This window comes from Chlamydotis macqueenii, chromosome 8 (genome assembly GCF_036417535.1).
Source record: "Chlamydotis macqueenii isolate bChlMac1 chromosome 8, bChlMac1.mat, whole genome shotgun sequence".
Taxonomy (NCBI): domain Eukaryota; kingdom Metazoa; phylum Chordata; class Aves; order Otidiformes; family Otididae; genus Chlamydotis; species Chlamydotis macqueenii.
Window position 1 is genome coordinate 13,194,351 of NC_141563.1, and position 136,560 is coordinate 13,330,910.

Here is a 136,560-nt window from a genome sequence, read left to right on the forward strand (position 1 = left end):
TGGAGTTACTGGGCTCGGCAGCACCGCATCCCTTTACTGCTGCATGCTAATTAAAGCATAAATCCCGGCTGCCCCATGTTGCAAGAATGACGGGTGGCCCAGGAGGATCCCTGCACCTTTCCCAGAAAAAGCTCCTCGCAGTGGGACCAGAGGGAGGAGGGCAGCGTGGCCCCGACGGGGCAACAGCCCGCGCCCTTCCACGGGAGCAGAGTTATATTCCTGGAGGGTGACCCCCTGATTACAACTCAAAATTATCTTAAGAAGTCCTGGCTCTGCCCTTCTTTGGAAAGAAAACTTCCAAGGGCACGCTCTCTGGCTAGATGTACGTATAGCTCTCGGTGCTGCTGATTTCTAGGTGCTGCTGTTACACAAATCACAGCTTGCTCTCCTGTCCCTGATTATTTCCATTGCCAGGCTCAGTCCCATGCTGTTTGCAGGGCAGTGGTGCTGTGCTAGGCGAGACCGAGTCCGGCAATCGCCTGCCAGCGTGATGCCTCTCCTCCTGGCCATGCCTGGAGAAAGAGCTTGTACGAGGAAGGAAACGCTGAGCTGTGCTGCGCATCATCCCGTGTTCCTTGTCCCTGCCCGCGGCCAATGGCACGCGCGCCCTCAGATCTGCCCGTGCAGCTTTCCTCTGCTCTTTTGGGGGAGCTGGGGTGCTAGTGGGGGTTGGTGCTGGTGTGGGGCTGGTATGGGTTGCAGGCGTGATGGGTGTGTGATGAGGGCTACCTTGTCTTCAAATGGAGAAACACTGAGGAGTGCAGGAAGAGGTGAAGAGATGAGACTATCTCAAAGGCAATGCCGGAAGAAATCTGGGCATAGGGTTGTTTGTCGGGATGGATATTCCCAAGGACCAGGACACTTTGCTGTCCGTGTCTGGTGCTACCCTGTCACTGAAATCCTTATGTCAGGCCAGCCAAAGCCCTGTCTCTCCCTGCCTGCCCCAGCAGCATCGTGCCTGCCTGCCTCTGGCCGTACCCTGAAAGCATCCCTGGGGCTGGGGGTCCCACTTTCCTGGCAGTCTCTGGCTTTCCTGGCTCTCTATGCTGGAGATGGAGGGCTGATTTCTTTGATATACATTTATATAAATAATAGCGGGGTTGTTTAACAGTTGCTCTTAAAGGAGAGATGAGATAATTTCATGTTTTGATATTCTTAAAGCGGTTTCCCCTGGGAGCGGTGCTCTGCGGGAGGGCTCTCGTGCAGCGCTGGCGCGGGCAAAGCCCTCACGCCCACCATGGGCTCGCGAGCCTTGGAGATGCCTCCTGGCTGGGACAGTGTCCGAGCAGCAGTCTGACCCCATCCAGGCTTGGTACGGCTTTTCCCGGGAAGCAGAGCGGTGCTCAGCCCCGGGGAGGGAGGCTCTGCAGCTGGAGCATCACTCCAGCTGTGAAAACCTGCAGCACAGCATAAGGAAAGCAGCTTCCCAGGCAGAAGGTGGTCTGATGTCTGCTATCGGAGCATCTCCCGGCCTGAAGCAGCCCCTGGCTATTTGGAGCTGTGCTCCTTCCTCCATCTGATCTTTGCAATGGTTCCAGGGGTCTGTGTAGTGTCTTGGTGCTCTGAAGGCCCCCAAAATAGTGTATTATACATAAATGGGTGATGAGAAATGAACGTTTCTTGAGAAATAAGTGGCCCTACATCGATTGCACTGTGTGGTGTGTGTGGTGCTGCCTTCCCCTGACTCTCCTATACCAGAACGTTTAACCCTTTCATCTGCGTCCTTTGGGTGGAGGAATAGGTCTGTGCAAGGAGCCTTTGCCTGTAACTGTCTCTTCTCTTCTTTTCTTTCCTGCCTTGCTGAAGTCTCTTCGTTACTGGTGTCGTACATCCCACTGTGGGATGCAGCAGTGGTTCTTGCTGGGTACCAGGGATGCTGGGAGCAGCTCTTCCCAGCAGAGCTGCTGCAAACCTGCTGGCAGTGGGGGCTATGGGAGAGGCGTTTGATCCAACAAACTTTTCCCAGTAGTGAATGATTTGACTAAAAATAGCTCACCCTCGCCAGCTGGCTCCCACAGCCACTGTGCCACGCAGACCTGCCTGCCGCATTTGGTGCAAGACAGAGGAGCTGGGGGACCCGGGGGGTCTGGAGCTGGCCTGAGCGGTGCTCGCCCACTGTGGCATCCCTCCTGCTGCGAGGGGAAGTGCACGTGGTGGGAGAGGAAAAGGCCACGAGGATGAATCAGTTGCTCTTGCAGCCCATCTGTCCCCGTTCGGTGGGGCCCCACACTGAATTTCTTCCTAGCGCTCCGAGGTTTAGTGCTCTGCTTAGCTGCACTGCATGAGCTCTCCTTCTCCCCTTGAGCGGGGACTTGTAATTAGCAGTGTGGGATAAGCACGGCTCAGCAGAGAGAAGCAGATGACATTTGGTTGTCCTGAAAACCACGCGGCCTCTGTGGCCTGGGAGAGGCAGGAGGCGGAGGGCAATCATAAAATGGTTAGGGTTGGAAGGGACCTTCAAAGGTCATCTAGTCCAAGCCCCCTGCAAGGAGCAGGGACATCACTTGTCTGCTGGTGCCGGGGAAGGGGTGGCAAGGACAGATTTGGAACATCGCTGTGCCCCAAGAAGGGTGGAGCGGGGCTGCGATGTCCGAGCATGTGAGTTGCAGGGGTGAGTGGCCAAGCTCAGGGAAGAGACATTCCTGGTGGACTGGGGAAGTGGAGAAACCTCGTCTGGCAGCTTGGGTGCTTGGAGGCAGCATCCTAGATGCTCTCATATGTATGTGCATCTCCCAGAGGGATTTGCTCCTGTCCCCGTTGTGTTATCTCCTTGTTCCTTCAGGAGAGAGGAGGGATACTTGCTCATAAGGGGAAGCAGCATCATCAGAGCAGCTTCTTGCTCTCCGCAGTTGTCAAAATCATCCCCCAAATCCCCGAGGAAGGCTGCTGGCCTGATGGACCATGGTTAGAGGACTCTGGTGCCTTTGCTGCTTATTCCGTACAAGACAGCCGGGGCTTGCAGGTCCTGGGCTGAGGCCTCATGTCCTCTCCAGGAAAGGGTGTCCAGCCCTGCTCACCTGGGGCTTGTGCCAGTGCTGGAGCTCAGCACCGCGGAGCTGGACCCTTGGGCCACCTGGGGAAGGACAGCACCCACGGGCCAGCACAGCATCAAGCTTTTCTGCTTTAACTCTAGGGGTTTTGGTGAACATTATTCAGATAATGGAAAGAAGGAGCTCACCCAGCACATTGGGTGCTGAGGGTAGTTATGATGGTAATACCTGGTTACTTGGCTAAAGACTTGATTGCTGCCGCTGTGATACAAACACATGTACAGAGAAAACCCCTAAAAGGAATTTCCTCTTTGTAGGTCAGTGGTGCTGCTGGGAACCTGTTTCTCACTGCGGCTCTTTGTTAGTTAATCAGCTGCTAGAAGGAGAAAAATGAAGTATGGTGTGAGAGTCCCAGGTCTCCTGCCTCCAGAGGCTGTGTTCCTTGGCTGAGGAGAGCAGTTTGGGTTGAGATAACAGGGCTGAGTCACCTGGCAGCGTGTTGTTGTCTTTTAAGGATGCTGAGAGGACCTGTGTGTGTTTCTTCTTCCATCATTTGTCTGCTGGTGCCGAGGTCTCGGGAAGGCTGTTCTGGGTGGTTTGTGGGGTGGGATGCTGCCCAAGGTTGCGTCCTATTTCAACCCACATTGACATACAGGCTGAGAGATGCTCGCTGTGCCATCCCTGTTTGGCTGTGGCAGTCCCAGTGTGGGAGGGGACAGATAGATGCTGGCTGTGATCTCTCTGAGATCGCCGTTAGACAGGGTGGGTCCCAGCTGTGCACTGTCACAGCTGGGTGGTCTGCATCCTTGAATGTCCCCTGGGTTGTGCTGGGAGCATTGTGCTGCTCCCAGCCGCTGTGCAGGTGAAAGCACAAGTGCCAGTGTTGTTGCAGCTGGATATCCACACTCTAATTCAGTTTGACTGTTCCCAGTGCCCTGTGGCCGTGGTTTTATCTGGATGACAGTAGTCTGCAACAGTAAATTTCCTGACTTTTATTACTTTTAAACCAAAATTTGGGAGATAAATGTCTCTAGAAACTTCATTTTCTGGTATTGAAAGCCTGCTATGTGTCAAACAGCCAGATGCACCGTTGCTGTGCGGTGATGCCTTCTGCTCCCGCAGCAGCCAGGTGAGCGGGGAGCGGCACGTGCGGCTCTGTGCCGTGCTCTTGCCACGTCCCAGCTGTGCAACCGGGGATATGGACAGCGAGCGTCAGCCGGAGTCACCAGTGGGAAACTGCGTGTGGTACCACGGGGCGGCTCGACAGGTGGATACGCTATTTCCTTCTGCTTTAAGTTATTGCCGTTACCAAGGCTGCAAAGCCATCTTCTGCCCAGCTGTTAACGGGGAGCTGCGTGGCAAACATGCATGCAAAGGCTGCTTTGCAGCTGGAAGGGTTTGGAGGCACGGACACGTACCCGAGTTGTATGTTGTTGAGCAAACCCAGAGTGGAGGTAGGGCAGCTGGCCGACGGCGTGGTCCTGGCTCCGACCATGGCCCGTTCCTGGCGGATACCGAGCTGCGGGTTTCCGTGAAGAGGATGGGAAGATAACTCTGTGTTTCAAAACCGGCCATGTGTTGGTTTGCCATAGGTTTCCCTTTCGTGGGAGGCGGGGCTGGAGTTTAAACAGCAGAAGCTGAATTACGTGGACGAATGTGGTGGTTTTCCCACTAATTTAGATTTTGTGTAAAAATAAAGCGGGTTTGTTTTTGATGCAAGGAGGGGACCAAAGGCTAGAAGACAGACGGTTGTCCTGATGTCAGATGCTTCATATGTGGCGCCTGGCATCCCGCGAGCACCCTCGTTAGCATGTAGCCTCGTCAGCTTTCCTTAACAAAATGTTCTGGCATCCTCCCTTCTCTGCTTGTCACTTCTCCGGAGGGATCGTGGCTTGTTCTGCTGGCAGCATGAGCCCTGTTTACTTAGGCGGAGGCAGAGCTAATTATTTCTATTTATTTCCTCAAACTTTCTCAGTCTTTCATTTGAGCTAAGTTTGAGCTTTTTCACTTGTCTCCAAGCCTGGAAGTCACCGGCGTCCCTGGAGCAAGCCTGGTGGGAGATGCATGGGTAGGCATCAGGAGAGCCGGTGTCCACGTGGATGCTGGACCTGCTCTCGGGATGTGTCCTCGTTTGCTCTTGGCTAATTGTCCCTGCAGCTCTGCTGCAGCCATGCCAGGGCTCAAAACCCGGGGTGCTCGTGGCTGGTATGCAAGAGAGCCTCTTGTCCTCCCCAAGGAAACGTTTGGGGAAGAAAGAGGGCTGCAGAATTGTTGTTTAAAAAGAAAAACAAACAAACAAACACAAAAAAAAACCAAAACAAAAAACCCAAATCAAAACAACAACAAAAAAACCACCACAAAAAATGAAATTGCAAAACAAAAGCCCCCAAACCCCAAAGAAAACCTGGTGTGGCTGGATGAGGAGTTAAGCTTTAGCAGGGGAGGGTTGAAAATGAGCAAAGCGATATGAGAAGGAAAGGCATATGGTAGGAAAATGAGAAATTGTAAAGGTACCCAGGACTGGATTGAAAAAGTAAGTAATTAATGCTTTTAAAAAAATAAGTTGCATCGGTAAGCAAAATAGTGAAGTGAAGAATCTGTTTATAGCTTTCAGTGGGAGCAACCAAGCTCTTCTTATCGATGTGCTAATTAATTTGCTGAAGCTCTTACTTGGCAGTTGCCTTTTTTTCTTTCTGGCAAGCTTGCCAAGGGGTGAGCATCCCTTGGGCTGGGCAGGTTTAAATTTAGGGGCAGCTTTAGACACTTCATCCTTGTGGTGCAGCACAAGAGATGGGATGCTTCCCCTGAGCTGTGGGGACATCAGGCTTATTTTGGCTAGCGTGGGGGCCCATGCTTTGTTTTGTCCCCTCAGTTACTCTTAGATTTTTTTTTTTTCTAGATTTAGTTTCTTTTTGCTGCTGGTGTGGTCATTTCCCAACCTTTCTCCCGACTGCCATTCTTGCCTCCCTGTTTGCTCTGGAAAAGCAATGATGTGTTGAACAGAGCTTCTCCAACATGAGAATAAAGCATTTCACTACAATAAGTCTTTGTGTGTATTCTCAGACACGAGCATCTCCTGTCCATAGAGCATCCTCTATTTTGCTTAGCCAAGGAGCGTTGCTCAGCATGGTGTTTCTGGCAGCGTTCCTGCACCTTTTACTCTGATGTGCAGCTTCCAAATCAAAGCCACACTGATATTTCCAAATCCAGCCTCCTAAGCCTGTCTCTGCCAGGTTGCCTGGCCCTCATCCTGGGAGTGCGGGGCTGGAGAGTGGGCATGGATGCTCTGGCCGGGGATGCTCTGGTGCTGTGCCCACCTGGAAGGCAGCGTGCTTCCCAGGGAGGGCTGGCTGCAGGTTTGAGAGGTGCAGGGGTGCCCAGATTGGGAAGGAGGAGGAAAGCAGTAGGGCAGGAGGTGCTACTCCACTTAGGGGTCCAGTGTTGTGCGCCTTGTGCCTGGTTTGAGAGGGTCTAGCCCAACAAACGCAGGAGAAAGGGGACTTCCAGCTGATGTGGGAGGAAGGGAGGGGACTGGGAGGCAAATAGAGCAAACCCGTGAGCCTCCCCTCTGTGTCTTGTGCCCCTCCAGAGTGATGAGCTACAACAGCACCAAAGATGCTGGGATTCGGCGCGTGCTCCATCAGTGCCCCGGCGCCGGGTAGAGGGAATGAGCTGGATCCTGCCTCCCCCCGCTACATTCTGGCCCTGCCCGAGGAGGAGACATGGCGCAAGCACCGGCTGGGCCTGATGCAAACCACCCAGTCCTGCAACCTGCTGGAACCCGAGAGCCCGGCCGAGGCCCTGGTCTCGCGCGCCGCCAGCTTCGATGCTCTCTACGAGCCCCGCTCTCGGGACGCTGACGCTGGCACGGACACAGGCAGCACCTTCGATTTGGGGCTTGGCCAGTACGTCCCCGTGAGCCCAGATGTGATCAAGCGCCGGCGGGGAGGGCTGATCGAGCAGAGGGACATCATCAAGGCGCACGAGGCGCATAAGATGCAGAGCACGCCACAGGCGCGGAGGAAGGAGTGGGAGTAAGTACCAGCGAGCCCCCAGCCCAGGTGGGCAGCCGGGGGGAGTGGGAGCGTTCCTCGTCCTCTGTGGGGCTGGGGGGAGGGCTGAGGGCTGTCATGTTGCTGTCACCCCCAGGGAGCAGCCAGCACCAGCTATGCCCAATCTCCTGGCGCTTCTGAGCTGGGCTGCTTTTCCCCATCGCCTTTGTGTTCCAGTGGGGATTTTTAAAGGCAAGGAACAAACTGACACAGAGGGAATGCGATATTTTGTGGTTTTCTTTCTTTTTTTATTTTTTTTTCCCCCTCATCCTGCCAAAGCAGGGTCCTTTCCTCTCCCTCTTGCTCCAAAAACCGATGGGATGCATGGTCCTGCCTCCAGCAGCTGGGACCCCGTGCTCCCCACCAGCACCCTGGTGCCATGCCCTGGGGCTTGACTTGTCCCACAGAGCTTGGGCTGGTCTGACCTGTGTGGACCACGGTATTTTTTTCTGACGGGGTGCGTGTGAGAGATGGAGAGAAATACTGGTGTGCCGCTTGCGGGAGGTGAGCTTTTCAGCTGAAATGATCAGGGCTGGAACGTGCGGTATCTGATGGGAACGGTGCAAAAGAGCCACTGTGGATCATCCTGGAGCGGTTAGTGGGATGGAGAGCCTGGCAAAAGGGATCTTGGAAGTCTTCTGTCTCCGAGGACTGGCTGGGATGGAGTTTATTCTGGCTGCAGTGGGGCTTTCAGATGTGTTCGGGGTCATTGCCTTCTGCTTTGACTGTGGCTTGAGCCCCGCTGCAGGGGGATTTGTATTTATTCCTAACAAGTGACAAAGTCCCCCTGAATCAGAGCAAGCTGGAGACATTAATGAACCTGGGAGAATGGAGGAGAAGTGCTTGGCAGAGATAGGACCTCTATTTTACTTCTTTTCCTTTAATTTCTTCCTATAGTTTGCTTTGGTGCTGCAAACGAAACCCAGCTCCAGGTCCTGTGCTCTTCTCCCTCGCCCAGCATTCGCTGCACAAGCTGCATTTCAATTGCAAGGTTCCCCCCCTTGTGTCTGTTCAGCAAAACTGCCTGGGAATTTACCTCCGGAACATCCTGCTGCTCCGGAGCAGCTCCCTGCCTTGGGCACTTTATTTGGGGCAATGATCAATATATTATAAAACCAGGGCAGTGAAAGAGATGAGAGCCCCTGTATTAATTAGGTGTAGCGTGTTTCAATGACATCCAGGTCAGTGCTCCGCTGGTTTGAAGTACGTGAGATTTCTGTGGGATGCTTCGCATGATAAAATTTGATAGTGCTGAGGCTGCGCCTGCCTTTTTTTTTTTTTTTTTTTGGAGGGCAGCCCATCAGCGAGGCGGGCTCTCCCCAACCCTTTGCGCTCCGTGCTCATCCCTTTGCTCCTAGGGAACCTCCTGGCCGGTGACTCGAGAAGCCTCACGCGGGGGAAATAAATTGACATATGGGCTCGGCAAGCGCTCGGTGCCTTGTTATCTTTCGTGACCCACCGGGGATGCCAGATGAATAAATCATGGCTGGGCAGGAAGCAGAGGGATGGCCTCGTTAATTGTCGGCTGGCAGAGCGAGTTCCTAGAGCGGCTGCTTGTTAATTAACTGCCTGGATGGCTCTATTTTGTGGTGTGGAGATGAAGCCGGAGCCGTTCCCACTCGTACTGTGTGGGATGTGCCCCTTTTGCTGCCGCTGGCTTCTCCATCTAGCAGTAACTCAAACACAAAGCCCAATATTTCTGTCTCTAACACAGTGGGAATAGGCAGGCGGCTGCCATCCCAACCTCTCACTGTTTGAGTGTTTCCCCAGGCTGATGGGGTCCAATCTTTGCATCTCCTAGCTCCTGGATGCTTAGTTTTGGCATTTCAGCCCACTTTACAATGCTTTATGGGTGTGCATGGGAAGTCATGTCCAAGGCAGGTGTCTCTGAGATTTGGGATGGGCTCTTCTCCCTTCACCAGGGTCTGGCGTCTGGCCGTGGGGCGCTCTCTTTGCAGATGCCCAGGTCCATGGCCCACAGGAGATGGAGATGTTGGCACTGCAGAAGCTCTTGGTGCTGAGGGGTTGCTGAGCTCTGGGCTTAGGCTTCACAGACCTCGTGTCCCACAAAGGACCAGAGACCCCCGCTGCCCATCCTGGCCAAGTCCCTTTCCGGGGAGCCAGCGATCTCGGCATGGCGGGCTGGGCCTCTCCCGGAGTTAGCTGCCTTGATACCCCTTCAGCCTATAAAAACCACATTCCAGAGGCTCCTGCTTTAACATCAGAGACATAGAACTGTTGTGTTTCCCCAAAAACTTTCCCAAAGTACCAGCTGGTGTGCAGGGCCAGTAATCCCCCACAGATAGCATGTGGGGGAGGAAAAACAAATTAATTACCTTATCTTTGATTTTATTAGTAGTAATGTGATTTCCCTATGATTTAATTTTCGGAAGGGCTCATCTCGCAGGTGGGCATGGGTTGAATTGCCCTTGAGACTTTCACCTGGGAGATCTGGTGCTGGTTCTCCTGGTGAGCCCTGCCGACCACAGAGCTCAGCCATCGGTGCGGGTGGTCTTCTGCAGCCCCAGTGTCCTGACGGGCATTAGGTGGAACATGAGGTGGTTTTTTTTCTCGGTTTTGAGCTGTGGCAGACCCTGGGGGATGGCTGACTTGCAGCACCATCTGCCATGCACTGTTCAAGTGTGCTTAGCTTTATGGTGGAGGGTGCGTGTGCCTGCCTGCCTTGTTCTTGTGTAGGGGACTTAAGCACAAGGTGGACACTAAAACCCATTTTCCAGTGTCCCACCCTGATGCCCTGCCTTCCTTCCCACTGTTCATGTGTTAGGGCTGAGGATGGAGATATCTGCTGCGCTTCGGCAAGGCTTGGCCTGCTGCAGCTACGTGGAGTGGTTGTTGTTGCATCACCAGTGTCTTTGCCAGGTATACGTGGCAGCATTGTTTGGACTATGCCTGGCTGAGAGAGAGTTCAAAAGAAAAGCTCCTTGTCAAAATAAGCAACCGGGGAATCTCCTGTTGCTTCTCCAGGCTGAGCAGCTGCTTCCTTAGCTGATGGTAAGGACAGGCAGAGCCACCCAGGAGCATCCCAGAAAAGCCTCAGGCTGAGTTTGCAGCAGACAGGACCCAAACCCACCTTGCATGGCTTAAAACCACATGCGCATGGGTATTTGCGTTTAGCTTGTGCGATTTGGGGAACGCAAGCTGAGCCCTCATTTTGGAGTGATGTCTACAGCAAGGATGCATGGAAAAGCCTGATTCCCAGATGTTGGGCAGGGAATGCAGGAGCAGAGGAGACCGGAGGGGAAACAGCTGGGTCTTTGTACAGTGTGGAGGTGGGATGCTGTAATTGGGAGTTGGAGTACCTGGGTGATGGGTGGCAGGTTTCAGTGTCCTGCGGGAAGCGATGTGCTCTGCCCACAGTACAGGGCAGTGCTCCCAAAGGATATGGTTGTTAAAAGCGATCTCCTGCCTTGTAGCATCTTAGAGTTAATGGCTTTGGTGTTAGGCGTTTGCTACGTCTCCCTTGCATGGTATGATCCACGGTGAGATCCCTGGAGCCTGTGGTCTGTGGAGAAGCAGGACAGGAGAGCTTTCTGCTGCTCACTCAGATCCGTACCTGCAACACAGACCGTGGGGAGCCTTTTGGGCTGGAGCGTAATGTTACTGCAGCTCTGCCTTCACGCGGCTTTATTGGAAGAAGAGAACAGAAGAAACTGAAAACCCGCAGGGTGTTGCTAACAGATCTCAGTGGCTCTTTATGACTTGGCAGTCTGTCTCGTTATGTGCACACTCTGCATCCCAGATTACAAATGAAGCTGACTTTTTTAATCCTTTTTTTTTTTTTTTTTCTCCTTGGTGCCGAATGAGACAAAAGCCCTCACTTGGCGTGCACTGGGCTGCCAGCTCCATTGCCGCTTCCCAGCGTATTCCCCAGCGCGTCGCACCATCTGGGTTTGATTGGCGGCAGTGATGGAGAGGGCACTGGCTCTTGGCCGCAGTGTCAGTGTTGGGAGGGACCTGTGAAGCAGCAGCCCTCGCTTCCTGGTGGGTGCTGCTGGGGAAGGGAGCAGGTGCCTCAGCATCCCTGCCTGGTCTCGGCTCCGGCACCAGTGTTTGGTGCTCTCCTCCCTTTCCTTTAGTGCAGACGAGGTTTTGACACATGGGGAGGAGATTTTTTTTTTCTGACCCAGGATGAACTCGAGTTCTGCTGAATGTCCCGTCAACAGCATGGAAATAGCAGCATCTTTCCCTGAATTGCCTCAAAGTCCAGGTTTCTGGCACACCCTGGAGGAAGAATTATTTCCTTTCTGAGTTAATTTAGGTGACTTTGCAAAGGGTTGCCGGGAGGGTGGGCATTTGTGGTCGGTCCCAGCCTTCCCACATGGCTGAGGCCACTCTTTCAGCGAGCTGGGCTCTTTAGGAGCTGGTTGCTGAGCGTGGAGGATGAGGCGGATCTTGGCGGATGCCTCCGTTCAGGAGCCGCTGCCTTGCGTTTTATCACTGCATCCTGGCACATCTTGTTCCTGCTTCCCTCCCTGGAGTCGCAGCTGTGGGTGCCGGGAAGCTTTTTTAGCACATCTCAGAGCTGCATTCAAAGCCGTACTGGGACTGCTTGTGCTTCCCAGGAACCAACTTTTGGAGAGAGCTTCCCCCCTTGGCCTGTGGCTGGCCGTAGCTCAGAAGCAGAATTGCTGGGAGGCGGTGAGATGGGAAGGAAACTCAAGCAGGGTCAGCTACAGCAGGCTGCCGAGGACCATGTCTGGTTGAGTTTTGAGTATCTCCGGGGTTGAAGACTCCACCGCCTCTCTGGGCAGCCTGTCCTAAATACTCAGTCCCCCTCACAGTCAAAAAATTTACTCCTATGTATAAATAGTTTATTTTATTGAGGTTCATGCCAATTGCCTTGTGTCTGGTTATTGGGTGCCACACATGACTGGACAAGGGGCCCTACCTTTACTCCCCACCATCAGGTATTGATACACGTTGCGAAGATCTGCTCTGAGCCTTTTCCAGTCGGGTTGAGCAGCCCCAGCTCTCCCAGCCTCTCTGCATCGGGTGGATGCTCTACTCCTTCAGTCACCTTTGCTGGGGTTGCTCTGGTAAGTCCACGTCTCTCCTGTCCTGGCGAGCCCGGCACTGGGCGTAGCGCTCTGGATGTGTCTCTGCAGGTCATCTCCTCGCCCTGCTGACAACACTTTGCCTAATGCAGGGCGCTGCTGGCTCATGATGGACGTGGTGCCCACTGGGTCCCTCAGGGTTTTCTCTGCCAAGCTGCTTCCCAGCCAGCCTGCGCCAGGTTTGTTCCTGCCCAAGCGCAGGGCTTAGCGTTTTCCTCAGCTGAGCTGCATGCTGTTCCTCTACCTCTTTCTCCAGGCTGTCAAAGCCCCTCTGGATGGCAGCAGAACCCTCTGCTTCACCAGTCTTGGTTTTGCATCTTCCTCCTGTGCTGAGCTCTGCGAGCACGGTTCAGTGCAGCATGCGTGCAACAAAACCTCTGGTGTTCAATACCTTCGTCCTTTCCCTCCCCAGGAATAATCCAACCCGTTCCCCTCTCCCAGGCAGCCCCCACCTTGTCCCTTTGTGAAGGGGGGCTGTCTGGCCAGGAGATGTTTGTGAGAGAGGTGCTTTCCAGCCTCTCAAGTGTGTATGGTTCACATCACTTTCTCGTCGCTGTTTCTACGATGTAGTACATCTCCACTCCTCCCCCATGTATGTTTAAGGGTAATAAGATAATTTAGGGTGGAGGGCACCTCAGGAGCTATCCAGCCCTGTCAGATTATAACTTTTAATTTAACTGTGTTTTACATTTTAAAACATCTTGAACACGTTTTACACTTTAAACCATAGATGACTTCTTGTTGCGCACTCCCAAAATGGCATTTTCTTCATTTCAAACCACATAGTTTTCAAACTTGGGTAAGGTTTTTGAAAGTCTCATTAAAACCCAGCTGTGGGGGTTGGTGCACAACCTGTCCCCAGAGAAACTTGCTCCTTGCAGACTTACCTGTACTGTGGAAATGGCATTTCCACCTGACCATGCACGATCGGATGCAGTCGATGGTGAAGCTTCTAGTCCGTGTACGTGTGGGACATGATCTCAGTTCAGCTGCCTCTGAAGGGTTATGGCCTTTCCTTCAGCACTTGCAAGTTGCTCCTCTCTATTTCCCAAGGTGTTTGCTGCGTTTGTGCGTGGGGGTAGCTGTGGTCCCAGCCACGGGGGACCATGGTGCCGAAGGACATCACTGTGGAATTGTCCTTCCCAAAACCCACCCAAAAGAGCTGCTGGTGTGGCTCATCTTTCACTCCTGATGCTAGCCCGCTGCGTGAGGGTTGCTTGGCAGGAAGCAGCTCTCCTGCCAGCCTGGGGCACGCTGCTGTGGTGGATGATGCTGTCATGAAACACACGTTGTCTTTGCAAGCTCTGACACAAACACAAGTCTTTTTTTTTTTTTTTTTTTCCTTTCTTTCTTTCTTCCCTGCTGCAGCTCATGAGATGGTAAAACAGTAGCTAATGTGCTGTAACTGTCCTCTCCATGTGTTTGCTTGAGTGGAAATAAGCCTAAAAATTCTTCAATTAACTTTTTCCCATTGAGGAATCATGCTCAGCCGTGCTTTCCTGGGGATGGGCGAGGGTGTTTGCCTTCGCAGAGGCTGTCGAGCTGATGACTGCCTGTCGCTGCGGCAAGGGGGACAGTTTTTTCGCACCTCCCAGCACTGAGTAGCTTTCAGAGAGAGGGTTTTGCTCTTTGGCCTTTTCTCTTTCACAGGTTTTGGAAGATGGAAGAAGCATCTCCTTCCTGGCTGTGTGCCAGGGATGGGGCTTCTCTAGCTGCCTTAAGCATCAGCTGCTCAGCCTAAGTTCAGGCTTGCCGGGAAAATTCAACAGCTCCATCTTCTCCTGGCTCTTGTCCTGACAATGTAATTTTACTGAAGCCGCCTTGTTTGCTAGCAGGTTGCTTCTGAGAAAACTGAGCCTGTGAGTTTGGCTTCACGAGATTGGGGATGGAGATGATGGTGAGTTTCTAGTCCAGCTTTCTTTTTATGGCCAGGATATTTGCAGCCCAAAGGGAGGAGGCTCCTCTGTCATCCTGCTTGCCAGTACTGTGGTTGCTGTGTTTGTCTGGCTCGAGCCTTGCAGAGCAGGCAGAGGATCAGAGAAAGCACGGGATGGTCCTCGGGCATGGACCTGCCTTTTGTGGGGGCGAAGGAGACTGAAAGAGAAGATCTCCCACTGGCTTTGGCAGGAGCTACCGCTGCTGTGCCAAAGGGATTGTGAGGATGCTGATGGAGAAAGTGTGGGCTTTCTTTTGCTTTGGATAGTGTAAAGGGTAGAAAAATGCTTCTAAAAATCCCTCTCCAACCCTTTGGTAGCCTAGAAAAAATAAGCTTTCTCCTGTTGACTGTCTACAGCTGGCCTGGGGATGTCTCTTCTGAGCTCAGTCTCCTTGTTCCCGTGCACATGTGAAGCTTGGCAGCTCGGTGTTTGGCTATGGCAGGATCTGCTCCTCGAGCCCCGTGCTTGCGAGGGTTTTGGTGGCAAGAAGGGGAACATTCTCCCAAGTCTGTGCTCCTCCCCTCCTTCTTGCCCTTGATCTCCTGTTCCCTGTGCTGCCCAGTCCTGGTCCTTCTCCTTTTTTTTTTTTTCTTCTTTCTTTTTTTTCCCCCTCCCTTGGATCCTCTTGAGTCAGCCTCTCTGGAAGTGGTGATGCTCAAAACTGGACCTGCCTGGGACAGAGGAGATGGAGAGGTTATATCTCACCTGCTGCCAGCTTGGTTAGTGCAGGACTGGGATGCTCTGTGGCTCGGCTGAGGGGAGAGGTTGTGCAGAGGGATTTGGGGGTTGGAAGCAGGGATGGAAATTCACTTTAATCTGGTGGAAAAGCAGGGGCAGGAGGACAGCTGTTCTTCAGGAGGTGGGATTGCTGCGCGCCTGCCCGGAGCAGCAGAGATGCGGCTGTGAATGTTAATTGGAGCCCGACTCATAAGGCTAAATAAAGCAGCAGGGCACTCCAGGCAATTTATTAACGGGCGATTATTTCAGGCCTCTTCAGCTGAGTCGTGAAGCCTCCCAGCCTACGGCAGAGAGAGCTAGCCCAAGGAGCACTGCGGTCGTCAGAAATGCTCAGTGTGGGACGTTTTGGTAGGAATTAGGAGAACGAGTAGCGGTAGGCTGGGGGATGCTTCCCTCTTGCATGGTATTACTGCGGCTGGCACCGGGGCAATGTGATGCTGGCCCTCGTCTGTGGTGGTCTGGGTGGGGCGGGGTCTTTCCCAGCTCTGCCTGAACTGTTGGCAAACCTCTTGCGCTTGTTTGGCGACATTCACAACTGGCAAGGTGGCCCTTGGCATTGGCTCGGGTTTTTTGGAGAGTACAAAGGTACTCCCCCATCCTTGGGGAGGTGGGGGAGTGTGGAGCTTTCTTGGCTGTCCTTTAAACCTCTCCCAGCTCCTTCAGCCCACGACTGGTCGGTTGCTGAATCCCCCTTAGATTCAAGGTGCAGCATCCTTCTATTTTATCAGTAGCGCTGATGTGTGAGCTGCTCCGATCCCACAGCGACGCAGCATGGGGGAACACCCAACTTCAAGGCTCCGTGGCACATTTGGGCACTTCTGGTGGCTCCAAGAGCTATGAGAGGAGTTTAGCTTGGAGTGCTCATGATCCCAGAGCACTGTGGGCAATGTGAGCTCCAAGGCTCAGGCCACCCGAGCAGGACCTGGTGCTGGGGCTGTGATGCTGGCATCTTGGCATGCCTGGCCCACGCTGAAGGGTGCTTGGGGAGGGCATAAGCAGGAGATTATATGCAGCGGATGATCCCTGTTCTGACATCTCACCTGGCCTCTGGTGACACCTTTAGCGTGTCTCTCCTTTGCTTGTGCGGCTGGATGTCACAATGGATCAACACCTGTGTGCATGTGGTGAGGGGAGGAGAAGGGATGGTGCTTCATGGGTTTTCGTCCAGGCTCTGCCCAGAGCTCCCTGAAAAAAATGTGGCTAATGCATGTGATCAGCTCTGGCATCTCACCTCTTAGAGAAGCCGGGGACTGGTGGGCCCTGCTGGGGTGTGGTGGGACGTTGGGGGTTTGGGAACCTTGAGTGGGACCTGCTGGGAACTACACTCATGTTTGTGTGGCATTTTGCTTCGAGTTGGTGCTGCATTTTGTTTGGCAGCTGAGAACCAGCAGGTGTTTTAAAAAATGGGGCCAAAGATGCTCTGGGCTGGATTCTCTTAGGCAAGCGCTTGCGGAGAGGTTAGGAAAAGGGGTCTTTGGGGTGGGAATGCAAGGTGTGCTGCACCTAGTCTCTTGGGAGGGGTCTGCAGGGGGGAAGGCTGAGGGGAGAGCTGCTGTGGCACTGCTCCTTCAGCACCTCCATCACCTGTGCTCCAGCTTGTGAGAGCTTGTTGGGGTGAAGACATAGCCACCAAAACCTCCATTTCCAGGGGCTGTTCTTCCATCCTAGGAAAGAGCGCTTTACAAGATTGCTATCCCATCGATTTTAAAGATGCTGAGACTGGATGTTGGACTCATGGGTCTCGGTAATTAAAACCGGCAGTGTTTGTGACTATCGGTATGTTTTATGGTAGCGTGCAGCAAATTGCGCTTCCAGCCTAAAGCAGTCTCAAGTTTTTCTGCCACCGCTGCTGTGTGACACCTGGTGTGGCTGCTTCAGCCGAATGACTGGCAGGAGTTTGGTGGAGCAGTGGCAGTTTCTTAAATTTGGATGCGTGGTTTTAGCTCAGCGTGAAATTTGCTGGCTTTCACTAGTCTTCTGGCTGTCTCATTTCTTGGTGAATAAATTACGGTGCTGACCCTGAGAAGTCAGCCCTTCAGGTCAGTGTTGGAGATGTGTCCAGGGAATTTTGCAAGAAGATAACACTTGTCCCTGGTTTTAGCGCTGAGGAAGGCACGTTCTGGTGAGGCGGGCAGGTGTAGGGAGCACAGAGTTGGGCAAGGCTCCCCCCTGCCCAACCCTCAGCATAGCTAAAACTTTATTTAAGAAATAAAAGCTTGGCATTTTTGCAATTCTCTGCAAATGGGGAAAACATCTCTTCCTAATCCGGCAGGTAATGAATTTGTTCCTGGAAAAAAACCCTTCCATTCCTGCATGGTTATAAACATGCTTCTGAGTCACAGCTACCCAGTCCCAATTTGAAATTTGGCCAGAGCATGGTAGATGATTCTCATTTGATCCTAATTCCCCACCCCCCCCCCAGCATAGCTAAAACCTTATTTAAGAAACAAAATCAAATCAGGATGCCAAAAGCCACTTTCCAAGATGAGTACAGCCCATCAGAGCTCCTGGGACTATCAGTCACCAAAGCAGAGCCTGTCCCCTCCCCAGACCCTGCCTGGGCTGCGTCAGGGAGTGTCCCCTGCGTGATGTTGTCCCTGGGGAGCAGTCCCCCGGCTTTCTGAGCGACCCGGGGCTTGGCAGAGGATGCTCTTAACGATATTCCCTGGACCCAGCCACGCAGAGGTGGGAGATTTGGGATTGCTGTGCAGGAGAGAGCCCCGCGAAGGGATGCGATAGGTGCGCGGGAGGGATGCAGGGAAGCATCCCCGGGGAAGGGCAGGCAAAGTCGGGGGGCTCGGCTGCAGCCGGGAGCCCCATTGCCTGCTGTCGGAGGCTGGCATGGGGGGGACAGTGGCCGCTAGATGGCAATGCCGGAGCGGTGGCAGCCCCGGCCAATCGGCCCCGGGAGCATCCCTGCGGCGGAGGTGATGGGGAGGGGACCTGGTCCTCCCCCGGGAAGGGGTGGCCCGGTGGCTCCGGTGATGCCCTGCCTTGCGGGGAGGGGGGAAAGCAAGGAGGAGGCTTGGATGGCAATACCAGCGTGAGGAGGGGAGTTAATCTGTCTCTCTAAAACCCAGCCTAACCCAAGCGCCTTCCTGTCTCGGCACCTGCTGTTACCCTGTTTTCTTGGATTTCTTTCATTCACAACAACAAAAAAAAAAAAAAAGAAAAAAAAGAAAAAAGCAAAACAAAAAACAACCCAAAACCCAACTAACCCCACGTAGCTGGCTTGGAATCTCTGTGCCATGTTGAATCATGCGGGCATCAGCCATGCTTCTCCCTGACTCACCGATCCCAGCGTGCTGGGATGAGGGTCAAGACGAGAACGGCAATAAACATCCTGGGAAAGCGAGCCTCCATCTCTTGGCATAGCTGGAGACTTTTTTTTTTTTTTTGCTTTCAATCTTCTCTTAAGGAGCTGCTTTCTCATAAATATCCCATCCTTTAGCACTGTCTGAGCAGGAGAGAGGCTCCCAGTGGGGTCATCCCGTGCTCCACTCTGCAGCAGCGAATACAGAGTAGAGCTGAGAGCGAACCCTCAGGCGCAGGGGATCGCCCTCATGGAAGTATCCAGGTAAGGCCTGCACCCCTGCTTCGAGGGGGCTGGAGGAACACTGCCTTCATCCTCCTTGGCCCCTTGTACTGAGCGGTGGGGGCAGGCATGATGCCTCTGGGCAGGGGATGCAGGTCTGGGTCCAGCCTTCCTCATCCTCCTTGGCCTCCGGGTACCAGCCAGAGCCTGAGCGTTGAGGCTGGGGGGAAGCTTCCCTGCAGATTTGGGGGGATTGGAGAGGGCTGCGGAGGAGAGGCAGGAGCTCTGCGGGGCTGAGGATCTGCCCCTTGCAATCGGGCCAGCCCTGGGCTTAATTAACAGCGGCTTAAAGGGGTTGAAAGGTGGGAAGAGTGGTATCGCTCCTGGTGCTGCGCTGGTGGTGGGGAGGAGGAGGAGGAGGCAAAGAGGATGAGCCACAAATCGTAATTGATTTGTTTTAGAGTAGCCTCTTGCCTGGAATGAATTGAAGGGACTGTAATTAGGTGGTAGCTGGCGTGGCCTCCTTGCTGCCCATCGTTAGTGGAGTGAAAGCCCAGGGTCAATCTGGCTTATGCCAAAGCCAGCCAGGGGCCTGGAAAACATTTTTTTTGGGGGGATCTGCTCACACCTGCTCCACTCTGTGCTGCGGTGGCAGAGCTGGGGGGCTTGCTGAAACCCCCAATGACACTTGAGTCTGTTATAAGGCTAATTGGAGGAGCAAGGTTGATTAGAGGTGCAGCAGATGGGCGTCATGGTGGGCTCTGTGTCTGACTGAGGCTGTGGAAATGATCCCACAACCTTTTTTGCAGACACTCGCCTGTTATCTTGCTACAGAGGGCCTGATCCTTCCTCTTCCTCACTCAGGCAGCCTGAGGGCTCCTGGCAATACACCTGTGAGAGCCTGGGCCAAAAAGCGAGCCCTGTGGCCGTTCGGTCGTGGTAGTGCCTGGAGGGTGGTGAAGTCTGTGGAGAGGTGCTGCCAGGTTGTACCAGGGGAGCAGCCCTTGCCCAAACGAGTTAACAATTTACGTGAGTAAGGGCTTGATTTTAAAAAAAAAAAAAAACCTTTTTTTTTTTTTCCTGAGCTACCTCGAGTGTTCCTGGCTGCTGCACCGCAGATGTGGGGGCCAGGGCAGCCGCAGCTGTTTGTAGAGCAGGTTGCTGGTGCTGGAGTTGGATGCAGGGGGAAGAGCATCGTGGGGATGCAGGGTGTCTCATGATGCTGGCTGGAGTTGCGAGTGCCCTTCCTGTGGGAAGGGCAGGTAGTGAGCGCCAAAGGCCCTGGGGACCCTTTTGGATGTGGGCTTGAATGGGAGGGGTGGGTGATCCTGCATGTGAACAGCTGGCAGCGGGGAGGCCAGTACCCTGCCTGTTGGGTAGGGAGGATATTTGGGATGCCCTAGGGGAGCTGCACGTCCTTTGTGTGTGCAAGAGGGCAGGGCGGGTTCCCTCAAAGGCAGGCGGGCAGACAGCCCCGTGTTTCAGGGGGACCTCAGCACCCATATGGCTGCGGAGGTGAGGGCACAGCACCAGCCAAGTCCCTGATCCCTCTGCCTGTGGGGTAGCCGGGGGGGAGTGGGGTCAGTGCCGCACTGGCCCTGGGGCCAGCCCTCTTTCCCATGACAGCTGCTGCAGAGCGGCTTGTTTACACCTCTCCCATGAGCTGTTGCTTCTTCTGGCCAACCTCGAGCATCCAAAAGAAAATAGCGAGGTGGGGGGTGCTATGGAGGGTGGTCTGTATGCAAGGAAGCAGGCAGCCGCTGGTATCCGGGTGGCTCCTGCAGGGAACCGGGAACGCCAAAGTTTCCTAAGGATGGGGAGATGGTGCATGGGGCTGGAGAGATGCTTGGTGTGGGCTGAGATGGGATGAACCTCTTGCCTCCCCTTCAGGCAGGGGGGAGGCAGAGCCCCCCCCACCTTTGCCCCCAGTCTTTGCCCACCGATTTAGTCACTCACCTAGGAACACCATGTGCTGAAAACCCCTCTGCAGCCGGGGTGGGGAGGGGGACTTCTTGCAGGGTGGGGGCTCCCCCATTGCCTTTGTTCCCTTCAGACCCTCCCCTCGCCTCTGACTTTTTTTTTCCTTTGCGGCAGCAGCGCCCGTGCTTGCCAAAAGAATGCACTGGATGGAGCGAGGGAGCGAGCCGGGCGTGTTGCGTGTGTGCGCGCTTCTGTGTGCGTGTGTTGCCACTGACTTCATTAAAGCAAAGCTGTCCCCGAGCTGCAGAGGCGCGGCAGCCTTTAATTTCGTGGCCTGACTCTTGCGGGGAATACAGCATCGCCTTGACTGCCTCCCGCCCTGGCAGCGAAGGGCTGAGCATCCTTCAGGGGCTCTGCCCGCCATCCCTGCCCGCTGACCCCCAGGAGCCATCGGATGGGTGACCGGTCCCCCGCCGGCTGCTGAAGATGGAGTCGGGAGGAGGGAGTTGGACACTTGGCTCTAACTAGGCTGGACTACGCTGCAACCTGTTTCCCCCCCTCTCCGGCCTCCCCTCCGCTGTGCTGGGTGCTGTACCAAATTCGAGTCTTCCTTTGCGATGGGGCGGATGGAAGGACTTGGATCCCAGCCCTTTTTCCCTGCTGGCAGGCAGTCCCCGGGCTCACCTTGCTGCGGAGGGGAGGGGGTTAAAAGGGGCTCTTGGTTTGGGCTTTCAGGCAGAGCGGTGGGAAGGATGTGGCTGGATTTAACCCCTTGCGTCGTGGCGGAAGGTGCTTAGGGACCGAGCCGCTGCGGCCTCCCCCGAGCCGGGCTCCCTGCCCTCCCTGCTGCCCGTGTGGCTCTTGGGGTTGGGGGGCCGGAGGCAGCTGGTTGCCCACCCTACCAAGCCGTTGCCTCCTCTTATTCCCCACGCGGATCCCCGCTCCCTCGGAGGGATGGAGCTGAGCATCACCCGGCAAGGAGGAGGGGGCTGTGGTTGGGACTGCGCCCCGCAACCCCCCCTCCCTCTTCTCTTCCCTCCCCGCTGCCTCGGTGGTGCTGCTTTGGCTCACCTGTGTGTTTTCTTCCAGGATGGCTCGCTTTGGGGAGGCGGTGGCCGGCAGGCTGGGCTCCGGAGATGGAGGTTCCGACCAGAACCGAAGCCGGCAAGGACCTCCTGCTCCTTCGGGAGGGACCCCGGGAGCCTTCAAGCAAACCAAAGCGCAGAGAGCCCGGACTATGGCTTTGTACAACCCCATCCCCGTCCGGCAGAACTGCTTCACCGTCAACAGATCGCTCTTTCTCTTTGGGGAAGAGAACATAGTCAGGAAATACGCCAAGAAGCTCATCGACTGGCCATATCCTTTCTGCTGCCCCTGCGAGCCCCCACCTTGCTCCCCGGATTTGCCTCGGTGGCCGCCCAGGACACGTGCGTGTGGCACTGAGCCGGCAGGTAAGCGCCTGCCTTCTGCTCTCCTTTGGCGTTCGGAGAGGGGTGCCCCATCCCCCGGGGATGCTCTCCTTGCCCTGTTGCTGCTTCCCCTCTGCTTGGTGCCTGGTGGGCAGCTGAGCCCCTTTGCCCCACGGGGAGCCCCCCCTGGCCCTTCCTCAGGCTTGGATTTGGAAGCCCCCTATGCTGGCAAAGGGGGGTTTCTCTTGTCCTGGTTTAACCCTGCGTGTTTTAGGGTGCCTTGCGCACATGTGGCTGGGGTGGGGGGGATGATGGCCTTTCCTCTGTGCCTCAACATCTTACTGGAGTTTTTCCACCCATCCCATTGGGGACGGACCCCCAGGAGCCCATGAATCTCCAGACCCTGCTGGGTGGTGGCTTTGTCCCCTGCTGCACCCGCTGGCGCGTGCCCCCTTTGCTGCTGCTTGACACCAGGTGGGGCAAGGCCATCCTCGCCCTGCAGCCCCTGGCCCCCCACGGCAGCTCTGGGAACCGGCTGTCCCCTCCCTGCGGCAGAGGGGAAGATGCTGAAAACCTCTGGCCGTGCCCCACGGCCCCTTGCGGGGCTGGGGCGGGGGACTGTGGTTTATCCCAGGGACCCCCCTCTTAGGGCTGAGTGGGGGACACAGGTCCCCGCACTCCTTCCCCTGCTCCTCCATCCTTTTTTGCACCCCCCCGCATGCTTCTCTCGACTCCCACCCTCCCTGCGGGTGCCCCTGGGCGTCCTGGCTGGTGCCCAGCACCTTAGCATGCAGCTCCCCATCAGCCTGACTTCAGAGCCCTGCTCCCCTCGAGACCCCTCCTGGGCTTTGCCCCCACAGAGGAGCCAAACCTGAAAACTTCAGCGTGGTTGCGCTTTGGCTTTAGGACCCCTCCCCGTGCCGTTTTCTGCAGTGGTGATTACATGCAGCTCTTGCTGCTGCTGCTTTCTCTCCCTGCAACTTGTTGGTGAACTTGCCGGCTCCTCCGGCGGGCGCGGGAGATGTTGCCCCGGTGCCAAGTGGCAATGCCTTGGTCTGGTGCAACAGGTACCTCCAGAAAAACCCTCTGGTGAGACGCAGGAATGCAGGACAGGTCACCCACCCTGCTGAGCATCACTGGGGAAATAGTCCCTTTGCAGCTCCAACGAGTCAGGTTGAGCCTCTGCCAGGCAGGAGCTGGTGCTGGCTGGGGAGCTGCAAAGACCCCAGGTTTGGGGAGGTGACCTGGGGGTGACGGGACAGCTTAGGGGGGCTGAATTCCCCATGGCATTCCTAAACCTTGCCTCTACCAGCAGCGCCCGCTGGGTGGGCAGCTGCAGGAGCGTTGGTGCGGTAGTGAGGATGGGGACGCGGCAGCTCAGCTCAGAGCCCTGCAGGGCAGCAGCCAGGCCGGCCTGCCTGCTTTTCCAGAATATGCCAAATTATTCATGTGCTTTTTCAGCACGGTGTGGGAGGGCCCTCTCTCCCTCAGCTTTCATTTAAAGCAAGAAGAAGCTGGGGTGCTGCCACTGGCCCGGCACTCCCCGCGTGGGCTGAGGTCCCGTGCCGGCGTGATGTCTCATCTCCAGGCAGCTGCTGTCTCCTAGAGACTAGAGCTTCACCACCACGCGCTACAAACTCCCCAGCATTATTCTTTCCTGGAATTTGCAATGCATGAGGGAGATGGGCTCATTTTATATTTTATTTTCCAGAAGTAAGTGACATATCCCCATGCAAGTGCTGGCAACGGGCATGCTCCAGGTGTGGGAGCTGAGCATCCCTGGCTGCCATCTCTTTCCAAGAAACTCATCCACCCTGAAGCTCCTCTACACTGCTTGAGCTCTTGAGGGCTGGGGGATGGACAAGGCTTTTTGGTGATGTATTTGGTGGTGTTGGCCAGGCAAGTTGTTCCCATCCTTGTAGTTGTAGCCTGGCACGGGTAGCCAGTGCCCTTCAATAGGGACAGGGAAAAATGTGTGAAGATCTCAGCTGCCTGGCGTGGAGCCCATGGCATCGCTCCTGGGCGAGGGTGGTTTGGGAAGGTGAGTGTTGAGTCTTGGCCACAGTCAATGAGAGCTGTTGGCCTTGGGAGGGAGGTAGCCAGGCCCAGCATGGCAGGTCGGAGTGGGCACGGCACTGAGGAAAGCCAAGGGGGTTGATGTGGAGTGCGGGGAGGAGTGGAGGCTCTTCTTCATCCAGCTCCAGTTGACTAGGTAATAGGGCTAAAAATAACTGGTGATTCAGGCCTGTATATCTGCTGGGTAACTGTATAATTATAACCAGCAGCCTCTGCAGTTTGGCTTCCCAGTGTAAATAGGGATGATGCATGGAGGGGAAGGAGGAGAAATACGAGCAACTGGGATTGGGATGCAGCTCCATGGGGAGATGAGGCTTTGCCGAGTTCCTTGCTGGAAAGCCCAGTGTGTTACCTCCACTGGAGCTGCTCTTTTTACTGGTCGTGCTCAAAACGTGAGGTAGCTGATGGTTTGGCTGTAGGAACATCTACTCCTCTTCTGCTTCGGAAACAAAGCCTCGTCCTGCCTGCTCTCCTCCTGCTGATGGCCAGGCCTTTAGCCCTGATTTCATTTGTTTGGTTGCCTGGAAAGCTGCAATTCAGTTAGCACATGAGATGCGCTGCAACTCTTCTATATCTGCTCGATTCTTCATCCGCTTAATCACATTTGACCTGGATAAGATCCCTCTCCCGCCCCAGAAAGGCCAGATGACATTGTGTGGCTCTGGCTCCGTCCCCAAGGACAGCTGCTGGCTGCAGGCGCACACCGGCCGCTGTACCTGTCCCCACCCTGCTTTGGGCTGTTGGATGTCCGTCAGTCCTCTGGGGACCCTGCTGTTTCCTGCAGTGAGAGCTTTCTCCTACCTCAGCCCCTTTGAGGACCAAATCTGGTGTTGGGTTGGCCGAGAGCAACTGGAGTGTCTGAAAAGCCCTGGTGCGCATCCGCAGCCCGGCATGTGTGGGGATTTTGCTCCCTGGGATCCACACCCATGTGTGCCTGAAGCATTTTGCCTCTACTTTGACCTGGACATCTCTGCTGCATGGGCACTGCCCCTCGGGGACCCTGGTAGTGTTATGCCCCACCTGGGCAAGCATCTTCTGCACCTTTTCTGCACCTTTGCTTTTGCCCAGATTTTGGCAGGTCTCGGTTCTCTGCGGGAAGAGCTGCGCCATGTCGTGCTATCCTTGGGCAGCTCCCTCCTTGCGCTACCCAAGAACATATCTTATTCTTTTTTTTCTCCACACCCCCCCCCCCCCCCGCAAGGCTGTTTTCTGTGCCCTTCATTCATCAGATTTTTAAAATGCTTTTCTTTTGGGGAGGGGCGAGTAGGTGTAATGGCAGGTCCATCTTTTTGACAGCCGGAGAGAGCGAGGCTGCCTGTCAGATGGTGAATTTAAACAGAGGCAGCTGTTGTCATGGTGACGCCAAGTTGCATCCTGTTGCTGTGGCAACCAAAGTTAAAAAACTGATGTTAAGGCAGGAAAATCACATGATGCAGTCCTTTTTTTTTTTTTTTTTTATTTTTTTTAAAAGGAGGAGAGGAGAGAACAGAGATTTGATTTCCAGTTTTTAAGCGCAGAGTGAGGTGGGGGAGAAGGAGACACTTCTCCACGAAGCTGTTTACATGTGGCTGGCAGCAGCATGGACAGCTCTGCCCTGACCGGCTCCTGGCTGGCACTACCTTTGTTTAGCCCCTGATGGAGACCATACCACCATGTTTTGGAGCCGTAAGCAGTAACACATGTGGCTGCAGATAGCGAACGGAGTCTCCCCTGTGAGATTTAGGCAGGCTGAGTACCTTGCCCTGGGTGCTTCCTGTGAGCCGTGCAAAGATACAGGTGCAACCATGAGCTCACGTTCCCTCTCCTGAACCTGTTTTGCTGTGTGTGATGGGCACACAGGAACTGGCTCACGTCAAACGTGTTGGGAGGATTTGGAGTCTGTCAGCACCTTGTCCCTCTGGATGTCATTTTGTTGACCCCAGTAAAGCACAGATGGGATGATGAGGACAGCCTTGAGGAGCCACAGCTCTATGACTGCTTGAGGGCACTGGGTAGTCTTATGTGTTGGGGGAAGGTCTCCCTCTGTCCTCAGGGACAAGCCAGGGAGGTGTTGTAGGGCTAGGTAAACCCAGAGTTGAATTAGGACTGCTTATGGTCTTTGTTCCATTTGGTGTCTTGTGTTTCTCTTGGAAAATAGCCTTGGAGAGGAGGTGCTTGCTTTCCTGCTGAGGTGTGGAGCTGAGAGGAGAGGGATTGGGGTGTCCTAGGGATGGGGAAATCGAAGATGGGTTGGTCTTCCTGTCACACTGTATCTATTTGGGGCAGGCAGCAGTGGTGGGGTTAGAATCATAGAATCATGGAGTGGTTTGGGTTGGAAGGGACCTTCAAAGGCCATCTAGTCCAACACCCCTGCAAGAACCAGGGACATCTCCAACCAGATCAGGTTGCTCAGAGTCTCATCCAACTTGGCCTTGAATCCCTGGGTTGAGACCAGCAAGATGAAGTTCACAGATGTAGGAACTGAAGTTCTCTCTCATTGACATCTGGGGAGCAGGGGAAGCCCCTCAGTGCAGCAGGTCCTGGGGGGGCCTGGGGAGCAGTGGGAAATGGAGACAAGTTTCTAGGAGATGTTGGAGGTGGGCTGGGTGATGCAGACAGGGTGAGGGATTTAATGGTTTAACATCATTCCTGCCCTTCTCACTGGCCCTCTGAGGTAGGCTTCCCCAAGAGCCCGTTTGGAGATGCCCATGTGGCCTCACTCTGGCTCTTCTGCTCCTTCTCCACCTGCCTGCCCAGGATTGAGGAAAATGTACGATTACTGAAGTGGAGAGATGGATGGGGGCTCTCCACAGTTCCCAGCCCTCACCCGGAGAGCAATTTATCTCGCACCCAGCCTCTTGAGGAGGTTGCACCAACGTGCCATCAGCACCATAAATCCATCTTCAGGACTTGGAGCTGGGCATGCTCCCTGCTTTAGCAATGTAGATGTTCTGGGTGGGCTGGGTTTGACTACCAGTTGAGGAGGGAGGTGAAGAGGAGGGTCACAGCTGGAAGCAAGGATCCACTGGTAGCTGGACATCTCCCTGGTGCTCCCTGCCAGCTCCTGCCAGACCCACGAAGGAGCTCCAAGCATAGGGTTAGCCCACAGCGCCTGCTCTGGATGGCCTGGGACATGGGTCTGGGGGGGGGGGGGTCCATATGGTGTGAGGGCACCTTCCCCACCTCAAATGCACTGGGAAGGAAGCATGGAGCTGCAGGTGTGCACTGGGATCGGCTGAGTTGCTAAGGAAACTAGTCAACTGTGCAGGGGAGAGAGCGTTGGGTAAAGGAGATTAATCAATAAGAAAACCTATTTTTATCGGCTCCCTAATGGTCCTTCAGGAGAAGCCAGACGAAGGAGGAGGAGGCTGGAGAGAGATGGGCTTTCATTATCGGGCTTGGAGGGAGGTGAGTGCTACTCTGCGTTTTGGGTGGCCGGAAGGTTGTGTAATTAGACACCTAATGAGAGGGAAAATGAAGGAGTGATAGAGCATTGTCTGGTGGGCTCCATCTCTGAGCTGGGAGGAAGTTTGCTTGGCAGAAGTGGAGTGTGTGAATAAATTTTCCCCCTGGTTTAGCCAGATGTTCTTGCTTGGGGTGGGCTTTCTTACCATTCAACTCTCAAAACCTGCCACAGCTGGAGCTACAGGGGCTTCTTTCCATGGGGTTGGTGCCTTGCGGCTCTTGCCCAGCCCCAGATGCGATAACCCAGGCTCAGGTCCTTGGAAAACTGGGCCAGCAGGGTTTGGAAAGTCTCTTTAGGCAGCGACCTCGTGCTTAGATCACCGCTTAGGGCAGCGATTGCCCCGTTTCCCTTAGACATGATATCTGCTGACCCATGTGCCATGTGGTCCTGTGCTGAGGCTGTGACAGATGGGCACTGTGCTGTGCTGTTGAGCCGGATGTTGGAGCCAGTAAGGAAATACAGGGGTGAGCTGAGCCATTAGAGGTGGTCCTGAGCCTCCCAGCCGCTGCCAGGCAGGGCTCCCATGCTGCTGGCTTTGGAAAATTTGAGGTTTTTTCCCCCGTGGAACTAGCGGTCACAGGAGATGCTCGGCGGGGTTAGCTGTGCTGGGGCAGACGGACGGACTCGCCACGCCGTTCTCACACTTCTCATCTAGGCAAATGTGCCTAGCGCCTGGGGAGCCGGCTGCACCGCCCCACTAGCGCACTGCTTTCTTTTAAGCTTGTGCTAATTGCTCGCAGACTTTCAGGAAAATGAAACAAAAGACCCCAAATAGTCTGGTGGCTCCGGGCCAAGCGCCACGGTCTGCGTATCAGCTGAAGTGGGCGGCAGGAGGTGGAAAGCGGGGAAAGTACGTGGCTTTTGCAGGAGCCGTGCAATGAAATCCTCACTTGTATGAAGCCTCAGACGAAACCTTTTGGAGTCTGGCCTCCCCCTGAGCTTGTGATTTGTGCCTGGCTGGCACCAAGGTCTGATCCTGCAGCAGGGAGCTCTGTAGCGGTCTCTCTTTTGGTTTGCCTTTAACTTAGCGACCATTAATTTCATTGAGTGGCCTTTTAAATGCCTTGGCTGAGTCTTTCCTGGCTCTTGTCCCTACCCTGCTCAACACATCCCTGTTCCTGCGGGGTCTCGTTGACTACCTCTCCTGGCCAGCTCTCTGGGGACCTGCTCCGACGCCCCATCCCGCTCTCATCTTGCCCACTTGCTGCAGCATGCCCAGGGTCACTGCTGCTGGGGTTAATTCATGGTTTCCAGTTTCCCATGCTCGTGGCCAGCACTGGGATGTTCCCTCTTGCCCATGGGCTCAGGGCCACTGGTTTAAAGTACCTTGCTGTAGTCAGCAGCTTTGGCAGCCAAAAGTTGAGGCTGTGAAAGAGAAAATCATTCCTTTTCCTGGGGGTGATGGCATGGGCGTTTGGCACCTCATGGCTTGGGCGGTCCGAACCTGAAGCCACCGGGTCTGGAGAAGCCTGGTGTGGTGGGGCAGGGCTTAGCCAGAGCACTGCTCCCCGTGACGGCATGAGACGGTAGGAGCGTGGATGATTTCTTTATGGATAAATCCATCCCAGGTGGGATTGCATCCCCTTTCCACAGACACGAGCCTCGGGCAGGTGGCAGTCCCCTCGTGGGGTGGCCGCTGACGCCAGTGGTGATGGTAATATAGCCGTGGGTTTTTGGTACAGAGGGAGCGGAGAAGAGGTGTGCTGCCTGATGATGAATCTCACCTCGTCTTGTTATTGAGGGCTTTTATTGCCATGATGTGGAAAAGATGGACGGGAAGACATGTCCATCCTGTCACTTGGAAGTGCTTTGTTTCTGGGGCGAGGCAGTGGGCGAGGCAGCGGGCGAGGCAGCGGAAGGGAGCTTCGTGCCCCTGCCTCACTCATGGTGGCCCCTAGGAACCAAAAGGCAGGAGGGAGCTGAGTTTTGGGGGTCTTTCCTGCCCTTTCCTCTGCTTCCTCTCCCCACTCACTGAGGTCCTCAGGTGCTAGTGTCTGCTGCTAGTTGTCCTGGCACGGGGTTGCTCCCAGAGAAGGGCGTGTAAGCCCTAGTTGTGGCTGTAGGATTTAGGATGCTTGTAAGGCTGGAACTAGATCCTGTTACCAGGTGTCGCTACCCCTCGGGGTCTCGCTGAAGTGTAGCTGAGCTGGGATGTCTCTGTGGGGAGTTCCAACCCTGCCTGAACCAGAGCTCAGACCCAGGCACCATCAGCGTCTTCAGTTGCGAATGCTCAGCCCAGTGCTCTGCAGGTCCCAGCGCTGCCTGGGCTCACCCTACCACCTGCGGGGTGTTTGGCAAAGGACCCTTGGATCTGAGGGCACATCCACCTTGCCAATATGGGAGACAGGGTGGGCTGGGTTGGGTCCCCAGGACCTGCCAGGCATGCCCTGTCCTTCTCGGGCCCTGTGGATGGTCCCTCCCATGGGGCGGCTTTAGGACTTGGGTTGCGGATAGCCTGTGTAACACCCCCCTGCCAAGCCCCATCTCCTGCTTCCTGATGGAAGAGAGGCGGCAAGCAGCAGGGCCATGGCGTGCAGGGACGTGCCAGCCCCGGCCAACAGCGTGCCATGCCAGAGAGAGCACCCCTGACCCTGCCAGGGACCATGCCCAGGGGTGGGCTGGCAGGTTTGGGACGTCATCCACTTCTTCTCTGTTCCTTAACTCCCCTCCACTCCCTTCGAGTACATGATCCTGGCCACCATCATTGCCAACTGCATCGTGCTGGCCCTCGAGCAGCACCTCCCTGAGGATGACAAGACGCCCATGTCACGGAGATTAGTAAGTACCCTGCGTCCGTCCCTCTCCGCCCTGCAGCAGGGTGTCTGGTGGGTGAGGAGGGTATCAGCCAAGAGGAGGCACCCCATCCTCCCAGTCAGTTTCTTCTGGTTTCAGGGTGGTAGGGCAGGAGGCTTCCTCTGGGACCAGCTCCTCCAGCCTTCCTGGGGCTGCTGTCATGTAATCTTCATCCGTGGAAATGGTTCAGGAAGGTTTAAGCCCCTTAAAAAGTAGGGTAGGGAAGGGGGATTGGGCAACTTGAGTGGGTCATAGCAACCCTCTTTTTATTTCCAAGGTTGATGCTGGCTGAGGAAGGACTGAGAAAGCTCCCAAAGGAAGGGATAGGATTGGGGAAGGTGGGATGGGATGTGAATTGGGTCAATTTGAAATGCCTGCTGCTGTTCGCCCAGTCTCCCCCTCTCACTGTGTCACCGGTTCCCCTCCGGCAGGAGAAGACGGAGCCCTACTTCATCGGGATTTTTTGCTTCGAGGCTGGGATTAAGATCGTGGCTCTGGGGTTCGTTTTCCACAAGGGATCATACCTGCGCAACGGCTGGAACGTCATGGACTTCATTGTGGTCCTCAGTGGGTGAGTTGGGCGGCACCGGGCTGTTGGTGGGGTTGGGCAACTGGGCACAGGGGTTCATCCCGGTGGGGCCATGGACTCCAGGACATGGGGCAAGGCCCTGGTTTGCTGTTGTCGGTGGTGTTTCTTCATCTCAACGAGGAAGGGGAAGATGGTTTGCTGTGCTGGAGGCTCCTGTGTTGGCTTTGCTGTGGGAAGCTGATGGTGGGTCAAGGTTCCCCATCAGGTGAGGAAGGCTGGCTCTGAGGGCATCATGTTGAGCTTTTCTCAGTTCATGGTCTGGCATCTGCCACCCATCTAGGCATGGGGCTAAGCAACTGGACATGGTCTGGGAGAGGTTCTGGTCAAACAGGGAGGGAGAAAAATCTCTTCTCCTCTTGCCTTCCCAAGCACTTTCCAGCCTTGGCCCGGTGCTGGGGGTTTGGGAATGAGGTCTGGGTGGGGCTGTGTTCTCAGGTGATGCTCGCTCAGCATCCCAGCATGCAGCAGTGATGCTGGGGGTGGTGGCACACAGAGCTTCACAGATGCTAGTGGTGTCACCTGCCAGGGACGTGGCCCAGATTTGAGTCCTGCTTGCAGTGTGATGGGCTGTGCTGGTGACACAGAAATGAGCAAGGGCATCTGGGCTTGTGTTAGCCAACACTGGCAATTGGCTTGAGCAGAAGTCCCCTGGGGTGACCCTCCCCAGGCTCCTTTGCTGTGTGGAGGGCAGGTGGGTGCCTGCAGGCACCAAGGGGCCCTGGGGAAGTGGTGCCTGGATTGTGGCCATGTCTTTTTGTGTGCCAGCGGTAACACCATGTTCAGAGGAGCTGGTTTGTGTACAAACAGATGGTGCCTGTGGATCTCTGAGCACTTCATGAGGGTGCAGAGCAGCTGCAGGGCTGGCAGGGAAACTGAGGCACAGCAGCCAAGTGAGACACGTGGGATCTCTGAGTTGCTTGCTGCACAATCCTGTCCCTCAGCTTGCAGAGTGGTGGAACCATGTGGGACATGACACCCATTGGGTGTTTGAAGGAGGAAGAAGGATGCTAAGCCTCGTGCTGCCAGGCATGTGGTGATGGGTGCTGATTGTCTGTAGTGGAGAGGTGCAGGCTGGGACTATGCCTGAGAGAAGGCTTGGGGAGAACATGACCGGGAAGGTTTTGACTCTCTTGGTCCAACACAGACCTGGATGGCCTCAGTGGGGAGTGGGACCACGTCTGCCTGTGAAGGCAGGGTGTCTTGGTGTGCTGGTGGTGGGGTGATGCTTCTTGTTGGGCAGCAAACAGGCTGCCTGTGGGCTGTGCAGCTGTTGCACAGGATGCTTCTGGCTCTTCTGCATCTGTAAAGTGACTCTTGAGGGAGGGATCCCTGGCCAGGCAGGATTGCTGCTGTGGAGAGAGCAGCCAGGAACAGCTCCTGAGCTAGGCAAAGGTGGTCACATCCCTTGTCACATCTCTGGGGACAGTGTGGGACACGTGTCGCCTTTGGTAGCAGCAAAAGGGGATGTCTCAACCTCACCGTGCAGCTGGGTTGAGTGTGCAGAAAGCAGGTGGGTGGCTAGGAAATGCCCATTGACTGTCTCCTGGCCCAGGCATCCTTTGGGGCCTGGGCCAAGGGGAAGCACTGGGCTGGGAAGAGGGGGTTGCCATGGACCTCTCCCTGCCCTCCTCATGGCTCTGGGTGAGCTGACTGTAACCGAGCTGGTGCTGAGTCAGCGCTCAGCAATTACTCACTCTCAGAAGCCTTGCCAGCTCTGTTCAGTGCGACGCCGGGCCCTGTGCCAGGGAATCAATTGTCCATGAAGGGACGTTAGTGCCACGCTGGCCGCCCTGCCAGGAGATGCCCGGGTCCCCCTGACACCGCTGGTTGCGAGGCACAGCACGCTGGGGTCTGTTTTACCGCCATCACCCACCTCCCATCCTGATGTTTGCTCCAGCAGGATGAAAACCCTTCCAAGAAATGCTGTGATACCCACCAGCTTTGCCCCAGCAGTGCCACTGCCACTGTGGGCTCACTGGACATTCAGGGCAAATTCTGTTGTATGATGGGCAGTGGAGACAACCTGCAGATTTTCATCCTGGGCCAGTTTTGGGGAGGATTGGGTCACTGGGAGATCAGCTGCATCAGGTCATAGGTGTTTCTGCGCTGTTCAGATCTTGCTTTTGCGGTATGGTGCTGACAAAAGCTGCCGTGCTTCAGCGCCATGGTTGCACCTCCCTAGCAAGAAACTCTCGCCTGTTTGATCTGCTGAATTATTGGCAAATTGCTTCAGCAAATAATCCTCGGCTGGCAAATGACTTGCAAACAGCTTGTGGGAGAGGGTTTGCACTTGGTGGTTCACGCTTTGCCGGTAGCGTAAGGCAGGCGGTGAAGCCTGCACGGGGGACGTGTGCGGGCGACCGGCAGGTTTAGGATTCTCTTTGCGGGGTAAAACTTTACACTTTATTGATATGTGAATGCCTGGACAGAGACTTTTGAGCTCAGGAGAGTTAATGGTCGTTGGGATCTCGTCACGACTCAGCAAGAGACAGTGGCTGTGGTGAAGGGGATGTTGTGAGCATCAGAGGTGTAGGGTAGCGCTCACCTTGGGGTGTGCTGACCCATTTGGGATGCTGATGCACCCCATGAGGATGGACCAGAGAGGATATCCGTGTGAGTAGGATCCACCCCAGGATCCATTCCTTATGGATCTCAAGGAACCCAGCATCACACTCGCTGGCCCTTGTTCCTCCAAGGGTGACACAGAGTATTACTTTTCCTTTCTGAACTTATTTTTTTGCCATGCGTCTAATAAGAGAGGTACTAAATGCAGGTGGCATCACAGCCCCAGAGGCAGCATTGGGGTTTCAGTGAGCCGGGGGATATCCTGGGCACTCTCTCCCTGGTGTTAATTAGCCTAACGAGGGGCTGCTGCCGTGAACGCTCTCCTGGGACCCTGTGCAGGAATGGATGGCACTGACTTGGGTTCAACTGGTATTTGCTTCTTATGTCAATAAATCCAGATTTTTTTCTTTTTTCATCTCGGTGGAAATCCACGCCCACCTAAAACTCCCTGATGCTAAAGCTTCCACTGGGGAACTAATAGTCACATTTGTAAACCTGCTCTGTTTATAACCTGTGGCTTCCAAATCATCGTTGGTGCCTGAAAAAAAACCAGCCTGTTCTCCCCCAGCTAAAAATATTTTTCTCTGAAAACGTGCTTAAAATACCTTCATTCCTTCAGAGGCAGAGCCGGGAAGGGGAATGTCTGTTTCTCCTGGGGATGCTCACCTCACTCGTGCGTGAACCAGACCTGGCCGGGTGCTGAAAAAGTATTTGTGACCTGCTTTTGAAGCCATGTGTCCTGGACCCAAAAAGGGGAAAACTGCTCAGAAATGGTCAGAAAAAGGGCAGTGGGAGCTTGGTGACCTCTCTAATCAGTGGTCTCAAGAGGGAGTGGTTGAAGGAGCTTCAGCCATCAGCTCCCCATGTGCCGTTAGCATAATGAATAGAGAAGAGAATGAGGACCCTACACCAGCCTGCCTTGTCCTACACCAGGTTTGAAGGCACTCATGGAAAAAGAAGTGTTAAACTCCCTCTGCAAATATCCAGGTGGGTGTGTGCTTCACACACTCCAGTTGCCTGAGCATCATAGCACCGCGTTGGCTTTTTTATCGCAGTTGCAGCGGTAATGCAATAACACGTGACGTGAGAGGTGAAGGGGTGGGGGAACACTTCTAACAATGGGGAAAAAAAAAATCAAAGTGGAAATCAAAAGGCCTTTGTGAAGTTGTGCTGCTTAGGAACTGGGGAAGCTGTAAAACCGGGATAAATGCACCGGGGTCACTAAAAGGAAGAGCTGCCGTCAGGGTTTTTTGGAAGGTTTAATAACAGCCGCTACACCTGGATGCCTTTTGTGAAGCCCTTGGGCGCTGTGGTTTTCATTAAGGGACTTTGTGGGGTGGAGCGTGGCCAAGGGAAGGCAGGAATGAATGGTCACCATGCCCTTAGCAAATCTGGAGCCAAGCAGATGGGCACCAGCCCGTGCCGGCAGAGGGAAAACCCAGCTCTCCCAGCCCTGATGGCTGGCCCAAAAATCGGCATTCTCTCCCTGCAAAGGCGAGCGGGAGTTATGAGCTCTGACCTTCCGGTGAAATCCGGTGCACGCCCGTGCCCTGACTTTCAGCCGTGGCTGGTGTGAAGTAGGAGAGCGGTTCCTAGCAGGCTGCTTTCTTTGCTGCGGGGTTGCGACGTGAGCATGGGGACGAGGAAGGCAGGCTGTTGCCTGGAGAACAAGCGTTAAATCGGAGCACAAGTGCAGCGTCCCGACAGGATTATTCTGCTGGAGCCTTTACCATTGCAAGGAGTGTTGTCCTTGTAGGGTGAACCAGTAAAGAGACAACCTCCAGTCCAAAAGCCGAGCAATGCTTTGATCGCACCAGACAAGACTTTTTTTCCTTTTCCCTTCTTTTCCTTTCGTGAGCGGTGCCAGTCTCCAACCTGATGTCTGCCCCATCTCCCACTCCCTTCCCAGCTCTTCACTTCCAGGACGATTAGTAAAGTGTTTGGTCTTTCGTTTGGATGAATAATTAATTCCAGAGCGTTGTGAATGATTCATGTGCCATATGCTGTGGCGACAGGACATGCCTAACTTCGGCACCTCGTACAAAGGGCAGCGCCGTTCCCCCGGCCCGGCGAGGGGATGGGGTGGGTGATGAGGGGAAAAGGCTTCATGTTGCTGGGGATGGGTACTGGAAGGGGATGGGGGGACCCCCGGGCAGGGAGACCCATGGCTCTGGCTTTAGGGGAGACAGGCATCCTGCCTTCCCCCAGCACAGGATCCGGCCCACGTGCTGCTCATGCACTTCACCCCGTCCTTCCCAGCTCCTCTTCCTCAACGGTTGATTTCCCGCTGCTGCTGCCCTGCGGAGTGAGTCGGGCCCTCCCATGTGGCTGCTGGTCCCTGGTGCGGGACCACGGCCCCATACGTTCCCCAGGGTCTCCTTCTGCAGCCCCGACACCCTTGCAGAGCTCCCGGGCTGGGCTTGAAGCCTTTGTCCTCTTGGGAGTAAAGCCTTGTGCCAAGCTGCAAAGTCCCTGTGCACAATTTCTTTGCGATGCCGTGGAGCTCGCTCTGGGCAAGGAGTTGTAGGGTAAAAGCCTGGCTCGAGGGAAGGGGAGAGGAGTTATTTTCCACCACATCCTCACATGTGGAGGTGGTATCACCCAGGCTTTGGTGAGTATCCCTGGGGTCTCAGACCTCTCGGCATGAGTTCAGCCAGCTCCTGCTGTGCTACGTGGTTGCATGTGCTGTATTTGTCTTTTTGGAGACAGCTCTCCAGCTTCCTGGCAATGACTTTAGGCTTCCACCAGGTCCCATTTGTGGAAACACGGTTTCACCAGCATCCCTTCCCCCTGCCAAATTCTGCATCCTCTGAGAATCGTCACAGGGGCTGGAGGCAGGAGGGAGGCACAGGGCGGGCTTGCAGAGCGAATGCTCCATCGTGTGCCAAATCCTGGGGGCTTCTCCAGGAAGAGGAGGCCTTGGGGGATCATGTTGCTCCCCATGTTGATTGAAGGCTGGTGAAGGCAAATTTTGTGTTCACTCTCGTCGCACCTCGCAGGGAGTTGTTGGTGCCTGGTTCAAGCCTTTCAAAGCTGCTAGGAAAGATGGGATCAGCAGCTTTGCAGCAGTGCAATCCACTTGTGTCACGGCCCCGAAACCTAGAAAGAGCAAGCGAAGACGATGGAGGTTTTGAGGTTGTTCTGAACTGTGCCGAGGACAGGACTTGGGCCTGGTGTCCCTGTCTCCTGGCATCCCCAAAGCAGGAGCACTGCTCTTGGCTGGGGCATCCTGAGGGGGGGCGACCCAATCCTGCTGGCCCTGCCTTGAGTGGGGTTTGGACCTAAGAGCCTGGACTCCGTCCTGCAACTCGTGATGCTCTCTGCAGAGAGGGGAGGGGTTGGGTCAGCAGCAGAAAAGAGCAAGAAGGGGGTAAATTCATCAGGTACCTTACTTTCCGTGAGCCATTTGACCAGTGTATTAATTATGAAGTAGTCTTCCTCATAGAGTCAGGTGGCAGTGCAGGCCTTCAGGGGCCTTTCCACTTAATTATAAATATTAATTTGTGCGTCAGCCAGCCAGCCAGCACCCTCTCTGCCCCAGATTTTGAACTGAGATCAGTCTGTCTCAGCCGATCCCTCTCTCCACCCTGTGTACCCCGGAGCTGCCCTTTGCTGGGACAGCTTGTCCACGTGTGCCTCTGCAGCGGTTCCTGATGGACATGGTCGAGGGATGCTTGGTTTGGGGTGAGGGGGGATGAACTGAGGGTCAACCTGATCGTTTTGGGGGTTCAGCCTTTGCTTGTGGTCCCTGATGCAAAGCCCTTTGCGGTGTGCCTTGAGCTGCGCGCGCCATCCCCGAGGGCTTCAGGGCTGCGGGTGCTGCTCCTGACGGGATGATGGGCACAGGAGCGGGTGCGATGCACAGCCCCTGGCACAGGTGGTGGGTGCTGTAGGGTGCAATAATGCCGGAATTTGGTGCTTGTTCTGTGCTAGTAAAAAGGCTTTGTGTGGGCAGGGTCATCGAGCATCACTCAGGGTTTATTCTAAGTCCCAAAGAGCAGAGAGTCTTTTTGAATGTGATTATTCTTTTTTTTTTTTTTTTTTTAATTTTTTTGTGGGTCTTCAGCTGGAGGCGAGGGCGTGCGCTTTGCTCAGCTGCTGCGAGCTGGAGCGGTGCCGAGGGCTGAGCATCGCTCCGCCGGCAGCCAGCCCCGCAGCCCGCAGGTGTGGCGGGCCCAGCGGGAGCTCGCCCTTCGCTCTGCAGCCTGTAAATAAGTAAAATAAAACAATCATCTCGGTTGCAAACACAAAGCGTTGGGGTTTTTTTTTTTCCCAAAAGCGTGTTTTTGTCTGCTGGTGATTGCTCACTATTCAATTATACTTTGAGGATTAGCATATATTTCCCATCCTGCCTTCTCTCTCATTTGCATTCTTCCAATAGCTCCTCTCTGCTCTTTTCTCCACCTGAAGTCTCTTTCCTCCGAAGAAGTAAAACTAACCCCTTTGCCTGGGTGACCTATAAAAACGCCTTCACTTTTTTTTTTTCCTTCTTTTTTTCTCCAGTACATATGATGAAAAGCATGAGATCATTGGGATTTTTATAGCCCAATCTGGCAGCTTTTTCAAATAACTTGGATGGTGAGATGTAATTTTAGTTTGGGTCCTTGCCTAAAAATAAAGAATAATTATTAGCACATCAGACGTGGATATTGTAAGTGTTTGAAAAGGGTTTAAATTGTTCTACAGATACCGGAGCTGTCGCCCCATGTTAGCGCAAGGGTCTGTCACAGCCTGAGCCGCATCTCTGCGCCGTGCATCCTGAGGAGCTATGAGGAAACCTTAATGTGTATCAATAAATAAATCGGAAATGGGTCATGCTGTGTGATACAGGTGGCTCTCTGGAGAGAGAGAGAAAAAAAAAAAAGGCATGCTTAGAGGGTTAAGAAGCAATTAACAGGTGAGATACTGAAGTCCAAAGCAGGAGGGTGTGTTTTTAGCATTGTATTTATTATTAGTGGTGGTGTCTGTGCCTGCTGGCAAAGCCTGGCTGTTGGGGAGAGGTGATGTATTTTACTTAGAGCCACGGAAGGGCTTGGGAAAAGCAGACAGAAGCCAGGCTCACATGCCTGGAAGCTTGCTTAGCTTTTTCCAGCCACCTCAGTTTGTCTAAAAACAGCCCAGGGCTGCTCAGACCCTGGTTGCCTCGGTGCTTTGGGCTGGGGGAGTTTGCTGGGAGCAGCTCTGGCAGCGCGTGCTCCCAGTGCATCTGCTCTCACCGGGAGCCGCGGCTCTGCCCGGAAAAGGATGCACAAGCAGCTATTTTGTAGCGGTGGGTCATTGTTCTATCGTTGGTCAGGAGATGTGCCGGCAGTGCAACCACCTTGCTCTGGTGATCTGTCCAGACCCCCTTCTGAAACAGCTCCTGATGTCCCTTGTCCCCAGCGAGGACAAGGAGCATGTCACCTTGCCACAGAGGAGTCCCATTCTTAGCAGCTAATTTAGAGCGCTGGGAAGTAGTGCCCTGAAATCGCCCGAACCTTGCCTGGAGGCTCGGTGCGACAGCTGCCGAGCCCTTCAAACAAATCTGGGTTAGCGGAGGACTTTGCAGCCATGGTGCCCTGCTCCCCTCCGCCGCACCGGACCTCGGGTGATGGTCCTACCCTGGGGAGGAGATGTGTGGTGGGGCTGGGAGCGGTGATGACTCCATCTCCATCCCTTTGCCACACTATATGGGACCACAGCTCGCGCTGCTCCGTGGTGGTAGGAGAGAGCTGTCAATGCTGCTCTGCTGCCAGAACCTTCCAGCTGGGCTTTTCACGGTGCTGGGCTTGCATCAGTGAGCACTCGGGAGAAGGGCTGGAGCACCCATGGTCCCCTGGAGATGTCTGGGCCCCAGCTGGAGTCAGCACAAGGGCTGCAAATGCCTTTTCTGTCTCTTTGGGAGGCTGGTTGACACCAAGCATTGGGATGTGAGGAGCAAAAGCTGAAGGAGGGTCTCAGGGTCTCCAGCACAGCATCTAGTTTGCAGATGTGAAAGCATTTCTGCTGCTGGAGTATCCTAGGAAACCCAGACACCTTTCTGGAGGGGCAGGCTGGTACCTGCCATACCTCAGGGAGAGGGGGAGAGAAAGAGTGCTAATTGCTCAGCGCGCCAGAGAGCTGCTCTGGCCTGTAATTAGATGAATTAGTGGAACAATGACCCAATTTTGCTTGGTTTTTGGATTGCTGCAAACAGCCCTGAGGTTGCTGTCTCCCTCTGTCCTGCTCTCCTCCCCGTCACCTCCTCTCCCATCCCCTGCCTCCTCCACTGCAGCCCTCCCTCCTCTTCCTCCTCACCCAGTGCCCTGGGACCGAGCTGGGAGGGGAGTGGAGACCACGAGGTCCAGCATCGCCATCTGTGCTCCCACAGCTCTGCCGGCACCCCTGAGCCGCACCATCCCTGTTCTCCCAGCAGGTATGGGGCCCTGAGTATTTCCACTGCTGGACTCGGTGTGCACCGGCTCCCTTCTGCCCCAATTTGTTTTCCAGACATGGGCTAGAAAAAATCTTTATGTTTTAAAGGAAAACCTCTGGAGTCCTTCCTGTGCCTGCCGCTTGCCTTCCAAGGTCATAAAACTTTCATTACTATAGATTTTTGAATGCACGTGAGGTTCCTGGCTCCTCAGCAATCCCAGAGCTGGGACTCCAAGGAAGCTCCATGTGTGGAAAAAGCCAGAGCAGCTGATGGCTGGAGATGCTGCTGCGGGAGCTTGGGTGACCATCAGGGGAGCGACCCCCATTTCTGGAGCACCATCTCTGGTCCGTGTGCCTGGAAGAGAGATTAAACGTGCAGCTGTGTTGAGCACAGCGTTGAGACCCCAAAGTGCAATTGCATGACATGGGTGATGACCAGCACTGCGGCGTGGGGCAGCCATCCTGGCATGGAGAGGGCATTAATGGGGGCTGCCAGGGCTGGGAGGCCCCCGGGTGGCTTTGGCTGACCGTAGTAGTGGCCCATGAACTGCGGTGCCACCGTCAAACAGGGCTCACTGGCATGTGGACTTTGGGAGGCGCTGAATCTCTGTACCTGCCTTAGGAACATGGTCTTCCTTGTGATGTCCCCCAGCCTGGTGCGGGAGCGTGGCTCTTGGCTCCGGAGTGGTCAAGGGCTTTGCCCAGGGTAACTCTGCTCTCTCCCCATCTGCTCGCAGCATCCTTGCCACCGCTGGGACGCACTTCAACACCCATGTGGACCTGCGGACGCTGCGGGCCGTGCGCGTGCTCAGACCTCTGAAGCTCGTCTCGGGCATTCCCAGTAAGTTGGATGTTCCTGGTCCTTCTCCCAGAGTGTCCGCATCCATCCTGATGTCTTTCAGAGTGAAAGGGTCCTTGTGCCGCATTGGAGATGTACGGTGAATTTAGGGAAGAGAGGGACAAACCTCCCTGTGTCATGGGAACTCTAGGATGGAGGCATTTGGTGTCCCTGGGTGGCCAGAAGGCGGTGGGTGGATCCTTTCAGGACTGAGGTTTATTCAGGGGAGATTTCAATTTTTTTTTTTGCAAGATTTCATCTGCTGGCACAGGGATAAATAAAGAAACTAGACTGCTGCCGGCACTGGTCCTCCTGTCCCTCCTGCCCTGGGCACCGGCTGGGCAGCGTGCTGGATCCGTGCCTTGGGAGCAATGTTGGGGACAGAGCTGCACGGGCCATGTCCCGCCGTGTCCCAACCCCTGGGCACAGGGTGTTTGCATCGCTGTGCTGAGCTGTGCTCTTTCTCTCCCCCCTTTCAGGCCTTCAGATTGTGCTGAAATCCATCATGAAGGCCATGGTGCCGCTCCTCCAGATCGGCTTGCTGCTCTTTTTTGCTATCCTCATGTTTGCTATCATCGGCCTGGAGTTCTACAGCGGGAAGCTGCACCGAGCCTGCTACACAAACAATTCAGGTGGGGAGAAGGGCTCTGCACCCACTTTGCATCCCGTGGGTGGAAAACGGTGCAGGTTGCTATTGTGGGAAGCCCAGGGCTGAGAAGATCCTGCTTTTGCTTTGTGCATGCCAGGCAGCACTCTGTTGCATTCAGGATATCCCAGTTTCTTATGGAAGTGGTTTGTGTGCAGCCAGTCCCAGCGGGGTCCCCTGCTCTGCCCCAAGCCCATCTGTGTTCAGGATCTTCCCCTCGCCTGTCCCCTGCCTCTCTCTTACCTCTGCCTCTTTCAAATCCCTGCTGTGTGCTCACAGGTGAACTAGAGGAGCTGGACCCACCCCATCCATGCGGGGTGCAGGGTTGCCCCCCAGGCTACGAATGCCGGGAGTGGATCGGTCCCAATGACGGGATCACGCAGTTCGACAACATCCTCTTTGCTGTGTTGACCGTCTTCCAGTGCATCACCATGGAAGGGTGGACCACAGTCCTGTACAATGTGAGTAGCGCTGCTTTGGGGTCTCTTTGGGCAGCTGGGCACAGGGATGGGGAGCTGGAGACTGTATTTCCAAGTCCTGGAAACCTGTGAGATGCTGATGGAGACGGGGTCAGTCCTTCCCATTTGGGCAGGAGATGGGGAATAGGGGCATGTCTCTGGGCAAAGGGAGCTTGAAGGGCTCGGTCCCCAGATCTGGGCTGGTTGTACAGCCCGTTGCAGAGAGCAAAACATGGTGAGCATGGGCTGCAGCAAGGCTGTCCCTGGGGAGCGGGGAGGCATCCTTCCTTCCTTCCCTCCTCCTCCTCCTGTGTGCTGTAAGAGTGGATATGGGTTCTGGGCACTGCTCAAGCTCCCTCCCCGCAAACTAGGTGGTTGATGTGCCTGTATCCCTGTGCTGGCCTTGGGAAGTGCCGGAGCTGGTCTCAGACTCCCTCCCTAGGGCAGCGTTTTGGTGTCCAACAGGGAGCTGGGATCTTTGGTATTCATGTTGTAAACATCTGTCGGTGCAGATGAAGCAGGGAATGGCTGGGCTGAGTTCCTGTGGTTTGCAGCCACTTGAAGCTGCCGATGCCCGAGCCCTTGGGGCACGCAGGGAGCGACTTGGGGGCAAAGCTGGAAGCAGAAAACAAAGCTGCAGACGATCCAAAGTGCGATATTGTTATGGGTGGTTGGCTGTATATGTATGTTTTAGTTTATGGGCTAGAAGCAACTGTGCCAGTTCTGTTCCCAGACTAATTTTGGCATCAATTTTGGCGTCATTGCACCGGGAATGTTTTTATACCCTGGTTCCCATAACGCCTGGAGGTTTGCAGAGTGGCATTGCTCTGCGGGAGGCAAATTGGATGACTTGTGATGGCGAAACATGCTTTGATGGTTACGTTGTCATGAGCAGAAAGGCTGGGTTTTAACCCCAAGCGAAGGCACCGTGCTGCCAGCATTGGGGTCCCGCTCTTGCTCGGCCTGTTCCAGGGTCCTTCTGGGGGTGCAGGATGGTGTGTGCAGGGTGGACGGACCATGAAACCTAGACTAGGGTGGAAAGGGGAGAGTTCATGGCAAGGGGTTCATCTTGCCACGAGGATTTGGTTTTCCTCTTCCTAAAGGAGATGGCGATGTCTGGATCTTGTTACTTTGGTTGGGAAATTAGGCAGGATTGAACCTGGGTGTTCAGACTGAAAAAAAAGACCATTTCTTGTCTGCTTCTTGTCTATCAATGAGATTAGAGACTTGACTACAGTGTCTATTGCCTAGGTATTACTGAGTATAGCAGCAAAGGTGATTTTTCCTCCCTGGTGCTGTGATTTCCCTGCCTTTAACCGGACTGGGCAGCTGCTGCCTGCTTACACTGCCATACGGCAGCCCGTGCAAGCCCAGCACTGCCCACACCTGGCACCAGCGACCTGCCCTGCGTCTTCTTTCTCCTATTAACGACCAACTCTCTGGAACACCCAGGGGCTGCTTCCATGGGTGCTCCCCATGTCCCTCCTCCCTGTCCTTTGACATCTGCAGCAATTAGCGGCAGCGCTCCCCGTGCTAGAGCTCCGGTTGCAGTGCGTGAGGAGCTGGTGAGCTATATGGACAGGCAATTTATGGTCTGATCGACCTCGAGGGTTTGTACCAGCGGTTCCTGAGAAAGTCTGGTCTCCTGTTGTTTAGAATGTCCTTACTGGGGAGGCTGGAGCTGATCTGTTTCATATCTGGGATTTGCTGATGCACCATCTGGATTTTACTGGGGGGTAGTGGTGGGAGATGCTGCTGGGAGCACTGATAACCATGCTCTGCAGGACCTAACCCACGGGATCCCCTCTTTACCACCATAGCTGCTAAACTGGGGGCTCTCTGGGTCACTCAGGGAGCCGCAACCCCAGTATCTGAACACTGTTCCCAGCACCAGTTGCAATGCCAGGTAGATGCGCTCTGTCACCATGTCCCCAGTGGCTGGGACCATAAGGTGCCTCCCTTTCCTGCTCCTCTGCAAAGAACCGGCTATTACTTACCTATAATGGACAGGATTAGGGGCCTTCCTTGGCTTTTAATTGAATCAGGATTTGGGCCTGGGTATAGTAGAATGCTGCTGATTCACTTTGGGAGGCGGTGAGGGACGGACGCTGTTCCCAGCACTGTCAGGCTGCGCCTCCTGCCCTCCCTGGGGACACAGGCTGTCTCACTGGGTGACTCTAGGCTGCAAAGGCTTTGCTCAGTCCTTTTGCTGCTCAGAGGCAGCAAAATGGGCTTCTGCCCTTTTTTTTTTGATAGAAAAAAGAGGCATATACGTGGAAGATGCAGTCCCTGGGGGATGCTGGAGGAGGGCTGGGCAGGGGTGGAAAGGCACCGGGATGCTCTGCCCATCACCATCATCACTTGAAGCAGCAAACCCAGAGCAGGCTCCTGCTGCCAACCAGCATGGACCTTGCCCAGAGCATGCCCTGGGTTTGGGGGGATCAGCAGGGGACTCTCTGCTTTCCCATCGGAGTAAAGCGATGCGAGGCTGTGTCCTTGCAGGTTAGCGCCTCAGCCTTGGACAGGAGAAGGAGATCGCAGGAAAACCACTTTAGCAGCCTCTCAGAGAAATTGCGCACTACAGTATTCCCATGTGGAACTGTATCGTGATTTTAAGATCCATTTTCCCACAATTTTACCTGGTCTAGAAGCGTGGCTCCTGGAATTTGCAGATAGCTTCACAAAAAGCTAATCGTCCCTGTGGTGCTTTCCACGTGTGTTATTTCATGGGTGTGCTTGCCTTTCACATTGTTTTCATCAACTTTGCCTCTGTGAAATGCTTTCTTGCTAGGTGGAGATCGTGATATGGGTTAAAAAAAAAAGCCTTAAACTGTGGGGTGTTCTGGCTTTTCTAGCTCTCATTCCTGGGAGCCTGAGGACTTTATTTTCTTTTGGAGGGGACTTTTGGCTTTATGGCTCCTCTGGCTGTCTCTGTAGTCCAAAACAAGGGCTAAGGAGTATTTTGCTTTTCTTGTACTGGAGCAGATGCCACTTCCCTGGGCTGGCTTGAGACCAAACCTGATTTTTGTAGAGACCAGAGGGAAAAATAATGCTGGTGAAGAGGCTCACTGTCCTACTTCTCTGCCTCTGCAGGCACGCCGGCTCAGGGCAGGGGCCGGGTTGCGGTTTTGTCATTAAACAGCCACTCTGGGGTCCGGGGTGGGGTGGTGGGACTGACAAGGGGCTGCTGGTGTGTGCCACGGGGCTGGCTGGGCACGGCACGGTGCTCAGTGATGCTGCTGGCTTGGGATGCTCAGTCCGGCTCCCTCGGTCCCAGACAGCGAGCAGGAGAGGAGTTTGAAATTGTGATTTCCAGCAAAATACCAACTCGAGAGGCTGTATTTATTCACAGAGATTGTTTATTTGCTTTCCTGTTTGGAAGCACTCAGCTGCTGCGCTCTCAGGTAGCGAGGAGGAGCCTGGCTTGCCAAGAGCTGCAGTTCTCTTCTTCCATGCTGCTGGGACCTGAGATGGGAAGAAAAACCACCCGTAGCAAGCACACACTGGGGTTGGAGGGCTTTGCAGGGCGAGGGGTCAGCCCTGTCTGTTCCGGCTGGGTCCCTTGCCCGGAGCATCGCTCTGTGCTCACCGGAGCTGGTAACACCAGCTACACGGCACAGGAACCGCAGCCCCTGGCTGGGCGTTAGCATTAGGATAGTTCAGGAGAAATGAAAAACCCAAGCGCATGGAGAAAGCTGCTGTTTATAGCTGTGGGAGCCTGCTTCCCTGCATGGATGTGGTCATCGGGTTAAACTCCTGATCGCAGTGATGTGGCCCCAGTAAAGCCCTGACAAGTCGGAGCGTCCTGCAGACAGGCTCCCACTGCGCCGCAGCAATAACCAAGCTGCAACTCGGTCGTGCGAGGAGCTGACTTGGCTTTGCACAGGGCCACGGCTGTTAGCAGCGATGGATAAAAACATTTGCCTCCCAGGCACACGCGTTAAAGCAGCACTGGAAGAGCAACCATGCTACTAATTAAAAATACATGGCAAGGCCTAACGGCAGCTAGCTGGCCCACAGTTGCTTGCTATGAACCTGAATGGCCTTTCGTGGCGCGAGGGATTGGGACTGTAGGGAAGCAGGAAGGCAGAAAGGTACAGGGAGCCTTTGGAGGTGCTGGGGCTGGGTGCTGGGAGCCTTCTGGGAGCTTTTGCAGCAGGAGGAGAGTGTTTGCTGGGGGAAAGAGAATCGAGTCCTTGGCAGCATCCAAAATACCTACCAAAATGCGGGCAGATCTGTGTGCCACAGCCTTGGGGGAGACAGGGCGTGTGGGTCTGTTAGTCCCGTGCAAAGACAAACAGCCGGGCGGTCGCAGAGGTTGCTCGTTAGGTGCGAAGCAGGAGCCGTGCGTGCAGAGACCCTGCACAAGATGGTAAAACACGAGCTGCCGTGTGGGAAGGGGGTTTGCAGCAAGGGTGACTTGGCTACTGCGTGCTCCCAGAACGCCCAAGGGTGCGAGGGGAGGACACCTGGTGGGAGCACTGGAGCTGGGTGCTGCCCTGGTGTTTGGGATCTGCTCTAAATGTGGGATGCAAAAGGGCTGAGATTAATCTCGCCCCGTGTGTGGGTTGGGGTTTCACACTGCTGAGTGTGGGACTGGGCTCTGCTGGAGCAGGTGGATCAGAGACGGGTCCAAGGCTCAGCTGTCCTGCTCCCCGTTGAGTTGCCTTGGAGGAGCTCAGAGAAGGAATGTGTTTCAAAGACGTTGCTTTTCCATGTCTGTGTGTATACAAAGCCGCTCGTCACTTACTGCCTAAATTCCCCGGGTGTCATCATCGTCCCTTGGGATGCTCAGCGCTCAGCTGCTCTCCCTGAAGCGCCTATGTGCGAGCAGTGTGACCAGGACCTGAGCGCTGTGCACGTCTGGGGGTGTTTCTCCTCTTGCCTTTTGGAGATTGAGGGCAGTGCCTGGCTTTATGTGGGGCAGCCAGGGGCCAGTGTAATTAATGACTTGACCAGAGAGGAGTTTGCTCCTGTTGGGGTTTGCTCAGACCTGAGATGAGCTGGGAAACCTCCCTGAGCCCTGGCGCTTCCGGGAGCTGCTGTGGCTCCTTCAAACACTGGTGCCTGTCCCCTGGGATCCCTGCTCCCAAAGTGAGAGCCGCAGAGGTGCCAGCCACAGCCCAAGGGTCAGAGGGACTCTGCAGCGAGGGGCAGTGGTGCAAAGAACCCCCAAACCAGCACCCACCCTGACACCACAGTGCTGGGCAGAGCACTGGAGGAGCTCAGTACAGCAGTGGTCCCACGGGCAGGGGCTGAGCCCACCTTGCTTCTCCTTCAGGCGCTGTGGAGGGTGAAACTGGGAATGTGATGGGTAATGGTAGTTCCTGGCAAGGAGAGGTGCCAACGAGAGCTGTCGGAGAAGGAGGAGGGAGAGATGCTGGAGAGCGGAGGAGATGGAAGGGATGGCGAAAGGGGGAAAAACCACTTGGTTTTTTTTTAGCCTTCCATGCCCTGGGATGTTGCCAGGCTGTCGAGCTGGAATGCTTGCAAAAGGAAAAGGAGTCCCTTCTTGTGTGTTTTAAATCAAAAGGCAACACAAAAAAATATCCTGGCGGGGAGGTATGAAAATTTAATCAACGCCCAGCGCTCTTAGCAGCTCGGTAGCAAGCACAGATCTTAATGCCTCTGCAGCTATTCCTGGTGGCTCCCGGCCGTGCGGGCGAAGCGGGGTGTACTGTGTGCTGGGGGGAGGACGGGGGCTTCCAAAAAGTCCCTGGCACTCATGGCACCGCAGGACAGATCCCCTTCCTGCTTCTTCCTCTGAAATGTTAAACGCTGGTGTTTTAAATGCAATTAAATTAGCAAGGACTTTGGAAAGGAGCCGTCCGTTCCACCCTGAAGGTTTAAAACCTGTCTAACTTTTAAGGAAATGAACTGGTTTTCCCCAAACGGCTCCCCGTGCTGCCAGCCGTGGGTGCTGGAGCCCATCCCCGACGGGCATGTGTGTGGCCGCCAGCCTGCTTTACCCTCATCTTCCTTTGGAAGAAACGACTTTTTTTTCCTCACTCAGCAACACCAGACCCACACCAGCTTGCCAAATGTTCCTGCCTTTTTTTCCCCGCCCCCCCCCCCCCCTTTTCCCTCTGTGTGTGCTGAAATGACACAGCAAGAAACAAACTGTGTCTGCTGGATCGCTGGCTTTGCAGGCATGTTCTGTCAAAAGCGCCCTGCCCACACCCTCGTCCCTGCCCGCGCGGGAAAGTCTCACTCCTAAACCGTCTGCCGGCAGGCACCGATGCTCTGGCACTGCCCGAAAACTCCGAGCTCAAGGGGAGGAGGTGGCAAGGAGTCTTGGTGCTACCTGGACCCCGCTGCTCATCTTCATTAAGTTCATGGTCTGTAATTTCATTAGCGGGTTTGGTGCTGGAAATTGTGCCGGCGAGGCTTTGCGAAGCTGTTTCCACGCCTCTGCATTGGTGTGCGTGCTGCTGTGGGGGTGTTGAGGTGAGTTGGGGTCCTCGAGCGAGGTCGCATGTGAGTCTGCTGCTCTAGAGCATCGCAGCTGGAGCAGGGGATGTTCCTGCATCTAGGAAACATAGCATGGGGCCTGAGCTGCCTCTCTGGGCTTGCAGTGTGCTCGAAACAAAGCAGGGATCCAGCCTGGAAATCACCAAGCCCTGCTGAAAAACAGCCCCAAAGCTGATCCCATGGAAACCCGTGTCCTGCTGCAGGCTCTGGGTCCAGCAGGAGAGGCAGCGGCGCTGGCACGTGTCCGAGCCCGATGCCGAAGGACCTGGTTCAGTGGTGGACTTGGCAGTGCCAGCCGAATGGTTGGACTGGATGCTCTTAGTGGTCTTTTCCAACCTAAACGTTTCTATGACTCTGATCTGCACTGCCTGAGCCAAGCGCCGGGTTTAACGAAGGCTGCAGAGCTTTGCAAACATTCCAAGCAGGAAAAGTTCATCCTGCCTGCGGGGCGGTCAGGGGGGTGCCCTCACCTGAGGCTGGGGGAAGCGTAAGAGGGGTCTGGCCTGAGGAAAGGTTTTGGGGGTTCAGGAGCAGAGGTGGGGGCAGGTGGGGAGGGGGGAGTGGATCACAGAGAGGGATGGCTGGGGGCAGGACATCAGGCAGGAGGTGCCCACCCTGCCTGCAGACCTTGACATGTGGCCATGGCAGGACGCGTCCCACTGTGGGCCAGTCCTGGCTCTGTCAAGGAAATGTACCCATTTCCTCATTAGCCTGATCTGGAAAAGCAAAGCATTTTCATTCAGGTCTTGTCCGGCACTGGGGTTGCTGATGGATACCAGGCAAGGCTGACAGGGAGTGAAGCATGGCCCTGCACGCGAGAGATCAAATTAAGGCAATTAAAGGGAAGAGAGAGATCTGTTGCTGCGCTGGGGAGAGCAGCGATGGGTGTCAAAGCCTTGAGGGAACTGGTTAGGCCAGGGAATCTACTGTAACATATTTTTTTTAAATTATTTCTTCCCTCTTTTTGCTGGGGGATGGAGATTTTGAGGCTGTTCCTGCTAGCCTGTGTGTGTTTGTGAAGCAGATGCAGCTGTGGTTTGCGGGGAGGACCAGATCCCAACCTGCAGAGGTGATGCTGGGAGGATGGCATCAGCTGTGGCAGGGGCAAGAGGAGTGTCACCACCAGGCAAAGACCATCCGGCATTGCCAAGCAGAAGATTTGGCATACAAATCATGGAAGCTGTGGTGGCTTTGTACCTGCTGTCCTGGCAGATCAACTCTGCCCTGGTGCTGGGCAGCAAGCCCCTTGGAAGTGCTGGGGAAGGCAAGCACAGCACCCAGGGCAAAGCCTGCTGAGATACCAGCTTTCCCCATCATCATCAAACCCCCTTGCTAGGATTGCAGCCGGGGGAACAGGCAGACCTCTCCTGCCCAGCCATGGTGCTTGGGATGGTTTGGTCACCCCATCCCTGTTGGTTAAAGCCTTCCTGCAGTGCAGGCAAAGCCGTGGGTCCCCATGGGAGCTCTCCATGGGGTGAGAGATCCCTGGAAGAGGGCTGCAATGAGAGCAGGATGAGGCTGCCTGTGCCACTAGAAGTCCCATAGATTTTGACTGCTCCCCGTAGCGCAGCGCTGCCGTATCTATCGAACGCGTCACAGCCAGTTGGTTATAGTAGAACGTATATTACCACAATCTAAATACACGCCATTTTGGTTTGGATTCAAACAGAAACCCCAGAGGCTCTCTCCTAATGCAGATGGGTTTTGAGAGGGGGCTTAACTGCCTGTAGAGCAGTTCATGTTGGCCAAGCCAGTCGTGGAGGTCTCCAGGATGCATCTCCTAGTAGGGAAGGGGCAGAAAGCTCCCCTCCTCTCCAGGGAAAGCCTGAAGTGGAAGCCCAGCCCTGTTACTAGACACTGGAGAATCAACAAAGGTAGATTGCTGTGTGAATGAAGTCCAGGGGCCCCCCATGTCTTGCTGCTCCCCAGATGAGTTGGGTGCCCACAGCCTCTGTCCCCAGTCCCCCTCTCCGAGCTGGTGGGCAGTGGGTGACCATTAAAGGCACCCTGCACAGGCTTTCAGAACTCACTTTCTGGGTTTTTTTTTTAGGTAGGAGAGACTGAATTTGTGGCTGGTTTGTTGTTTCCTCCCCTCCCTCCCCCCTTCCCCTATAGCAAAGAAATCCTAAAGTTTCCCATGTGAGCACAGCCCGAGGGAGGGTACGTGTGGGCTGCGAGCTTGTGCTTTGCATTCGACTCGGGTGTATATTTAGATTTCTTTAGATTCCTGGCCCCCCGAGTGAGACCTGCCTTTGCAGCTCCCTGTGCCTTTTCCTGCCCTTTGGGGAAAAAAAAACCACCAAAACACCCTACAAGAGCTACCCAAAGAATAACCTTGTGCCGGGGGTTAAGGAACAGGAGCTGGCTGGGGCTTCTTCGCCAGGTGCGGACGTGCTGTGCTGGCTCCGTTAACCCATGAGGGTCCTGCTTCCACACCTTTGTGGTGTCATTTGGAGGCTTGGAGGCTTTGCCGGCAGCAGGGATGGGTCATGTCTGCGGTGGAGATGTAAGTGCAGTGGTTCAGCTCTTGCCAGCTCTCCATCAATGCCTTGGCATGAGGAACACCCTTGGGTGCAGAGTCCCTTTGGGAAGCTGTGGCTCCTTAGTCTTCACTAACAAGCTCATGTTGGTTGTGTTGGTGTCCCAGCTATGCCTGGAGGCAGTAGCCAATGTGTTTCTTGGTCTGGTGGCCATGGGAGAGCTTGGGTGGTGGTGGTTTAGGCTGCTGGGGTGAAGAATTGATTGTCTTAGACAGAAGGGAAGAAGCAGCAAAGATTGGCTGTCAGGCTGCACCTCCATTTCCCAAAGGGCTTGAGTGAGTGACGGGACCTGGTCTGCTGCACAGGGAGACAGGAATTTTTTCTTTAAAGGAGTTACAGTGTTCTTGTAATTTTGGGACTAAACTCCCTGTATCTACCCTGACTTCTGCACATTATAACCTCTTAGTACCTTCAGCAAATGGGGAAAAAACCAAGCACAGTGGACCAAGGTGATGAACCACTGCCTGTGGGGGGATATGAAGAACAAACAATGCCCCAAACAGGTGGGAAAAGGTCCTGCTCAGTCAAGACAACTACATCTTGGTGCCAAAGAAGTTGAGAAGTGCTATGGGAGCCACCAAAAGTCATGCCGACACAGACCTCGTGAAGGATGCTCAAAGGGGGCAACAAGTGATTCTTCACTCTGCAGATGGAAGCAAGGCATGGTGAAGAGACAGTTGGGGAGATTTGGGCACGGATGGATATTTCGCCCCAGCTTTTGGTCAACGCAAAGACAGAGGGAACAAAAATTTGAGCGACAAAATTGGGAGCAGCCCTGAGGAGAAAGACTTCGGGATGTTGGTTGATGAGAAGCTCAATGTATGCTGGCAGCCCAGAAAGCCGCCTGCGTCCTGGGCTGCATCAAAAGAAGCGTGGCCAGCAGGTCAGGGGAGGGGATTCTGCCCCTCTGCTCCACTCTTGCGAGACCCCACCTGGAGTACTGTGTCCAGCTCTGGAGCTCCCAGCATAAGAAGGACATGGACCTGTTGGAGTGAGTCAAGAGGAGGCCATGATGATGATCAGAGGGCTGGAACACCTCTCCTATGAGGACAGGCTGAGAGAGTTGGGACTGTTCAACCCAGAAAAGAGAAGGCTCTGGGGAGACCTTATAGTGGCCTTCCAGTACCTAAAGGGGGCCTACAGGAAAGCTTGCAGAGGGACTTTTGACAGGGCCTGTTGTGTTGGGACAAGGGATAATGGCTTTAACCTGGAAGAAGGTAGATTTAGATTAGACATAAGGAGGAAATTCTTTACTATGAGGGTGGTGAGGCAGTGGCACAGGTTGGCCAGAGAAGCTGTGGATGTCCCATCCCTGGAAGTGTTCAAGGCCAGGTTGGATGGCGCTTTGAGTGACCTGATCTGGTGGAAGGTGTCCAAGCCCATTGCAGAGAAATTGGAACTAGGTAATCTTTAAGGTCCCTTCCAAACTAAACCGTTCTATGATTCTATGAAGAATGGCTGGATAGTGGGAACAAGGGCACGGACACAGGCACAAGCACCGTTGATGTGAAAGCCAAGTGCCGAGACCATCATGTCCCTCAGCCCAGTGCTTGGGATGGCTTCCCCCCCCCGTGCTTGGAAGGAGCTGGCACATGAAATGGCAGGTCTGGTAACAAGTATTTTTAACAACTCCATCGAGTTGGGGGAGGCACCATCTGACTGGAGAATAGCGAATGCAGTGCCTATATTTAAAAGTGGGGGGAGGAGAGGGAAAAAAAGTAAGGCAAGCAGGAATAGGACTGTAAGCCTGACCTCGATCGCATGCCATTTTGGAACAGATTTGGAAGGCAAAAGAGGAAAATGAATCATGGGTTTGCCAAAGGTAGGTCATGCCAGGCTAACCTGGCATCGGAGACCTGGAAACGTTTAGAGCTGCTCTTTGTAGTAAAGCTTTTGCTATGGGAAACTGTTAATGAAGCAGAGAAGAGAGGAAGGAGAAGAGGAGCTCTGCGAGGCTGGCAGGGAAGTGAGCAGTGCCAGGATGACGCTGGGTGGTGTTGAGGGGATGTAGTGGCTGGTGGTGACCAGCGAGGCTCCTCAGGGATGAGTCACTGGTTTTCCAGCTTAGAGCATCGACTGGCTTCCTGGGACTGGGGGAGATGGAGGCTGCCACCCCAGGCTGGAGGAGTTTGAGGGCTGGAGGAAGAGATGTGGGATGCAGTGAGAAATGGAAAGCCATGTGCTTGTTGAGGAACAGCAAAGATATCTCCTAGGAGCCCGAGTCTTGCTGATTGGGAAGCAGCAGTGTGGAGGAGGAGGGGCTGAGCGAGTGAGTGCAGGGTGATCACAGGCCAGTGATGCCCTGGAGGAGGAGGAACTTTTGCAGGTAGGGTGGCGAAGTCTTGGTAGCATCGTGCAGGGATGGAGTGGGACCCATCAGGATCGCTCACTCGGATCTCGTGCGTCCAGGGAAGATGAACTGAGCATGGACTGGAGCAGGAAAGGAGCTACTAGATAAAATAGGGAGGGAGAGCCGGTCATACAAGAGAGAATTGAAAGCACCTTGCTTTGGCTAGCAAAGCAGAGGCTAGGGATGGCCATGATAGCCATCTACAAATACATCAGGATGGGAAACAGTATTTCAGCCAAAGGCCAATGCTGGAAAAGAACAGCACAAATAAATTTAAGCTGAAAATTAGAACAGCCATTAGAGAATCTGCTTGAGGAGCCTTCCAGTGGGAATAGTGAGTCTTTAAGGTTGAGTCGACAAAAGTCTGGGGGAGATTGCAAGACGCGAGGGGATCTGGACTCAGCAACTCTGCAAGACTCAGTCTGCATCCTCTCTCAGGCAAACACAGCCAGATGTGGCAGTTCCTTTTGTTTCCTGGGCAGATGTGCTTCAGCTTTGGGAGTGGAGAGATGGAAACACATCCACGTGTGTATATGCACACACGTGCCTGCACGCATGCTGTTCTGCGTGCTAAAGTCCTCCTGCACTGGATACTTTGTGGTCCGCTGCTAGAGAAGCAGTGGAAGATGCAGAGCCTGTGAAATGCCAAGCTCCTCATGTTTCCCAAACAAGCCCCCTTGTCCCTGCCCCAGCTGGGACCTCTGCAGCCTGGGTGTTGCAAAGGTACTAGAGCAACTTATCCAGCTTCTTGGGGAATAAAAGGGCAAATTTTGGCAGTCAGAGCAGCTGAACAGGTACTAGATGATGGGCCGGAGCCATTGCATCCTGGCTGGTCATCACCAGCTCCTGGTTTTGTAGGGAGCACTGGGATGTGCCCAAGCCTCTGCCCTGGATTTCCTGGAGGCAGGTCCCCAGCGCCAGCAGCTTTGACCACGTCCACAAAATACTGTGGGAAGAGGCAGTCTGGGAACTGCTGCTGGTATCACTGGCTGATAACCCCAGGGAAATTGCCCTCTGCTCCATCACCCCTGTGTCTCCCACTCCATCTCCTGCTTGAGCATTGCTGGAGAGGAGGAGGCCAAAGGAGGAGGGGTGATGGCCCAGCCCTGGGGGGAAATGTCTCGTTCACCTGTAGGAAACGTGCTCATATATTTTGCATCCCCTGTGCCAAGAAACGTGGGAAAAGCCCATGGCTTTTGGGCAGGAGCCAATCTGAAAGGCAAGCAATCCTGGCATGGGTGACAGGTACCCAGCGGCATCTTGGCAGGGAGCTGAAGCAAAGGGGTACTCAAGCCAAGCTTGAGCCAAGGGGTACGCAATGCCTTTAAGACTAATGCCATGCCAAATGGTGCTGTTAGAGCAGAGCACGGTGACCTGGGTGTCCCTGGAGGGTGGTGACGAGTGTTGACTGTTTGGGATTCCCATGCATCATTCCCATCTCCCTGTGCTCACTTCTCTCTTGGCCCTGAGGAAAGGGACTGTTGGTGGACTGGGGCCCTTGAGGGGTGCAGGACCTTGAGAAAATGCATGCCAGGTGCTGCTTGGCACTGAGGTCTCTGCCCACAACATCCCCCTCCCTGTCTGTGGTTGGTGTCTGCAGTGGGTTGGGCTGGTATCGCCCGTCCTGCCTCGGGCTTAGCGTCAGAGTGGTGGGGACACCCGGCTGAGGTTCCCGCTGATGCCTCGGTCACTGGAGGAAGACTTCAGCACAGTGGTTTTCTCTCCCACCTTGGAGATGCGCTTCTCCCCTTGCAGAGCCTTGTCTTGGCTCCTGCACTGGCCGACTGAGAGATGTGGTGCCAATGACTCAGACGAAGATGAGGGCTTAATTAGCACGGGGAGAAGGGGGGAAGAGAAAGAAAAGAGAAAGAGCCTTTCATTGCAACAAGATTGATACCACCTCCCCCAGACAGTCACGTTCTGCCGCATCACCCTCCAGCCCGGCGTCATGTGCGCTTTGCCTGACACCGGAGGACAAATGGGGCCTGGGAAGCGGCTGCAAGGTGCAGAGGGGCACTGCTTTATTAAAAGCCTCAGTGAATAAATGTCTGGAGGTGTTAAGCAGCGCTTGCCAGCAGCGTTTTTAGCTGTCGGACCTTGCACTGCTCCACTCTGCTCTCAGCTGCTTGGGGTTGGGGTAATGTACCCAGAACGGGAGGGTGTCCCTAATTTATAACCAATGATCCTGTCAACAAAATGCCCGTGTGGAGGTGTGGGGCTTCTCTGCACCAGCCTCTTTTCCTCCGTGCATGGAAGGACAAGCATTGGCTGCTCTTCTTTAATGGCCAGCTTCCCTGGCCCTAAGGCACCTTGTAAATCTTTCCCTCTTAACCAGCACTGTGCTCGGCCGTCGCCGCTGCCGCGGGGCTCCTTTGCCCTGTCTTGATGGGATGTGCAGAGGAGCACTGAATCAAGCTGCTGGGTTGTTGGGTGAGGTGTGCTCAGGGTGGCCCCTATGTGCTCAGCTCCACAATTTTGGTCTGCAAATCCTTGGACCTCTATCTATCCACTACCAAGAGACTGTACCACTGTCTTGCAGCTCCTGCATCCCTGCTGGAGTTGTAGGAGGAGGCAGGGGAGAGTGGTCCTGCCCAATGAGGGCTGGACACCATGGAGGAGAGCATGGCTGTGGCAGGGTGCCAAGGGGCATGGCTAGCCAGGAGTTCCCATCTGAGTGGGCATGGCCACATCACCCTGAGGAACCTGGCATGATCAGCCTGGAGTGAGAATCGCTGCTGCGCCTGAGCTAATGTGCCCTGCCTCTGCCCTGGGTCCTGGTATTGAACATAACATCACGTGCATTTTTTCTTTTCCTCTCCAGACCAATGATGCCTTAGGAGCCACCTGGAACTGGCTGTACTTCATCCCCCTCATCATCATTGGATCCTTCTTCGTCCTCAACCTTGTCCTGGGAGTGCTGTCGGGGTAAGTGAGATGCTGTCCGTCCCCTCCAGGCCATGCCTGTCACGTGTCTCCGAGCCCCGAAGTTGGTCCCCGGTACTGTTATGCCCCCCAGTAGCTGATTCCCCCCATCTCCTCCATGCCTGCCTGCTCCACAGCGAAGGATCGTTCCCTGGCTCTGCTTGCTCCCATTGCTCCCTAGGGAGCTGGGAAAGGGGCAGGTTGAAGATGCTTTCTCATTGTTTTGCCTTGCTGAAGAGCTCGTGGTTTTGGTCACCTGTGAAAAATGGTCGGTGTCAATCTTCTGGCTGCTTGAACCTGCTGGAGGGGAGAGACTTTGGTGAGGCTTATGGAAATGTGTTTGAGTCTGGGATGTGTTTGTACTGGGGTGTGCATTTGCTGGCTGATGGAGTGTAGCGGGCACGGGTTGGGCTGGGTTTGGGGCATGCATAGGGACGATGCGGGGCACCTCCATGCTGTGAGGGTCATGGCCAGGAGGACGTGCTGGGCGCTGGTGAGGGTAGGGCTGCCTGGGGTGCATGTGGACAAGCCACGTAGGGACAACACAATGGTCCCTGTTCTGCCTTTCCCAGGGGAAGGGAGGTTTTAATCCAAGCCATTAAACTGGGTTTGAAGAGAAAAAGGCTTCTTGTCTCCATGACAATGAACTGTGGTTGCATCAGCACATCCTCAGCCGCTGGCAGGGGTTAGTGCGTGAGGAGCGCATACCCTCCTCTGTGCTGGGAGAGGGATGTGGTCTCCTCTGCCGTGGCCACCAGTGGCAGTGGGGACCCTGTGTCCAGCAGCAGATCATATTTTTTCTTAATTGCTAATCATAGCAAAATAAAAGCCACCATAGCGCTGGTTTGGTCAACTGGGAAGCCCTTAGATGCAGGGATCAATGTGGAGACTGGCCCTGGTCATGTCTGTCACTGTCCTAAGTGTCCCCGGGTGTTCAGGTGTGACATAGTGATTTTAGGAGCGCTTCTGGAGTGGCAGGCTCAGCTTCAGGGTCTTATGAAGGTGGGTTGAATTTCCCCAGCTCTCAGTCTGGGATCTGAGTGAGTCTAGGGGCTCTGGGGACAGGATGCTCCAGGCTTTCACACTGCCTTGCAGGGAGGGAGCTCTTGTGGAGGATGAGGATGGCCAAGCAGCGTTGGGTGGCTTTTGCATTTCTTATGCCACATCCAGCTTGAGGATTTGAGCAAAGTCTAACTGGGTGCCAGTGCCAAGCAGGAGCTTTCCTGCTAAAGCCCAGAAAAGGGGAAAGTTAGGAAGCTCAGGGCTAGGCAACTGGAAAAGCCCCTTATTGTGATCTTGAGTTGTGCTAATGCAGTGCGTTGTGTGGACACTGAGGCTTTTGGTGCTGGTGTGATGCTGAGAGCAGCCTGGAGACACAGCAAAGCAGCATCGCTCTGGTCTGCAAGCCAGCCACTGGCAGGAGGACCATAGGGTGGCCGGTGGGATGCCTGGCCCATGCCCTGGTCCAAGCTCCGTGCTTGCCTGAATGAGGCAGCTGTTCCTACGTCTGCTGAATTGGATGCGCTTGTCTAGGGCTCTTCCCAGGCGCCGGCTGGCATTTCGACTGTTTGTTTATTGCTAATAGGGTTTGTATTGGGGAAGGATGCAAGTGGGTGGGTGGCCTAATTGGCAATGGAGATGCTCTTGTGGTGTGCCAGATACCTAGGGAAAAGCGCGACTGCTCAGCTCCCCAGAGGGCTGAGTGAGGTGAGCGGAGGCGGCAAGCTGGACTCTGCCACCGGATGGCAAGGCCACCACGCGTGCCTTCCTGCCTGGCCGTGGCCACAGGCATCTGCTGCGGCTCGGTGGATACAGTACCTTGGCGGTGGTGAAGCATCCTCTTGCCAAAGCTGCTGCCGGAGTTGCGGAGGGAGAAGTTGCAAGGCGGGAGAAAGTACTTCTGTACGCAAAAAATGTATGTCCATGAGTGCAAGAAGAAGGGCTTCGTTCCTCATTTTGCTTGCTTAGGTTTTTTTTTTTTTTTTTTTTTTTTTTTCAACGCTTCTCACAATCCTCTTGTGCTGGAAGAGAGCACTTGGCTCTGCTGTGGGAGGGGAAGAGTGACTCTTCCATCCCCCAGGTGCTGAGCTGGGTGAGCTGCAGGGTCTGGCTGGATCGCCCTGCATGCCCCACGGCTGGGCTGAGAAGGGAGGAGAAGGTCACTTTGGGGATGAGCTCCATGGAAACACCTCAATGTGAAGCAAACCTTTCCCTGACGTTACAGCACTGCTTTGGGGGAAGACAAGCAGCTAGCCCAGCTAGCTGAAATCACGGTTGCTTTGTTAATTTGGGGTGAAGCGGTGAGTGGCGAGACCTAGTAGCCAGCTTGCAGAAACCTGGACCCACGTTTCTTGCAAATGGCACCATCTGCACTGGTGAATAACGAGGTCTGCTTGGGATTTCCAGCCTTCTTCTCAGAGTTCACGCTCGGGACCTGCTGCAGAGCTGCTGCTCTGCCCTCGCTTTTCCTCAGCAGCTGTTTTCTTTGAGGAAACAATTAAACACCTGAAGCAGGTCCTGGATGCGAAGAGGCTGCAGGAGGACATTTGTGCGTTTAACTTGCCACCATTAGAAGTTTGCCGGAGCCCAGATTTAGCAATCTTCTGGGTACGATGCGCATCTCTCCCAACAGTCAGTTCCCCAACTGTTAAGCTGAGGCATGACCTCCGTGATGTAAACAGCCTGGATCCATCTGCTCCTAAGCACAAAGTATGTGGGAGAGGAAAAGAAATGATTTCCATCATACTGAGGCTCCTCGATTTTTCTCTCTAAATACTAACACGCACACATGCACTGGCATTGCATGCAACACTATTAGGAGGAGATGGAGTCACTCCAGGCAGGGGCTTGGAGAGCCAGTTCTTCTGGGGTTTTGGCATTTATTACTATGTCTATTAACTTTTCCCCCTCTATGGGTGCAATTACAGATCAATTAATTCCAACTGAAAGCAGGAAAGCAAAAAAAAATTGGCCCTGTTCCTCTTTGAGAGCAGGTACAAAGCCCAAGGAGATGTGACTGCTCAGCTTTTAAAGCTACACAAGCTACCAAAATAATCCTGGCAGAAGAGAGTCAGTGGGAGCGAGGGAGGATGGAGCATCAGCTGAAACGCCCCGTTTTTCTGCCACGCGGCAGCCGGTGGATTTGGGAGCTCGGGAGGATGCTGAGACTCATATCAAGTGTTGCTTGCTGCCGTCCCGTGGCCTGAGGTTGGTACCCAGCGCCCTGCTGCGCTGGGACAGGGTGCACCTGCAGCTCTGCACCTCTTCCAAGGGAGAACCACTGTAGCGCAGGGAGGGGATCACACGTGGCAGCCATCTCTGCCCTGGGATGGGTAGGAGGGGAGGACGGGACCTCCTTCTTCCCCGCGGCTGATGGCCCGCTGCGGGCAGTGTCCTGCGGTCGGCCGGCTTTGAGCCAGGGGGATGCAGAAGTTGCACATGCCCCACGCCAGGAATTTGCAAAGGTCTGCTTTCCCTTCTTTGTGAAATGGTGTGTTTAGTTTTTTTTTTTTCTCAATTGTTTTCCATGTAAAAGAGTTTGGATCTCTGTGTGTTCATGCTGCATTTCCAGCGCAGCCGAGACTGGGTGAGAGCCGTGCTGGCGGGTCCCTGCCACCTGTGGCACACACGAAGGTACGGCAGCGGTAATGCCATCCCAGTAATGACTGCAGCTCGCTGCTGGTCCTGTCCAAGCCACTGCAGAGGTCCTGTCTGCTTTGCTTCTCCTGGCGAGGAGATGGCTTGTGTCTAGCTCGTCACTGGGAGCAAGAAGATGAAAGAGTACAGAGAAACAACAAGCCATACTTGGAGGTATAATGTTGAGGACTCGTGGCATTTCTGAGCCCAGACAGGCTGTGCTTTGACTTTTTTCCGTCTCCCTTTCCCCAGTCCCTGCAGAGAAACTCTGGTTTGCAATCACCCTCCTCCATTTATTGCAGCATCTGTCCTCCTGTTGAGGGCTAGTAGACTCCTCTCCCATATCCAGCCTCGTACTTCCAGCCCCTTTCCAGGGTGACAAAGCTGCTGTAATCATGGGCGTTCATGGTCCGCAGCAGTGGCAGAGTGTGTGCAGAGTGGAAGGGGATGCTGCCTGACCTAGGAAAGCTGGGTCCTCGGGTCTGCCAAGGAGAAGACCTCTGGAAGCTGATGGCAAAGCAAGAAGTTGAGCACGATGGCAAGAAAAATGAAATCCGTCTGCCTCATACCAAACAAGAGAGTAATTTAAATCCTCCTAATTGCTTCTACTCATCCTGGTGATGTTAAGTCTTTTCTCCCTTTAAGTCTTTTCTGCCCCCCACCCCCAGCTCTTGCACTAAGCCTTTGAAAGAAACGACTAATGTTATAATTAAAGGATCAATTTGGCAAGATTTCTTTGTCTTAAGATCTTCTTTCTTTCAGGTTGGGTTAGTGCTGTGTTCCCAGTCTCTGGAGAGTTTTCTTCAGTTCCTTCAGGAGCCTTCTGTACCATCTCTGAAATCTTTTCACTTCACTTAATTTGAATTTTTTTCCCATCCAATTTTGAGGCATAACAATTGATGAATAAAATTAAGTTTTATAGCAATTAATAATAAGGGTGTTGAAGGAACAAATGTACATTTTCAATGGAGTCAGAGGTTTTATTGCCAGCACCTGGGCCCTGTGCATTTGAGCTGAATCAGGTGATTTTAAAGCCAAAAATGCTGGGAAGAGGATTAATGTCTTGGAGGTAGGCAGTTTGTGGAGGGGAAAGTGAGGAGACATGTTGCCACAGTGCAGGAATGCTTGTGGGAAGATCATGAGTTGACAGCAAGACACCAACAAACATGCCTGAGAAATATTGCATTGGAAGCATGAAAGCTTGGAAGCATTGGGGTTTTTTATATAATGATTGTAGCATCTCAGAGAGCAGCTTGGATGAGATGTAAAATGTCTGTGCCTGTTGTGTGTTTGGGGACTCGTTGGAACCGCTTTTGAATGGAGGTGTGGGTGTAGTGAGGAGGGGGCCTGTGATGCCTCCTGCCAGGTCCCCCAGCACCGTCATGGGATGCGCGCTGGTCAGGCCATGCTTGGTAAGAAATGGCCACGTTTGTCGCTTTCTTCTGGGGCAGCTCTTGTGTCAGTGACATGGTATTTGAACATGAGTGAAGCAAAGGAGCCTTTGAGTTCTTCATTTATATTCAGCAGCCAGGTGGGCATCCATATTCAATGAGTGCCTCTCTGCCTTGCTCTGCTGTACCACCTTTCTGCGGAGGGCCTCCAAGCCCTTTGCAAACAAGCTGCCTGACAAGGCATGCGCGTCTGGTGTGCTGCATCCCTCCGTGTTACGGGGAATAATGACTCCTCTTAACAGCTAGCTGGACAGGATTAAAAAACATCCACAACAAAGAGATGACTCTCTGACTTTCCCCTTTGATTTCTCTTCGTAAATTATTTGCCAGTGTGTCTCAGCTGCTTCAGATTTGCTCTTATTTGTGCCTCCTTGCAAATTTGCTCTGCAGACTGTCTCTTGTCTGTGGACTGTGGGTGAAAAGGCTCAGTTTTCATCCTCTCGATAAAGTGCTCAACGGATAGTTCTTGATTACAGTTTGTTTTTGGAGTTTTTTGTTCCAGATCATCGTAATTTCCTTCATCTTGGTTAATGACCGCAATCGTGTGGCTGCGGCTGCAGCTCTTCGGCTTGGTCGATGGCTTTGGAGATGCCCAGTTCCTCCGTGACCAACGCCGTCCTTGCAAGGGGGTGCTGGGCGCTCCTGTTAGGTGTCATAGACAGGATGCCCCAGATGAATCATATAGCGTTATCAGTTCTTTGTACATCGTAGGCGGCTGTTTGTTTGTTTTTGCAGTGGTGGAATGACACATCTAGCAGTTGCATTGTGGGTTTCACACTTGATAGTTGGTTCTGAATTCATTGTATCTGTGTGTTGAAGGCATCAATTAGAGTGCCTGGAAGTTCCTGGGAAGTGAACATGATGAAACGTTGAAAATCGGTGATTTCTATGCTGTAACTCACCTGCAGTACTGTCCGTGCACCTTTCATCCGCAGATTGCTGTCACTTGCAAAGGGGGACTGTAAAACCGTTCTCCGCTTACAGAGGATAAAAACTGGAGCATAGGAGGGAAGGGGAGGAGTGACATTTTCCCAGCGCCGCATGAGCCAGTGGGAGTGATTGCGAACAAAGCCCGGGGCTCTTGAAGCAGTGAAGCTGTGCTGCTCACACCAGCGCTGCCTGATAAGAGTGAAATAAAATCCAGAGCTTCCATATCTGCTTCTTGCTGATGGGGCTACCAGACCCTCCGCTGCCTTTCTATAGCATTTTTGTTTTGTTGGTTTTGTTGGTTTTTTTTTTTTTTTTCAGTGTGAGTTGACCGTGCTATTGCTGCCTTTGGTGCAACATTGCAAACAACAGGCTGCTCTGAGCAACGGAGGCAGAGAGGCAAACCTCAGCATTGTTACCCTTGGAAAAAATGTTGAAATGGAGACTCTACAGCCGGAATGTCGGTGGCTCCCTTCTCCCGGTGATATTTGTCCTCTTTGTAATTTATTTTTCTCTACTTCAAAACAATAAGCTCTCCAAACTATTGGCTGCTCCGAACCCAACCTAAGTGTTGTGGAAAATCTGTCTTTTTTTTTTTTTTTTTTTAAAGGTCAGAGCATGGTTGAGCTGAACACAAAGCAAGCATCCACACATGCTTTTCTCCCTTTTGATCATGGACAACTACTTATTTTTGGAGAGCATGCATGAAGTGTGTGGAGAGGGGCTGATCCCACCCTGAAATGCAGAGGCTGGACTGGACACCTGGATCTCTGCTGGGATCCATTGGTGAGGGACAGGCTTTGCAGTGAAGTGCAGCTGACGCCTAGCCATGTTCCCAAGCGATGGGTGAACCTGCTCTCGGATAAATGAGAGCCTGTTGACTGAAGCTAAGTGTAGACAAGAAATGAAAATCACTGGAGAGAAGAGGGTGGGTATTTAAAGTTCTTGCTGTTCAGTGGGCTGTGTTCCCCAGCAGCAGATGCAAAGTCTGAATTCTCTTGTGTTTCTCACTGCTTTGAGTCATTTCGGTGTCTGCATTGCTGCTCTGGTTCTCCATCAAATACCAGTTATTTGAATTCTTCTTCAAAAAATAATTCTTCTTCAAAAAACTTTGTCTTCAAAGCTGCCCAAATCCTGGCCCCAGGAGATCCCATTACACAGCTGGCCAATGCTGACCCTGTCTCTGTTGCTTTGGGCCACCCGTGGAGCCACGATGGCCCATATCTCTTTGAGGGACTGGCTTATCAAAGGAGCTGTTTAGTGCCGGAAGTCTTGACTTTGCTTCTGGTGGCTCTTCATCTGCAGCCCCTCTGTCCTCTTCTCGCTTGTAGAGACAGTTTCCTGTTTGGGCAGCCTTCTCCCTGTGTCTTCATCTTGTCATTGCCTTTCCCTTCTACCTCTATTTTTGTCCATTTCTCTTAGCGTCAGGTGTCAACGCGAACTATCACAACGAGGTCTTTCTGAATTGTTCATGATGCTTGGTATGAATCCTGTCTACTACAAGCCCCTTTATGACCTGTTAGAAGTGACAGACATTGGCGAGTACCTATAGGAAAATGTGATTTAAATCACAAGCTTTCTTCAAAGTAGAAGATAACCATCAGCATCTGCCCCTTTTTAAGTGGGACAGTGATGTAATGGGTAATCTCAGGGCTGGTATCTCCCAGCTCCTTCCTGTTCTGCTGTTCAGTGTCGCCAACAGCTTGTCAGCTTTTCGTTCCCCAACTCGTGTGTCTGCCGGTGCTCTATAAATGTGCTCTCTTTAGCATCGTCAGCTGTACACTCAGCTTTTTGCTGCAGCTTTGTCACAACGCGGTGAACACGTAACTCTCGCCAAAGTACACAGGGATGATCAAAAGCTAATGTCCACCACTAAAGGGGAATATAAGACATAGGATGTTTAGGATGTTTGTTTTCCTTTTTTTTTTTTTTATTCTTGTCACCAGTTAGGTCTTCATGAGAAGATTTTCTCGAGACAGTCCAGCTTCGTTAAGGAATCATAGAACCGTAGAATCGTTTGGGTTGGAAGGGACCTTTAAAGCCCATCCAGTCCAACCCCCCTGCAAAGAGCAGGGACATCTCCAACCAGATCAGGTTGTCCAACCTGGCCTTGAATCTTCTCTGTCTTCTTCTGGCAATTCAGGTGAACTTAATCAAGCAATTACCCTTAGCCAACAAGCTTGTTGTGTCCTCCAGAGCAGACCTATGAAGCACATCTTCCCTCTGCAGAGGTTTTTGTGCCTTTTGGACACCCTGCTCTCACCTTTGCCATCAGTTCAGGGCAGTAGTCCTGGTCTGCAATGCCCATTCTGCTGCGCCTGCCCGCCACTGTCTGTTGAAGTTGAAGCACCAGGTTATAGACCACACCGTTAGTTCAACACTCTTACTTCAGTTCCTTTACACCTCTTGGGTAAATACCATCTGATCCCCCTGGTTTGCAACTGTCTCATCTGTGTTTTCCAAGGCGTCTGTTGTTAGTTCTGTCCCATAACCTTTCCTGACACCCTCCTGGAGTTGAAGGCATTTTTTTCCTCAAATTGTGGTGCTCAGACCTGAGGTGAAGCCATGAGCTGAGACCTCACCAGTGCTGAGGAGAGCAGCAGTATTACCTGAGGTCTTACAGATGGTGTTCCTTATTACACATCCCGTTATGTATGGTTTGTTTGTTTTTTTTCACAGCAGCATGGTACTGCTGCCTCATCCTCAGCATGTAAGCCAGTACTTCTCCTCTTCCCACCCCCTCTTTTCTGCTGCCTCATGTCGTTTCAAGACCTGTTTGGTAACTGGTTTGTTGGAGGCATCTTTAACGGTGGCAAAAGATGACAAATGGATGGGTTTGAAGATGATTGGCTTGTGGTTTCAAAGTATGGAAGCCACACTATTGATGTGACCAGTGCTATATACCTGCTCTGGACTCAAAGAAGCTCCAAAAAGGAGAAAAGTGGGTTGCAGTATCTGTGTTTTGTTTTTTTTCTTGACTAGTTTTTGGTTGTTGATTTTCTTGTGGTTGGGTTTTTTGGTTGGTTTGGGTTTTTTTTTCTGTTTCCTTGGGTTTGTTTTGCTTTTGTGTTTTTTCTTCTTTTTTTTTCTTTTTGTTTTTGTTTTTTTCAAAAATACAGGCCCCTTTTTCAGGCTGGATACTTCTACATGGGTGGTTCTCCCATTATAACCAGACCTGGGCTCTCCAGCCCTTTGAGCATTGCTGCCCTGGTGCGAGCGAGGGTGAGAGGGCCTGGAGAGTAGGATGACCAAGTGTAGCGGTGTCTCCCAAGGGCTCCTGTTTGGAGCAGAGACTCTCTCAGAATGCCAAGGCTGTAGAGGAGAATTTGCAGGCAGAGGAGCAGCAAACCATCTGTGCTCCAATCGCCCTGGCAGGCTAGGCATGGCTTGTGGATGGATGGTGCCCTTGCGTGCAGGAGGACAGATGGCAACCTGCTCCCCAGCTCCCATTGCGACCTTCAGCGCTCGCCTCCATCGCTCACTGCGTGCCTTCAGCTTTATGAGGCCAAACGGAGAAGGGCTGCAATGCCACGGGGTTGGCACGAGTGGAGCTCGGCTGTCATGGGTGGATGTTTTCATGCTGGAGGCATTAGGATTTGGGGCTGGAAGACCCAGGTGGACAAGCAGAAGTGTTGCTGGTGGGGACCGTGCTGTCTGCTGGGGTCCTTGGAGCCCCCTCGCAGGGACCCCATGGGGCAGCACAGCCCTGGGCTCTTTGCAAGGCAAAATTGGGCCGTCCTTGGCAATGTAACCCAACCATGCCGGGGAGCAGGGCCCTTCAATGGGAGGCAGGCACCTGGCTCTCTTGGCGATGGGATGCTACCCTGCCTGTGACTTGGAGCCTTCCCAGGCGGCTGTCAGTCACCGTTGCTGGCCCTGTTCTCACTCACATACAGTATTATCTCTACCCGCTGCTGCAAATTGGCTCTGAGCAATCCTTGATCTGTCAGCATCGCCTACCCACTCTCAGATGTCACCAGCCCCCACTGCTGCCCTGCTCAGTAACGTGTCTCTCTGAAATGTAATAATTCATTAAGTTGAGCTTAATTTTTTATCCCCCCTCTCCTTTCTGCCACCCCTTCCTCCTTCTAATGGACAAAAGCAATTAAGTTCCATTAGGGATCAAGTGTGTGGGAAGTGTCTCCCTCGGAGACGCTGCCACAGCTGCACAGACCTTGTCCCTGGATGCGTGTGGCACCAGCTTCTTGCAAATTAAGGCTCTGTGAGCAAACAGTTGGGTAGAGGGAAATGGTGCTTGATGAGAGGAGGGCACTGGAAAAGATGCTTCCATTCCCTTTTCTGGGAAAAGGTGGTCTGAGGCTCAGCTGGTCCTTCTGGAGGAGCCAGAGGACAAAGGGATGGGCAAGCAGGAAGTGGCAGAGAGGGGCCAGATTATTCCCAGCTGGTGTAGGTCAGGGGAAGCTTTCCAGGTGCTCCTGGTTGCAGTGTCCAGCTGGCAGAAGCTCTGCCAAGGAGCTGGCTGGTGTGGGGTTACGGCCCATGGGGCAGGTGTCCAGCACGTGGGAGGACCAGGGGAGCAAACCAGAGGGAGAGAGGCAACCTCCCTGCTAACTCTGGCTGCAAATGGCATCTTCTTATTTCTTGACATCCCAAATTTGCTAACAAAGGCCGGTGGGGGGATGATGGCACAGCCAAAGTGGTCCTCCTACCTTTCCTCCAGGTAGGGCAAAACTGAGAGTACATTTTGCTGTCGGCTGTGGGAGGTCCTTCCATCTCTCCCATCTCTTCCTGCCCTCCTTCCCTTTCCTTAAGAGGCTTTTCTCTTCCTTGCCTTTTGTTCTCTTCCCCCTTCCCTGCCCTAGGAAGAAAGTCTCATTGCGGTCTGAAAGCCAGCGATGGAGGGGGAGAGTCGTTTGATGCTTAATGCCAGAGCGGCAGGAAACTTCACCTTCCTGGGGTGGAATTAAAAACGCTTGAATTGTCTGGGGATCTTAAACAAGAGATGCAGGGAACATTCAGGGCTTTTCACACAAACACACGCGCGCGCGCACACATGCGAAAGCCCACACAGCATTAGGGGTGTAATAGCTCAGTTGGGGTAATGCACTTGAACTCTCTCTGCAGCAGACAGACCAATTCTTTCAGTTCTTTTGAATATTGGTTTTTTTTTTTTGAGGTTGGAGATTGCTGCTAGTCTCCGGGGAGAGCGATATTCATTTTGCAGAGAGAATGATGCCATTTGTTCTTTGCAGTCATGGTTCGCTCACGGCAGCCTGGGACCGCGATGGGGCTGAGGGCAGGGGCTGGGTTGCTCTGTGCAGCTGGGGCTCTGCAGCTGCGAGGGCGCGGGGGTGGGACGGGGAGCTGCAGCTGGCAGATTGCATCCCCTTGACGGTGCTACAAGGAAGGAAGGGTGCGCTGGGCGGATGCTCCTTGTGTGCAAATGTCGTTGTCAATAGAGATATAATGTGCGAGTTGAGATGGCCCAGGTATGGTATGGGACCTCCTAGAAGCAGGTCCGACTCTGTCATCACGCACATAACCCGTGGTGTGAGTGGGAAGTTGCCTACATTGTGATCCCTGTGCTTCCCGCCCAATATTTCCATTTCTCTGTGTGTGATGGCCTTTGTGTACGTGCTTAGGGCTTTGGGTGCCGCTTCGTACAGCGTGGGTGAAAACCTCTGCCCTCAGGAGGGCTTGTGTATGGCCACGAGTGTGTGTATACCAGACCGCAGACCATGCTTGCCAGCGTGGTCTTGCATTTTAACTGCACCTGAGAAGGTTTATAGAGTCCTAGCTGTGTATGTGCATATTTCACAGCTCTGGGCTGGGCTATAGGTGAAATTGTGTATCTTATGTACCAAGGAGTGTGTTTATGATTGTGCCTAGGAGTGCATGAGAGCACGTGGATGCTAGCACATCCATACACCATGCGTGTTAGGGGCTGCACGAGGAGTGGGCATGGCGTTAGCTCTGGCCTGTGTTGCTCAGCGTTCGACATGCCCTTGCCTGCACAGAACCCACGTGGCGCTGACTGCCCTCCTGGCTGATGCGGTGTGAAGCCGTTGTCCTTCTCTGAACTGGTCTTAGTGCCTGGACGGTTTGTGTGAGATGCTAAAGTCCGGAGAAGGACAACAGGGATGTCTCAAGCCCTGGGAAAACACTACAAGGAGAGACTGGAAAGAGAAAGGATTCAGAGGAAGAGGTGGTGAAGGCAGGGGGCAGGACCTGCCCTCCTCCGTCCCCTTGCTGCCTCCCCACAGCGTCCGGTTTTTATTCCCTGAAGGGACACACAGAGGCTGAGCTGGTGCTGGAGTTGGATGGCACTGGGAGCATCCTCCCCGAATGACAGTGGCTCCCAACTGGGACATAAGGGGCTGGATGACTGAGCAATGGTTTGCTCACGTGCATCCACACCTTTCCTCCTGCAAAGAAGCCTCTCCTCCTCTCTGTTCATTACTTTGGCCGTGCTTTGGCCTGGGACGGCCATGCATCCCCCCAGTGCAATCCAGCAGCCCTTGGATTGTGCTCACCCTTGATCCTTGCATCCCCTCTTGGCCCCATGGTGCCCCCAGCCTCTCAGCCACCCCACTGCCCCTCAGCCATGGTCTCACCACCCTCCCCTGTCCTTCCCCAGGGAGTTTGCCAAAGAGCGTGAGCGAGTGGAGAACCGTCGAGCCTTCATGAAGCTGCGGCGCCAGCAGCAGATCGAGCGGGAGCTCAACGGCTACCGGGCCTGGATAGACAAAGCGGGTAAAGGCTGATGGGCCCAGGGGCAGCGGGTACCACAGGCTGCTGGTCATGCAGAGTGGTGGGAATGGGAGATGGGAAGGAATCCCTGGGCATTGTCCAGTGCAACCTCAAAGTTGCCCAGGTGCTCATGTGGTGGCATTGGGTGCATGGGTGAGCTTGGCCCCAGATGCCTTAGCGGCTCTCCGGCCAGGCTGAGAGCAAGGACGTCGCCGACAGCTGATGAAACATCATGTTCTGTAGTGTGAAACTCGTATTTTGAACATGAGGCGTATAACATCTCAAGGGAAGGCTGTGAGCATCACAGCTACGAGCTTTGCTCTGCAATGTTTTTCTTTCTCTTGAAGTTTGCTGGAGTCTCCTGCAGTGGTGGGCAGGGAGGAAGTAGAGCAGTGAATGGTGACAGTGGTTTTCCAGCTAAACTTGCTCCTGGAGCAGTCTGGAGGGGATGCACTCACTGGTTCCTGGCTCAGGGCTCCCACCTGGACCTGGGTGAGGGCTGCGTATGATGCAGGTTTCCAGGCTTCCTGCTGACACCCAACCAGGCGCGACAGCCTGTGGATGCTGGTCCCCAGACTGCCACAGCCACTGTCCTTGCTTGCCTCTCATGGGGATTGGTTCAGTGCGTTCAGCTCTGGGAGGGGAAGATTTACATTTTCATCTAGTGTTCAGGCTCAAAAAAAAAAAATGGATAACTTGAAATGGGGCCTGAGCCCCAGACCTCAGCTGTCATCTTGGGTTGGGATATTGAACCCCAGACCTGTCTATGATGTTCAGCTTCTTTAGGGCTGTTAATTACAGTGGAGGAAGAAGGGTTGATTAGAAGTCATTTTTCTTTCTGATGCAATGTGCAGTCAATGGCACTTGCCGCCCACCAGAATTTGCTTTTGGACACTTAACCAATACTTGACAAGAGTTTGCAACCTATAGCAACTACCACCAGACCGGGCAAACTGCTTAGGTACAAGGCAGTGAGGTCCGATGTGCTCAGCCAACCGTGTTTTGTCTCCTGATGCTGAACTGTGTTTTGCGTAGAGGAAGTCATGCTGGCCGAAGAGAACAAAAATTCTGGGACCTCAGCCTTAGAAGGTAAGACAAGCAATGCCTTGCCTAAAAACCCACCCTTCTTTGTGCCTGCCTGCAGCTGGAGGTTGGGGATGCCCCAGTGGGGTCTACAGCCCAAGAGAGGGATGTGGGGAGGTGGATTGACAGCATAACCCCTGAGAGAGCATGGAGGCCAGGAGATGTCGGGTCCCACACAAGACAGAGCAATGGACTAGAGTCAGCTGGGTGTCTCTGTCCTGTTACCAGACCTGAGTTAGCTAAGTATTGATCACCAGGTCCTGGTCCAGTGAGCTGGCTACTGGCAGAGTTGGCCCACCACATCCATTCCTCTTTCCTTCCCAGTGCTCAGGCGAGCCACCATCAAAAGGAACCGGACGGATGCCATGAATCGTGACTCAAGTGACGAGCACTGCGTCGATATCTCTTCTGTGGGCGAGCGGAGGCTGGCGCAGAGAAGACCTCTTCATCCAACCTTGGGTCAGTGTAGTTTGGAGCTTTCTTCCTCAAAACCTCTGCCAGCTTATTGAGTTGCGAGGGTTTCACCCATCACATGGAGATTGTCGCACATCAGCCATCTTTGCTAGTTTGACAGCAAAGGGGGAAAACCACCCGCTGTCCCCTGTACCATTTAAAAACTGTGTGGTCAAGTCGTATCCCATAAGAATGGTGTCTGTGAGCTGTTAGTCCTGTCTCATGTTGTGGGGAAGGCTGGAGCACCCAACTCCTTCTCCCCTCTCTTTTCCCTTAGGTAACCCCTTGAGTCATTCTGGCCTCAAAGGCGCCAGAGTGGATGGTGCCTCCTACTTACGACACAAGGAGCGACTCCTGCGTATCTCCGTTCGCCACATGGTGAAATCCCAGGTCTTCTACTGGATCGTCTTGAGCCTGGTGGCTCTCAACACTGCCTGTGTGGCCATCGTCCATCACAACCAGCCAGCCTGGCTCACACACTTCCTCTGTGAGTCTCTGGGCTTTGTGTAGGTGTAAGAGCACTGTGTGGGCAGGCAAAACCTCCTGCAACCTTTTTATCTCCAGCAGACAGACGTTGCAGCACACCCTCACTTCTTGCCTCATGGCACGTGGGGTTGAATCCCACTAGAGTTACACTGGTATGGAGCTGGGTGAAGAATAGCCTGAATTACATTCACTGTTGATAAAAAAGGAGCCATACAGTTATTTAATTCAGCTTTGCCCTTGACCCTGTGGCCACTGATGGCTGTCTCAGCCGTGTGGGCAGACGTAGAGGAGTTTTACTGGCCTTGCGCCCTTCAGATCTGATATGTTTGTCAAGAGAGAGAAACAGACTGCAGGTCTCAGTTGGGTTTGTCTTAAGATTGTGAACGGTGATGATGGAAAGCTTGCTGGAGATCCATCTTCAAAGGCCCACAAGCAATTGCTGGAAAGATGACTTGTCAAGGATGGGGCTGGTCATGGAAGAACCCCCTGGTTAAAGTTTTTGTACAGAGCATGGCATGGAGATCCCAAGCTTGAAATTAGTTACTGGAGCATCCCCCAGCCCACTGTGGGCCATGATAATAGGTCAGGTCTTGGAGGCAGTACACCCATGTCCATTCTAGCATGGTGCTAACTGTAGACCAGCATGGGTCAGCCCTACAGCAGCCATGTGTTACTCCTGAGCTGCTGTAGTAGGGATTGTGCTGCTTTCTCAGCTGTGTTATTCTTACTCACCTTGAAAATGTCCCCGTCAAGCACCGAGTCTGCCCAGATCTGCATTAGCATGTTCAGGCCTGCTGGGATCCCAGCACGCCACAGTGTGGTACGGCAGCTGGTCGTGGTGAGAAGCATCTTTTGGACAAGGTGAAGAGCCAGGCTCTTGTCTGCTAATATTCATGAAATAGCTTGAGCAGCTTTTCACTGGCTCTTGGCTGTTCGGCTTGGTTACCCTGGCCAAGTTCCAGCCATGCAATGATTTAAATCCAGGTTACTAATATTCCTCTACAGTGTTGTGTGCTTCCTTCATCCCATACCCAGGCCTGGGAGAGCTGGGGGAAGCAGCGCAGTCCTCGACTTGTCCCATCTTTGCGATGTGCTGTGTGGGCTACGGGTGAATGCATCCACGATACTCCTCACAGCTCGGCACCTCGAGGGTAGCGCATCTGAGTTTTCTCTTTCAGACTATGCAGAGTTCCTGTTTCTTGGGCTCTTCCTCCTGGAGATGTCCTTAAAGATGTATGGGATGGGGCCGCGTCTTTACTTCCATTCTTCCTTCAACTGCTTCGACTGTGGGGTAAGCAGCTCTAGAAATGCTGTGGGTGTAGGGGGAGATGTTGGGCAGGTGTCTGCAGCACCAGGCACCAAGGAGAAGAATGGGATGGCCTTCACAGTGGGCAGGGGAACCCTTTCTGCCGGGACAGCCTGCCTGTGCCAGATCGAGACACCAGGTCTTGGGCAGGGTGATGGGTGCCTTGTGTTCAAGCATGTGAAGGTTTCCTGCAGCAACCTGTCCTGAGCCTGTTTTTGAGTCGTGGCTGTGTCTGCTTCTCAGGTCACAGTAGGAAGCATCTTTGAAGTGGTTTGGGCTATCTTCAGACCAGGAACATCTTTTGGGATCAGTGTCCTACGAGCCCTTCGTCTCCTGCGAATATTTAAAATAACCAAGTATGTACCAACTGTCCAGACTATGACTGCAGCCCAGATCCAGCCGCTCTTGCTGTCCTGTTAGCATTGCTGTGAGTGCTCCATCAGTGTCTCCGTTTTCTAGGTACTGGGCATCCTTGAGGAATTTGGTGGTCTCGCTGATGAGCTCCATGAAGTCTATTATCAGCCTGCTCTTCCTCCTCTTCCTCTTCATTGTAGTTTTTGCCCTTCTGGGAATGCAGCTGTTTGGAGGCAGGTAGGTTGTTTCAAGTCTGGGGAAAAGGAATTTCTTGGTGTTAAAGCCAAGTGATGACACCCTCTTCAGTTGCCTAGGAAGACTGTAGCCTTGCCCCTCAGCCTGCTGCTAACAGGTACCTCTCCCACACAAGAGTCCCTTCTTGCGGAGTGGCTCTGGGTTGTGTGGGCCCTTCTGACCACGAGACCTTTTGGGTTCTGGCACCAAATGCTCAGGAGACTTTCCTTAGAGTGGGGAAAGGTCCTCCTAAGCACACGAGAGGAGCACAGCAGTCAGGGATTTGATGACTTTGGTATTCCAGCCCATTTATGTCCTTCTGGTTCCACTTTCAGGTTTAACTTCATTGATGGGACGCCATCAGCCAACTTTGACACCTTTCCTGCAGCCATCATGACGGTGTTCCAGGTAGGAACTGGGCTGCAAGGGGATACAGCCAAAGGGGCTTGGGATTCTCTGCTCACTCCCCTCTGGCTGGAAGGGGCTCTTTAAACCAAACAAGTTCTCCTTCTCTCATAAGCTGTTAGAATATAACCTGCTTCCTTCCTCTCCTCCTGTATTGGGGGTTGGACTAGAAGACCTTTAAAGGTCCCTTCCAACCAAAACTGTTCTATGATTCTAAATAACAAAGCAGATGGTGAGAGATGGAAAGTCTTCCACCTCCTTTGTGCAAGGTAGAAGGGTTTAAAAACTCTTCTGAGGAGACCTAAATCCTCAGCAGTGCCCAACATCATCTCCCTCAAGTGCTGCAGCTGTAGAGCTGGGTTGTCCACTGCACAGGGTCTCTGTACTTGGCTCCTGTGTGTTGGTGGGATAGATCGATGGGGCTGTCCAGGTGACGAGAAGGTGTGGGTGACAGAGCTGCTGGCTTGCTTTTCTGCAGATCCTAACAGGTGAGGACTGGAACGAGGTGATGTACAACGGTATCCGCTCCCAGGGAGGTGTTCGCTCAGGCATGTGGTCCTCCATCTATTTCATCGTCCTCACCTTGTTTGGAAACTGTATCCGCCTGGCTGCTGTGCTTTTAGTGGAGACAACCCCATCTCATCTCCTTCTCTGGGGGCTTTTGCCTCCTGACCCACTGCTCCTTCCTCCTCTCCCAGATGAGGGAGCCCTATCACACGTCCTGGGTATCCCAAGAGGAGATGTCTGGTGGTGCACTTAGGGCTGTATATATGGGATGAGTGAGGGGTTTGTCCCTTTGGCTGCTCCTCGCTGAGCTGGAGGAGCTATCGGGGCCGCCCTCACATGGTGGCTGCAGACACCCATGTCCTTAACACGTGGCTTGTGCATCCTTAGCTGCTCGCAGATACTCTGCTGAACGTGTTCTTGGCCATTGCGGTGGACAACCTGGCCAATGCTCAGGAGCTCACCAAGGTACGTTCCTGTTGCTGCTTTTTCTTCTCTTGTGAGGATAGCGAAGGATGGGTCCAGCAGGAAAGGCAGCAGGAACAGCACCTGTGGCTGTCCTCACTCCAGAGCCAAGACCACCTAGTCCTTTAGCTCAGCCTGCCTCGAAGGGAGGCTGGGTCAAATTAGGAGTGGAGGCTCTTCCTTCAGGAAGGTGTGCAGGGTGCTCCCGTGCAACACAAACCTGTATCACTGGGCAAAGCCATTTAGTCTTTAAGTGACTAAGTGCTTAAGCCTGCTCGGTTCTCCAGGAACACCCACACTTCCCATCAAGTGTGGCTTAACTATTTCTCCATTTAAGCTCCCCAGTTTCGTTTGTCTCCGGTCATATTGAGATAACCCTCATCTGTCTGATGGGGTCTGATGCGGGGACAGTTATTTGCCCGAGCACTCTGGAGATGCAGAGTGGGAAGCACTTTCCAGTGGAGTTGGTATTTATTCCCCATCTGCCTGCAGGGTAGTGGACGTGATTTAGGGTGCAATTCAGGATGGTGCTTGAGAAGGTTATTGGGCTTAGCTGTTTTTAAGACCATGCTGGGAAATATTTGGGGAATGCTAAAATGTTGGGGCATCATCTAGATAATGATGAATAGGTGAGAGCTGCAAAGGTCATTGCTGCTCTTTGGAGGGGACCAGCGATCCCATGGTGCCTGTTTTTTTGCAGAGCCCATACCTATTACTCGGGTCCTTGGGGCTTACTGAGAGGCTTCTGCGCTGGTGTAAATCTGACCCGTTAGTGGCAAATGAAACAGAGCATGGTGCTTGTTTGCCGAAGGGGTGCATGCGGGGGTTCCTGTCCTCCCACAGTGGGTGCAGGTGGCATTTCCAGGGGCTGCCTGCTGCTGCTGGGGTGAGAGGGGTGGGAGAGCCCCGTGGTGTACCAGCAGCATCAATTAAAGGAGCGCTGAGTTTTTGAAAAGACTGAGTGTGTGCTAATGACTTCTAATGACATTTTTTGCTCTGGAGACACAACCATACTCATTAAAGCAATACGGTCTCTGCCGGGGTCATTCATGGATGCCTTGCCTCCCACTGCATCGGGGGAATGCCTGTCTGGCGGCTGTGAAGAAGGGAGGGCTGAGTTGGTCTACGCTGTCTAGGGCTGTTCTAGCGCACACAGCCTGATTCTTGCCTGCAGTGGGCTGGATTCACTTATTTAAGTAGCACTGACACCTTCAGCGAGATCTGGCTTAGTGGAGAAGTTGCGTCCCCATAATAAAATAAGGACTGTCTCTGGAAATACGGGCGCCTGCTCCACTTCTCTCCCACGTGCCTTGGCATCTACGGGAGCCCTGTGCATCCATCACTGCCTCTGATGGCTACATCTTCCCTTTGAACCCCAGCATTCCCCTAACCAGCTCCCCTCTTTCCTCTGCAGGATGAGCAGGAGGAAGAGGAGGCCTTTAACCAGAAGCATGCCCTGCAGAAAGCCAAAGAAGTCAGCCCCATGTCTGCCCCAAACATGCCTGCTATCGAGTGAGTGACACCCTCAATGCTACTCCGGGGCTACCCCGCGTCCAGTCGGGCTTCTCAGCAGGGTGCAGAGCTCAAGCGGAGCCCGGCACAGCTGCATGCGGGGCTGCTGCCATAAAAAGAGGTCCCTGTGTGAGGTGACTCCCTCTGCGGGCGTCTTCCTGAGGATGGATGGAGATCTAGGAGCGCACGCTCCCCACGAGCAGCAGTGCCTTCAGAGAGGTGTTGGGGTGGGGACCAGCTCACCCTAAGCAGCAGCCTCAGTGCTTGGGCGTGGCATAAATCTTCTAAAAGAGGCTTTCTGCCCCAACTGTACAGCTCAGACATTCAGGGCTGCTGCTAGGAGTGGGGAAGGAAGCTGAGGAGGAGGAAGGTATCTCGTTTTTTTCTTGAGGAGGGATGCTATTTGTTCCTGGGGAGCATTTCTTCGTGGCAGAGCTGTGGGAGAGCAGCCAGGGCTGGAGGAGAAGGGAGCAGCGGTGTCACAAATCTCCCCCGGGCTCCTTCCTTGGTAGCAAATGCAGTTATGAGAGATGGAGCAGGTTTGTGAAACTGTGTTTGATTGTACAGAAATTTTATTTGGGCAAGGAAAAAAAAGCCCCAAGCCACATAAACCCCTGGCATGGTGTTAAGGAGCCTTGTCTCTGCATTTCAGCAGAAGAAAATTCTGTTTTTTCCTTTCTAGATGTCTTTTTTTTCCCTTTATTTTGCAGTGTCATATGGTCTAAATCACATAAAACTTTCAAAGTCAACATTGGAACGAGGTGTTTTGATTTGTTTCCCAAAACAGTACATTTCAGTACGGCTGAAAGGACTTTTTTTTTTTCTTTTTTTTTCTTCCTTTTTTTTATAGAATCCTTTCCCAGGGAATTTTAGGTTTCGTTGTACTTTGAAACCCAGCCAAGCTCGTACATGGCAGAATCTCTTGCAGATTTGCTGAGAGAAACCGCTGTCTTCAGGCGAGCTCTGATGCGGGGCGGGGGGTCGGAGGCAGCGTCGGGAATGGCCCCAGCTCCCTGACCTGGCAGTGGTGGGGGGTGCGATGGTCCCCCATCCTGATTTCAGGATGAAACCCTCATGATGCCCTGAAACCCATGGTTTCAGGGGCAGCGGGAGCTTGGGGGTATTTGTAAGCCCTGCCTGGTCTCCCAGCAGCCACTGATATCGCCCTGGTTTGGGGGTGATGGGATGTTCGTGATAAATTTGTGCCTGGCCAAGTACTGGCAGTGTTTACTGGAGAGATGGCAGAGTCTGTGTGTCGTGACTGTCTCTGGCTACTGGTGGGAATGTGGTGGATAAAGCGAGGGAATAGAGGGATTGAGGCTGGAGAATGGACAGGTAGGAGAGAGGAAGAGGGGGAGATGGACTATATTACAGCACTAAAGGATTTGCCCACGTGGCACATCCCTGCTTGAGTTTTCTAGCCATTATCAGATATAGCTAGTCAGGAAAACAGATCTCTAATCTTTTGTTGTTGTTTTGGTAGCACTGAAATTGGAGGTATTGATATTTGCAGATCTTTTTTCCAGCTCCTCCTCCTCATCAGGATGGATAGGGACAGGGGCAGGGAAGGGGGTGCGATGGCTTGGGGGCGACCAGCTCCAGCATCAGGTCTGATGTGCACTGCCGATGCCAGCAGCTAGGAAGGGACAGTGGGGACATGGCAGCAAGTGCCAGAGCAGAGCTGGGTACCGAAGGGCTGTTGGAAACTCGGGGCGGTGAAGCCAAGCCGGTCTCTGCGTTTGGGTGCGCGCAGACACAGATGGCTTCATTTCTATGTGGGTACCCAGCGCGGGCAGGTTGGGTACACGCGTTCCTTGCCTGCTGAGAGGTCCGGTGGCGCTCGGGGATGAGTGCTCCCACGTGGCCAGGTTGGCGTGGGTGGGCTGCGCGGTGCCGATGGGAGTATTGTATTTGTACACGGGCGCCGTTAGTGCAGATGGCTCGGGGCCGTTTGACGAGTGGGTGGTGGCCAGATGGACGCATGCCGATGCTGTCATGTGTTGGTGCCTAACGTGGCGCGTGGAACGCCTTTGAAGGCTCGGCCGCTCGCCGCGGGGACGGCGGCGGGCGCCTGCAACTCGCCTCCCTGCCTTGAGCGTGGCACCGGCCTTCCCACGCACGTGGACGTAAGGAGGCAATCACCTCCTTCAAATTGCTGTGCCTTGCTTGGGAGAAGTGAATTTGGAACAGTTTGAAAGCAACTGCAGGCTGCAGCCCCTCGGAAGCCCCGGTACCGGGGCTTCCGAGGGGCTGCAGCCTGCACCACTTTCCCCATGCTGCTGCTATGGCACCATCTCTCTGCTTTGCCCCCACGAGACGAAGGAGGGGTGAAGCGGGGGGATTGAACCCGTTTGTTTTTCCTCCCCAGAAGAGACAGGCGAAGGAGACACCACATGTCGATGTGGGAGCCACGCAGCAGCCACCTGTATGTGGGCCTCGGGGGCGCGTGTCATCTGTGGCTCCTGTGCTTTCTGTGGGTCCGGGGTGCACATTGCTCCCCTCCGGCCTGGGTCGTGTGTGTGTGTGTGCCTGTGTTCAGTGTGTGCTCCTTTGCACCCCTGGATTTGTGCGTGCACTCGTGGTTCTGTGTGTGCCTTAACCTTCCTCGTGTGTGCGCCGTGCAGTACATGCGTGTCGGCGCGTGCCGCTATCCGTGAATGTGCAGGTGGCGTGTGGTCCGGGGGTGAGCGGTGTACGTACACGTGTGTGCTCGTGGGTGTTTCTGTGTGCCTAGGTGTGTTGGGAAGGGCACGTCTGTCTTCTCCGGGGTGTTTGTATGCACGTTTGTGGCACTGCAAAGGTTTCGTGGCATAGCCCAGTCCTCCCTAGAGCACACCTGCGGGAACATAGACAAAACCAGTACAGCTCCTTCCCCTGCCACAGCCGAAACCGCTGCTCCCCAAGCCTTGGGGCAGGCTTCCTACCAGGGATGTGCTGTGTGAGAGGCTGTCCTGGCCAAGTATAGCTGAGCACACGGAAGGAGAGGGCCTCCTGCGCCCCGTGACATTCTCTGGTGCAAATATCTCGGAGGGCCAACCCTCACTGAGAAAGGCAGGTCTTGTACCTGGCGTTTTTTCCCCTCTCACTGTCCCCATCCCATCAGAGCTGCCACCCTGCCCGGCAAGCTGATGCGCACATCGGAGTCCCCTGCACCGTCTTTTGTACCGATAGGGCAACGTTGCTCCAAAATGGAGCCCGACTCTGAGGAGCTGGCGATGCAAAGACATCCCCAGTGCGAGGAGGGATCCCTGGCATTGCCTGTGTTTAAGGAGGTGTCCCCAGGCAATCACACAAGAGGAAGGTGGTCATTGCCTGGCTGAGATATAGGGCAGGCCAGGGTGCTGGCTGCTCCCAGCAAGCTGGGCCTGCTGCCTGAGAGCTTCAGGGCAGCTGTAAGTCTTCTGGGGCTGGTCCTCCATCAGCCTGATGCCTTCTGAAGGGACAGAAGTACAGTCTCAGCCCTGTTTCCAGCCCCTGCCTGCACCTGAGGGATGCTGGAGCGCTGGGGACGAAGCAGGAGCCCAGCCCATTGCCCTAGGGATGGCATTTCCTTCTCCCTGGGGTTCCCAAATTAAATCCAGGGTGGGTACTTCACCAGGGATGGGGAGGCAGCAGAGATGCCGACCCCTCGCTGTCCCCTGTTGCAGGCGGGAACGTCGCCGGCGGCACCACATGTCGGTGTGGGAGCAGCGCACCAGCCAGCTGCGCCGGCACATGCAGATGTCCAGCCAAGAGGGCATCAACAAGGACGAGCCGCCCCTCATCAACCCCCACGCCAGCATCTTCCGCAGGAAGAAACCGGGGGATGGAGTCGCCCTGGAGAAATGTGCCGAGGAGCAGGGCGGCAAGGGCGAGCGGCCGCCGGCTGAGGGACCTGAGCAAGTGGCCCCAGGAGCCAACCCCGGCGGTGGTGAGGACAGGAGGAGCCCATCGCCCCGGGCCAAGCGAGACAAGGAGCCGTGGCACCAGAAACCATGCCACGGGAACTGTGAGCCGGGTGAGCAGGATGGGACAGGGGGCGGCATCGAGGACAGGGCCAGGATGAGGCAAAGCCAGCGGCGCAGCCGGCACCGCAGAGCCCGGATGGAGGGAAAGGAGCTGGCTGGTGCCCTGGGGAGCCGCTCAGCCAGCCAGGAGACGGGTCTGGAGGAGGCCAGCCCCACGGAGGGGGTGCAGGATGGGGACCGGCACGGGGATGCGGCTGCAGTGGAGGCGCTGATTCAGGGGGAGCCAGATGCGAGCAGGGAGCCCATCAGGTTGGTACCTGGGGAGGGTGTCTTGCAGTTCCCACAGCTCCTTGTCCTCTCCCCTTAACTTCTCACATCATTTTTCTCCCACATCCCTCGTGCAGGACAAACGGGGTCCCTGCCGGTGATGCCGAGCTGGTCAGGACTGCGGAGGAGGGAAGCCCGCCGCAAGCGGCACCCGAGCACCCTCAGGGGAAGGTGGGCAGCCTGACAGAGCAGGACTGCAGCAGCTTGGACACCAGTGAGCAAGCGCTGCTGGAGGCCAGCCGCACCGTCAGCCGGAGCGAGCCTGACCTCTCCTCCATCACCCCCAACACCGAGAAGGCCACAGAGAGCACCGCCATCATGATTGATGTCCACGACTCCACTGTGGTACAGAGTGAGGAGCCATCTCTCTTTCCTGAGCCCCTCTCCCAGCCCTCGGGGACCCTGCGGGGATGGAAAGCCGCTCACACGGCTTTTCCTATCTGCATCCATCAGCTGGGGGGGGCTTTCCTTGCCGCCCCTTGTGGCACCTTCCTCCAGCACCCCAATTTTGCAGGGGAGCCCAAATGTGACCCTGTGCTACTGTCCCCCAGGGAGCTTCTCCCTTTCTTACCTCCTTCCCTCCTTCCCCCTTTCTCTCTGCCCGGGCAAAACACTCGCATCCTCTGTTTTTCCTAACACATCCGCAGCCTCCGCCCAACTCGCTGCTGCTGAGGCCCCTTCACAGCATCCTCGCCATCGAGGGGAGCCGCTTTAAATGGTGTTATTAATTAAACGGCACCATGAAAGCTGGCCTTGTTAAAACCCCTTTTGTCTGCTTCATCCTGGCAGCTTGTGTCTTTTCTTTCCTTCTGGTCCCTCTCCCTGTAACAGCATGGGGATGCAAAGCAGAAAGCGAGGGGGTTGCGTGTGCCCGGGTGGCAGGGACACTCCGGGGTGCTGTCTGGCTGCAAGGCCGGGCAAAGGCTCTCCCTTTCCTGCAGTTAGCAACAAGACAGACGGTGAAGCCAGCCCCTTAAAGGAGGCTGAGACCAAGGAGGATGAGGAGCAGATGGAGAAGAAGAAGCGGAAGAAGGAGAAAAGCGAGACGGGCAAAGCGATGGTGCCGCACAGCTCCATGTTCATCTTCAGCACCACCAACCCGTGAGACCTTTTTTTGGACCGTAGGCTGGGGAGGGCTGCAAGGGGAAGGACACAGAGACATCACTGAAAACAAGGGGTGGTCACTTTGGGAAGGGGGCTGAGTATTTCCCAAACAGCCACCGTGTTCCCCAAACCCCGCCAGCACTCTCCCTCTGTACCAGCCACACTCAGGGCTTTCTCTCCCAACTGCAGATTGCTAGCTGTGATTTTTTTTTTTTTTTATTCAATGCTTATTATGTTTCTCTGCACTTTTCTGCTCCCCTGCAGCTCTTGCCTAAATCCAGCAGCCTGGAAGATTAAGTCCCCTGATTTCCCGGGGACTCTCCCTGGCTGGCTGTGGGGTTTCTGGGGGGCTGGGACAGCTTAGCAAAGGGGTCAGCAAGCCCAAATCACCCTTGGGCTCCCTTATTTTGCTCCTTAGATTTTGCTGCCCGTCTTTTGGCTCTGGAAGCCGGTGAGGTGGTTTTGCACGTGGGGCACGCCAGGGGCTCACAGGTTGGGCTGTCTCCCTGCAGGGTGCGGAGGGCTTGCCACTACATCGTGAACCTGCGCTACTTCGAGATGTGCATCCTCCTGGTGATCGCCGCCAGCAGCATCGCCCTCGCGGCGGAGGATCCTGTCCTCACCAACTCGGACCGCAACAAAGTGATTGCAAACCTCTCCCCCGCTTCCCCCCATCCCACCAGCAGCGGTCCTGTAGGATTTTGGCTTCTGTGGTGGGGCGCGTGTGGGACACGGGTCAGGGCAGCACCTGCACCATGCCTTGAGATCTGACTTCCTCCCCAACACCTTCCATTATAAACCCTGGAAATTGCTCTCGGCCTGCCACACAGGGGATCTGGGGCCTGGGGAGGAGACCAGAGCGCCTTGTTGACAGTGATATTGCTTAAACTGGGGAGATGCTGATGTGCACAGGGACTGGTATGGGGGAGCATGATTCTGGCTCACAGCATGATTTCAGAGCTGCTCTCACCACGCGTGGGAAATGTTTCTCTCCTGCCTATGCTGGCTGTCCTGAGCTCTTAGGGAACCAGCTGGGATTGGGGCAAGCAGACTGACCCCAGCGAGCCCTGGTGCGGGGTGTAACGGGGTTGTGGTGGGTGCCAGTGAGCCTGTTTTGCTTGACGGTGGCTGCAGAGCACCCGTGCCCTCTCTCTGCAGGTCCTGAGGTATTTTGACTATGTCTTCACTGGCGTCTTCACCTTTGAGATGGTTATCAAGGTAAGAGCCCTTGCAGGCCGGCTGTGCTGGGGGTGCCGAGTCCCGCAGCATCCTTGCAGCGGGTGGGAAATAGCTCAGTTTTTCGGTTCTGGTCCTGAATTTGCATGAGGGACACTTTAAAGCCTGGTTCTTAGCGCTGCAAGTTGAGAGTGCTTAGCACCACTTTTATCTGTCTTCAGGCTATCAAAACATGATGCTTCCTGATATATACCTGGGGTGCAGGGATGTCCCTGTCCCCAGCACGTCTGGCCTGATGGCCGAGCTGCTCATTTCCTGCCTGTTTTTCTCACCTTTTTGCCCTTCCCAACAGATGATCGATCAGGGCTTGATCCTGCAAGACGGCTCCTACTTCCGAGACCTCTGGAACATCCTGGATTTCATCGTGGTGGTGGGAGCGCTGGTGGCTTTTGCCTTGGCGTAAGTGGCTATCATCCTTGTCAGCTCTTTGCCTTCCCTTGGCCGCGGCGGGAGGAGGATGCAACTGTGCATTACAGCACCCAGAGAGCAGGCAAGGGGCACCCCCTGGTCCCAGGGCCAAGGTGCCCTGTTGGTGCCCAACGAGGAAGAAGAGAGGAAATGCTGTGGGTTTGTCACGCTGCTGTTCTTTCCTTGTGCCTTTCACACTGGTGTTAGTGCTGGTGAGAGGGGAGGGCCTGGCAGCCACGCAGACCGGAGCCCTTTCCTTGTCCACAGCTCTCAGGTACCGTGTGAGTCTCTTGGGATGGCTGGCTCCAAGCCCTGAGGTCACTCGGTGGATTACAGGCAATAATCCATCCCTCCCGTCTCACCCTCAGCCAGGTGGCAGCTCCTTCCCCTTGCTCTCACCCACTTGCACCCTCCCTGGCTCGTTGCTTATGCCTTCCTCACCCTCCTCACCCCCTTCCTTGCCCGGAGCTTTCATCTGCTGCTCTCTCTTGGGGAAGAGCACAGAAGAATTCAGCTTGCTCAGCGTAGGGATGAGCCAGCCCCTGGGCAGGGCAGGGGGCTGACCGCAGATCCCGGCATGGGGAACAGGCAGGTCCACTGGCTGGGGACATTGCTCTGAGCTCCTTGAAGGCCACCCAGGCCATGATGAGGATGGATTGAGCATCTCCGGGGTCTGGCTGATCCCCGGTCTACCAAGGCAGCCTCTCAGGGCATGTCTGGAAGGGGGATCAAGGGCATCGGCAGCCTGAAGATGCGCTGGGTGGTTTGAGGGGCTTTAGAAGGACAAGAGAGCCTTCTCCTTCCAAGGCATCTTTCATCAAGATTTTTTGATGGCTTAAGGAGAACAGGTTGATGGCTTAACCTGCTCCCGGGTGGATGGGTGTCCTCACCACTGCTAACAGTGCTGTCCCCTTGTCCCCACCCCACAAAGATGGCACGGTTCCTGGGGTGGCCCCTGGAGCTGGCAGGGTCCCCACTTGCCAGCACTAAGCTCATGGTGAAGCTGCTGTGCCACTTCCATCCGTGCTTGCCACCCACCTGCCTCCATCCAGTCTCCTGAGGAAAGGCCAGGTCCCTTTGGGCAGCTGAATTCTCAAGGGCGAGCACCCCATTAGCTGCGGCACCGAACTTCCTCCCACAGAGAGGGCCTTTGCATCTCCACGTGCGTTTGCAGCAAGCATCTGTGCTGCCTGCCCACTCTTGTAGCTGGGTAGATCCTGAGTGTTGGGGATGAGGGCTCTTTACAACATAAATGTGCAGGGTTGTCCCTCTTTCCCACATCCAACAGTGGCTCCTGCTGGAGGAGATGATCTCATGGCTTCAGGGGTGAGGGGGACAAAGGAACCGCAGCGATTTCCAATAGGTTTATACACGATGAAGCATTTACAGGAACTCCTACCTCTCCCCTTAGCAGCCTGTCACTGCCACAGCCCCAGGAGCTGCAGGATGTTTGGCAGCTATAAATGTCCTAACCCACCACCCTTCCTCCCTTCATCCTGGTCTTGAGAGGAAAACTCTGGCAGTGACATCTAAATCCCTCTCCTTTTCTTCTCCCTCCATGAGCTCTTTGATGTGGTGCTGGGAGGACAATGTATCCTCCCTCTCCCCCTCCTCGCCTCCATGGCAAAGCGATGCTCAGAGAGCATCTGCAGCGATTACGTGCCTGAGAGTGGCTGGTGACCGGGTCCAGTGCTGCGTGGATTTTCTGCCCCTTTTGCCTCCCCTCTGCACTTTGTTTTTCCTGCGTGGGCGTAGCAGGAGATATCTGAGCTGGCCCAGCAGTGCAACACTGAAATCACCAATAACCAAGTGTCCACCCATAAAGCCACGTCTCTGTGTGCCGTTGCGGCTTGTCCACTGCTGTCTTGGCTCATCCTTAGCTGTCCATGTGGAAAACTAATACGTCAATCCAAACGCAGCCTAAATAAAAAGCCCAATATAAAACCATAAATCTCCAGAGAGTTCAAATTAAATTAGCTGAAATAACCATAACTAAAGACTCCACTCACTTTTGCCTCCCGTAGCACCCTCCGAGGAGGCATTGTGCAGAGGAGCTGCACTGGCTTGTGCTTTGCAGAGCTGCTGAGAGGTGGTGATGCGGCAGCAGGAAGGGTTGAGTGGTGGAAAAGCTGGTGGTCAGTGCGTAGCCCTTGTCATCTCACCTGGTGAGCAAGGACAGGAGCTTCTCCACCCGAAGGTACCCAGCAGAGCTACCTCTTTCTTTGCTGGGCAGCATCGGCACTGGTGTCTGGAAGCAAGAGGGACCCTTACGTACCGCAAAATAACCTGGTGTGAGGCTGCCCAGGACAGAGGTCTGGTGTTCCATCACAGAAGTGATGCAGAATTAAACTATCACCTTTTCAACACACCTTCCACTTGTTTCAGTAACATACAGCCAGGGCTGCAGGATTTTTTTTTTTTTAATGGTTTTTAAGAAATGTTTTACTTTGTAGGCTTTGCCCCAGTGCTGAGCCCTCTGCATGCACTTACACGGCAGGGACTCAGCTCCAGCAGGGATGGAGGTTTGGTTACAACTAAGGGCCTTGTAGACCACCTTGGCTTGCCTGAGCGGGTCTCCTGCTGTGTTGCAGGAGATCCAAAGCTGCAACTTGGGCAGCATTGGCTCCTTCTGGTTAATCAGTGGATATCTTGATGGGGAGGATTTACCAAAGTTAGCCTGTTTGGATGGGAACTATTGTGCCCTTGCAGGTAGGTTCCCTCGCAGGCACCTGCCTTTGGCTGGTTGGGGCTGAGCCTAAAGATCCCTCCCTAACTCCTGGCCGAGGAAGACCACGTGCCTGCCCACTGTCACCCACCATCCCGCTCTCTGTGGATTCCTCTTGCAGCAGAGGTTTCGCTACGTGCCCCCCCTCCCAAAACCTCCAGCAGGGAGGGCAGTGGCTCCCCGCTCGCTGGATGAGTCTCCCTGGAGATAAGCCCCATCCTGGAGGATGCAAGATGGTCTACTCATCGTGCCTTTCAACCCAGGCGTGGGGTGGCAAGAGGGCTGCCGCAGGGTCCCTGCTGCCTGAGAGGCTGCTGTCGTCCCTGTGCAGCTCACCCACTGCTTTTCTTACCTTCTTCCTCTGTTCTCTCTTTTTTTCCCCTCTCTCCGTTGGTGCTGCTGGCTGCCTGCTGGGCTGGATCGCCGACAGGAACGCTTTGGGGTAACTATGCTGGTCGGGTCACAGCGGGATGCTGCCCTGGGGAGCGTGGGGGGATGGGTGCAGGGGGATGTCTGTCCATCCCACACCTGTGCTGACCCTCTGGTGCAGAGACCGGAGCACGCTGCTTCGCACGCACCCCTGCCTCACCCCAGGATGCGTTAAAGGCGGTGTGCTCTGGGAAAGTGCAGGCAGGATTTTATTTGCAAGCATGCAATCCCTTGCCTTTGGAGGAGGGCGCTTTCATCCTGGATCTCGGTGTCCGTGCGGTACCCTGAGACAGTGTGAAGCTCACCCAAGAGAGCAGGGCTGAAGGCTCTGCCCTGGTGGGGGTTTTTGCCTGTGTGGAAGCACTGCAGAGACTTCAGCCCTGACATCCTCTGAGGGCATGGGATGTGGTTCATGCCAAGCTCAAGGCACTAGGGAGAGCTCAGCCTTGGCCGTAGATGCAGCAAGACCAGGCTTTCCCCCAGGCATTATCCAGCTCGATGTCCTTATCCATATTGGATCCCAAGCAAATCCACAGGAGGTTTCCTGAGGTCTGAAGAGGCCCCTCCTCAGCAGATGTAAACCACTGCAGTTGAGCTACCCTTGGTGGCAGCTTGCACCGGCTGAGTGGTGCCCTGAAATCCTCACCCTGGCCCCCCCGTCGGATGCCCCAAGCCCCTTACCCAGGCCCTGACACTGAGCGGAGCAGGAGAGGGGAGGCTCTGAGTGAGTCCCAGGGCTGTTTGTTCAGTCCCTTCCCATGCATTTGTGGGGCTGTGCTCATAGGGAGGACTATTAATTAGTGGTTTTGTTTACATCTCTTAACGACTAAGCCCATTATTGTGCTCCATGTTGCATTAACCTTCGCAAAGGAGCTGTGTAATTTGTAGTGTCTGTTGCTCTCAGTAATTTCCTTGATGTTTTTTGAGGGTGCTTGGTAGATACAAACTGTGCCACCTTCACCAGGACCTCTCTGCTCCATCCTGGGATCCAGCCCACGGGCTCTAGTTAAAAGACAAGAAAAAAAACCTGGTGTTGTGGTTGGGATTAATCATCATATTCAAGAAATGAGGGTCACAAGGGTTTTTTTTTTTCTAAATAATTCTGCTGGTAAACTCTGTGTCCCTCAGCTGACTGGGGGTGGAGGTGAGTGCAGCCCTGATCTGGAGAGGGAAGAGAGGGCTGAGATGTTACACACATGTGGGAACGAGGACCAGGCTGACCACGATGGGTAGCACTGGTGGAATAAGGCAGAAAGCTGTAAGAAACAGCACTGTGTGAACAAAGCAAGCGCAGAGCAGGTGCTTCCCTAGGTGAATGTAAGGACCATGAATCTCGAGTTTAAACCAGGATGGAAAACCCTTTCTGAGATGCTTGCATGTAGACCCCACTGAGTGCATCCCCTTCGTTTTATTATGAGTTTTATTGCAACCAGTAGTAATGGTAGAAAACCATTTGCAGTGATGGGGGCCTTTTACAAGCCCCGAGGTGCAAATGGTGGGGGGAGTGGGGTGGTTTTTCAGCTGTTGAGAACCCCCTAGAGCATCCAGCCCCAGGTCTGCAAAATTGTTGTCTCTCCCTTTCATTTTTGGGTGCATGTGCCTCCCTCCAACATGGTAGGACCAACAAGGGCCGGGATATCAAGACCATCAAGTCTCTCCGTGTGCTGCGGGTCTTGAGGCCCCTGAAAACCATCAAGCGACTACCCAAGCTGAAGGTAATGATTCCCATCACCTGCCTTACATCTGTTGTCTCCAGCATGGACTGGTTGGTGCAGGGACCATGTGCATCAATTCGCTCGTGAACGATGAACAAGTAGTTTTCAAAGTACTTGCTGTGGTTTAGGAGCCCTGTTCTCAAACTCAGTGCCCTTCAGGCTGCTTCACATCTGGATGTGCAATGAGTTCTTGAAAGCAAGGTGTCAGAGTTAGTTCCTCTGGCAAGGAAACTGGGCCTGGAAAGGACACAAGGCAGCAAAGCCCAGATGCTCTCCTGATAAAATAGGCTGCCCCGGGTCTGGGAGAGCTCAAATCTCTTTCCAAAGTTCATTATCTTTCCCACCAGAGCAGCTTGCAAACAACTCGGGATTTTGTGTGCTGCTCTGTCACGGCATTGCACCGGAGGGGGATTTCCCAGCTGAATAGAGTGATTATTTACACAGCACAGGTCGGATTATGGATTTCCCTACCTTAGCTGATGGGGTATAGAGTCAGAAAGGAGTAAGAGACTGAGGAAGCCCTTAGTTTTTCTTATAAAGTGTCATTTGGCTGATGGATGAGGCCCATGGTGGCAGCCCAGAGACATGGGTTTTGACCCCAGCTTTTATTCCCGATCAGTGGATGGATTCAGTTCATTTCTGGACACCTCTGTCTTCACCATGAAGCAGGGATAAGAACGTTCCTCTCTCTTAAAGTGCTGTGAGGCCTAGGGCTGAGGGCACGGTCTGGGATGCTGCTATTGCAGGCAGAGGTGTTTGCTCTGCCCTGTTATTTGGGGTGAGGCAAAACAATGAAGTGCTCACTAATTGGTCTTGAGTGCTGCTAATCACATCATTGGGGCGGTCCTCTGTCTGCTGCCCTGGCTGCAGAGAATGTTGAGGATATAAATATCCATCCCTGCTGCTGTCTCAGGGGCTGCTCGGTGTCTGTGTGTGCTGGGGGTACTCCAGGTGTTAAACTCCTTCGTAAAACAGCTCTTTGCCTGGGAGAAGGCCCAGCTCTTTCCTCCTTTTCTCACCCGGAGTGGGAAATGTCTTCCCACATGGTAGTCTGGTTTTAGTCCTGCTCTTTGCTAAGGCTGTGGGTTCCCCAAGGGTGAGCTATGCCCTCTCCTGCAGGCTGTCTTTGACTGCGTTGTGACTTCCCTCAAGAACGTCTTCAACATCCTCATCGTCTACAAGCTCTTCATGTTCATCTTTGCTGTCATTGCCGTCCAGCTCTTCAAGGGGAAGTTTTTCTACTGCACTGACAGCTCTAAGGACACAGAGAAGGACTGCATGTAGGTGCCCTGTTCAGTAGGTCCGATGCTGCTGACACCTCTGGCAAAGGCAGGGTGCTGGGTAATGTCTTCTGTGGTTCCCAGTTAAGTCCTTGGTCATGACTCACTCTTGGATGTAGTTTTTTGGGATGGATGGGGTGGGCTGAGCCCCATCCCCATTGCTGTGTCAGTGCTGTGGATCCTTGCATGGGATGCCGGATGCAGAGCCTCGTATTTTGCTCCTGTTCTGTTTCCTCCTTTGCTTCCCTTTTGCTTTTTCCTTCTCTGCTTCCCAACAGTTGCTATCCAGTCTCTCCCCATTTCTCCCCCCAGCCCTGCAGAAGGAGAGATGTCCCCCCTACCGCACACACACACTGCCCCCGGGGTTTAAAGCCACCATCTCATAGTCTGACAGTGTAAAAACCAAGGTCACTGCTTTCTCCCAACCTTGCAGAGGGAACTACGTGGACCACGAGAAGAACAAGATGGAAGTGAAGTGCCGGGAATGGAAACGTCATGAGTTTCACTATGACAATATCATCTGGGCTTTGCTCACGCTGTTCACAGTCTCCACCGGCGAGGGTTGGCCCCAGTGAGTATTCTGCTCCGCCTGTCCCCTTGAATGGGGGTAATCACATCTCCACTGGAGTGATTGGCTTAGTAACTGGCTACAGCCAGGCAGGACTGAGAGAGAAAATGCTGGGAGAGGAAGGATGAGAAATTATGTCAGGACAAAAGAGCTTTTAGCCCCCATATGAGACTGGGACCATGGCTGGGGTTAGTGTTTTCCTTAGGGAGTGAGTGAAGGATAATCCCTTCTCCTCTGTGGCCCTGAGCTGTATTTTAGGTCAGTTTTGGAGATGAGCGTAGGACTAGACCTCTCTCCATGTTTGTGTGAGCTTTGGCAGTTTTTTTTCCCTGTGTATAGGGCACAGGAAAATCCCCTTTCCATCAGGGGCACAGTCAAAACACCATAAAACAAGCTGTAGCCACTTAGAAGGGTCGTCCTTGTAAAGCAGATTAAGACAGAGGTTTATCTTACCATTGTTACGAGCGTGGACAGGCAGAGCTGGCTGTACAAAGTGGGTCCCGTGAGCAGTGCCACGTGGTGGCAGTCCTGATGGGCATATCTCTGGTTGCTTCTCGTCACCTGTCTGCCCACAGGGTGCTGCAGCATTCGGTGGACGTGACGGAGGAGGACCGCGGGCCCAGCCGCAGCAACCGCATGGAGATGTCAATTTTTTATGTCGTCTATTTTGTGGTCTTCCCTTTCTTCTTTGTCAACATTTTTGTGGCTCTCATCATCATTACCTTCCAAGAACAAGGAGACAAAATGATGGAGGAGTGCAGTCTGGAGAAGAATGAGGTACAGTCTGGGGATGGGGAAAGATGTGTTCATGGCTTTTCTAGGGTAACAGATGGGGTTTGGGAGCCTGGAGCTCACCAGGTGTTTAAAAGGAATAAGAAACCTGTGAGCCACCTACCTGCCCAGCCCATGAAGGAAAGAAGCGTGGCAGCCACCATGCCCCACATTGCCATTGGCCAGGGTCTGATGCGTGTTGCTTTATTCCAGAGGGCCTGTATTGACTTCGCCATCAGTGCCAAGCCCCTCACGCGGTACATGCCACAGAACCGGCACACCTTCCAGTACCGGGTCTGGCACTTTGTGGTCTCCCCATCCTTCGAGTACACCATCATGGCCATGATAGCCTTGAACACCGTGGTGCTGATGATGAAGGTGAGCTGGTCAGGGTGAGCCTGTCCTGTTTGGGGCAGTAGGGTGAAGGAAGATCAATCAGGACAGGACCAGAGGGTATTTTGGTTATTTCTAGGAGATGCTTTGAGAGAGCATCTGAGCATGTATTCCCTTGACATAGTCACTTGAAACACAGGATGCCCCACACTGGAGGCAAGATCTTCCCTAAACCAAATGACCCAAATGATCTGGATCTCTTAACTATTGTGGACAGATCTGGATTTATCTGTGCTTCCTTCTTAGAAGCAGTGGCAGCTGTCCTGGGAGAGGGGTGGTGAGGGGAAGGAGGAGACGGTCTTGAGGCAGCTAGGGCAAGAAGCATGGGCCACTGTAGGTCTTCCCTGGGACAGTCATCAGCCAAGAGGCTGGCAGGCCCCCTCCTGGCTAGTGATGTCTCTCTCTTTCCATCAGTACTACTCTGCTCCGTACACCTATGAGCTGGCCCTGAAGTACCTAAACATCGCGTTCACCATGGTGTTCTCCTTGGAGTGTGTCCTCAAGATCATTGCTTTTGGCTTCCTGGTAAGTGGCTGCTCCTGTGCTTGACAAGGGTGTTAATTGGGACTTTGGCAGCACACAGATCACAGAGGGAAGGTGTTAATAATGTGAAGTTGCTGCTATTTATTTTGGGTCCCAGCCTGAGAGCTGCTTTTAGGTTGGAATCGCTCCTTTGGTTCTTATTAAACTTCCCGCTGCTGGATGCTGGTGGGGGAAGCCATGCCATCGCTTTACTTTTTGCCTTGTTTCTGTGGTACTTTGGTGCCTGGACAGTGTATGTGCTGTCAGCTGCTCTGCTAAAGCCAACTGCTGCTGCAATTGTGCCGGTGGCTTTAGTCCCTTGTCCCCAGGGAGCCACGAGATGCCAGTACATTGCTGTATCCATTGGGCTGTATCCATTGAATTGGACCTAACCAGCAGTGAGACCTGCCTGCCTAATTCACAGTTTTCAAGTCCTCAGCTGCTCGTTTAAGATTTGATGCCACAAACTGCCTTTTCTTCGGCTACTGTTTGCTGCTCGTGAGCAACTGTTGGATTTGCTCTTTTATAGTTTCTAACCCATACTGGGAGATGAGGTCTGCTAGCAGGAGGGTTTCTAGCCACCATCCCTGCTCCCAGTGGCACCAGCCATGGTCAAGTCCTGTCTTGCACCAGCTGCTGCACAGACAGCAGGAGCTGAGATGGGGCCAGGTGCCCACCAGGAGGAAGGCAAAGCAGCCTTGTGGCTATGAGGATTGATGTGATGAGCTGTTGCAGCTTGACCAGGGCTGGCTGTGGCTGCTTTTCCACTCCCGTTCACCAAGGTGGCTTGTTGGATGCATGAGTCACCTCCCAGGAGAAGCTGTTTGCTGCAGACATGCTCAGATCTGCCACTGTTTCAGACACAGAATGATGCTCCAGACTGTGGCCGCATACAAATGGGCATTGAGGTCTTTGCTGCTACTGCTGTTGCCTGCCAGCAGCCTTGTCCCGTGGCCCAGTGCCCTTCAGACTTCCCATGCCCGAACTCAAATCCATGTTACTTCTCCCTTTCCTTTTGCAGAATTATTTCCGGGACACCTGGAACATCTTTGACTTCATCACTGTCATCGGCAGCATTACGGAGATCATCCTGACGGACACCAAGGTGAAGCAGGGGTTGGGAGCAGCGGGGCGAACCGCTGTGGGGTGGGGAGCTCTCGCCTCCCTCTGACCCTCTCATCTCCTCCCAGCTGGTGAACACCAGCAGCTTCAACATGAGCTTCCTGAAGCTCTTCCGGGCTGCTCGGCTCATCAAGCTGCTGCGCCAGGGTTACACCATCCGCATCCTGCTCTGGACATTTGTGCAGTCCTTCAAGGTAAGTCACACGTGCCCTGCTCTTCTCTCAGACTGTGGTGCTGGAGTGCAGCCCCCAAATGCAGGCTGTTCCCAAGGTCTTGCTAACTTCTTGGCTTGTAGGAGAGATGGATCGGCACAGCTTACCTGCTCGCTGTGCTTTTTTCCTCTGGAGCTGGACCTGTGCTAAATGAGGTGACTCATGTGCTTCTCTTGCAGGCCCTCCCCTACGTCTGCCTCTTGATTGCCATGCTTTTCTTCATCTACGCGATCATTGGGATGCAGGTGAGCACAGGCATTTCAGCGTGCATCCCTCTGGCACGGACAGGCTGGACCAGCATGTCCTCAGCATTATGCGTATCAGCCAGCCTTGTGCCTGCCTGTCATTGCTTCACTCTGGCATGCTGTCTGGGAAGATCCCAAGGGTGGAACAGCTTGTTTGGGAGCTGCGGACTTGCGTGCCCTGGGGGAGCTGCCACAAGCTTGTTCAATCAAGCTCCACAGCTGCCTTCCCTACTTGTACCAGTGGAGATGTGGCCTTGGGGACTCAGCTGGGCATCCTGTGCAGCAGCTGCTTTCAAATTGCTACCCCTTCATTTCATAGGCACTTCAGTTTTAGAAATGGTACTCCATCTCCAACTCCCTAGCAGCCCCCAGAGATAGATTTCATGCCTGAGGGATCTGGTGAGCAGCCTTCTGCCTTTCCCATCCCAACAGCTAGATCACGGTGGTGATCCCCCACAGCCCCTCTGCAGGGAAGGGTCCGATGGTCTGCTTGGGCTCTTGTGCTTAGAGACCTGCAGTGACCTACCAGATAGTGGGAGGTCTGCAGAGCATGGGAAGATGTGGGCTTTCCAGGCTCCAGCTGGTAAATAAGCAGCACGTGAGCTAAAGCCCTCAGCTCCACACATGCTGCGGGGCTGGCTTAGTAGTGCGATGACTAAGTCCCGCGCTGAGGATCTGACAAAGCATCTTCAACAATGAACGCTTGGGATCTGGAGCCGCCCGATGAGTGAGCGGCCACAGCACCCGACGCCATCGCCCGATGCGTGCTGCTAGGACGGGCAGATTTTGGGAGGCAGCAGGCAGTGCAGTGGCCCCCCACTCAGGCTGCTTGGCAGCGCTGGTGTTTAGTCTCTTCCACCCCCTTTCTCCCACCCCGAGAGTCGCGTGGCTGCTTTTGGCTGCTTTGTCCTACACATCTCGGCACCGGCTCCAGGTGTTCTCCATGCTAAACAACTGCCATCTGACTCAGCCCCTCTCCCTGCCATGTGGTAGTATTTGATTTATTTTATTTTTTTTTTAACACCATTGTGAACAAATCCCCAAGCAGTAAAGTCTGTGGGCGTTATTTGAGCAAAATAGCTGGAGGCAGAAAATACTCTACAATTACACATTCCAAAAAACCTGTACAGGGAAAAAATACTCTGCAGTTAGTGTATTTTTAGGTTCACGGAAAGTGGAATAAATATTTAACAGTAATAACAGCACATTTTTCCTATTTGAGGCACTTTACGAATATTAGTTATGCTCTACCATGGCCCTGGCTGTGGGTCATTATTAGGATATTAGCCATTTTTGGAGCTTCATTGCCTCTTCTGGCCCTGGGGATGGTACTCCCCAGTGTCTGGCTGTCCATGGTGGGTTAGTCGGTCTGTCCCTCCCTCACTGAGCTCTTCTCCACCCTGTTTGCAGCACTGTGCCTGAGCTTGGCATTGTGGACCGTTTCCCCACCAAGGGAGATGCTCCTGGGAATTTCCAGGACCCAGCACCCACCCAAAGTGGTTTGACTTGTCCCTGCACCTCCAGCATGCTTGGGACTGCCAGGTGCTGTGTGGTGCTCAGATGCTACCTGTAGTGCCACAGAGAGATGGACACAGAGCGATTTGACTCGCTTGATCCCAGGTCCTCTGTGCTCCTGTTTCCATGGCAGCTTGGCTTCTCCCAGCCTTTGCTGCCCACCACAAATCCCGCCCGAGGAGAGGAGAGTCTCCTTCCTGATGGCTGCTCAGCACCAGCATGCGTTTCCTGGGCTGCTTTTCCATTGCGCAGAAAGGGTGGATGTCGGCTGCTTTGGGGGCTGGCTGCACTGGGAGTGATGGATGTGGGGCGGGATCAGTCTCTGCCCATGAGTCGCTTCCCCAGCCGATGAGCTCTTGGCTGAATAACTGAGCCCTTTTTCTCCCTCCTGTAGGTTTTCGGCAATATCAAACTAGACGAGGAAAGCCACATTAACCGGCACAACAACTTCCGCAGCTTCCTGGGCTCCCTCATGCTCCTCTTCAGGTAAGCAACTGTAGAAAACTCCTTTGGCAGCGTTTTTGGGTGCAGACGTGCCAGGAACTGGGCTGGGCAGGTTCTCACTTGTCCCGAAAAGGATGTATGTCTCCCAGCTCTTTGGACTGGCTGGCTGGGGGGAGTTGGCCCTGCGTGCCAGGAGCCACACTTGTCTGGATGCAGCTCAGTCCTTGCTGACCCAGCAACTCGCTCCTCTGCATGCTGGAGATGTGCTTAATTTGGGTAGGGGGTTGCACAAGCTTCTTGTAAGGCTTCTCCCGGGGGAATCCTGCCCTGGCTCCATCCTGTGCCACCATGAGCTGCTGAGCACGGCTGTGTTCGGTGCAGGAGTGCCACAGGAGAGGCATGGCAGGAGATCATGCTGTCCTGCCTGGAGGGCAAAGGCTGTGAGCCAGACACAACGGCGACATCTGGGCAGAACGAGAACGAGCGCTGCGGCACCGACCTGGCCTATGTTTACTTTGTCTCCTTCATCTTCTTCTGCTCTTTCCTGGTGAGTTCCTCCTCCCTGAGAGCCCTGGGGATCCCTTTCATCAGCCCCCCCAACCTGCACCCCCACCACAGGGTCATCTTCCATCATCTTTCCACGATTACTCTTCCTTCTCTCCCCCTTCCCTTCTCTGCTCCTGCTCCCCCCACTTTCCTTTCCCTGCCTTTCACTTAGATGCTCAACCTGTTCGTGGCGGTCATCATGGACAATTTTGAATACCTGACTCGGGATTCCTCCATCCTGGGACCTCACCATCTAGATGAGTTTGTCCGGATCTGGGCAGAGTATGACAGAGCAGCGTGGTATGTAGCCAGCTCCTTCTCTCCCAAGCAGCATCTCAGAGCTGGTTTTAAACAGGCGTGTCTGTGTTCTGCTATTGGAAACCAGCTGTGATGCCTGGGATGGTCAGGGAAGGGCTGCTTTTGCCCGCAGTCATTACAAGGGCAGCAGTGGTTCCTACAATGCGTGGTGGCACAGGCGTCTTGGGTGATGTTCATGGTTTGCTGTGGTGTTTATCCTGAGTGCTGGAGGTTCCTGCTCTTCCTTTCTTCCCTGGCCAGTGGGCAGGTCCCTCTCAGCCTCCTTCCCTGTCCTCGTGCACCAGCTGGGTGCCTCTGCACTGAGACTGGCTCCATTGCCTTGTCCCCAGCACCCACAGCTCCCTGTCAGAGCGGGGCTGAGTGTGGCTTGTTCCCAGCCATGGGGAGATACTGGGGGTCTACTGGGCTGCTGCCAAGTCACCTGTGGAGGATTTTGCTGGGAGTGTGTTTGATGGGTTTGGGGAACTGTGTTTTTACATTGGCCAGCTCGCTCACCCCTCTAGGGATGGGAGGACTTTGTTTCCTGCACTCCTACCTTTGGTGATGAGGATCCCGGCAAACAGGGCTCCCGTTTGCAGGCAGCAACGTGTTCCCGGCCATGGGACGGGTTCGCAGCAGCCATGCATAATCAGAGTGGTTGGGCTTTGGCTCTGCTGCTGCTGCTGCAGAGGAGCTGCTTTCCGCTTCTCCCAGGATGGTCTGGAGCATCCCTAGGGCAGTGTGGAGCCCTCAGCAGCTCTGGGAGCATGTTTTCCCTCTACTCATTCCCAGTTCCATGAGGGCATCTTCTGTGGCCCCTTCCTCGCTCCCTCAGCCCAGCGACAGCCCCTTTGTAGCCATAGCCCACCACTGCTGTGCTGGGGAGTGTGGGCCACCTTAGCTCGAGAGCCCTTGGCAGCCACATGCATTCCCCTTGGAGACTTTTCACCTCCACTGTTCATGTCCTGCCACTCAACAGAGAGAGCAGCTCCAGCCAACTTTTTTTTTTTTTTTTAATGCCTAAAATCATCAGCTCCTGGCATAGTTTCCTCCAAGGTTTCTATTTGACCCCGTGGGCACATGGGTTTGCTTGTTAGTGGGCAACTGTGCCATGTGCAAGGGGGAGAGGTCAGCATGGGTGAGTAGATGTCCTGATGGACAACTAGAGAAGGGAGAGGAGGCGAGAGCACTGAAGCAAGCAGCTGCTCGGCGTGAGGCTTCTCACCCATGGCTTTTGGGAAGGATTCTTCACACCAGGCACTTTGTTCACTCTTGCCCCCCATGTTAGTGACCTGTGTCTCCAAGACAGTTGCTATAAAAGCATGCCTGAGCTGTCCTGTTGATGCCATGCACGCCTCTGATTTCTGAGCAAGCCGTGCTCTTTCGTCATGATACGTGGCCGGTGGTTAGGGGATGTGCACAGGGGGCGGTGGTGCTGGGCCTGTGTGGGCAGCCCTGGCCCCCCTTGCTGGGTGAGGAACGGGTGAGTACATCCAAACGGGTCCCACCACCTGAGTGGGGCAGCAGTTCTGCATCCTGATACTGGGACCATGATGTGAAGGTCTTGCGGGGAGGCTGCCCAACACCAGGGGGGCTCAGGGATGGGTTTTACCCAGATGGTTGGGTTAACTCTGGCCAGAAATGGAGAGGGGATGGGAAAAGTGCAAGGAGAAACCAGAGGCAAAGGTGCCAGGTAGGATGGTAATGTTGTTCTTTGCCTCCTTGTGTGGTTTCCCTCCAAGCTTGTCTAATGATGCCCAGGAGGCTGCAGCACGCTGCACCTCAGCACTTCCACCCCACATGGTCCTGCTTCCCAAAGGGCTCTGGTCTGGAATGGAGTGGGGAGCTCAGCACTTGATGGCCCCTGCACCCTCTCCTGCGAGCTCTCTGCCTCGACTGCTTCATTATTTCAGCTGGTGCAGGAGGGATACGCACTGTATCCTGTGATGACTGCACGCAGGTCTGGGGACATGTGCTTCTGTGGGCGAGAGGGGTGTGTGTATGGGAGGGTTTGCTTCTAATAATGTGTACCTTTGGCAGAGCGTGGTCTGGTGGTCAAAGCACAGGACTGGACCATGAGAGACCTAGGTGCTAGTGCCACAACCACCAGTCACCAGCTGGTCACATTATCTCTCCCCATCTCAGGTTCCCCAGATATTGGAGATACAAGTGACTCAGCTGCCAGCCTCCCTGGGACCTTGTGAGGACCAGAGAGTTGACTGTGTGAGGGCAGGCTCTCTGGTGGTGTGATGGGACACATCTCCATCAAAAGGGCTCATGGTGGCTAGAACCCAGCCAAGATGTAGTCTCACTCCATTTAAAATCTCAGGTCTCTCCCACCAGGCATAGGCAGCCCAGGGCACGATGAGGAAGGGTGATGGGGTGATGTTCACAGCCAAAACTGTCCTCCTTCAGGGTCAAGATGGGTCAGTGTCAGGAGGTATGAGCTGACTCATGGTGGAGAAGGCACTAGCTGATGCTCACAGGTTTCCCCTCTCTGGGTCTGACAGAGCCAGGAGAAGAGCCATCCACTCCTGGGGGTCTTGCCCCACGGATGGCCCCAGCATTCCCTGGTTAAGCTCTCCACCCTCTGTGTCCTATTAACCCACCTGTGCTTCCTTTGCAGCGGCAGGATCTCGTATAAGGATATGTACAAATTAGTACGGGTGATCTCGCCTCCTCTGGGCCTAGGAGAGAACTGCCCCTACAGGGTGGCGTGCAAGGTTTGCCTCCCAGTCCTCCGCCACAACCTGGCCACGGGACGCACCATCCACCCCTCCTTCCCCCCCCGCTCCACCGCCACCGCGCCTCCCGAGGGAACCCTGATGTTGCTTTCCTTCGAGTTTAAAGAGGTCCGCGGCCTCCCAGAGCCAGCAGCTGTCCCTGTGAAGGGAGGCATGAGTAGGGCCGGGGGGGACTCAGAGCCTTCCGGGGTGGGTTTTGACAAATTGCGTACCCCAGCCAGGCCCCTGACCCAGTTCTGTCAGTGTAGAGAGCCCCCAAAGTGTGCCAAGCCAAAAGCCACCATCCTTGCTTGTCTTTTCGAAGTGCCCTCATGCAGTAAGAGGAGTTTTTGGGGGTTTCAGATGTGGTTTACTCCTGGAGAAGGAAAGGGGAGCAAAAGCAGGAGGATGTTTGGGACTTCACCGTTGTTTTGGAGAGTGAGGACTAGAGGGAGGAAAGGGAGGCCAGAGTGACCCCTAACTTTGGGATATGCTGTGCTGTGCCCAACAGACTCATCTGCAAGTGTGGCACTCAGAGGACACAGGACCACCTCTCCGAGGAGCAGGACTCTTACTTGTCTTGCCTTTGGCTTGCCAGACCTGCTGGGAGGAGGTGGCACTTGGGCACGTCTCTGGAGCTCAACAGCTCCTCTCCTTCTGCCTGAAATGAGCTCCTAGCTACTGGCCATGATTCCACGGCAGTTGTTTGGCCTTCTTGTGTCTCTGACTTGCATGTTTTGGTTTTTTTTTAAATTATTTTGAGGTGACAGTTGACCAAAATCCTACACCTGCCATCTTCTCCAAAGTGCCAGGACACCTATGCCTGTGTTCATAGCACAAAAGAATGAATCACGGAGCTTGCTCTTCCCTCTGCATCCCTCAGAGCATCTGAGGAGATGTACGATGGAAGCTCAGATGCCTCCAGCCTCTGATCTTGGCTCTGCAAGGGAAGAGGGTTCCTTGGTGTGGTGTAGCTGCCATATCCTCCCTGCCACTTCAAAAATGCTTCCTCCAGCCAGCATCCCTGGAGTGGTTCTGTCACCCTCCACGCTTGGTCATGAGGATGATGCACACATTTGAAATCTTGAAGTAGGCCACCAGAAGTAAAGTACAGCAAGCGAGACAAGACCTGGACTCTTGGTCATCTCATTCATGAAGAGGTGTTTAGGGACAGGAGATTTCTTGCAAGAATCTCAGATGGCTCATCCATTCAAGGAAGAGCGCAGTCTTTCCACTCTTCTCTGTTGCATCCCTGGCAAAGGACAGCAGCTTTGCCGAGGGCACTTGCTCAGGTCACTGCAGATAGAAGACACCTTCAGGAGGAATTCCTAGTCTTTCTCAGTTGACATCAGGGCTTCACTGGCAAACACTGCTCTCCTAAGCTGGATCACCCAGTGCTCAGAAGGGTGCCTGTAATGCTTTCTGGGATACGGGAGTTCTGCAGCAATCTGGGCTTTCTGCTGACTCTGTGGGATGGACAGAGCAGTGAAGGTGGATAAACTCAAGGGGAGGTGGAGAGGCAGAGAGAGTGAGACCAGCTTCTGCTGTCATGTGAGGGAGAGCATCCCCATCTCTTCCTTGTGTTACCTTGGGAGGTACCATGTTACCTCAAGGACATGAGAGATTTTCAGGGATTCCTATTGCCATGGAACAATTCCCAAAAGGCAACTGATGAAGAAAGACGACCCATGTGGTCGTTGCATCTTGCCACTGTGGTCCGGACCCCAAAATGCCAACCCAACTTGCTCACCTTTCAGTTTGGTGAGCCTGCCCTGCACATCACAACGCACAGGTTCACCTTTCTGGAGCCCACCCCTACCCTGCCAGGCAACGTGATGATGATGACTTGCAGAAACAACAACTAATGTGTTTATGTGGACAGCCTGCTCTGGAAGATACGGTTATTGGGCAAGTTCAGGATGCAGCATGGTATGGAAGCACACCTGCTAGGCCATCTGCAGGTGAGCTATGGGGCACTGATGCAGGAAAAATTCCCATGGAAGCCCAGCAAACTCTGTCCTTATGCTGGGGAGAGCAGGTCTTGTAGCCAGATCTTGCTGGGACTGTATCCTGGCATCCAGCTCCACTCCTTGGGGCTATCTCTGACTTTTTTCACCCTGTCTGCTTCTAACAGTCACGTAAAAGTGAGACAAGGCATTACTTCTGCCTCCTAAAAGTAGCTCTTGAGAGATGGTCATGGGTCAGGCAAATGCTCCACAGACATTGATGTCCTTGTGGACATCACCCATTCCTGAATCTACTCTCACATCAGTTGCTGTTCTGGTGCTCTGTTCCTAACAACCTTGCATGGCACAGTACTTATCCCTAACCGCAGGAGGACAGATGTCCCATAGATTTCCTCCTCCATCAGTTACAGAGTACCAGGACCGAGCCATTACTGCCTGGTGGTTTTACAGGCCACCCTTTGCCATAGCCACAGGGCATGTGTCTGTCCAGGACAGTTGGCCAGCTCTCCCATCAAGGATGCACCTGTGCTGGGACCAGCTCCTGGGAGCCATTCTGTTCAGATGGATGGCACTGCATGTGCCTTCCTGTGCTTCACTCCATGCCGATGTAGTTTCTGGGCACTGCTGTGCGGCTCAAAACGCTTTAAGATCTCTGCTCTCAGAAGCAGCCTGTCTGTCAGAACAGATGCAAACCGTTCCTTTCATGGGAATCCATTCCGCTTTCATTGTGCAGAGAGTTTCAGTATGAAAGACAGTGTCTGCTGTGTGCTGGGTACGCTGAAATCCCCCCTGCCAGGAAGAGTGGGTGGAAGATCACTGGCTTGCTTCCTTTATGTGTAAAGTTCTTGAGCATTAAAATTTTGAAGTCACCTTCTCCCCTTCAGACACCTCAAGTCAGTGCACGTCCATCTCTGCCAAGGTGCTGCTTTACGGACTCCTGGACCTGGGTATTTCCTCTCTATCATCCCATTTAATATTCTCCAGTGTTGTTATCGATCCTCTTTCCAACATGTTTAGGTGTGTCAGGTCTCAAAGGGGATGACTTGCCCAGCCTGTTCTGTGCCCCAAAAGAGCTCCCATCGCAGGTCGTCACCTAGTTCACATCTGAAATGTCAGAACTAATCTTGATGGAGGCCTCTTTGGCCAGGGGAGTGCTTCCAAACCAGCTTCCCCCGAGAAGAAAAGTTATCTTCTCACCTTTTCACACTACTTTCAGCACATGGGTAGGGAATTGGCCAGGAATCCGCAAGCACTTAGTTTTTCAGCAGTGCCCTTTCTCGCAGGCCACCCCAGCTGACACGGGTTCCTCTCCAGCAGCATCCTCCTGGCTCAGCTGTAACGGTTGATGCCTTTGCTGTTGCGAGGTTGCCCTTGCCCATTACCCATCCTGAACGTTGCAGTGCAGGTTGGAAGCCTGGCACGAGGGGAAGAAGAAGTGGCTGAGCCCAGGATCCTTGAGAGATGTACTTGAGTGTCCTTCTGGATGTGCAGAGAGAGGGAGGCACAGCCCAAATATCGCAGCCTGGTAGAGGACTCAAGGCGTCATCGGGTGGCTCCTTTTGGGTAGCGTTCCTCGCTGCAGCAATCCTGGGCAGGTTCTTACAGAGCAGAGGAGCGCAAGGTGGGGGTCCGACCTAGCTGCCTCCATTGGGAAACCCAAACAAACCCCAATGTTGGAAGGCCCAAACAGCTGCCTCTGCTGAGACTCTTTAAACTCCAACCTGGTGGAACTTGCAGCCGCATGTGGGAGAGAGCCAGGGCGGGAGCATGGCATGCACAACTTTTCCTCCCGGTTTTGTTTTTCTAGCCGATTCAGCATGCCTTTTGCACTGGTGCATGGTGGGGAAAAAGCAGTCCATCTGCAGAGCCAGACGGAAGCAACTGGGCATCTTCCTTTGACAAGTGACCCTGGCCCACTGCCTTCTATGCAAGATGCTGCCTCCCAATTGCATAGACCCTATGAGCTGGGGATACACAGCCTTCCGGCTATGGGTTAGGTGGCGAAGCGAAGCCATACCCAGGTGTCCCCCCCAGGGAGGGAAGACGCTACGGAGGCCACAGAGCACTGTGGTGCCAACCGCCGTTAGCTCGAATAACCCATGGCTCGAGTGCCGTGTATCTGATTTATACCACTCGCACACAGCCCTGGAACCTGTGGGACAAGTTGGGGGCTGCTGGAGGGCTTTAGGAAAGGGGTAGAGGCCAGAGGAGGACTCCCAGCCTGCTAGCGAGACAGGAGCGTGAGGCCAGCAGCAGAGAGGAGAGGGGTGAGTTGCTTTCTGCCGGCATTCCTGGGTCTGTGTGAGCAGTGCTATAAATCCACGTCAGGACAGACTCTCATTTATGATTTGCCTTGATTAACGGGTTTCCTGTTCTTTTCCTGTTTGTCCGTTTGTTTTTTCTCTCCTGTTTTCCTGTACTATTTTTGTTTGTACGTTTTTCTGCTCTCTGGGAATGCCTCCTCTCTCTCTGCATCTCCCTCCCTCCCCTTCCCCCTTCATGAGCAGTGGCCGAATCCATTACACTGAGATGTATGAAATGCTGACTCTTATGTCACCACCGCTAGGCCTCGGCAAGAGATGTCCTTCCAAAGTGGCCTATAAGGTAGATCAACCCTTCCTTCTACGGGGGCTAGACCTGAGCAGGAGCTGGGCCTTGAGGGAGGTGGGGCTTTTTTGGGGGGGAGCTGGGGAGGCGTTGGGGGCCTCCAACGTGTATTTAGCTCGCTCCTGGGGAGCCTCGTGTGCTCAGAAGAGTCCTGGCCACGCTGGCTTGTCTCCACTGCCCACGCACGTGATGCTGCCGTGGTCACTTGCAATCCCAGGGAGCTCTGACGTGGAAGACCCCGGTGGAAGAGGAGGGGCAGGTTCAGCAGTAGTGTAGGAATGGGAGGGTTGGAGAAGATGTGAGGAGCAAGCCCATAGCACAGTTAGGAGGCTGGGATGACCCCAGGAGCTCACTGAATGAAGATCATCCCCTGGGCTTGGAACCATCCTTGTCCTGGCCAGCACAGAAATGGGGCTAAAGCCCATGGAGATGGGAAACAAGCGGGCAGTGAGGACGTATCCCGAAGGAGCAGTTCTGCAGAACATGAGGAGCCAGGCGCGTTGCCATGAGCTATCCCAAGGATAGCCTGAGTGAGGCAAAGCCAGATGCCTTCAAAAGGTGTCTCTGAGTTTTACCCCACCGTTCCTCCTGGGACGGTGGCCGGCAGTCGGCCCATGGCGCAGGCACAGCGTGCTCCTGGCTGCATAGGCGCTGAGCAGGAGCACAGGAAGCCCTGAAGGATGTGGTGTGGGAGCTGTGTGGCTTTGTGGAGGGTAGCAGCTGTTAGGACAAGACCTGGAGCTACAGAGCAATGTGTTGCCCAGGTCTGGAGCAAACTGAAGGTTTTCTTGGCCTTGGGCTGCTGCCTGCGGGCCTTTCGGCAGCGTTCCGGGCTAGCGAAGGGGGGACTTCTGCACACTCGTAAACACGCTGCCACCTCTCCAGCTGTCTCCTGTTTGTTCACACATGCATACATCCACCATCACACTTTTCCAGGAGAAAAAAGGGAGGCTTGAAGGCAGGGAAAGGACATGAGAAGCTGGGTGAAAAGGAACAAGCAGGGAAGGGATGACCCAAGGGATTCACAAAGCAAAATATACTCTCTGGAAAGTGGATCTGGTCACTTCGGTTTGCACCCCGCCTGCCCAGGGTGGGGAAGGAGCATGGCGTGTCTAACCTGCCTTGGATGCCCTTCTCTCTTTCCTTCTGCACTTCTTCCACCCCTCCCTCCCTTCCCCACCCTTGGATAATTTGGACCCTGTGCATGTGCTGGCAAACTTCATCTCTGAAAGACGCAAAAAAGGGAGCGCCAGGATGTAGCATGCTAGAGGAATCCAGCCGATCTGAAGTCCCTGAAGGTTAGGGACCCTCCTCTCCCCTGCCCCAGGTGGGAAGGGTTGAGAGCTGGAAAGCCAAACCGCCTGGGAACGGAAACCTGAGCCCCCCTCTCCCCTTTCCTGAGCATTCCGCACGCCCGCATCCCTGACGGGTCAGGCGTGTCTTCCCAAAAGTGCCAGGAGGTGCCGTGGCAGCCCTGGTGCTGTGGGGAGTGGGGCTCAGGGGCCGCTCCTGGAGTGCAGGAGGAGCCCTGGAAGGCAGTGAGCCGGTGTCCTGGGGTGGAAGGAGCCGGGGGGGTGGTGGGGTGATCCTTGCCCTTCTTTTTTGGCTGTGCTGTTTTGACACTGTTTGTTGCTTTTTATTTTTTAATTATTTTTTCCCCTTTTGTTTAATGTTTAATTTCTTTTCCTCCAGCCTGGTCGATGTGTTTTTCGATATTGTTTTCCGTCCGCTGTTTTCTTCTCTCTCTTGCGCAGAGACTGGTGCTGATGAACATGCCCGTGGCCGAGGACATGACAGTCCATTTTACCTCCACCTTGATGGCGCTGATACGCACGGCCTTGGACATCAAAATTGCCAAAGGTGAGGTCGGTGGGTTTGAGAGGGGCCAGGGCCAGGAGGGTGTCAGAGTGACCAGCACTCATCCTTTGGGCAGGTTGAGGACATCACAGCCAAATTGGAGTTGGCTGCCCAGGTGTGGATGGAAAGGCAAATTCCTACTGCTCTCTATAAAAACTCTGTTTCTTTAGGGAAGAGGTGGCCAGTTTTCTACTAGAAGCTGCTTCTAGAGAGCAGAAACAACTTGATGTCCACTGTGTGAAGGGGGAGAGAGAGAATTCCCTTTCCTCTCCATGTACAAAACCAAACCAAGGAGGGAAAAGATCACATGTACTTGGCTTCCAAGTGTTGGAGAACAGAAATCTCTCTCTTGGGGAAGATAAAACGTTCAGAGCTGGAAAGCTTGCTTTGTTGTTGTTGCTGGAGATGCTCTGATTCATCAGATCAAAAGCTTTCTGCAGAAACATGCCATTTTCAATAAAACATCCACTGGGATCAGCTAAGCTGTTAGAAGAAAACCCAACCCAGGGCAAGATACCTGCAAAAGGCCAGTGCTGACACAGCTCCTTGGGTTCAAGCCCCTCTAGATAGAGATTTGAACCTGGGTCTCCTACAGCTCGGCAGAGCTGCCCTGGTCTCCGATGTCTCTGGTCGGCATGTGTTGACAACTCCCTTTGAGCCTGGGTCTTCCTAAGCTCAGCAAATCCCTTCACCGCTGGCCAGAGAGCTCTGCTGTCCTTGCACAGCATTGCCAAACATTTAAGAATTTCAACCAAGTGCAGTGGCTCTTTCACCAGCACATGATCCACTCCCCAGAAAAGAGAAAGTGGGGCAGCAGCAGGTGTGTGTGGGCTGGAGTAGGATTGGAGCCGCAGAGATGGGCCGAAAGCGAGCTTGAATATGGCAGCTTTGAGTGGGAGGGCAGGGGATGGGGAGATGGAGGCACATATGGAGGGGATAGTAGGGAAAGTTTCCCATCGAGAGCAGGAGACCAGGCTTGCTGATGCAAGATGGCCTTCCCAGCCCAGGGAGAGCTGGTTGCTGCTTGTGAACCTCGCTTCTGGATGGGAAAGGGGTGGCTTTAGTCAGACCGTGGTGCCAGGTCTTGATGTACATGGGCCACTTTTTTTTCCCCTCCTGCTGTTCAAGGTGGTGCAGATTGGCAGCAGTTAGACTCAGAGCTTCAAAAGGAGATCCTGACCATTTGGCCTCACCTGTCCCAGAAGATGCTTGACCTGTTGGTACCCATGCCAAAAAGTGAGTTTCTGCAGGGGCTGTCATCACTGCCAAGTTCCCATCGTACCTGCAGCAGCTCCTTCCCAAGGGGAGATGTGGACTGGTCAGACCCATCCCCAGCTGAAGGAGAAGTAGGAAAAGGGGTTGTGTTGCTACAGGCTGGCTTTTGCCTTGCTCTGCCTGGCTGCTTGGGAACCCTCTTGAAAAATGCCCAGTTTGCAAAGATCTACTCCTACCAGACCCAAAGTCTCCTGTAAATCATAATCTCTGGAGTATATAAGGGCAGGAGCCTGAGCATTGCTTGCTCCATTACATATGATGATGCAATGAAGGCATGTGTCTTCACGGTTTATGACAATGCTTTCAAGCCATTTCCACCCATTTTATCTCCATGTGGAATGTTCATCTCTCTTTTGGAGTGGTGAGCGGGGTTTGAGGGTCACAGGGTATCCCACAGCAGGGCTGTTCCCGAGATCCGCGCTGGTGCTGACAGGACCTGCTGTTTCTGTTAAGACAGAAGTGTCACCTCCCCTCCCTTCCCCTCTTATGCTCTCAGCCTCTGACCTGACTGTTGGCAAAATATATGCAGCCATGATGATCATGGATTACTACAAGCAGAGCAAAGCGAAGAAGCAGCGGCAGCAGCTGGAGGAGCAGGTGAGGCTCAGCGAGGGCGCGTGGTGAGCAGAAGAGGGGAGTTCAGAGCACCCTCACACCTTCCTACCATGCCCTGACCAAACGTGCAGCCAGCTGCGTGGGATGCAGCGGAGGGATAAAGGTGGTCGTACAGGTTGGGCTTTGGTAACTACATGCATCCTCAGTCCCCAACAGCAAACATGAGCGTGCCACTGCCTTCCTGAGTGGTGGGGGCTTGGTTGGTGAAACATTGGATGTTCATCTGTGTTTCCAGCAGCCTCAGCTTCTTCCTTTCTTCAATACAGAAAAACGCCCCTATGTTCCAGCGCATGGAGCCATCCTCCTTGCCACAGGAAATCATCTCGAACGCGAAGGCTCTGCCTTACCTCCAACAAGACACGCTTTCAGGCCTGTGAGTATTGCTCTGAAAAGAAGGGAGGTAGTCTTGCCACTTTTCTGTTCTTGTGGCCCTTGTTTTGTTCTTTGGAGCTGGTGCTGGGATGCAGCAAAGCTGTCGAGAGCAGGGGAAACCCACTCCAGGGTGGAAAGCTCCTGGTTCAAAGCTTTTGCAGGGTCTCAGGTAGCTGGCATGCATCAGCATCACCAACAGCAGTGGAGGTTGCTGAGGAGATGGCCAGGTGTCTGCATGGGTGCTCTTCTTGCAGGACCATCCCTTCCTTAGTAGGAGGGTCTGAGGTGGACCTGAATCTTGGGAGTTGTTGAGCAGCAGGGTTGGTGGGAGACCCCAGCACCTTGGCTGGTGGGAATGAGATGGTGGGAGTCACTAGACCTGTGCTTGGGATGTCATCCCTGCTGTCACGGGACCTGGAGCACTACTTCAGTTCTCCAAAAAGCATGACGTTTGTTCTGGAGGTTTTAGCCTTGACAGCCTGGGGGGCAAGCAAGGGGGCTTCCCAGCTCTGAGGCGATGCCCAGCAATGGCAGCACCTGGCTTGTGGCCTCTCTGAAGCTGGACCATCTTTGCAGGAGCAGCCGGAGCGGGTTCCCCTCGCTGAGCCCGCTGTCGCCACAGGAGATCTTCCAGCTGGCGTGCATGGATCCAGCCCACGGGCAGTTCCAGGAGCACCAGTCTCTGGTAAAGTCACGCGCTGCCGGGTGGGCGCTCACCTGCAGTCCCAGTGAGGATGCTGGTGGGCACAGGGAGGTGTGGGGCTGCCGGCCTGGCGGTAAAACGCTGCTCCCTGCCCCTGTGGCAGCGAACACAGCGGGGAGATGGCAGCCACTGGGTCACATGTGGATGCAAGCAGGAGATAAATATCCCCAGGTGTCCCCCAGCTGGGGCTCTGGCCCCTTGCCTCTGCCCAGACACTGGGGATGCAGCCCTCCCTGGACCGGCCCTGGCCGGTGGTGCCAGGTAGCATCAAGCGCTTTTGGAGCGAGAGCTGTGACCAGGGTCCGATGTCCTGCAGTAAAATATCCTTCTCTTCACAGGCTGCTCTTTTTTTCCACTGAGCGCTCATTTCAGTGGGTTACCCCACGCTGAGTGATGGTATCTGATGTTTTCGGGTTCATGTTCATTTTGTTGTCAAGTGCTGGTGTTCCCGATCCCAAACCGAACTGTCAAACTGTCTCAACTGGGAGCGCGCCCCTCCGGCCTCACACACGTGCCGGCCGGCAGCAGCAGTGTCTGTCTGTGTGTATATATACATATCTGTATATATCTTTCTCCGTGTCTGTGTGTGTGCGTCCGCGCACCACTCCGACGCTTGTCGGATGCAGTGTCGTACCACTGTGCATCTCCAGCCTGGTCCGTGTCCCCAGGGTCTGTGTGAGCTGTGTACTGTGCAGGCGGGCATCCCCTGCCCCGGCCACCCCGACCCACACCACCGCCCTGCCAGCGGGGAGGTGACAGATGAGACACCCTCCCCATAAAGTCACCTTCTAGCAGTTCTCCAGGGCCGCTCCCTGCCCATCTCCTTGACACCATGTCCTGTTAAGAGAGTCCCCTAAATTGGGAATTAACCAAAGCGCAAAGGTGCCACGTGTAGCATGCTTCCTTTTAATGGGGATGTGGCCAGAAAGCCTGTAAAGCAGGGTGAGAGAGAAAATCCTATGTGTTTGTCCCCTTCTGGCAAAAGGAGGAGGAGTTAAAGCCTGGGCAGGTGGGGCATCATCAGATCCAGGCAGGATTTCCATTGCCACTGAAGAGATGTGAGATGAATTGACCATTGGGCAAGCCTGAAGCACCAGACCTGGGCTAAACGATCAATGGGTTGTGAATCGGAGATTATTTTTCAGTGGCGACATGTGTCTTAGCCTCCCTTTTTGGCCCACTAAAATTCTGCCCCCGGTTAAGCGAGCAGGGCTGTCCCCTGCAAATGGGACAGAAGCCGCGTGCTGCCCTGCTCCAACCCCATCCCAAGAGCTTGGCTGTGTGTTTGTTTCCAGGAGCCAGAGGTTAGGGAGTTTCAAAGAGTGCAGCCCTCTAACCGTGGCAGCTACCTTCCCGTGGACACTCAGGACCACGCTGTCTCTGGGAGGGCCTCCTCCATGCCTCGTCTCACTGTGGATCCCCAGGTAAAACCAAGCAAAGCCACCACGGGTGCCAGGTCCAAGCAAAGCCTACCAGGTAACACTGGGGCTTCTCTTCTTGCTGGGAAAATCCCGTGAGCCCCTCAGCTTCCCCACCACACTGGTATGGGAGCATCTCCCCATCTTTTGGGACGCTGCACAAGTAGGAGAGCTGCTGTCCCCCTATATGAGGGACATGGGCAGCAGAGAGGAGCCAGGGAAATCAATCTTCTAGCTCATGTGGGAGGTCCGCAGTTGGGCAGGGCCACACTGGGAGATTGTGGGGTTCCCATGCAGTGGGATACCCCTCCTTTCCTCCAGCCACGGGCACTGGCTGAGGTTTGACGCGTCCCTGCCCGGCTGTCAGATGACTTCCCAGGTGATGAAACACCTTTTCCTTCCTTTCCCATTGTCCCAACACACACGCTTCTCTGTCTGTCCAAGGGAACCCAGGCCACATGTCACCTCCTCGTTTGTCTGCCTGGTTTCTCTGTTGTTCTGTCTCGTACTTGGCCTCTACCGAGGCACAGACGCTCTTACGGAGTTTGGTTTCGCTGTGAATTCTCTGGGTCTGCTTTCTCACAGAGGTCCTGGTGTCGGTGCTGGTGTGACATGTCGTGGCACTTTGGTGGGGCGCGAAGAGGAAGTGAGGCTTTGCCTTGTGGGCTTTATCGACCATTTGGGAGCAGAAAGGGTACAGTGCAAGGAGAGGAGACAGGGAGAACAGCCTGAGGCTGCAGAGGCAAAAAGCTGCTAGAAAAAAAGCAAAGGAAAGTATAGGAGGAGGTGATGTTTTCCATAAAATGTCTGAGAACACAAGCTAGGAGGGGAGAAGGTAGAAAGGAGAAGCATGGATGGGAGAAAGGAAAGGAGAGGGACAACAAAACAATAGTAAGAGTGGGGAGAGAGGGAATGAGTGCAGGGGAAGGGGATGCGGGAATAAAGGAGGAGTGAGGAGGACCAGACAGGAAGATAAGCATGGAGTGAGGGGCACTGGGGAGTGCCCCCTCTCTCAATGATTTTTTTTCTTTGATATCTCTGCTTTCTCTACTTGGTCCTGTTTTCATGGCGGGGAGGGATGCTGAGAGAGCCTGGGGAGCAACGGCCTGATCCCCGCCGTGTCCCTCGACCCGCAGCACCTTGGCTTGAGTCACAGTCACCAGCTCTGCTCGGGGAGCACAGTTCCCAGCCGGCTGGGGCAGGGGAGCAAACAAGCATAAAAGCTGAACCCCACTTTCCTCCCACCCCCACTTTGTGCAGAGGTTATTTGGAGGGGCTGTGCTGGGGCTGGCCACCCCCCCATCCTGAATCTCCCCATCCTTCGAGGCTGGTGTGCCAGTGATAATGGGTAAACTGGTAATTGCTCGACTGCCATCCCCCCCCAGCCCTGCCTGGCACCAACCCCCTCCCCGGCCGGCCGGGGTTGCTTGCAGGTGGTGACGGACACCAGCTCAATGCGAAGATCGTTTTCCACCATCCGGGACAAGCGCACCAACAGTTCCTGGCTGGATGAGTTCTCCATGGAGCGCAGCAGCGACAACACCTACAAGTCCCGCCGGCGCAGTTACCACTCCTCGCTCCAGCTCTCTGCCCGGCGCCTCAACGCCGACTCGGGTGAGCAACGGCGGGTGGCCTCATCCTGCACCCATACCAAAAAAAGCCCCAGCTGAGCATCCCTCACTCCTGGGGAGGGGACGGTGGGGACTGATGGGGATATCCTGCAGGCCACCGGTCCGACGGGCATCGCTCGGGTGGCAGGGAGCGGGGCCGATCCAAAGAACGCAAGCACTTGCTGTCCCCCGACATATCCCGCTGCAACTCAGAGGAGAGGAGTCCACAGGCACACGACGAGTCACCAGAGCGGCAGCGTGAGTCCCGGTCACCCAGCGAAGGCAGGTCGCAGACACCCAACAGGCAGGTGGGTGACAAAATTCCCTTCCTAAGCACAAAGGGAGGTGTAGAACAAGCTCCTTGCCAAAACTGGGAAGATAAGCCCCAACTCCAGGAGCTCTGGGCCATCTCCTCCCTATGGTGACATCTCCATGTCCTCTGTGAGCTGAGCAGTTTGGGGCTGCTCAGGCACCCATCAGAGCATTTGGGGAGAGGGATGGATCTTCACGTTGATCCTCTCACCACTATGGTGTGCACCCTGTGACAAGATTGAGGTGTCCCAGCTGCACAAGCCTGGAGATGCCAGTGCTTGAAGCCCACGGAGATGCTGCCCCAGCAGCTGGTGAGCTGTTAGCTCTTCCCGCAGTGGGTTTGCGGGTGCTTTTTACTTTTGACCACCAAGAGCAGACGCCATCCTCATCCCTGGAGCAGACCCCGAAGGCAGGGATGGGGCAGGCGAAGGAGTGGCAGGGCCACATTCAAGCCGGGAGGATGCTCCAGAAAGCTCAGGCCCTTATTCACCATCGTATCTTGCTGTGTTGCAGGGAACGGGCTCCCTGAGCGAAAGCTCCATCCCCTCCATCTCGGACACCAGCACCCCCCGGCGAGGCCGCCGCCAGCTCCCGCCGGTTCCCCCCAAGCCGCGTCCCCTCCTCTCCTACGCCTCCATGCTGCGACACGCTGGAGACACCTCACCACCCCCTGAGGAGAGCGAAGGGGGTTCCCCGCTCCTCTCCTCCACCCTGGATCCCAACGCTGCCGGCCTGACCGAGTCTTCCAGCTCCCCAGTGGGGAAGCAGAGCCGACAGTCCACCCCACAACGCTACATCTCGGAGCCCTACCTGGCCCTGCATGACGACTCGCATGCCTCAGACTGCGGTGAGGAGGAGACGCTCACCTTCGAGGCGGCCGTCGCCACCAGCCTCGGCCGCTCCAACACCATCGGCTCGGCCCCACCGCTGCGGCACAGCTGGCAGATGCCCAACGGGCATTACCGGCGGCGGAGGCGAGGGGCAGGGCAGGGCATGATGTGCGGGGCCAGCATCGACGTGCTCAGCGACACCGAGGAAGATGACAAGTGCTAGAAGCTGCCCCCTCGCCCCGTCTCAGCTCCCCCCCTGCCCTGACCCTGCCGCCGCCCTGCCCCTCTCCAATGCATGCTCTTCGCCACGCCTGGGAATGAAACCAAACCAAAACCAAGTCCTGGGGAAAAGGAGAAAACCAAACTGACCAGAATGGAGGGGAAAGGAGGAGACAGAAAAAAAAAAAAAAGAAAAAAAAGTCTTTGTGCAAAAAAAAAAAAATTAAAATCTGTCGACTTTCATTTATTACTATCACTTTTTTTTTCTGCACAGAGAAACATTTGATGGGTGGCAGAGCAGCCCGACCAGGCGCCCGTGCTGGGGGGCAAGTGACAGCCCCCTCCAGCCATGGCCCCACTCCCTGCCCCGCGCGGGACGACCAGGAAGGCTCATCCCGATGGTTTTCCGCTCCCTGAGGCCGGAGAGTCCCAGCAAGGGGGTACCGGGGGCCCCCCTTGCTCCGTCGCTCGGGCTCGTGCTGCCGTGGCTTTGAATTTCCCTCCCCGAGGGTCTCATCCAGGCCGGGAAAGGAGCAAGGTGTGATGGCGGGGTGCAAGGGCCGAGGAGTCGAGGTGCAACTGGGCAGACTGGAGCGGCTCTGCCTGCCGGGGTGGGGGCAAAACCAAAGCCAACTGGTTTGTACTGGGGCAGGTGTGAGCAGGGCAGTCAGGGGCTCAGCGCTGCCGAATGTATCGTGCCTCCCACCAACCTATATTTATTTATATACAGAGAACTCTAGGTGTGCCTGTGTGTGTACATACGGTATGTGTGTGTATATAGATTTATATGCTGTATATATAAAGATATACACATACATGGATTTGTTCTAGTTATCTGACAATGCTGGGGAACCCCTTGGGGGTCTTACAGCCCGCACCCCATTTGGCAGGGGCAGGACTGAGCCTCCCCAGGGCACTCATGCACACCCATCGCTGTGGCAGAGCATTTGGAACATCACACCGCTCCCCTCACCCCGTCCCACATGGTTCCGGCAGTGGGAATTGCATTTTCTCTGTTCGAGGTGGCTGTGGTGAGGGGCCTTCGGGCAGCTCTGCTGCCAGCGGTGCCAATGGGATGCTGAAGGGGCAAGGACAGGGCTGTCCCTGGGGGTATGGCTCGCTTGGCACCAGCGGTGCTGAGGGGACGATGGCAAACCTCTCAGAGGCCTGTTTGCTGTGTTTTCCCAGGAAAAGAAGATTCCCATATCTGCAGGGGAGAGAAGATGTTGTGCGTGCATGACGGTACCCTAAGGTCTGTCCTCCTGGCAGAGGAGCCCAACTTCGGCACCTCCCCTGCCTCGGTTTCCCCTGCAGCCATGGCCCCTGCCCACTCCCAGGGCCTGGAGCCCCTTTTGGAGGGGGGCTGCAGGGGGGTGCCTGGGTTTGCAAACCCCACGGCCCCGGCACGGGGACAGGTGGGTGTCCGAGAGCCGGCGGGGCAGTGGGAGACGAGCGTTGTCCGGCGGATGAGCAGGGTGGCTCGCGCCTCCTGCAATTACTGAAAATGCAGTACAGGGCCACCTTCCAGCACCGGTCGTTAATTAATCAGGTAATCGTGTGCTGTCAGCTCTAATGACCTGCGCACGCCCTTGGCTGTGGTGTGATGCTTTGCCTGCCAGCCCCAGGGAGATGCTGGTGGCCTTGTGGTGATGGGTGGCTCGCCCTGGCGATCACTGGCATGTTTCTGCTGTGAGTTGTGTCCGTCATCAGCGTGAGTGTGGTTCTGGGGAGCTGGAGGGCTCTGCCTTTGGAGACTCAGGGAAGGGCCTGCTTCTCAGGCTGGGGGTCTGGTCTGTGTGGTTGGACAAGGCGTGGCCATGCGTGTCGAGATGGGACGTGGCCTTCAGACCTCATCCTGCCCTTCCTGTTGCCTGTGGCTTTTCTCCGCTGCGGGTTGTTGTGGTCCAGGTCCTTGGGGCCGTTCTCCAGCCCCTCCAGCTGCCTCAGGATCTGCTTTGGTCCTGGATAACCTATGTCTTCTCCTGACCAAAAGATCTATGGGCACAAACTGCCCGCTCCTGCATGTGCAGATCAGCCCCTGCTCCGATCACTTTGTGAGCTTCCCCAGAGGAGCTCTGCTTTGCCAGAAGCAAGTTCCACCAGCTGCAAAGGCTTGCTCCTGGGCTCAGTCACAGACCAAACCCCCTCTTCTTAATGGTCACGCTGCCCTCTGCAAGCCCAAGGAGCCAGTTTTGCTTATGGGGCCAAAACCTCCTGCTGCCTTGATCAGTCCCTGCTGGTGGGTGGCACCTCTGCTGTCCCTGCTCGCCCCACGCTTCCTGAACAGACGCTTCCAGCTGCCAAAGGATCCAAAAAGTCCCCAGGGAGCCCTCTCCATTGCTCTGGCTCAGCTCCTGCATCCCTCCATCTGGGTGCTTGGGGGAAAGGCCTGCCCCGCGCAGCTGTTGGGAAGGTCCCTGGTGCTGGTTGGGTGGCATGGGCATCTCCTGTCCCTTTCCAGCCATCTATGAGTAGTCTGTGGCTTCCACCCGAAGCTGCTTGAGCACTGGTCCTTGCATTGGAGTTTGAGGGAGCCAGGCCTGACAGGGACCACGTGGGGGCCAGGGCCAGGGATGCAGTGGGGCTGGGGGCGGCGATGCCGTACCCACTCTAAATATAGGTGCTAGCATCGTCTACTTCTAAATGCAGAAAGGTGTCTGACAATACGCCGGGCTCTGAGTAACGGCCCGCGGGGAGGGGAGGAGGCGGCTTTTTGTGTCTGTGCCTGTTGGGTGGGAGGGAGGGAGGGATGCTCTCGAAGCGGGGGCACGTTTCATGCGGATTTCAAGATTTGGGCATTTTTCTTTCCTCAGCCCTGGAACGGGGCCAGTGAGCGATGTGTGGGGATGCTCTGCAGTGGTGGCGCGGGCTAGGGCAGAGCCCCTCAAGGTGCACCCACGTGTGGCAGTGTGCTGCGGCAGCCGAGCCTGAGCTTTTTGGCATGTAAGACTTGTGTTTTACTAATGTACTGAAACTGTATGAAGCAAACCAGAGCCCCTTTTTTCCTGAGGGTGGGGGCCCAAAAATGTTCTGCTCCTGTCTCTCCTGCAATAGCCACGGTCCTGCTCCCATTGGTGGGAGGGCAGGCAGGGACACGTGGGGACAAGGTGGCACCTCCAAAGCACGTCTCTGAAACCAAAAGCAACCCCCAGGAGAAGCACGGAAAAGACTGCGCCAAGGGGGAATGAAAAACAGCCCCAAGGCGCCGTTGCAGCCTGCGTCTCGCTTTTCAAGCCGTTGGACTCACTTTGCTGCTGTACAATCTCTCGTCCGTGGCATTTTGGACATCTTCAGCTGCCAGGGATCTGCCAGTGCGCTCGCCGTCGGTGGCTGCTGGCTGTGCTTGACCATGGGAGAGGAGGATGAGAAAGGGCAAGACGTGTTTAAATGTCTGCCTGCACGGACAAGCCCCTGCCCCAGCAGGAAATCACCAGTAGCATGCATCTGGTTCCCAGTTTGGTGCTGGGACTGGGCTCGAAGCACTGCAAAGCTCCTGGGAGGACTGCGGAGGGTGTGTGGGGAGATGAGGCAGCCCCGGAGCACGGAGCCCCGCTGTCCCAGCCCTATCCTCCTGTCCCTCCATGAGGCCTTGGAGGGCAGAGCCCCCCAGGCATGTGGCTGGCAGCTCTGGGGGCCAAGGGAGGGTGGGTGGGTGTGAGATGCTCTGCCTTCATTCCCCAGGCACTGGGGCAGAATGTTGTAACATAACGCGCTCGTTCGGACCCAAATGCTGAACCGAACTGACTGACAAAAATGTACAACTTCAATGTTTTTTGTCAAAAGGAAAGAAAAATAAAACCTTGTTGTAAAGAATCCCGTCTCATTGGCACCTCCCCCCCCCCGCAACGGAGGGGACCCCCAGTGAGATGCTGGACCCCCACAGAAAGTCCCCAGGGTAGGGAGGGGGCAGCACACAGCTGGGATGGGATGTTCCCCAGCGTGGGCACAGGGGCCATCCCCTGCCACTGCTGCCCTGGCATCCCTACAGTCCCCGGGCAGGGTGGGGGGCACATTTGGGAAGGGTTGTCACCTGGGAGAGCTGTGCCTCGTGCCTGGCTGCTTCCAGACATGCTGGCTGGCAGGCACCGGGGATCTGGGGGCACCAGTGGGGCTGGGCCCCGGAGCCTGAGGAGCCGTTAACAGCGGCACTGCAGCAAACAGGCTGGGAGAAGCTGAGAGCATTGTGTTGCTGGAGAAACACAAGGGAGCACCAGCCTGGGATTCAGACACCTTGGGCACCCCTCTGCACCTGGGAGGTGTCGAGCAGATTCAGATGCTGTCGCCTGGTCCAAAGCTCACGGGTGAGTTGTCAAGCAAAGATGCTGAAGTCAGGTCTTACATTTCTTTTTTTTGCAGCGCTGTTTAAAGCACAGAAAGTTCTCCGGCAGTCAGGGGCGAGTTGGCAGCCTGCGGCAGTCTGCAGGCTGAGCACGGTGACAGGGATGTTTTATGGCTTTTCAGCAGGACTCTTCTTCTTTCCCAGTGATGGGAGGGTGCTTTGCCAATAAGAGCTCAGGGAAGGATGAAGGCAATTGCATTGCTCAGCTGGACCACCTTGAGCTGAGCTTACCCTGTCTCCCATGTGCTGCTGCCTGCATGGTGCCACCAAGGACCAAGCCCAAAAGTTGTGACTTGTAGGAACTGGCTTTACGTTGCCCTTCACTTTGTGCATCTTTCCCTTTATTTCCCCAATGCTGTCAGGCTTGGTTTTCAATCCTTTGGCTCATGAAGTGATAAAAAGTATGTTTTCAGTGGGAAGCTTACACTTCCATAGGGACATTGCCCAGGAGATGGCCTGGCTTTGAGAGACGTCGCCCAAGATGATGGATGTAGTGATAGGCAGGGGCTGGAGGCAAAACCCAGCGTTTTTCAGGCTGGGAAGCACATTCCCATTTTATAGCCAAAAAAGTGGTCTGCATCCCCGACTGTGGGGAAGGCTCTGCAGGGTGGTGATGTCCTCTTCGTCGCTGAGGGCTTTGCACGGGTGCTGGAAGCAGTTTAAGGAAAGGACGTCCTCCTGTGTGGGCCAGAAGTCCATCCTGCATTAGTATTTTTTGGAGTGTGTTTCTGAAGTGTGAACGGCCCTAAAGGCTTTGACAGCCGGACCAAGTGTGCAGGTCTCTGATGGACGTCCCGTGGAGGCTGGTACCAGGCTGAGTGATGGATGTTTCTAGCTGAGTGCTTAACCTCCTCTGCTGCCTTTCCCCAAATCCCCCGATATATTTAGGGCCATGAAAAGGATACCTGAGCAATGCAGGGAAAGCAGAGCTTCACCCCAGCAAGGAAAACGGGTGCTGCAAAACGGGGAGCCTTTGCTGCCGGAGAGCCGGCACTCTGCTTGGCAGGCACAGAGGCTAAAAAAAGCCCCTTGACAAATGGAACAGAAAGGTTAAAATTATCCATACATCATCTGAATAACAATGGTAATGCAGATTGTACCTGCTTAGAATAGCTCCAGGAGACAGGAGATAAATCGGGAACAAAAGTACCCCAGAAACAGATGCTGCTGGCGTGGGGCTGGCAGAAGCACTGGGGCTGCTCCTTCTTGCCGGGGCTTGGGGAGGGCGCCATGAGGGACGGGGCCACCAGAAGCACCAAAACCTGGCCTGTGCTTACTCCAGGGCCCTTCCAGCCCCAGGTCCCTGCAGAGCTGCCCAGGTCTCTCGTGGGCTCTCAGCAGACGGGACCAGTCACTACCCACAGTATTGGCATCGCAGTGAGCATTGTGCACAGCTCATCTTGCGTCCAGGTCCCTGGGGGCCATGAGCATTCCTTTTTCTGGGACGGCTGCAAATCATCACCCCGTAACCTGGCTCTTCTTCCTGGGAAAAGATCCTTCCCAGGAAGAGGCATCACCTTACTAGATTTTTTTTTTTTCTTTTCTCTTTCTCTGCCCTGCTTTCCTCCTGCTGTCCCCTGCAAAGACAAAGGCAGGCACCTGGTGCTGGGTGCATCTGTAACTCCACGGGCAGCGGCTCTTCCCTAAAGGCTCCTCGAACTATTTTTAAGGCAAGATGCCAGCAATTATGCAACTCAAGGGGGTTGCGAGGGAAGCGTGGCTCCAGTCCTTGGGCACTCAAATGCTCCCTCGGTCAAACACCTGGTGATGGCCACACTCACTCTTCCAGCAAACAAGGGAAACTTGGATGGAAGGCTACTGGACTCAAACCCGAGCCCCTGGGGGGAGGAACGGACAAGAGGGAAAGGACTGGGAATCTTGAAAGAGTGAAACCTTTTGTCTTCCTTTTTCCAGTTCCAGGTACAAGGCTGAGTGGGCCGGGGTTTTCTCCCTCTGGGGACACAGCTGACGGCTCAGAGAGGAGAGGCTGGGGGTGGCTCTTGTCCTCTCCGCTTTCCTTTCATTCCTCCGGTGGTACTTACAAGCGTGCTCTCCTGGTGCCAAGGATGTGCATGCGCTCTGAAGTGGGGCTGGTGCTTACTCATGCCGGGAGCCACGTGGCATTGCTGGGTCACAGGCTGGCAGTGAGATGGTTCCCTGGGCGAGCGTCCCCCCCACGGGTGAGCATCCCCCCATGGATGAGCACCCCACTACGAGCAAGCACATGCGACCACTGCTCCTTTCCAGCACCAGCCTGGGAAGTGGGATGCTCTCACGTGGATTGTCCTCCCTGAAGGGCTTGAACAGCCCAGCCTGGTTCAATACCTCTATTTTTTTATTCTTCTCGTTTATTTACATTTCTTGAAAATGATCTTGCTTGCTCGGTGACGTAGTGCTGCACATTTGCACTGGCCGCATTTACCATGTGAACAGGTGAAATACCATGGGCTGCCCTGGAAACTGACGCCTACCAGCACACGGAAGAGGGAGCTGGTAAATTTTTTGAGGGGGGAGATTTTTTTCAGAGACCTGCTTTGTGTCACCTCTGGCTTTACAGGCAGCAGGGAGCAAGGAGATGGGTAGGGCTGGCCTCACCGCTGTCTCTCCCCATCTCCCGGTTAAATGCCACAGGGCAGGGAAGAGCCTGGGCAAGCGGATGGAAACCCAGCCGCAGGGATCTGCAGTCAGAAATCACCCGGCGCACTCAGCCCAAAGCTGTTGCAGGGCTGAAGAGCTGGCTGTCTCTGCAGCGGTCCAGGGCGTGAGCGAGCTGCTGTAAGGAGCAGGGCACGGGCGCAACGCACCCGGCAGGCTGCTCCAGCAAAGGTACGGATGCTGCTTGGGGTGCAAGGGAGAGGGAATAGGGATAAGGGTTAAAGATGCACGGCTATTTGCTAAAGCCGGGCCTAAGCCAGGCTTTCTCTCCCTCCCACATGCCTTCTCCTGGGACCCAGGCAGTCAATTTGTGGAGCAATTTGCCATAGATGATGTGATTTGCAGATTGATTTTCACAGATCTACATCATGGCCATCATGAATGATGTGGGGTTTTTTTTTTTTCCTTTCCAAAAGGGGAAGAGCAGAGGAAGGAAATAAACCTGAGGGTTATTTATATCTCCCAGAGGAGTTCAATCCTGTGCTAAATTCAGCAAATAGTGGGAGGGCTTCAGGCCACAGTGTTGCAACCCTGGGTCCTCTGGGCAAAGCATGGAGCGTGCAGGACCGTCGGCCAGAGCCACAGCTCCCAGCTACCCCCTTCCCTTGGCAACTGAAATGTTGGCAGGGGCTTGCAGGTGGCCTTATCATTTCATTGCTGATTTACTCTAGAAGGGGGTAAAAAAAAAAAGTGCAATCAAGCTTTTTTTTTTAGGTTTTTCTCCCTGATCAAAGGATGGGCTTCGTTTACACAGACATAATTTTTTAAGGACCTGTCCCAGCTTGAGCCTTTGTTCCCCAGGCACGTGATACTGCGCTGTATCAGCAAGTCTCACCTCCTTCAGCAGCTCGCAGAGCGTTAGGAAGTCAGCGTGAGCTGTGCGAAGGAGCTGTGAATTAGCAAAGCCTCCCCTGCTCTTCGTCTTACACCTCCTAGCAGGAGCAGCTGCAGCTGTGTTCTTCAGCAGAAGGGGTGTGATGAGGGGGGCAATGGGACAGGCCACGAATCCTCACATCCTCTCAAGGACACAGCCTTGCTCACGGCCAGTCTGTCACCCACAGCCCAGGCTATCCACACCACTCCCAGGAACAGGGGCTTTGCTGCGCTCCCCGTGTCCCCAAATGGCCAGTGTCTCCAGCCGTGCGTGTCCCGTGGCGGATAGAAAGTGGAGCACCCAGCTGCAAGGACAAACATCCTTGCGCCCAGGTCTCAGCAGTCGCTTAGGGGTGGAAGATGCCCCGGGAGGTAGCAGGGAAGGAAAGCAGCGGAGGGTGGAAGCCCAGCTGAGAAAGCCACCCACGCCCACCCGCTCCTCTTTGCTGCTGGGGCGGGGGGGCATTTCTGTGGTGAAAACCTCGAGCCAGTTTTCAGCTTGCGCTAGCGACAGCGATTTGGTGCTTGACACAATCGGCGGCTTCTCGCTGCCTGCGAGAGGCTGGTGGGTGTTTAAACGCACCCGGTGGGATGTTTCTGAGCAAGGCTGGCCTTCCTCCACAGCACGGCCCAGGAGCATCCCAGCAGCAAGTCTTCCCTGCATGCTGGAGAGCCCAGCAGCTGCCAGGGAAAAGGCTTTTGTAGCTTCTTTGCGTGCTCCCACCCAGGTTTATGCTGCCCCAAATGTAGCCCACCACCACCTGCACGACACAAGGAGGCTGGCCTGCCTAATTTCCCTTGCTAATGTGCCTGTTACAGATGCTGTTACAGATCTTGTTACAGATGTTTTTACCACCGTGTGCCCCGGGGCTTCCTGTGAGATGCTCTGCAGATGCCTTGGTGCCAGCTCCAAGATCGGACGCTGGTTCCCAGCTGTGCAGGGTGGAGATCCTGCGGTCCCTGAGTGAGTCCTGTGAGCCACTTCTTAAACAGTGATGGTCAGGGTGAGGGGCTCTCGCTGTCCCTCTCCTGGGGGAGCTGCAGCTGATCACTGTGAAGATGGGTCTGTCCTTGGGCCAGGAAAGTCTTCCACCATCCCTGAGTCCAGCCCTGCTCACAGGTGGGGAAACTGAGGCACGAAGCCATAGGGCTGAGAACAGCAGTTCCTAGTGGGTTGGATATCGCTCCTCTGGTCTTGGCAGAGCTGCTGCTCGCTGCCTGGATGCTTTAATTGTGTTCCTTAAAGTCTCTCCCTGTAGAAACCTCTTTTCACTCTGCTCGCAAGGGTTACCTGGGGGAGGATCAGGAGGCTTTCACCCTGTTCTTGTTGGGGCTGAGCTGCTGGCTCCATTGCCACTGGGGCTCTCACCTCCCCCTGGATCAGCCTCTGCATACAGGGAAAGAGGTTAGGCCCTATTTTTGGACACAAATGACTACAGCTCCAGTGAATTAAGTCAGAGATGTTATTACAGGCCATGAGAACAGGTCAGGTTTCAGCCTGGGAAGGAAGCGGGTAAGTGATGGTCTACAACTATTTGCTAGCTGAAATCAGACCAGGAAAAAAAAAAAAGCTTTTCTCCATAATCTGCCATTTCCCTTGGCTCTGCCACCCCTGCGCAGCACTGCGGGCAGAGGGGAGCGGGGAGGATGCCGTCCCACAAACAGACTGGGGCAGGGGAGAAACTCCAGCACCGCTGGGACTGAGTCTGGCTCTTCTCGCAGCAACAAAAACTTATTTTAGCTGGGAAACTGGAGGTCAGGAGGGCTAGACAGACCTCCCAGGCTGAATTTCACAGCCACGAGTAGAACAAGTTGTTAATTTTGCCAGCGCTGCCATAAGGAGACATGTTGCAGACGGAGAGCACTGTGTCCTCCACTCCAGACAAACGCCTGTCATGATAGCCTGAATATAAAGCAGGGGGAGCTTATTTACTGTTCGTACTTTTTTGTTAATTCATGTTTCTCCATAAATCGGAAGAACCTTCAGAAGCCCAAAGCAAAGCCAGGGCTCCTGTGTGCGCAGCGGAAACACGGGACCAAGTCCCATTGCTGACAGGCTGGGTGCTCCGGAAGAGGAAGGCAAGCGTTGGCATCCTCGTTGGGCAGAGGCGGGCAGGCACGGAGGATGGCAGCGATATTCCCATGAGGCACCTGGACTCAACAGGCCCGATGTTGCCTGGTCCTGCAGCACGGAGCCTTCTCTCGACACCATAAAGCCGAGAGGCCAGGTAGTAACGCCGGTGGCCAAGCCACCAACCTCCCCACCCCAGTGTCAATGCCGTGGGCCCCTGCCAGGATGTGGTGCAGGGAGGAGGGAGGGTGGGCATCTTTTTGCCAGGGTTCACCAAGGGGAGGCCGTCCTTGGCATCCTCCTCCTGCTCAGCTCCCTTGTTCCTCCCCATTTGCTCCAGCAGCCCCCCTGCACCTCCAGAGAAAGGATTTACTCTGAGCAGGGTTGATCCCTGGCAGCGTCCACTACCCCACCTCAGTCCTGGCAGCCGGAGAAGTGAGACAGACGCTGGCAGGACCAAGGGGACCCCTGACAGGTGAGTGTTAAAACTGCAGATAGGTTTATTTCAAGACATAGCTGGAGTATTACCTCACGCCTATCCCTGTGCTTTCCGCCTGACACTGCAGCGTGTGGGGACAGATGTGAACGCGGCTCCATTTAGAGCCTGGGAATAGCAAAAATCTCCCTCGCACAGCCACGGTTTAATTTGCATTTCTAGGGCTCTGGCAGAAGCCCAGGCCCCGCGGTGTACTCTGCAGTGGATGCACTAAACGGCCGTGAGTTCCTGCGACGCTGACCTGCCGGGGCAATCTGGGCGGTTGGCAGACCCGATAGCTCTCCTGGCATTAACGCAGCAGTGCTGGTTGCAAGTGGTGGCTGGTGGGATTTTTTTTAGTGGATTTTGATCCAAACCTCAGCCTGACTTGACTTCTTTGGTGCTGCTGGTCGAACAGGCTGCGAAGCAGGCTTAAATGTCACTGCGCAACCGAACGGGTGAGTGGCGTAGAATGGAAGGGAGGGCAAAAGTGAAACGAAGGGGAGAGACCAGCAAGGCTGGTCCGTGCAGACCCTGTCCTAAGAAACACAGCACCCAGCAGCATGAGGATGAACTGCTCCAAGAGAAAATAAAAAGAGGGAGCTGCCACCTAACAGCTGCTCTTTCACATTCCTTCATAGAGCTGCAGTGCTCACGTGCGGGGCTTGCGCGGTCATGGTGGCAGAAGTTGCAGGGTGCTGTCACTTTTGCACCAAAAGCTCTCTCACTGCTCCTCTGATGCTGTCAAGAAGCCCCGGGCTCATTGCTATCGTGCACTGTGGTGACAGCCTGCCTCTCGGTGGAGATGGGGCTCCTGGGGATGGTGCCATCTGCCAGCCCTTGCTCCCTGAAACATGTCAGCTCAGGGTGGGAGAAGCAAATCCTATTTTGTGGAGGCAGGAATAGCTTCCTCGAAGATGGAAGAAGGAGACTTTGCTTGGAGCCCTGAGCATCCCAGCACTGGCTCCAAGCACAAGCTACCTGGTGATGTGACGTCTTGGAGGCTGAGAGTGCAGAGCGTGCCTTTGGTGTGAGCAGATGCTCACGGGCGGCTTGCTCGCTCCCCGTACAGGCAGCGGTTGCCTCTGCCTTGCCTGCCTGTGGCAGAACAATCTTGCCTGGCGCTGGGCTGGTTCCCTGCAGACTGGTAGTTTGCAAGCCTGCTTGGCTGCCTGTGCCTCCCGTTGGCTGGTGTGATGTTTCCCGGGGCGAGGATGGCCGCAGATATTTTGATGAGATCTAAAAGTCCTTCCACAGCTAATCCAAGCGCAGCCAGCAATCAGCCCACGCTCTGTGACTCGGTCAAGTCTGGAATGGCACAGAGGTCTGCATTTCAGGAGATGCACGTAGCATCTCCCAGTCAGAAAAGCTCGGCGTGGCTTTTCTGTTGCGGGGAAGTTTGCGTGGCTTCCCCAGCCAACAGAAGAGGCTGCATTGCAATGGCTTTGCAGCTGAAAAAATGACTCGAGGTGCTCCATGAGGCTGTGGCAGCCATGTAGGCCCACCCAGTGTGGGTTTCCTGGGGCAGCAGGGCAAGAATCCCCCCTAAAAGGGAATTCTGGCATTTTTTAAGCTCTCCAGCAGCAGCCATGGCCATGAGTGTCTCGTAACAGCCTCTCCCATAGGGCCCTGACATCTCTTCGGCAGTGATGCTTCAGCGCGGAGTGGGGAAGAGGAGCTCTCGGGGCTGAATCATGGTAGCAATCGCAGCGCCCGCCTGACAACCTGCTCACCCAGCTGTGGGTCCTACCGGGCTTCGGCCGGTTCCACTGAACCGTTCAAGTGATCACAACAGCTGTGTTTTTTAAATGAAACCTGCTCCTTCTTCCCCTCTGTCTACTGCCCTTCCAGCTGTCCCTGCACGTTTGCTCAGTGCTAGGACTGTCACGGATGGGTGACCCAGACCAATGGTTCTCATCCCCCTGGGGAGTACTGGCTGCTGTCTGAAGGACCAAGCAGCCTGAGGTTCTGCTCTGCTCCCTGGGATGCCACTGCTGTCTTGCGCTGGCATCACAAGCCTGCGGCTATGTGCAGAGCGCCTTGTCCTCGCCCTTTCCGCAGCGATGCTCTGTCACTCCGCAGGTATCTGTTGGCATGGGGCTGATCTTGCAGACCGGGCCAAGGGTGGCTGAGTTTCTTTCTCTTTAAACAAAGGCTCTGCAGCGGCAGCTGCGAGGCCCTGCCAGCGGAGAGCATCTCTTGTTCTGCAGCAATGCAAAAGCCGGATGATTTCTCAGTGTGCCCAGCTAAGATAATACCGAATCATCTTCTTTGCATTTTAATTTCCCAGCCCTGTTGGGAAAAGCTGAGACACCACGGTTTTCCCCCTCTGTGGATGGTGGTAGCAGTGGCAGCAGTTGGGCTTACCTGGGCCACCGCTCTGTCTGCCAGCAACGGCTGGATCACAAGGACATCGAGGGCTCCAGGGACAACTCCAGGGTGGCCAGGAAAGCTTTGGTGCAGTGACATTAAAGGTTATCCCACCGGCTGGAAGATGCAGCAGGACACTTGACCTCTCTTCTTCATGTGCCTCACTGAGGCTGGACATGAGCGGCAACTGCCTCCTGCCCCCTCCCCAGCAAGGCTTTCCTTGGAAGTGCCCAGCTCCATCTGGTTGTTTTTCCAGGCTGGCAGAGCTGAGTCATTGCTGTTCTTCAAGGAGAAGGTTCGTTTGCCCCCAAACGGTCTCTCTCCCTGTGCAACAAAGCCTGTGTCCCCCTCGAGACTGCTGTCATTTTCTTCTTGTGAATCTGTGGGTTTCTTTAGCTGAGGAATTTGTTTGCCATTCATACATCCCTGGTCTGTAAAAACGACCACTTCTCTCCAGGGATGTATTGTTGGGAGGCAATGAAGTCTTCCCATGGGCTCCCAAAATCCAATCTATGTGCAGGGGAAGGATCTGCTCTTCCAGAGAAACAGGCGCACAGATGAAGGCAGAGCAGGCTGTGACCCCATCCTGGCACGAGCACACCTCTCATTGCCCTGGCAATGCTTTTGGGTTTTGCTTGTCTTTCCTCGAGATGACATACCACAGTCTATGAAAGTCTCATCTGTTAAATTGCTTGCTTGCACCCCATTATGTACCTCACCAAACATGTGAGACCAGCGTATCTCCACCCCTCTACCTGCTGAGGGGAACAGCTACTCCTTACCAATATCATCTACTGGTAATGAGCACTGGTGTAGGATCCTGCAAACCTGCCCCTTCCCACTTTTTATCTGCCCTGCCTCTCTGTCTCGCAGCTCTTTTCTTATTCTGGAAAAACCTGGAAATAACCAAGTGTTTGCAACAGTTTTCTACAGAGCCTGTTTCCTCAGAGAGCTGATTAAAGGCAAATAGGAGAGAATCTAAATTGCATCTGTGCTTTTACTTCCTCCCGAGGCATCATGATTTACCAGAAGAATGAGAAAATCCTGGATTCTGTGGGGTCAAGGAAACTTCTCTCATCTCTGTCGTTAAACAGAAGCGGCAACTCCCACCGTGTTGATAACGCCATTGGTGTCAGCAGAGCTGCACCAGCAGTGAACGTGGAGAGGTTTGTGCCCATCCCGTGAGAAGTGATGGGTAAGGCTCTGGTCAGCAGACACCCTGCACAGAGAGAGCTGGGCAGAGGCAGCCCCCGACACCGGGGCTGCACTGTCCCAGCCCACACAGAGCAGCGAACGCGGCTGGTGAACCACAGGCTGAGCATCGCTCAGCAGGAAGACTTCTCCCAGCAGCTGCTGTGCAGCAGGGTGATGCCACGGTGGTTGGGTGGGATGTTGTGTCTGCCAGATGGGCAGGCCTTGTGCTGCCCATGCCCCAGGATGGCAAATTTCTGCCTCGTGCTTTCATCCCCTCCTTAGGAAGATTTTTCTGCCTTTCATCCTCTGAGCTCTGGAGGGGGCTGCCTGGGGACATCCCCAGCAAGGGTCCCAGGACCAGCGGGCAGATCTGCCATGGCAGAGGACACTAGCTCCTGTGCCCGATGGGGACAGCCTGGGGGTCTTGTCACGCACCCGCACTCAGCCCCACACAGGAGAGTGAAGGCTGCTGAACGCCGCAGGCAGGTGAGACATCCCCTGTGATGCACAAGGACAAGCCCTTGCATTTTCCTCACTAACCTCCATCTTTGCCTCATGTATTTTCTAAGCAAATCTCTATGGAAACAGGTACAGTCCGTAACAAAGCCTCTGTTTTTCACTTTGCCTCATTGCTCTCGAGGAAGGAGGGGAGCAGAGATATAAAGGGCAGATGAGGTGTAGGCAGGGAGAGGCATTTCAGCTGCCTTGGCCCTTGGCGCAGATGGGAGCAGCCTTAGCATCCGTCGGTCCTGCCATCTCTGATGGGAGAGGGAGGCTGACATCAGCCAGACCCCTTCTTGGCTCACTGAGCTTTGGTGAGGATGCAATGCCTCGCTTGCACAGACCTTCCTGCCCCAGATGGCGAGAGGGGAGTGCTGTGGTGTAGAACAGGGGGGAAACCACTCTTGCCCAGAGGTGATAACACAGATTTCTTGTCTCCCCAGTGAGCTACTGGCCCTACAGCACCCTGACTCTCTTGAAGGTCACCCACTGCCAGTTCTGTCTCGGTGTCCTGACAGCACCCACCATGATATTGCTGCGGGGGTCCACGTGAGCCACCTCCATGCTAGCTGCCATGCGGGGGGAGCAGGAGCTGCAGAATGTGATGCAAAGGGCCCGGAAACCACCACGAGACAGAAGGATGCACAAGCCCCCGCCTTTGTGGGATGCCGGAGCTCTGTCATCTCGCAGAGCTTCCTGCCCGCAGCCCGTTCCCGGGCTCGTGAGCTTTCTAACTTGTTTGTTTATTTTGGGGAGGGAGGGGGATGTTTTAAAGGAGGAATTCAGTGCCAGATTGGCATCCTCTGCATCAGACGGAGCCGCGCACCAAAGCGTGCTCAGAGCTGCGGGAGGGAGCTGTGCTTGTCAGCTCCCGCTGCTGCCAGTTGCCCTCGATATTCAGCAGCCCTGGGCCTTTCCAGGGCCTGTGGGGGCTACAAAATCCAAAGCAACCTGCAGCAGGCTGATATTCAGATTCTGGGGTTTTTTTGGGACACTCTAAGCTGTTTCTGTTTTGCACCCAGTGCGACCTGAGCCCTGAATTAGACATAAATGGCCTTTGACACAAAAATGAGTCCATGGTGGCACCTGGTCCTCTGGGTCTGGATCTTCCACCCTGTCCAGGAGCTGGTGTGCTCTCCCCACTGAGAGCTGGTCCCACTGTCCATTACACTGGCCAGAGAGTCCTTGGCCCACAGAGGATGGAAGGATGTGCTATAAGAGGTATGCCTCTCTCCCTCTTTGCTTTTCTTTAGGTATTTCTTTGTGTTCAGCCCAAACCAGCCATGTGTAGCCTCCCTGAAGCCTGGGCTCGCTCCAGATGAAATCCATTTCACCCATTCCTCTGCCCTCTCTCCCAAGAAGCACAACCCAGGGGCTGCTCCACTGGAGCTGTCAGGGCTGATGTTTGGAGATGGTCAGCTCCAGGATGCTCCAAGGACACCGAGCATGGAAAACACTCCCTTCCCACTGCTGCTTCTGGGAGAATTAGAATCATAGAATTATAGAATAGTTTGGGTTGGAATGGACTCTTGAAGGCCATCCAGTCCAACCCCCCTGCAAGGAGCAGGGACGTCTCCAACCAGATCAGGTTGCTCAGAGCCCCGTCCAGCCTGGCCTTGAATGTTTCCAGCATTACATCTGCTTTAAGACCAGGGATTCAAACTGCAACGCTAATGGTGCTTCCTTCCAAAAGGAGTCAATATTACAGAGTCTTTGTGGTTCTGCTAGAATTACAATACGTGATTACTGGGGTTGAAACACTGGTTAATTACCCAGTCATTTGTTGTAATGCTCCCAATTAGCTTGTGAAAGTGTGACAAAGCATTACTTCACACCTGTTTTTAATGGCTTATACAAGGTTATTTATAGCTGGGAGAAGATAAACAGTGTTGCACGTGATATTAAGGTGACAAAACACTTCTTGCTTCCTTGGGTGTCCTTTCTTAACTGGGAGAAGACAGGAATTCATACACGAGATGAGGTAAGCACCTTGATGTGATGCGTTTCACATCCAAGCCGGTTGCATCACCTTGGATGGGATTCAGTCCAGCGTGGCTTTCGTAGTAGGCGCGAGAGCCTGTCAAATCCCATGGCAACGCCAGCAAGGTGACATGGTTCAACCTGCTGGGGAAACTGGTTGAAAGGAGGTCCTGCAACATCACCTACCTTTCCGAGCCTTGTTGAGCTTCGTTATCCTTGCCTCTTGGTGCCGGGGAGCAGAGGAAGGGTTTTGGTGCCCCAGGGAGAGGAGCTAGCCTTCACCCGGGCCCACTTCTTCTCGCCACCTCTGCGCACTGCCTGATTTCATGCCCACGAGAACGCACGTCAGGGCGATGTTTGCCCATACCAGTGCCTGTTTGCCCACACAATGCATTTGTACATCTGGCTCAGCAGATTGGTGCACATGCTAAAATGGGCAAGGAAACACTTAGGGCTGGATGGCAAATTGGGTCTTTTTTTTCTTTCCTTTTTTTTTTGTGAGGATGCTGCTCACAGTTACCTGGTCGCAGCTGCATGGAAATGCGCCCTTCAGGAGAGCTTCGGCTCCCAGACACTGCACTCCAGCAGTCTAAATTTTGTCTGTGTTTGGTGTGGTAAGTCACCTAAAAGCATTTGTTATCTTCTTACTCTTAAAGCTTTCTAATGACCCTTTCCTGAACTCGATGTCTCAAGGCATATTCCCTCCTGCAAGGCCTTTATTTCCCTTCCCCACGCTACCCCAAAGCAAGCTTGTCTGCCAGCACAAGACATACAGCCCGAGGAAGGACACTGACTCAGGTCCTAGACCCGAGCACGGCATGTTCATGTGATGATACCCCAAGGGCCAGTGATTTAAAGCAAGCTGCCTTGCCCAGGGTAGGCTGAACTTGCCTGTACAGATGCCAGGAGGTAGCTTTAAGCCGCCTGTAACTTGGTTGTGCATCTGGACCCAAGGCCATCTATAAGAAGGACAGGCAACGAGGAACCAGAGCATCTTCTCCAGCCTCACCCAGTGCCAATGGCTGGTGCAGTGTCCAGTGATAGACACCTGGCAGGGCCAGCACCAGCTGAAAGGTGAGTGTTCCTGGACCTGGCTTTCTTGACTCTGTCTCCCATTTCACCCACTTTTAAGCTGAGGTCTGTGGGTGACTGTTTGCAATGGCTGAGGGATAATACATGGATATCTAGGTGCAGCTCCTCATCCAATTTCCCTGCTTGGCAAAGATACGCTCAGGAGATTATCCCAGTGCGGATGATGATTTTTAACCACAATGGCCATGAAAGTCTCCGTTATTTATCTCCAAGCTGTTTAGTGATAAAGTGGGTGGAGAAGGAAGCCGCATTTCCTGCTCAAAGAGTGTGTGGGAATACCTTTTCAAATGTTAATTTCTCATGTTTTTCAAAAAGCTACCCGAAGGCACTGGTCCGAGTAAACGCTAAGCCTGTGCATATTCAAACCAACTAAGTTTCAAAAAGTCTGCAAAGATATTTGGGGTGGAGGGGGTGGGGAATAAGAAGGAGCTTCATGAAAAAAAAACCCACCACCATTTTCCCCACTTCAAAGTTAAAATTAGATGTGCATATTTCCCTCTTCTCTGATGTACTTCCCTCCAGAGAAGTAGGTGATGAATGCAAAAGCCCGAAGGGAGCCAGATCAGCCAAGTAGTTCCCCTCCAGCGATGATAATGAACGTCCTTCTTCCAAATCCTTCCCCCTTGGGCACTCATCGTCAAACCCTGACCAACTGGTAAACAGTAAAACCACCAGGCAGGGCTGGTTTAGGCTGGCTTTGGACAAATGCCCAAGAGATACAGAAAGCCGCCCATCCTCACTTCTGTTTTGCATCTGAGGTGATCTGGTTCCCTGATATTAAATCATCCCACTGTAAAATTCATCAGCTTCCAGGACTTTATTGTTGATAAAAGCCCTTTCTACAGGAGCCGCCCAGGCGATATGTGGCTAATTGGCTGTTAACACACATCCTAGGGTTTTCTGTTGTAGCATTTGCTTTAAAAGGAAAAAAAAAAAGAAAAAGAAAAAAATTAATGCGTGATTTTTAATGCAGATTTGAAAGAAAAGAAAAAAAGATCTCTTGGGTCTGTACCCACCACAAGTTTTAAAGTGCAGAATCTGTGTCTGTTATTGAATAAGAAATGCATGCAGACTGCCAAATTTCAGCTTGAAACCAGCCAGAAGCTATCTGGGGAAAAAGAAAAAAAAATGTTTTGCAAATACCTTTTGTAATTGTAAAATTAGAGGGGAAAAAAAAAAAAGAGAAAGAAAGGAAAAAAACCAAACAAACAAAGAATTCACCAGTTATTAACCCTTGAAAAATACAAGATCCTGTATAACTCAGAGCCCAGAAGTGACGCTTAAGCTGAACAAACTCTTGAAAACATGGATTTACTGCTTGCATCTTATTCCTCATAGCCAAGCAGTTTCATAACCTATGTCTCTTCATCCCCAGTTCTCAAGCAAGAACAGAAAATGCCTCAAGCCTTGTGGTCAGGGAAAATGGATCCTGCTGTCCTTCAGCACAAATTCCCTCATTCATAAGGGTTTAGCCAGCCCTGCAACAATAATGTCTTTTATTGGTCTAGAAGTTGTCATCATTGAAAGGGGACATGCAGCTCCCAGAAGAATCATCTGATGATTGTTGCTTCCTGCTTGCTTTTCCTTTGGCCAAGCAGCCCTGGGAAGAGACGGGGATGTTCAGTGAAACCCCTCCCTGTTTGCTCCTCCAAAGTGATGAGACTGGAGAAGAGGCTTTTCCACTGAAGAGTAAGAAATCTGCAGTAAATGAAAAGAGGACAGAGATATCGCAGCTGGGCTGCGACCCTGAGCTGTGCCGCAGGTGTGCTCACAGCCAGGTGAGCTTCCCTTCGCACCTCGGTGAGCGGGCGTCTGCGCCAGGCAGCGTGGTTCAGGAACGGCACAGCCCCGTCATGGTCAATCGACCGTGTCCATCTGCGACAGCTCCTGAATTCATGGTCCGTAAAGGTGAGGGGTTTGGGGTTCAGCAGGTACACCTCTTCCCTGCCACAGAACCCCGAGTGCGGGGCTGTATGGGTGATGCTGATGTGCTGCCTTTTGCCCTTGCTCCCCTTGGGAGCCTCTCCTGCCTTAGTCTGGATTTGCAGTTTCCACCCTGCTATCAAGCCATTTAGTGCCCAAAAAAATAAGTCTTCGTGATGCACAAAGCAAAGGAAATCATGGGGAAAAGCTCTTCAAAACACGCATTTTTTACAGATCAAGTATTTCACAACCTGGTGGAAAGCACAAACAATGCTGGACCAGGCATTCGTAATATTCGGTGCCTGGTTTGTGTAGCTACTGCAGCTAATATCCCCAAACAAATACTTCCATGACTAATCCCTTGGAAAGAAAAACACAAAGAAAGAGGCTGTCACATGAAACGAGATGATTTTGATGTTTGTTTTGTATTTATAAACACAAATTCAGCCTCTTGGGCTGTGTAATATGCTTCATCTAAAACCCTGTTAGTCTCTCGCTAGGTAAACATGGGTTTGCTTTCTGTCCTCACCCCATCCCTCCATCCTTCTCCAAAAGCCAGCCAAGAAGTTCTTATTCTCCTCTCTGGACTCAGGCAAACCTCTGCACATTTTGCTGAGGATCTACAGGTACAAAGTCTTAAATTCTAGAAATAATTGCAATTTCATTCAATGTGATTAAACTATGGAAAATTTCTCCTTGGGATTTTTCTTTGCATAACAGCAACAATAAAACCCCATAAAGAAAAAACCAAAACCTGTTGGCGTCATCAGAACCTAAAAATAACGGGAAGACGACTGCTGGTGCCAGAACGATACCAAACAAAATCTATTATTGAATTAGATTCTTTCCAATTGTTGTTCTTAGGAATATATTTCCCTTTTCCCCTCAGGGTTTGTTTAGAGCCAAGGTATTCTGCCTGCCAGTGCCATTCCAGCACTTAAATTAACAAGAAGTGATGTCTCTTACAGTAAAAACCAGTATCTATTAAAATATTGATGAAGGCGAGTGCGCTGAGGAGTTTGTGGTGTCTGGTGTCTAGCTGGCAGTCAGGGGATAACTTTGACAAGTGAGGAGAGCTGCGCGGCCTCACCCTGCCGCTGTGGCCAGGACGAGCCTCCCGTTCCCCGGGGGACAGACCTGATGTCCCAGGAGAAAGCCGCAGGAGAAGCCTGATTCCAGGTACTGATGTAGCTCATGATGCCCCAGGAGTACCCAACACTTTCATCTGTTCTTTTCTTCCACTGCCAGATCAGCAGTTTCTGTTTTCTCTCTGGCGTAGGTTCGTAGGCCCTGCTTGCTGGGGTTTGCTGTCCATTCGTTTAAAGGGTTTCATCTTTTATTTATTTCCCCTCATCTTTCGTTCTAATTAAGCACCTATCAATCTTGTTTCTTTGTAGCTGAACATCTTGGCGACTGTGGGACTTTCTGCTATGATGGAGAAGGGACTTGATCCAACAGGTGGGCTTTTATAGCTTAACCTACACCTCTTCCCTGCTCTAGGATTTTGGCATTATTTTAAGGGTCTCTTGAAATCATCTGTCGCTGTTTCTCAGAGTATTTCTTGCTCGCTGGCATTGCTGCCCCGTCATTACCATTATCTTCACCAGCGAAAAGGAGCTGATTGCTGACACCGCCCCTCTTGAAACGCAGGCTGCGCTTTCATTAGCTTAGTGGCACGCGCTTAAGCTGCAGTACCACCCTGGATTTATCTAACTGTGTCATCTTCATCTCTAAGGATTTCCTGACTGTTATATTACTGCTGCTAGCATCCTCCTCCTCCCTGCTGTGGCTGCTGATTTTCTTACGGCACAACATTTCAAGCCCTCTGCCCCACTGGAGCTCACCCTTTGCATCTCCACTGTCAGAAGCAAACTTGGTCCTGTGGACATGGTGATGCTGAACAGACCCACCATGAGGGCTGGAAGAGCCCTGCCTTTGACCCAGGGTCAGAAAAAGACATCCGTATTTCACAGCATCCTCTCTTGAGTTTTCCTGCGCTGATGGGAGGTGCGCGAGACAGCCAAAAGCTGGTGCAGTCCAGCAACACAGCCACGGTGATCCCGCGGTTAACACCACTGGCCTGCTTTACTCCAAGCATTTTTTCGATAGCCAGCAAGCACGTCAGATGCGATGCCTTCAGCTCCGCCATCCAGACGCGCGTTAAATGGCACAAGCCAGGCTGGAAGGAGCCATGTGTTTTCTTCTGCATGCAGCTACTGCTGTGCTTCCAAACATGTCTCTCCTCTTTCCTTTTTTTTGTACTATAGCTTTACACACACAAATGTCAAACAGCAGCTGTTTGGCCAGCATCTTGAAAAGCAACTAGTGATTTTAGCTGCCTTAATTTTGAAGCTAGGCTTTCCACTCCGCACAGTAAAAACGCTTCTTTTTCTTCTCCAGTAGCTGCAGATATTTTTACTTACTTCCCTTGTAAATGTGAACTGTGGAAAGAGTCAGACCTTATCAGGCATGAGCATCTTTGAGGTTTCCCCTTGGAGACAGAAAATGTCACGGTGCCTTATTAAGCATGAGCAAACCCATAATATGTCTGAGCCCGCGCTAGGTAAACAGTGTACTGGATAATTTTGGAGGTCAGTTCATTGCTGGGTTTGAAAACTTTGAAAAGTCTTTCTTGAAAAGTCTTTCGCTCCTGCCTGAGCCATCCCATCCCCAGAGCCTTTTGGGGTGGTTTGGCCCCTCTTGCCTCTGGCTGGAGCCTGAATTGAAATGGGCGTGTGCATGGTTTGGAAAAAAGGACCCGAGCCACAAGTCAGATCAAGGCTTTGAATCCTCCAAATCAAAGGAAGCCTGAAAAATGCAGCCATAGGAATTGACTTTTAGGGTACAGATTTCATCCACTGTAGCTGAAAGGTCACTTGTTAATAGTTTGGTTTTTTGCCGTGGGCCCGGAGCAGACCTCTAAGCTTGCAACACATGGCTGCTGCTTTTCCAATAAGCGGAGAAGAGCAGAAGGGAATAAAATTCAACAAGTGTCCCCTTGGGATTGAACTAGGAGCACTTGGCAAATGAGGTGCTGTTTATTGGGGAAAAGCTACAGGATGTGTCCTCACTTAGCTTATTTATGGCTTGAGAATAAAAAATAGTTTCTTTACCTCTGCTAGAAAGCGTTAAAACAGAAGTCCTAACTGCAGAGATGGAATTGTTGCACCAAGTTAGCAGTGAACAGCCACACTGGTGGGATCCTGCGAAGAAGGTGAAGCCCGTGAGCTTCCCAAGGTGGGGATAAAGCCAGGCGTCCCACCCCAGCGCACCTAAAAAGGGTTTTGCTGGTACCCCGAAGCACAAAGGAGGGCCGTATTTGTCATCTTCCCATGGATGCAGGCAGGGCAGCGGCTGTGCAGCATGCAGGCTTGCCTGTAAATCCCATTCATCACACACCAAGTTGTCTTCTGTCTAATCCCCTTTTCTTCCGCGCGTGGCTAAATGATTTCATTGCAGCAAGGCAGTTGTCCCTGATAACGTGATAGGAGGCGATTGCCTGACTGGCTTATGCCAAACCTCAGAAAAATGAATTTTAAGGAAGTGTAGCTGTTAATTTTTCCACTTCTCATAAAATCCATCTTGCTAATCCTTGCTTTGCAAACACCTTTTTTTTTTTTTGATGGGGTTGATTTTAACCCAAACCAAGGCTGCTCAGAGGCCGCGTTGCCTGCCCTCTTCCGCTTCTGTGTGGGGACTGGCCAGGTCAGCAGCCAAGAGGGGGAATGTAAGCGGGGAGATCTGCTAACGGGCTGCATATTTGTAAAAATCTCACTTGCCACACATGCTCTGGGTGGGAGAAGAAGTAGTGGGCTTAAACAATAGCAAAGCAGATGCAGTTTGAATATGACAGAGGAGGGAAAGAAAACGTGGTCATGGTGAGTATAGGGTAAATGCTAGAGCAGATTGTGGGAGAGATCAGAGAAGCTGCATCCACAAGGTTTGTGTGTGGAGCCTATTAAAATTCTCTTTCTGGAGCAGGTTTTGATGTAGGTGACCATGCCCTTGTGTTAGAAAGGTGAACTTCCAGACCTCTACACTCACTTCAGCCCTGTTTTTTATTATTTTTGTTGTATTGCTGTTGGAGAACAGAAAGAATAAAAGGGAAAGTCTGTCTTCTCTTATAAAACTAGAAGTAAATGCATAACACAGCTTAATTGAAATTACTGACTTCCCCAGATAAGCTGGATGTAACTAGATCAACAGCGATCAGTTAATACAGAAAAATGACTTGCGATATCTAGTGCTCACAGATCAGAACACTGAGGGTGGAGTGGTGAGGCACCGATAGTGAACATCCATGGGGAAAGATGACCACGTCGATTTGCTGATGACACAGTAAGGGTAACTTGAACAAAAGCAAAACCCAGTAGTTCAGCCCTAGAGCAGGAAAAGGAGGAGATAAAGAACTGGTCTTCATAGCATCGCTCCTGGGGTTTTGGTTCTTTGTAGACCTTCTTGAGCAGTTCCTCGCTATTCTGGACCTCAGTTGAAGGTGTAGGCTCAGTACGATCTCTAAAGTTACGGAAGAAATGAAGTCATTTAAGAATATAATTAAAAACACAACAAATCCACTGAGCTGAGTGCTTTGTCCTTGAATTCAGCTGGAAACCCACAGCATTTGAGGGAGCACTGAGAGGAAAAGAGGAGTATTTAAAGAGCATCTGGAGAGATGGGCTTCAGATGCCCTTTTCCCTATTTATGCTTATTAGAGATGAAATTGAAGTGCAGCATGATTAAATTATGCATATAAAGAAGAGCTTCCACAAACAAGAAAACATAAGCAATGTGGGAAGGAACAGAACTGCAAAGAGAACGAGAGGAGCGAAACCGAACAGGATGCCAAACTGCAAAAGACATTTCAACAGCACCTAATTAAAACTGTTCACATTTGCAACAGACAGAAGGTAAAGATATTCACTAGGAAACAGAAGAAAGGGGGGGAAAAAACATTAAAAGGAGTGATTTAGTCAATCACAGGAGATTCTGGAAAAATAGCAAGCTTGAGCAAAGGCCAGTTGCAGAAGGCGAAATGCATTGAGGGTTGGGGGGTTATTTCCATTTGTCTTCCAGCAGAACTGAGAGATTCCAGCTGGTAATAATGAAAAATACAAAGTGCAGCAGCCCCTGCTCACAGTGCCGGCAGCCGATGGGGAGCTGGCGCTTCCAACGTTGCGCGTTTATCTCCACGCAGTGATTTGAATAAGATCACATAGCAACCAGTCCAGGACTGAGAAATCAACCCTGTTCTCCTAGGTCCCACACCAATAACTTAATCAGAAGATTATCTTCCAGCTTCTTTTGTTAATTAATGAATCTTCATCTTTTGGCTTCAGAAACCCATAGACACAGCAGTAACAGCGAGGCTGAAAATCCAGCATGGTACCTTTGTAAGCGGGATGAACTAATAACACTTATTCTCCTGTGACACCTTTCAAAACCTGACATGTTCACCACTGGGTTCATCTAGTTTGAGATGTGCAGCAGAGCAGCACCAGCTTAAA

General features: G+C 53.9%; 1 protein-coding gene across 1 annotated transcript; it reads left to right on the top strand.

The window, feature by feature from the left end:
* The first annotated feature begins 6,605 nt into the window (after window positions 1–6,605).
* Window positions 6,606–112,404, top strand: CACNA1E (calcium voltage-gated channel subunit alpha1 E). The gene is made up of 49 exons (XM_086753971.1): window positions 6,606–7,024; window positions 21,337–21,603; window positions 29,850–29,955; window positions 30,402–30,541; window positions 40,255–40,358; window positions 40,835–40,987; window positions 41,281–41,462; window positions 55,642–55,745; window positions 68,355–68,470; window positions 69,503–69,556; window positions 69,875–70,009; window positions 70,281–70,490; window positions 71,668–71,780; window positions 72,039–72,151; window positions 72,255–72,386; window positions 72,719–72,791; window positions 73,267–73,384; window positions 73,693–73,760; window positions 75,172–75,269; window positions 77,638–77,694; window positions 78,917–79,525; window positions 79,621–79,895; window positions 80,485–80,644; window positions 81,160–81,289; window positions 81,806–81,865; window positions 82,176–82,282; window positions 85,447–85,458; window positions 87,064–87,160; window positions 88,280–88,440; window positions 88,874–89,011; window positions 89,584–89,785; window positions 89,993–90,157; window positions 90,587–90,697; window positions 91,716–91,799; window positions 91,885–92,010; window positions 92,208–92,273; window positions 94,183–94,274; window positions 94,614–94,779; window positions 94,951–95,078; window positions 97,702–97,798; window positions 104,127–104,232; window positions 105,358–105,465; window positions 106,001–106,101; window positions 106,386–106,492; window positions 107,068–107,176; window positions 108,490–108,618; window positions 110,046–110,226; window positions 110,337–110,530; window positions 111,048–112,404. The coding sequence occupies exons 1-49, from the start codon at window positions 6,606–6,608 to the stop codon at window positions 111,585–111,587; spliced, it is 7,323 nt and encodes a 2,440-aa protein (XP_086610097.1). The 3' UTR covers window positions 111,588–112,404.
* The last annotated feature ends 24,156 nt before the right edge of the window (window positions 112,405–136,560 follow it).

What these genes read in the sequence shown, in the direction of transcription:
- CACNA1E (XM_086753971.1), top strand. Translation starts at nt 6,606, where the DNA reads ATGCTGGGATTCGGCGCGTGCTCCATCAGTGCCCCGGCGCCGGGTAGA. An exon ending in CCTACAGGGTGGCGTGCAAG is followed by an intron (nt 97,799 to 104,126) that starts GTTTGCCTCCCA and finishes TCTCTTGCGCAG; the next exon opens with AGACTGGTGCTGATGAACAT. An exon ending in TCCAGGAGCACCAGTCTCTG is followed by an intron (nt 107,177 to 108,489) that starts GTAAAGTCACGC and finishes GTTTGTTTCCAG; the next exon opens with GAGCCAGAGGTTAGGGAGTT.